The sequence below is a fragment of the Eulemur rufifrons genome, chromosome 24 (genome assembly GCF_041146395.1).
Source record: "Eulemur rufifrons isolate Redbay chromosome 24, OSU_ERuf_1, whole genome shotgun sequence".
NCBI classification, from domain to species: domain Eukaryota; kingdom Metazoa; phylum Chordata; class Mammalia; order Primates; family Lemuridae; genus Eulemur; species Eulemur rufifrons.
This window is the reverse complement of record NC_091006.1, coordinates 14,441,683-14,585,861: the sequence shown is the minus strand read 5'-3', so window position 1 is coordinate 14,585,861 and position 144,179 is coordinate 14,441,683. Positions and strand designations below refer to the sequence as shown.

Below are 144,179 nucleotides of genomic sequence, written 5' to 3'. Positions count from 1 at the left end.
ACCAAACATTTCAAGAATTAATATCAACTCTTTTCAAACTCTTCTGCTTAATAGAAGAGCAGAAACCACATTCTTACTCCTTCTATGAAGGCATCACTTCCCTGATACTAAACCAAACACTTCATGAAAAAGGAAACTATACACCAATATTGCATATGAATACAGATACAAAAATCAGCAAAATAGCAGCAAACCACATTTAGCTGCATATTAAGAGCTTACATTAATGTCTCACGATAAGTGGGATTTATGCCATGAAAACAAAAGTGGTTCAACATGTCGTAATAAATCAATGTCATTCACCACATTAATAAAGGAAAAGTCAAGATCATCCATGATCCCCTCAACTGATGGAGAAAGAGCATTTGATATAATGTACAACACTTTCATGGTAAAAATTCTCAGTCCTAAAAAAGAATGAAATCCTGTTATTTGCAGCAACCAGGGTGGATCTGGAGGTCAGCATGTTACGTGACAGAAGCTAGGCACAGGAAGACACATATCGCATGTTCTCACTCACATGTGGGAGCTGAAACGTCGATTTCGTGGAGACAGAGTGGAATGCTGCTTACCAGTGGCTGGGGACAGTGAGTGTGGCGGGTAAAGTTTGGTTAATGGGCACAAACATAGAGTTGGAAGAAATAAACTCTAGTGTTTAATAACATGGTAGGATGCTCCGGTATTGGTTGCATATGTATTTACGATTGTTATATCCTCTTGCTGTGTGGACCCCATTATCATTATATAATGGCCTTGTCTTTTTATACTGCTATTTGTAGTATACTTTATAATTAGGTGGTGTGATGTCTCCCACTTTGTCCTTATTGCTCAAGATGGCTTTGGCTAAGTATTAGCAGCTCTTTTAGAATTTTCATAACAGGTTTTCCAATTTTCACTGGAAAACTCTAATATATTTTTTTAAAAGTTATTTTTCTGGATATTTTCAGGTCTTTTGTGGACTTGTATGAATTTTAGGACGTTTTTTCTTTCTGTGAATAATTTCATTAAAATTTTGATAGGGATTGCCTTGATTCTGCCAATTGATTTGCGTAGTGTGGATATTTTTAACTATATTAATTCTTCTATTCCATAAAATGGGTATCTGACTCTGCCTCTCAGCTGGTGTTGGTCTGCGCCCATGTGGCCCTGCATGGTGGGCCCTGCCTCCTGCTTCGTGGGGTCTGTGAGTATAAAATCTTCTTCATGACCATAATTTCCATTTCTGTGTATCTAGCTGTACATGATTAAAATAAATCCTGGGTATATTTTAAACCAAGTCTTTCATGATTGAGTAGGATGCCTGTAGAATCTTTGTATTAATAGGTGCCCTTTGCCATGTGTAGGAAGTTCCCTTTTATGCCTATTTTACTGATAGTATTTATCATGAATTCTATCTATTGGATTTTGTTATGTAGCTTTGTGTATACTTTGGCAGTGTTCTTTAGTCTGTTGATATAGTGAATGAGAATGTTTGATTTTCTAGTGTTGAACTACCCTTGATTCACTGACGAACCCCATTTTGTCAAGATGTATTATCTCTAACACTGTTAGAGATTAAATAAATCAATTTTCTATAAATTTGTGTTGATAATTTTTGCATCTATGTTCATGAGAGATTTTATTTCTTTTTTATCTTTATTTTTATTTATTTATTTATTATTTTTTTTTTTTTTGAGACTGAGTGTCGCTTTGTTGCCTGGGCTAGAGTGAGTGCCGTGGCGTCAGCCTAGCTCACTGCAACCTCAAACTCCTGGGCTTAAGCGATCCTACTGCCTCAGCCTCCCGAGTAGCTGGGACTACAGGCATGCGCCACCATGCCCAGCTAATTTTTTCTATATATATTTTAGTTGTCCATATAATTTCTTTCTATTTTTAGTAGAGATGGGGTCTCGCTCTTGCTCAGGCTGGTCCTGACCTTGAGCGATCCACCCGCCTCGGCCTCCCAGAGTGTTAGGATTACAGGTGTGAGCCACTGCGCCCGGCCAAGATTTTATTTCTTAATTTGAAAGATTTTTCTTTCTTAACTACTTCAAACATTTTTGTCTTTTGGGGGTATTAGATCATTGCTAAATATATGGGCATAATGTTGTTTGTAATATTCTCATCATATCATTTAATATCCATAGATCTGGTGTGAACTTACCATCTTTTTTTTTTTTTTTTTATTTCAGCTTATCATCATGGGGGTACAAAAGTTCAGGCCACATACAGTGCCCATGTCCCGCCCATCCCCCCCGAGTCAGAGCTTCAAGAATGTCCATCCACCAGACGGTGTGCATCACACCCATTATGTAAGTACATACCCATCCTCTTCCCCCTCCCATCTGCCCGACACCGGATGAATTGTTATTCCTATATGTGCACTTGGGTGTTGATCAGTTAAAACCAATTTGATGGTGAGTACATGTGGTGCTTATTTTTCCATTCTTGGGATACTTCCCTTAGTAGAATGGTTTCCAGCTCTATCCAGGAAAGTACAAGAGGTGCTATATCACCATTGTTTCTTATAGCTGAGTAGTACTCCATGGTATATGTACACCACATTTTATTAATCCACTCATGTATTGATGGACACTTGGGTTGTTTCTACATTCTTCGCAATTGTGAATTGTGCTGCTATAAACATTCGGGTGCAGATATCTTTTTTATAGAATGTCTTTTGTTCTTTTGGGTAGATGCCCAATAATGGGATTGCTGGATCAAATGGTAGGTCTACTTGTATCTGTTTAAGGTATCTCCATATTGCTTTCCGCAGAGGTTGCACTGGTTTGCAGTCCCACCAGCATTGTATGAGTGTTCCTGTCTCTCTGCATCCACGCCAACATTTATTGTTTTGGGACTTTTTGATAAAGGCCATTCTCACTGGAGATAAGAGATATCTCATTGTGGTTTGGATTTGCATTTCCCTGATGATTAGAGATATTGAGCATTTTTTCATGTTTGTTGGCCATTGTTCTGTCTTCTTTTGAAAAGTTTCTGTTCATATCCTTTGCCCACTTTTTGATAGGGTTGTTTGATTTTTTTCTTGCTGATTTTCTTGAGTTCTGAATAGATTCTAGTTATCAGCCCTTTATTGGATATGTAGCATGCGAAAAGTTTTTCCCATTCTGTAGGTTGTCTGTTTGCTCTTGTGACAGTTTCTTTGGCTGTGCAGAAGCTTTTTAATTTGATCAGGTCCCATTTATTTATTTTTATTGTTGCTGTGAAGACCTTTGGGGTCTTCTTCATAAATTCTTTCCTTAAAAATCTCCAGTTGGTTCTAATCTGATGTCAGGGTTGAGAAACTGTTGCTTGAGGTACAGAAATCTGAGGTGCTGGAATTCCTCTAATGCCATAATTACTGGAGAGCCCTTTGCACAACTGCTTGTTCCGAGGTCCTTTGTGAGAGGAGTGTCTTATACTGATTCCTCCCCGTGGGACTCAGCATCCTTGGGTTTGTGGGTAGAGTAGATTTCATCTGGGGCTCCAGACCCTTGACCTGGGAAACCAGCGTCTCCAGATGCCAACTGTGCCTGACATCATTCTTCTGATCAACACAGAGCAGAGGGGGCACAGCAAACCTTCCCCGTGGGCCGTGGAGGCAGAAGACATAATCATATTTTGGACACCTGGACTTTCCAAGGTAAGTCAGGCAGATACCATCTCATGCTTCTTTGAAGTGTTCAGCCTTATTCCCTGTTGGGGAAAAATGTGGATGATAATGGAGTTTCCCGGAGAGAATGAGTATTGGCCCTTGGTACCCTTTCATCTCTACACGCACAGAGATTTGGTGTACCTAGTACGTAGTCTCCCTAGTACTAGACAATGAGGACACAACATATGTACAGATGTGGTACTCATTGTACAAGTATTCCTGGTCCTGATCTTCTTATATTTGAATTGCTGGCTGAAATGAAGGATCCCTAAAGTGTTTTCTATCTACTTATTTTCAGCCAATCATGAACAGGAGTTATATTTTCTTGGGTACCATGAGATATCCTCATTTGTAGGAAAGACCAAACCCAGTGGTTTGATTTTCGCCTCTAGTGGAAACATCCTTCAACCTGGAATTGCATTTCTTTTCTTTTCTTTTCTTTTTTTTTTTTTGAGTTGTGTAGCCCTTTATTGGCAACTAAAATAGAAGGTATCTGTTGTACAACACGAGTAGTAATTGACTGTAACTGGAAATTTATTATATTCTAATGCAGATCATTTATAAGTGCAAGTTTTTTGTTAAAAAGCTTCCACCTCTTTTGTTTGTGTACAATTTGAAAAACTATTCTGAAAGCGTTATATATATATGCACAAGTCTGCAAAGAGGGCAAATTTAGGATATGGTAAATGCTTTACAAGTTACTTTCAAAAAACTCTGCCACAACTGGGCCGATCAAAATATTTTGATGCCAGCCTTCCTTCCACTGCCGTAAACTGTAAAGCATTTTTTAATGAGTTGAAATTAAGGAAGGACTACACTTACTAGAAAAGAAGAGAAGAAAGTTCTATTAGTTTGAGGTTTCAGAATCCCCCCCAACCAGGACCAGTATCTTGGTAAAAGCTAGGCTGGGACCCCGCACAGAGTCTGAGAATGTGCAGGTGGCATCCTTGAGGATTCAGAGCTTCAGTGGGCCGTGAGTGCTACAGCTGCACAACTTACCGAACTGTCTTGCCAGTTTCTACACTGGCTTGACTGGGCATAATTCAAAAATGAAAAGCTCATATTCATTCCATTCTTCTGGAGCTCTGTGACAGCATTTAATAACACCCCGATGGGGTGTCTTCCACATATAGTATTATGGTATTTCTTCAAGTTATTGCTAAAAGATACAGGGTCTAATTGTTCTATAATACTCATACCCATTTTGTCTAGATGTTCGATGGATCTATAAATATCCCCCTGGTATTCATCATAGTAACTGTAATGGAACCTTTGACCCCAATGGCAGAAATCAGAAGAAACCACAAAGAGATTACTAGGATCTGCTAGGTATTCACCAAAGAGTTCGCCGAATTCCTGCTCTTTTAACTCACTGAGGGCTCCAAGCAGTACAGGAATAATGGTAAACTCATCCTTACAGCTTTCCATGGCTTTAGCTGTATAAGGCAAATGCATTTCAATACTGTGTTCCTCTTCATCTGTCTGCAGAGACATGTGTTCAAACATTCCTGTTTTCCATAGTTCTCTGTAAATCTTTTGTTCAATATGGAGGCCATAGAGAGGTGTCCTATATATATCCACACTGGAAAGTGCACATTGAGAAAGGGGCACATGACAAGAAGGCCCAAGGATGAAAATTTGCTTGGTAATAGATGGATTCACTTGTTTGTAAGCATGGGCAGCACAAGACCCACAGTACGTATATCCTGCATAGGGTGCAATAATGGCTCTAGCAGGTCTTTTTGTAGACTGTACTTGTGAAAGCCAATCTTCTAGCTGTGCATTCAGCTGTGGTCCTGAGGCTGTGTACCAGCTCCTGGCGTGGCTTCCCGGCAGACCACTCAGTTGGACATCTTGGTGCCTGTGCAGCCTATGGTGGACGAGGATGAGTCTACATTTATTTTCATTTCCTGGGTTAGTTTTTATTTCAGGAGGGAGAGGAAAATATCAAATTATGTAAATGTTGTAGTTTAATTATAGATATTAGTAGATGGATTAGTAGAAATCAACAGTGGGTGGGGGGATGTGACCATATAATTCTTCACCCAGGCAGACATACTCACCATTTATCTGTCCTTTCCTTCCAGAGACGTGAAGTCAAAGACTACTTTCTGTTGTACTGGGCTCATGGGTGAAGCACATGCTCCCCTCTGAGCTGACCAGAGTCTCCAACCAGATGTACATCTGCAACTAACACATGCATGTCATACGCACCTCTTCCGGCCCCTGGAATAAAGTCATTCAGGGTAGGGCGTGTGCAGAGCTCCCAGTGTACAAAGCCGGTTGCCACAGCAGGGGTGGGCTAGAAGGTGGGCGGGGAACAGGAGGCATGGAACTGGAGGTGTGCCAACCATATGGATTTTGGTTACTGCTTTGTCTAATTTTTTGAATTATGGAAATACTGATGGCAAAAATCACTTAAGAATCTCTATGTGTAACATTTCCTTTATTTTAAACCATAGCCCCTCTTTGGTCTTTTTGAATCTCTTTTAAATGTATGTGATATATACACATCAAGGAATCAAGCTCCAGGTTAAAAAACTGTGTGTGATTTCCCAGGCCTGACAAAGGCTATGCCTGGCCAGCCTTCCTGGGAAGCAGCCCTCCCCGCACCACGTGTTGCTGTCTCTGAGCAGCTGCAGTCCAGGACTCGGGCTCCTCTGGCCAGTCGTGTGCTGTCACTACATTTGTGTTCCTAGCCCAGGTGCTTTCCTTCCTGGGTCTCCACCTGAGGCCTTGGGTGGAGCCCTTCTTCAGGTGCCTCTGCCCAGGCCTCCTTACCAGGAGGGAGAGACGCTTTTCCCAACTCTGATTCAGCACCCAGTATATTTCCACTCCTAGTTCTTCCCACTCGCATCGCTCCCCCCCCATCCCCCTGCTTACCCAGAGTCTACAAAACTGCCAGAACCTTTGTCTGGGGGAGGGGGGTTCTCTAAACAGTGAGGCAACACCTATGTCTGGGCTGATCCGCATGACCTTCAATAGGTGTGTGGCTGGGGGACGCCGTGGGCAGTGGAATTGGTGCCTTCTCCGGCTCAGACTCTTGCTTATACTGTGGTAGGGGTCCCCAGCCCCTGTGAAACAGAAAAGAAAGAAAACAGGAAGAAATTCTATGGGAACCCTCTATACCAGGAACTACGTCTATAAAACTGCTAACTTACTTTCTGACTTCTGTAACTTATTTACTTACAAAGAACAGGCCCGCATTCAGAAAGATAATTCAAGGCCGACGTGCATGCCTGAACACTGCCTGCTCAAGACTTTGCCCGCCCCCCCGCTAGGAACAGAGATAACTACACTGTAACTGTGCCCCTCACTCACCCTTCCTAAAAATGTATAAAAGGACTGTTACACTCTTTATTCGGGGCTCAGAATTTGGACCCTGTCCTCTGAGCCTCACAGGTGAATAAACGCTTGTCTTCTCCCTCGCCAGGTCTTTGGGTGAGTCATTAGGAGAAGGGGGACCCCTCTCCTCCTGCAACATTTTGGCGAGCCAGCCAGGAGGGCTGTTGGTTGACACGACCCAGAGCGCCTTGCCTGCTCCTTGGCTGCACTGCGGGGGTCCCCGGTTCCGCCCCAGGTGACACTGAGAGCGCTCCAGAGGCCTGCTATTGCCACTGAGTGGAAGCCCCAGCCTGGGCTCCAGCCAGGGAGGACCAAGGCTCTTCGGCAGATGTCTGAACCAGGGTAGGGAGCCCCGGGGCCTTAGACCTGTTCTAATGGACAGAAGGGGGCCCTGGACGACCCCCGCGGACTCCCGAGTATGGAGTATCGCTTAAAGGGAGAAACCAAGCTCCGCTAGGTCTGGGAGGGAGTGTGCCAAGTATGAATGAGATGGACAGGGAGCGGGTTCCGATCTCCCCTGCATAGGGCCCAAGCGAGTGTTGCGTTCTGATCTGCGATTCCACGGCCACCTCATAGGGCTTAGGGCCCCACGACCGTGACAGCTGGGATCACCGGCCTGCCAGTGCTAAGAGGGGCCTGAAATATCCCCGCCAGAGGACTGGCCAGAGACGAACGAAGGGGACGTTGTCTTTCTCTTTGTGTTGAAGTGCCTTGGTAAAAGCTGGACTTCAGGAACTATGGGTGGAAATCAGGGCAAACCCACACCCTAAGAGATCATGATTAAGAATTTCAAGAAAGGGCCGGGCGCGGTGGCTCACGTCTGTAATCCTAGCACTCTGGGAGGCCGAGGTGGGTGGATCGCTTGAGGTCAGGAGTTCAAGACCAGCCTGAGCAAGAGTGAGACCCGTCTCTACTAAAAACAGAAAGAAATGATCTGGCCAACTAAAAATATATATAGAAAAAATTAGCTGGGCATGGTGGCACATGCCTGTAGTCCCAGCTACTCGGGAGGCTGAGGCGGTAGGATCGCTGAAGCCCAGGAGTTTGAGGTTGCTGTGAGCTAGGCTGACGCCACGGCACTCACTCTAGCCTGGGCAAAAGAACGAGACTCTGTCTCAAAAAAAAAAAAAAACAAAAAAACTTCAAGAAAGGATTTAAGGGGGACTATAGGGTCAAGATGAAGGCCCCCAAGCTGTGGGCACTGTGTGAATCAGAGTGGCTCACTTTTGGAGTGGAGTGGCCACTACAGGGCACCCTAGACAAGGCTACCACTTGGGCAGTGTGGATGGTAGTGATAGGGGACCCAGGTCACCCCAACCAATTCCCCTATATTGCTACTTGGCTGCAACTAGTACTGAACCCCCTATGTTGGCTTAGGGATCCCGTTTCCCGTGTACTAGTAGCAAAGAAGGGAAAAGGAGGAAAGCAAACTAGGGACTCTTGAGGGCCAGTAAAAGGGACCTTAGGCCCACCCATCCTGGGAGAAGACCTGGAGGACCTCAAGGTCCCGATTTGCCTCCACCGTGTGCTTCGGGGCACCGATGTCAGCCACCCAAGCAGCTGACCTCTGCTCATGTTGCACCATTTGCAGCCAAGACAACACCAAAAAAGGCCGAGCTGCGTCTCCCGGAATTCAGACTGTAGGCACTGTGCCCTTCGAGGAACTTCAGATAGACTTTCCCGCACTGCCTCGGTGCAACGGGAATCAATACTTGCTGGTACTGGCGTGCACCTACTCAGGATGGGTTGAGGCTTTCCCTTGCAGGACTGAAAAGGCTAGAGAGGTAGTAAAGGTCCTATTAAGAGAAATCATCCCTTGATATGGACTCCCCTTACAGACTGGCTCAGACAAAGGGCCAGCCTTCATAGCAGAGGTAGTCCAGATGACCTCAAAGGGGTTAGGGATCTCTTGGAAGCTACGTGCTGCTTATAGGCCCCAGAATTCGGGAAAGGTAAAGAGAATGAACAGAACCATAAAGGCAGGATTAGGAAAACTATGCCAAGAAACAAACCTTACCTGCGTCCAAGCTCTCCCTATGATCCTATTTAGAATCAGATGTATCCCCACTAAGAGAACAGGATACTCACCCTATGGAGTGCTGTATGCTAGGCCTCCTCCCAGCCTTAGGTCCCTGCCCGAATGACTGAGAGAATGGGGAGAACTAGAAATTCACGGGGTAATGGAGGGAGTAGGAAATATATTGAATGACTTAAGTAAGTGGTTTCAAGAGAGAGTCCCCATTAGCTTGTCACCTCCCGTACACCCCTTCTCGCCAGGGGATCAGGTATGGGGTAAAGGATTGAAATTCTACCCGGCTTAAGGCAAAGTAAAAGGGGCCATTTACTGTTATAGTCACCACCCCAACAGCCCTCCAGGGCCTAACCACTCTTGCCAATCAATTAGCTAAAAATTCTGGTGTAGAGGATCCCATTGGAGATTGGATGAAAAGATGATTTGGAAAATAAAAAGGACTTATAACCTCTATATTAACTTCACTTATTATAGTTATAAAAGTACTTATCTTAGTAAGATGCTGTATTATCCCTTGCTCCTGAGGATTAACTCAAAGACTAATAGAAACTGCCCTTACTAAACACAGTTCTTTCGGACCCCCTCCCCCTTATCCTGGACAAATGTTACTAGCCGACAAAGAAAAAATGAGAAATTTAAAAGTGAGACTTCTTAAAATAAGGGCCTCAAAGAGGAGAATGTGGTAGGGGTCCCCAGCCCCTGTGAAACAGAAAAGAAAGAAAACAGGAAGAAATTCTATGGGAACTCTATGCCAGGAACTAAGATTACAAAACTGCTAACTTACTTTCTGACTTCTGTAACTTATTTACTTACAAAGAACAGGCCTGCACCAGAAAGATAAAAATTCAAGGCCTACATGCATGCCTGAACACTGTCTGCTCAAGACCCTGCCTCCGCTAGGAACAGAGATAACTACATTGCAACTGTGCCCCTCACCCTTCCTAAAAATGTATAAAGGACTGTTACACTCTTTATTCGGGGCTCAGAATTTGGACCCTATCCTCTGAGCCTCACAGGTGAATAAATGCTCGTCTTCTCCCTCGCCGGGTCAGCTGCTTTAATCCCAAGTATTTTTTTTTTTTTTTGAGACAGAGTCTCACTCTGTTGCCCAGGCTAGAGTGAGTGCCGTGGCGTCAGCCTAGCTCACAGCAACCTCAAACTCCTGGGCTCAAGTGATCCTCCTGCCTCAGCCTCCCGAGTAGCTGGGACTACAGGCATGCACCACCATGCCCGGCTAATTTTTTCTATATATATTTTTAGCTGTCCATATAATTTCTTTCTATTTTTAGTAGAGATGGGGTCTCGCTCTTGCTCAGGCTGGTCTCGAACTCCTGAGCTCAAACGATCCGCCCACCTCGGCCTCCCAGAGTGCTAGGATTACAGGCGTGAGCCACCGCGCCCGGCCAAATCCCAAGTATTGAGTAGGACCTGCTGTCCTAGACCTTCAGTGAACTGTGATTTGCTCTGCATTAGTAACTGGGCAGTTTGGCCTTCTTCTCTGCCTGATTTAAGGGGCTGTTACATCCAATAGCAGAACATGGATCTGTCAGCCCTGGATGCTTCACTGCAAAACTCTTTGAAGATGACCAGTGAAGACTTCTTGTTTGAGGGGATACGGATGGATTCGTATCTTACACCTCTAGAGAGAGTTTGCTTTGCCCGGAATGAATTTTTGGTGGAGGACGATGATGTCATCCTAGTGAGTTATCCTAGATCAGGTAAGAAGAATGTGTGCGTGTGTGAAGGGTGTATGCCTGTATGTGCATGCCTTTGTGTGTGTGTGTGTTCAAAGTACGTAATTTGTTTTTGAATTTGCAGGCTCACATCTGTAAGGAACTTGCCTTGAGTCTCAGATGAGACTTTGGAATTTGAACTTTTGAGGCTTCTGGAGGGAGTTAAGAAAAGGGACTATTGGGAAGGGGTGATTGTATTTTGCATGTGAGAAGGAAATGAGATTTGGGGGGCCAGGAGTGGAATGCTGTGGTTGGTTTGGATGTCTGTCCCCTCCAAGTCTTCTCATGTTGAAATTTGATCCCCGATGTTGGAGGTGGGGCCTGGTGGGAGGTGTTTGGGTCATGGGGGCAGATCCCTCATGAATGACTTGGTGCCATCCTCATGGTAACATGTGTGTTCTTGCTCTTTTATTTCTGGTGAGATCTGATTGTTTAAAAGAGACTGACACAAGAATGGTGGGTACCCTCCCCCATTCTTGCCACACAAAACAATGTAGTCATCCCTTCCCAATAGTCCCCTTTCTTTATGAAAAGGATTTGTTCTGTAAAATTTGGATTCAATCAAAAGGCCACCCTCAAGGATCCAGAAGGCCACATGTGGCCCCAAGGCCGCAGGTTCCCCACCCCAAAGACCTCCACTCCACCATTCTGTGGAGAATGGACCCAGGCTGTGGGAATGGCTTCTGGAGGTGCCTGCGGGCTGATGTCTCTCTGCAGAGCTGGTGTGCAGTCAAAGAGGGACTGATACAAAAGACTCGGCCTCTCCCCTCAAGTTGGAACAGCTCTGTAGCACCACTGATACCCCAGAGGACCCAGGACGTCAGACTGAAGATGACTTTCTTCCAATGCCCTTTCCTGATTTCTTCACTCTTCATATTAATGGGTTCCTCCTGAGAGCATTCTCTCAATGAATCTCTTCTACGAGAATTCCTGTCTCACACTCCGCTTTTAGGAAACCTGAGTAAAGCATCCACTCATTGCCCAGCTCCTAATTCCTTGTACTATGTCTCATCCAGAATTTCAACAAGAAATGGCCTCATGTGGCAAATTGGTTAACTTTGGGCCTGAGGCATTTGTCTTGTGGCCATGTGTGCACATAGCCAGAAACCTGATTTTACATACAATTTAAGTTTATTTATGGTGAAATTGAGAGAGCCGGTTGTGGAGCCTAAAGCCAAATCAAGAAAACAATCACATTTATAATGACTACACAAAAATCTATAGGAATATATTTAACCAAGCAGATAAAGGATCTCTACAAGATAAACTATTAATACAAAATCACTGATGAAAGAGATTGTAGATGACAAGAACAAATGGACAGACATCCATGCTCATGGATTGGAAAAATATTATTAAAATGACCATACTGCCTAGAGCGCGCTACAGATTCAGTGTGACTCCTATCAAATTACCAACATCATGTTACTGGGCCTTCCAATGAAAACATTCTGAGAGGCTAAGGAGCCAGCTGGGCTCATAAACTGAAGCACAGGGGGCATCTGGCCTGGGGATATAAATTGGTGATTATTCTGCTTTCAGGCGTCATTTTCATGTGACTATCTCCTTGGAAGTGGGGTACAAAGTGAGAAGGGGATGGGAACAGAGACTGTTGAATTGATAGTCAATATTATAGGGGCCCACATGTGATTGAAGAATTCTGGACACTCCATGTGTGAAACATTTTCATAATGTTAATGTAGCATATTAATATTGTGATTCTCTCTTTTATTTTCCTACCAGGAACACACTGGTTGATTGAGATTCTCTCTCTCATCTACTGCAATGGGGACCCTAGTTGGGTCCAAACTGTCCCAATTTATGTCAGGTCCCCATGGATAGAGTCTAATAATTTTCAGGAAAACATAAAGAAACAGGATGGATCATGCCTGATGTCATCACATCTCCCTGTACAATTATTCCCCAAGTCCTACTTTACCTCCAATGCCAAGGTGCGTGGATGTGGGTCCTTTTGAAGGGATCTCAGGGGATGTTCTCCCATTTGATGAAATGGTACATCTAAGGAAGTAATCCAAATCCGTGGTGCATACGCCAGTGTCCCTTGCTCCCGCATCCATGGCGGTCATAATTAACTGATCATAGTACTTCATTTGTGAACTCAGAGGGCAGTTCCAGATTGTTCTTAATGTAGTGAGACAGGACAGCTATTACCCATTAATTAAACTTGGCCAAGGTTAAGATTAATTTAGCCTTCTTTATCTAAGGGTAAAGGGGAGAGTGGAAACGGAGGACAGCTTGTACTAAAGGAGTAATGGTTTGAGAGTGAAGATTTCTGTTGAATAATACCAGCTGTGTTTGAACAGATGAGCAGTTTGGGTTTGGGGTATGAAGAAATGTGGATAACTAAGAAGAGCAGACAGAGATAAATATTCATACTGAATTTTCATAAACTTCTTTTATCTTTTAGATCATTTATATCATAAGGAATCCAAGAGATGTTGTTACCTCTATGTATCACTTATTCAAAGGAGGATTGAGACAGAAGCGACCAAAACAGTTTGATGAATTATTGAACGACTTTATGCAAGGCGACAGTAAGTAAAACATAGACCTCTCATTATAAATTTTGTAGAATCATAGTAATCTGGGCAGTTTCAGAGATATGATCTATTTTGCATTCATTGTTTCACAGAGTAAATCTGTGTTCCATAAATGTTTAAAATTTACCGAATGTCATGACAAGTACTTAGTTGGAGATCAGAGATATTATGATTTTATTTAATTCCTTTTTGATTCAGAAAATCAGTCCAAATGTGAGAACACTTAGTAGAGGTGCCTGAATGAATATATATTCTTTATTTCTACATTTTCAATCCCTTCTGTTATCTCATGATCTTATATTCCTCCCTTGAGTTCTTTCTTATTGATGATGTATAGATGCTCCTTGACTTATGATGGGGTTATGTTCTAAGAAACTCATTGTAACCAATATCATAAGTCAACAATGCATGTAATGCACCTAACTTATCAAACATCATAGCTTAGCCTACCCTGCCTTAGAGATGCCCAGAACACTAACATGAATGTTGCTAGCCTGGGAAATGATCACAATTGAAAATCCAAAGTATGATTTTTACTAAGTTCGTATTGATTTTATACTATTGTAAAGGTGAAACATTGTAAGTTGAACCATTTCCAGTTGGGGATCATCTGTAACAGATTCATTAAATAGTTTTTAAATTCAGAATTAACTGAGCTTCCCCCCACTTCTTGGCAACGTATTTTTCTGTTGAGAAGTTGTTAGAGGCCATTTAGTATGTTGTAGCACTCTGGTTTTCTTTTTATTTTAGATAATTGTGTAGTTTCTGTGATGATCTGTTTTTACTATTTTGGATGAGGAGAGGCTTTTCACATTGAGCTATCATCAGATTTTCGTAAGTGACTCGAAGATGTGTTTTGCAGTATGTATTCTCGTGTCCCAGGATTTCTGTGAAAGTTGCTACCCTTTAATTATCAATGGCCAAAAGAAATGAGTAATTCAAAATTCAACATGAGTCTTTTTTTCCCCACACTACTCCATACACAGAGTGCTTATTACAAATATGGTTAGTTTGTATGCTTATTTGTACAACTAGGATTCTTATTTTTTGAATCAAACATGTTTTATGGGGGCTTTCCCCACCATGAAACATGTTTTTTTCTATTCCTTGGCAAGGTGTTTGGCTTTGCTCTTCAGGGTGTGGATTTTACCTTAGATAAATGTAATTTGCAAGTGTTTAAAAAAATTGTCTTTTCGAAATATTTTCAGATCTATAAAATATGTAATTGTACAAAGAACTCCCACGTACCTAGATTCATTAAATGATAACATATTTCATAAGAATGGTACAATGATCAAAGTCAGGAAATTACCATTTAAATATTGATATAATACTATTACCTAATGTAAAAACTATTCACAATTCACCAATTACCATTAATGTTAAATTTCCAATCCTGGATCCAATCTTAGATCATATGTTGCATTTTTTAATTTAAAAAAATTTGTACATATTTATGAGGTACAAGCATAACTGTGTTACACAGTTAAATTGTTGCATAGTGGTACAGTCAAGGCTTTTAGTGCATCCACCACTGGAATAATGACATTGTACCCATTAAGTAATTTCTCATCATCCATACTTCTCTGCACTCCACCCTCTGAGTCCCTATTGTTTATCATTCCACACTCTATGTTCACGTTTACACATTATTTAACTCCCACTTATAAGTGAGGACATGAAGTATTTGTTTTACTGTTTCTAAGTTGTTTCATTTAAGAGCCATTTTCTTTTCTTTTTTTTTTTTTTTTTTGAGACAGAGTCTCATTTTGTTGCCCAGGCTAGAGTGAGTGCCCTGGCATCAGCCTAGCTCACAGCAACCTCAAACTCCTGGGCTCAAGGTGTTAGATCCGGTTCCCCTTGGCCCCAGGAACAGAGAGGCAGAGTCACTGAGGCTGCATAAAGGCAAAGGAGTTTATTAACTAGCCCGGGGCCAGGGTCCAAATTCCAGAGCACCAACGCAGTGGCCTCTCCAGGAACTAGGACCCCACCCTGGGGTAAAGATTAGGCTTTTATACTTTTCTGTATGCTAGTTTTCACACGACACGTTATTCTGCACATAACACGTTAGTCTGCACATGACATACTAGTCTGTACACGACACACTAGTCTGCACACGACACACTAGTCTGCACTTCATCCCCCTTCAGTTTATTTGTTCCTTTTGTTTAGAAGTGGCTGATCACGTTGGCTTCAGGTTTGTTGACTCTAAGTTTCGGGCTTTTTGCATTGGCGCCAGTTGTAGTTAACACCATCCAGGGGAAGAGGAGGGTCTCCGATGGGGGAGGGGGGCTGTTGTTGCATACCTTCTAGTTTTTGGTTACAAGCGATACTGGGAACACACGCCCTGCACAAGCCGTTCATGCGCTGATCATGTCTTGCTCTTCTTATCTACTTAGTTAGTTGGAGGACACCTGGATTCTCTAGCCCTTTATCAGAAAGCAACTTGCAGTTACCTCCCCGGGGCTTTGTTTTCCTTTACTTTAGTGAAGCCTGCCATATGCTAAGCACCAAGCCAGCAAGCCATATATACAGAAGCAGAACTAGGCTTCTCACATCCAGGAAGCCTAGCCTATCATGGCGTTACCTTTGTTCTTATCTCTGTTTTTCATTCTGATTAACTATATTTATTAAACAACTAAAAGCAAGCATAGTCACAGAAGCGAATAGCATCAGTTAGAATCAAAGAGAGCACACATTTTCCTACTATCAATTCCTATTCTTCAAAGGGATCCTCCTGTCTCAGCCTCCCGAGTAGCTGGGACTACAGGCATGCACCACCATGCCCGGCTAACTTTTTCTATATATATTTTTAGCTGTCCATATAATTTCTTTCTATTTTTAGTAGAGATGGGGTCTCGCTATTGCTCAGGCTGGTCTCTAACTCTTGAGCTCAAAGGATCCGCCCACCTTGGCCTCTCAGAGTGCTAGGATTACAGGCGTGAGCCACTGCGCCCAGCCCGAGCCATTTTCTATATTTCTTTTGTGATGTCTGTTTTTGTCATTTCCCCATTTTTCTATTTAGATTTAATCTTTTTCCCATTAATCTTTAAGAGCTTACAAAATTAGCACTATTAGTCCGTTGTCTGTGATATCTATTCCAAATATTTCTTCCAGCTTGTGAGTTGTCTTTTTAACTCTTTTTGTTTGGTCATGCAATGTTTTAAAATGTATATTAATGTTTTAATCTCTCATCATGTTAGGAATTTTTTTTTTTGAGACAGAGTCTCCCTGTGTTGCCTGGGCTAGAGTGCTGTGGTGTCAGCCTAGCTCACAGCAACCTCAAACTCCTGGGTTCAAGTGATCCTACTGCCTCAGCCTCCCGAGTAGCTGGGACTACAGGGATGCGCCACCATGCCAGGCTAATTTTTCATATATATATTTTTAGTTGTCCAGCTAATTTGTTTCTATTTTTTTTAGTAGAGACGGGGTCTTGCTCTTGCTCAGACTGGTCTCCAACTCCTGAGCTCAAAGGATCCGCCTGCCTTGGCCTCACAGAGTACTAGGATTACAGGAGTGAGCCACCACGCCAGGCCACATCAGAAATTTTTTTAAAGAGACAGGGTCTCACCATCACCAGGCTGGAGTACAGTGGTGCGATCCTAACTTACTGCAGCCTCATCTCCTGGGCTTAAGAGATCCTCTCACCTCAGCCTCTCAAGTATCTAGGACTATAGGCATTCGCCACAATACTCAACTAATTAAAAAAATTTTTTTTGTAGAGGTAGGACCTTGCTATGTGGCCCATCATGGTCTCAAACTCTTGGCCTCAAGCGATCCTCTCTCCTTGGCCTCCCAAAGTGTTGGGATTACAGGCGTGAGTCACTGTGACTAGCCACATCAGGATTTTGAATCATAGGAAGCTTTTTTTCTACAGGGAAACTAAATGTGAATTTATTCGTATTATCTTTTCATAGATGTTGATTTTTTACATTTAAATTGCTGATTCATTATTCTTGTGTATGATGTGAGGAATAGATCTAATTTAATATTCTTGTGTATGATGTGAGGAATAGATCTAATTTAATCTTTTTTCCCAAAGTGATACTGAGATGTCCTATTACCATTAATTAATAAGTCTATCATTGTTTTTTACAAAGCTCCATGATGCACCAGTTGCTGGCACAGAAACCAATATCATCTGGAAATATGGATGTCAAAGTCCCTATTTAGAAATTACTTCAAAACTGATTGAATGTGTAGAATTTAAGAACACCTAAACACATATATTTATTTCACTTCCATTACACTTAAAAAATCTGGGCTGGGTACAGTGGATCAAGCCATAATCCCAGCACTTTGGGAGGCCAAGTCAAAAGGATCTCTTGAGGCTAGGAGTTCAAGGCCAGCCTGGGTGACATAGCAAGGCCGTGTCTCTACAAAAATAATGACAAATTAGCTGGGTATATATTGGCACATGCCTGTAGTCCCAACTACTTGGGAGGCTGAGGTGAGAGGCTTGAGTCTAGGAGTTCAAAGTTGCAGTGAGCTATGATCACACCACTGCACTCCAGTCTGGGCAACAGAGCCAGACCCTGTCTCTTAAAAAACCAAAATCTAAGTGGTAAGAATGAGTATAGCTGTTTCTCAGGACATAGAAAACTGCATCTTAGATTTGATGATTTATTTAATCAAATAAGCTTCTAGAGGGAGAGGTTTGGCATTATTCCTCTTACATATTCCACAAAATAAACATGAACTTTCACTTAGGAATGGCAATAAATATTCATGGAATATGAGTTTGAGAAGAATAATTAGCTTTTCTCTTTTGTGCCTATTGCTGCAGTTATTTATGGATCTTGGTTTGATCATGTTCTTGGATGGATAAAGAGGAGAGAAATGGGGTCCTTCCTACTAATTTTCTATGAGGAGCTGCAGAAGGTAATTCTCTTTTCCTTTCCCTCCTAGAGTTAGCCATACTGTCCTCCCCTTTCCTAGATCCGTTTTCTATTCCTCTAGGCAGAAACATTCCTGACAGGCAATGCAGTGTAGTGGTGAAGACCTTGACCCTCTGAGCCCAGCTCCCTGCCATTGACTAGGCAACCTCGGCAAGTTCTTACCCACTCTTTGCCTCAGCGTCCCCATCCCTAAACCTGGGTAACAACTGTAGCTTTCTGAACCGTGAGAATACAATGAACAGTGTCTAGAATAGTGTCTGGCATGGTGTGTGTGTTAGCTATGTCATCATTACAGACCTATGTTCCTTCCAAACATGTCCCCAGTTTCAGGATAAGACACTCTTAAGGAGTTTGGTCAGAATGGTAGCCTGGCACATCTTATCCTCTTCTCTTTGATTTATGCACATTCTCCAAGAAGCATGTATATGCTATTACATGGAAATTATGATTTACATACAAAGATGTTCCCACCTGAAAACTCCTACATCTCATCAACATGCTTCATGAAAGCACCTATGTTTGTCTCCAACTTGGGGGCCATATGGCAGTTGGATGTGCCATGGGACCGCCAGCCTAGGCACGAGTCCTTTCGCTTCAACTCTCAGACATTGTTCCTGTGAGAGGAGGCCTTGAAGAGGGAAATGAGGAACAGGAATCTAACCACTATAGACTTTGTGTTATAGGCAACCATTCTGGTGCCAATAACAATAGCCAATTTTCATCAAATCCTTTCTCTATTCCACATGTACTTCTGTTAACTCATTTAATCCAGGGACCACTGAAATTTCAAGTTCCCTTTTGTAATGGAGAGCTGTTTCTGGAAAGTGGCTGCCCATGTAGGAACCCCGTTTTTCAGTCCCCTTTGCTTCCAGATGGGGAACGTGGCTTGTTTTTGCCAATGAAAAGCCTGTGTTGCTTCAGGGCAGAATTGATGCAGGAAAGGGTGCTTCTTTTTTCTCTCTTTCTTTCTTTTTTTTTTTGAGCTTTGTTGCCCGGGCTAGAGTGAGTGGCGTGGTGTCAGCCTAGCTCACAGCAACCTCAAACTCCTGGGCTTAAACGATCCTACTGCCTCGGCCTCCCGAGTAGCTGGGACTACAGGCATATGCCACCATGCCTGGCTAATTTTTTCTATATATATATTTTAGTTGGCCAGATAATTTCTTTCTATTTTTAGTAGAGACAGGGGTCTCGCTCTTGCTCAGGCTGGTCTCGAACTCCTGAGCTCAAACAATCCACCCACCTTGGCCTCCCAGAGTGCTAGGATTACAGGCGTGAGCCACCGTGCCCAGCCTCTTTCTTTCTTGATTCAAGATATTTTATTGATTTTACTCTAATTCTTTTTTATTTATTTAATTTATTTTGGCATATTATGGAGGTACAAATATTTAGGTTACACATATTTCCTTTGCTCCACTGGAGTCAGAGTTTCAAGTGTGTCCATCCCCCAGATGGTGCGCACCACACCCATTAGGTGTGAATATACCCATCCCCTCCTCCCCTTTCCCATCTGCCCGATGCCTGATGAATGTTACTAGTATATGTGCACTTCAGTGTTGGTCAGTTAAGAAGGGGTGCTTCTTTTCTGTGATATTTTTTTTCATCCACCAATGGAAGAAAGAGGCGTGTGAACACGTGAGGAAGGATAGAGCCACAAAGTGGCTGGAGGTTAGGACCATGAAAAGTGATATTAAAATTCACGTGACTAGCAGAATCCACCTAGACTTTTTATCAGCAAGGAACAGACTTAGTGCTAAATGTTAGAATTTCAAGGAAATTTATTGTGTAGGCTTAACCAGCTTATGTGGTAGGTACCTTTACAATCTCCAATTTATAGATCTGAAAACTGAGGCATATAGGACATCAGAAATTGCAGGGGAGCCCACAGATATCAAGAGTTTGGCTTTGATTAGAATTCAAGCACCTGTTCCATAACCAGTGCTGATAAACACTATCTGCTGACAACCTTCTCTTTCTATAGGACTTCAGGGGCAGTGTGGAGAAGATTTGTCAATTTCTTGGTAAAAAATTGAAACCACATGAAATTGATTCAGTCTTGCAAAACAGTTCCTTATCAGCCATGAAAGAGAACAAGATGTCCAACTTTTCCACACCAGACAGGCTTGTAACTCGTATCTTCACTTCACCGATGTTGAGAAAGGGTGAGAGCAAGTGTTTTAGGGGGGCAAAGGTGTACCCTACAGATGGGCTGTTTTTCAACAGTCATGTGAAGTGCAAGACATGGAAACAGATGTGTTTGAATCCTGACTGCCCCATATTGAGGGTCTGGTTATTTTCAGAATAAAGAGTAAAATGGGCCTGGAAGGACTGTAGTAAGGAAGGGTCCGAAGATACATCACTCATCTTCTTTTTCTGCTTCTGTCGAGGTATGAGAAAGCCCAGAGCACCAGGACCCTCAGCAGATATTGCTTGTCAGATCCTCCAGGCGGCATTTACTGGATTAACTTTTCACTTAGGAGTAATCATAGATTCCCAGGACGCTACACAAGTAGTGCCGAAAGTTCCTGTGTGCCTTTCCCCGGCCTCTGCATTCCCACAAGCATAGTGCAGTATCAAAACCAGGATATCGACATCACAGAAATCCACAGGTCTTATTAAGATTTAACCAGTTTTACATGCACTCATTTGCATGTCTGTTTGTATATTTCTACGAAATTTTATCACATACATAGAGCCATACACAATCACCACCATGAAAATGCAGATCTGGTCCGTCACACCATCCACAGTCCCTGGCAATCGCTGATTTGTCTCTGGCCCTAGACAGTTGTCATTATGAGAATGTTACATAAGTGGAATTCTATAGGATGTGATCTCTTGGCATTGAGTTTTTTCACAGCACAGTACCCTTGAGCTCCATGCAAGTTGTTCCCTGTGTATCCTTTTTATTACTGAGTCATCCATATGGCCATAAGTTCTGCCACGTGGGCAACACAATGGATATTAGCTATCATAATTTCCACGAGTTATCTCTTTTCATCACTCCCACAAAACCTTCTGGGGTGGGAACTCTTATTACTGTGGCCATTTTACCCACAGTTTCTTATGAACTTGTACAAGGTCACACAGACAGGAAAAGGCAGAGCCAAGGTGAGAACACAGATGTCCCCGATTCCTTCTCTGCTGAGCTTACCTACTGTTCGCTGTGGCTTCTCCACAACACGGGGATTTTGTGTGGGGCCATAGGAAAGGACAGGATCCTTAAGGTCTTTAGACACCACCTTCAATATCCAGGACAAACTATTTCTGCTTTAAAATATCCACTGCAGTAGAGTTCACCATCCACGAGGGCAGGAGGCCCACTCTGAAATTGGATAGGTTTTATTATTACAAAAATGTCTTTTGTTTATGGGAAATACCTTGGTCTTACTATATATTCAACCTCCTAGTCTTGATTTTTATATCCAGGAAATTGTTTTATGAGATACATCCCCTTTGCCATTTGTGCTCAGTGGGCTTTGGTAGAGCACAAAAAGCACAAAAACTATAGAACTCCCTGTTTTACTCCTCCCAGAAAACACTGATTAGATTGATGCGGCCATTGGGAGACATGGCGTGACAGTCTTGGTTGCATGTCCTCGGCTTTTCGTCAATGTTGTGATGCTTTTCCTTTGATCTCTGCTTGGCAGGAGTTTCTGGGGACTGGAAAAACCACTTCACTGTGGCCCAGAGTGAAGCCTTTGACAAGTTATTTCAGGAGAAGATGTCAAGCTTGGATGCAGCACTCTTCCCCTGGTCCTGAGACTAAAACTGTCTGATGGTTTCTAAGTGTTATCTCTGTCTGTTATTTTTTCTCTCTGCACTTCTGCCTGATGGTTCACATTAGAAAACACAGAGCAAAATGTCACTTGCTTTCAGTGGTCACATCTCACCTAACGTAGAGTCCAAGATAGCCCTGTCTATACCTGTTCACTAAAACCAAATGGTAAGCAATGTATATCTGATCAATAAATGAAAACATTATTTGGAGTGCCTGTTTCTTTCAAGCAACTATAACAATAATAATATAATCTCTTAGGATTTCAGGCAATCAATACAAGAGAGGCCTGTGCCCATCCAAGCTTGAAATATACCAAGTTAGAACGAGCAGTTAGAAATACAACAATCAAATTATCACCATGATGACTGATAAAGCTGATGTTGGAAAACAATGATCAAATAGTTCAACAATGCTCAGCTGTTTTGTATATAAATATGCTTAAAGTTTTAAATGGCAAAGAAGCTCTTAAAAATTGGATCACTCTGTGGCATGAGGAAACAATTTGTGATAAGAGCATCACTAGCTGGCATGTGACATTTGGTGACCAGGTTTGTATCAGGAAGAGGAAGTGAGCCCAGCACTGGGGATGCCAGATGGGAGAAATTATGGAATAAAGGGTGACCAGTATGTCACATGTTATGAGGAAGACTGAACAGTCGGATTTCTGCAGTAGGAAGGGTGGTTTTCCTATACGAGGGTAGGTCCAACCAAATATCAGATAATCTATGGGGTAATGGTGAAAAGTTGTCTTTGCAATTCTGGGTAACATACCGGCATGGATTCAGTTTTCTGTGTTCAAAAACACACATCGTTTACTGTGAATAAGAGATATCAATTCCCTGTCATTTAGAAAATCACAAAATCCATCTGGTCAATCCTAATGTTTATGGGACTAATAAGCCACATTACATGTGAAGCTCATCTCACAGAAATAAAAGACATTTTTGAAACTGATCTGAGAGTTTTATATGCATAGGAACAGAAATATAAACATAAGACCCCGGGCGCGGTGGCTCACGCCTGTAATCCTAGCACTCTGGGAGGCTGAGGCGGGTGGATCGCTCAAGGTCAGGAGTTTGAGACCAGCCTGAGCAAGAGCGAGACCCCGTCTCTACTAAAAATAGAAAGAAATTATATGGACAACTAAAATATATATAGAAAAAATTAGCCGGGCATGGTGGCACGTGCCTGTAGTCCCAGCTACTCGGGAGGCTGAGGCAGGAGGATCGCTTGAGCCCAGGAGTTTGAGGATCCTGTGAGCTAGGCTGACGCCACGGCACTCACTCTAGCCCAGGCAACAAAGTGAGACTCTGTCTCAAAAAAAAAAAAAAGAAAAAAAACATAAGACCCAAGTAGTTTGGTAGTGACAGTATTTAATATTCAAAATGCACATTACATTTTAATTAATCTCAATCTAATTCTAAGTAATCTAATGTTTTTGTACATGATGCATAAAATGTTCCCTACTTCTTGATTACTTGGTGCAATGTGCATACCAAGTATTAAGCTATAGGTAGGAGCACAAAGTAACTTCTAGTAGTTTTTGGTCTTTGGCTTCCTGGCCTATGGGTCTACACCCACACTGGAGTCGGGACAGCAGGGCAGATGCGCAGGGCGTCCTGGTCGCCAGAGCCTAGGCTTGGGGAGAAGAATGGACACAGTGGCTCAGAAGCAGAGATTCCGGTAAATGTGAAGATATGGGATCCATCTCTAATGTCCCAAAAAGTAATGTTTCCCAAAGCCACATCCAGGAAAATCCCCACTCGGCGTAACCTGGGGTTCACCCAGAGGGTGGTCTGAGGCACAGTGTTGGCTGAGAAGTATTTTTTTTCCCTCAAGCTCAGTGTCCAGAATCCACGTGCTGAAGACGTTAAGATCTTCCCACTGCGGGGCACAGATTCTCTGCAAACACCCACGTCCCACTCTTCGCTCACTCCCACCTCCACCTCCCAGTAATGGCGGCCAGAGGTGAACCGAGGGGAGCCCAGGACACAAAGGGTGTGGCTGAATCTCTCGGCACACTCCCTCCGGTCCTGTTTGATAGGCCCGTATCGGACACTCCTCAGGTCATCGGAAATAACGAGGTGGTTGTTGGCTGTGTCAACATCCAAGGTGACATCCACTGTGGAGAGAAAAATGCACAGGTCAGCAAATCACATTCCCAGGAGCACGGGTTTGGGCAGCTGGTAGGTCTGTTCTGGCGTCCTAACTTCAGCACATCATACGTGCAGCTGAGCTGTGATGATTCACTTTAACTGTGCACCTTTCTTTAAGCTACATCACAACAGTGCAGGGCTAGCCTGGGATATGGAGTCAGGAGTCACGTCCCAAAGCCCTGGGGTGGCCAGTGTGGGAAGCACCTGCCTCTGTGCTCAGGCCCAGAGTTTGCAGCTGGACCTAAACCTACAGGGACAACCACCATGTGCACTTTACCACCCTGTGCCTGGGAGGTCTGAGCATGGGGATAATTTCTTCATCACAGTGGTTCCCACTTTTCCTGTGGATTAGTGTCACCTGAGGGCTTTGAGCATCACAGCTCCCTGGGCCTCAGAGCAGAGAGGGGTCAGATGCGGCAGGCGCAGGTCCTGCTGCTACTCAGCCTGGGGTCCACAGACCAGCAGCACCAGCACTGCCTGGGCTCTGTCAGAAACCCAGATTGCCCACATTGCTTTGCATAGAGGTTGTTCTAGTATTCACACCTCATGGGTGCGGTGCACACTGTCTGGGGGATGGGCACGCTTGTAGCTCTGATTCGGGTGGGGCAAAGGCAATATACGTAACCTAAATATTTGTACCCTTACAATATTCTGAAAGAAGAAAAAGAAAAAGAAAAAGAAAAAAAAAAACCCCAGATTTTCAAGAAAGCCCAGTGCCTTAGCATCAGAATATGCATTTTAACAAGATCCTCAGATAAGCTGAAGGACATACCAGCTCTAGGCCAGTGCTGCCCAAAGAAATATCACATGAATGAGCCACAGATGTCATTGTAAATTTTCTAGTAGCTCCATTCAAAAACATAAAAAGAAACTGGTGAGATTAACTTTAGTAATATATGTTATTTACAAAACATCATATCTAGTCGGAACGAGCTACATTTCCAGTGGTCAAGAGCCATCAGTGGCCACCACATTACCCAGCGCAGGGCTAGGGAGTGGCCTAAATACTACAATTCCCGAATCATCTCCAGGTGCTTCTAATCAGTATGCAGCGGTGAGAACCACTGCAGCTCGATGGTACACTGAGCATGCATACAAATTTTAGGTGTCAGAACTCTTCTAAAATTTAGTGGAGGGGCTTTTGCCCAGTTGTTTTTTCCTAGGCCCTTTGTGGGAGGGTCCGGGTGGGGCAGACACGGTACCTTGGAACTTCAGCACCCTTGGGTTCATCTGCAGGGTGGATCTCAGGCGGGGCTCCAGTTCCTTGATGCTGGAAATCAGCTTCCCCAGTTGCCACTTGGTCTTGACCTCTTTCTTCTGAGTGACCAGAGTGCAGAAGGGGCACTTTAAGCCCTGCCCTTGGGGCTCCGTCTCCAGGGAACTGATGCAGTTGGTGCAACAGAGGAATCCACAATGCAAGACCACAGGTTTCTCGAGATAGTTCAGACAGACGGGACATCTGCATGCTTCTCGGAAATGTTCAGCCATGGCTGCTGCTTGGGGGAGAAATGTACATCTTAGTGAAGATTTCATTAGATGAATGAACTAGGGCTTCTTCCTCTATACATGTGGAGATACTATGTTCCTACTATGTGATCTCCATGGTACTAGGCAATAAGGGTACAAACACAAAGTGTTACAGCTGCTCTCTTCTGAATTGCAAATACCAGCTGGAACTAAGGATGCCACTCACCATTAGACTTGGAGTGGAGATGGTAAAAGGGTCTGTACCTGTGCTGTCCAGGATGACAGCCACCAACTACACGTGGCTGTCACTCCCCTGAAATAGGGCTTATCTGAATTGAGATGTGCTGTGAGTATTAAAAATACACTAGATTGTGAAGCTGCAGTACGAAAAACATCTCATTAATATTTAGTATCGTTTACATGTTAAAATAATACTGTTTTGGGTATTAAAATTAGTTCACCGTGTTTCTTTTCACTTTCTTTACTGTGGCTACTAGGAAAACTATCATTACATATGTGAGTCACATTATATTTCTGATGGACAGTTCTGGTCTGGACTCAGAGACCTTCCAACTCCCCCAGCTGGTCTAGTATGACTGTGGGGAAAACTAGCAGGACCTGGGAGTTGAGAAGGTCGGTGGCTGAAAGTCAGTTGACCAGCATATTGGAGAGTTCTTGAAGCTATGATCTGATTAAGAAAAATGAAGACCCCGTGAACAACCTGGGTGTTCAAATTTAAGTCCTGCCTCTTGCTGCCGGGACAGAAGGCCCAGTGTCCCCAAGAGCACATGCTGTGTCTGGCGTGGTGTTGGCCTCAGATAACACTCGCTGCATTAATAAATTACCTCATACCCCCAAACTTGAGCTCTCAACTGCCCTTTGTAGGAATCTGGTAAGTAAAAAAGAAATTACCTAAGATTGGACTCACCTTTCCTCTACCGGCTTCTCCTCTGGCTTCCAACTGCTTCTACAGCCAACTCGGTTTTGCAGTGAGACCTGCTGACAAGAGGCTTTTATTGGAAAGGGGGCCCTCCCACCTTAATCACACCTGGCCACACCTCTAATCCAATCCTATATTTTGATTCAATTATGGCAGAAATAAGAGTTTTACTAGTGACCTAGAGAGGTTATGACAAATGCTTTTTTTATTTAATCTGAAAAATCCAAATTTATTGCATTGTTAAAAATGTCTATTTTGAGGGGTTATAAATCTCAAGATCCTGGCTCATCAACATGTTTTTCTTTCCTTCGCTTCTAGACAAAATTACAACTATACTTTTAACTTCAAAAATAGGTTCATATATAAATATCATGTTTAATCTGCAAACAACACAATGGTAGGTAAAACTTTCATTTTAATTTGGATACCTTCTTAAAATCAAAAACTCACATTTACTGATATTCATCTTATTCCAAGACCTGATATAAACACTCACTCACTTGAGCTGAGGCATTTAGTTGATGGAGGAAGAACGTAGGCGCTGGTCGTTTTGTTCTGTGTCCATGGCAAGCTGAGACGGGATTTGGCTGCGATTTGTGTCCGTCTACCAGGCAGAGTCCTCCCCGGACTTGCTGCCAAGCAATGGCTAAAAAGAAGAAATCCCCTATTGTCAGCTTGCTTTACTGCATTTAAATCGTGTAATGTGTGTCTAAAAGAAATTCAAAATGTTTTTGAAATTCATAAAGTTGAAACGGTTGTTAAGAATAGGTCATAAAACCGGGCGAGGTGGCTCATGCCTGTAATGCTGGCACTCTGGGAGGCCCAGGTGGCGGGATCGCTCGAGGTCAGGAGTTCGAGACCAGCCTGAGCAAGAGTGAGAACCCCCCCCCACCCGTCTCTACTAAAAATAGAAAGAAATGATCTGGACAGCTAAAAATATATATATAGAAAAAATTAGCCAGGCATGGTGGCCCATGCCTGTAGTCCCAGCTACTCAGGAGGCTGAGGCAGGAGGATTGCTTGAGCCCAGGAGTTTGAGGTTGCTGTGAGCTAGGCTGACGCCACGGCACTCTAGCCTGGACAACAGAGCGAGACTCTGTCTAAAAAAAAAAAAAAAAAAAAAAATCGTGAAATGTTTCCACGTCCGTTTGGTTCTAACGTTGATGAGATGAAAATCGATTCCCCGCGGGGCCCCTGACCGTGTGGCGTTTGCAGGTTCTCCTGTCTGCGTGGTTCTTCTCCAGGTCCCTGCTTTCCTCCCACATCCCAGAGCTGTGCGCGTTGCGTTGAGTGCGCGTCTACACGGCCCGGTCTGAGCGGAGGGGGCCCTGGGCCTGGGATGTGTCCTGGCGCCGGCCCCCGCCTGGGCCCTGATCTGCAGGGGGCGCTCCTGCTCCCGGATCCTGAACTAGACCGGGCGGGTTGGAAAATGAATGAACGAATACAAATGATTGTCAGATACAAATTCACAGGGTATACGATAATCTTACAAATGCAGACAATGACGATGTGGTTCGACGGCCTCCCAGAGCTGCCACACTGGTGGTGGCTTCTGAACTGCGTGTCACGTGCTCCTGACAATGTTCACTTCAAAGATGATCTAAATAAACAGGGATATTCTGTGTTTAAAAAAAAAAAAACCCACCACAAAGTGGGCAAATAACCATCCTTCTTGTTTTCATTCTCTCTTAAACCTTTGTGTAGCTCACATTTATTTCAATGTTCAATATTAGAAGTGGTTTGAGTCTTTATTTAGACCTTTGCTGATGTTTCGGTGACCAGAAGTGTGCTGTAGGAACTCAAGTGTTGTTTATATCAATTAGCCTATGGCGAATTTGGTTTCCTTATAGGTCGTTTTGCTCAAAGTCTTAGTTTACGAGAACCTATGAACGATGTTAAATGAGGATTTACTGTACTATTAATCTGTAAATAGTACTATATAAAATAAAGGGGTTTTGGTTTTGCTTTGTTTTTGTTAGATACGTCCTACTTATTTTGGCCTTTATTCTCCAAATATAAAAAGCCCGGACAGGATTTGCCTTGGGAGTTACAACTGCAGACACTTCTAACAACAGTTAATAAATGACATAATAAATAAACCTGACTCAGGTCAGCTCACAGCAACCCCCCAGGTGGAAACCTCACTTCCTGGTTCGGATCCAGCTTCCTGCTTCCATTCTACTTCCTGAGACCCTGGCCAGAGGTCCAGCATTCGTCTGATTCCGTCACTGCTCACTTCACTAAGGGTTTATGGCTCGTGACACCCAAGGACATCTTGATTACCTGCTGTTCGCAAGACTATTTAAATACGCAGCAGTTTAAATTCATAGATAAATAACCTTCCAGCCTTCCTTCTGCCTGGAAGTGTTTAGTTTGGCGAAACTCCACTAAGCTTATCGCCACTCAATTGTTTCTTCCTATAGGAAACTTTCCTTCAGTACCAAGACAAATCACTCCTCTGTCTTGTGCTTCCAGGATAATTTGTGAACACTTTTATTAGGACCAGTCACTATGTAAAGAGTTGTGTGTTCTTCACTTTTTCTTACTGAAATGACCACACTTGAAAGTTTTTTGTGGCCTTGATTTTTGACATTAAATAATAAAGAATATCTGGCACATCACTGCATTGGAATGAAGTGCAACTGACTTTAATGATTTGAACAATAATTTAATCACCTACCCTCAATCCCTTGAACTTCAATGATTAGATTTAAATTTTAAAGTCAATCTGGTCTGTTTTGTGGTTTCTCTTGACTTTTCACCCACTCAACAAAAATCTGTGATCACTCAGAGAGTCATCTAAAACGAAAGTGATGTCATCATAGACTATAGAAAAAATTGTTTTTAAAACAATTTGCTCTGGTCCCAGCAAATAATGAATTGCTCAGTGATGGGGTCAGGTCACAGAAGCAGCTTGAAGTGGGTCTCCTGGCCAAATGGGGAACAATTTGAAAATAAAACTAAACCATGGTAGTAACCGATTATAACCTCAAGAATTAAATAAGACTCAAGGAGCTGAATGCTGGCCAAATAAATAAGAGTATAAAGTTCTTCCGTCTATTATTAGGTCCACTAATAAATGTAGAAAAAGTTATTAAATTACAAAATCATCACACTAATATTACTCAGCCATGAAAAAGAAGAAAATTCTGCCATTTGTGACCACATGGATGAATCTGGAGGACATTATGCTACATGAAACAAGCCAGATACAAAAAGGAAAATACTGTATGTTTTCACTTATATGTAGAATCTAAAAAAGCAGATGAACTCACAAGAGCAGAGAATAGCATGGCGGTCGCCAGGGTCTGAAGATTGCAGGGAGTGGGAAGGCGCCGGTCAGTGGGTACAAACTCTCAGCTGTGAGATGAGTAAATTCCAGGGATCTAATGTACAGGGTGGTGACTACAGTTAACATTACTGTATTGTTTCCCTGAAATTTTCAAAGAAAGTAGATTTTAAGAGTCCTCATCTGCCCCCCCCAAAGGTAACTGTGGTTGTGTTTAATTTGATGGTGGTAAACACTTCACAATGTGTATGCATATTAAATTATTGTGCTGTGTACCTTGAATAGATAAAATTTTTATTTTTCAATTATATCTCAGTAAAGTTGGGGGAAATTTTTTTAATTAAAAAGAGAAATTGAAGTATCTTTTATTTTGGTTACCACATTCAGCAAATAAAAAATACCAAATACCAAAGTGAAAATCCTCTTCACTCACTGTTGCCTCAAAGTAACTACACGACACACTTAGAAACGATCTCTCATGAGCAGAAGTCAGTGACACAACATGAGAATGCCCAGCCCCAAGAAATGAGGTAGCCAAACACTCCAAAAGGAGCTAAGCAACAACTTAATTTTAAATCATTAAAATACAGACTTCAGACTAGTCAGGCCTGAAAAAAAAAATAAAAAAAATAAAATAAAATACAGTATGCATGAGAACAAACACTATAAAATAATATGGATATATATTAATATTGAGCCACATCAATGGAGCAATAGCCACTATTTTAAAAGTAATATGATAGTGTAGCAGTAGCAAAAAATAGACCCATGCAGTACAATGAAAGATGCAGAAAGAGACCAAGGCACCATGTGCTGTTTCACATAAGTGGAGGGGACTAAGAAATTAATATGGGAAGGCAGGCTGTGCAACGTATATGTTGAAGTAACTGGTATCAACAGATACATGTAATAAAATTGAACCACTACATCACATCATGCAGGTTTCTCACGTATAAGTAAATTGAAAATCTAAATGTGAAAAAAGAAAATATTAATTTGTGCAAGAAAATATAACTTCAGGGTAGGAAGGATTCACATCTCCCATAAATGATAAGAATAATGAAACAGACTATTCTAAATTTTAAAACAACTCCACCCTCCACCCTGAGGGCCTCAAGTGTCTTTGAAATGGGAACAGTAACACCACCTACTTCAGAGGGCTGTTAAGAAAAACAAATCAGATCTTGCATAAAATGCCCTTAGCAGTAGGGCTCTTGCATCATTAGCATTCAATTGGTGTGAAAGATGGCGGAGATAATGGCCACAGCTGAAGGTGGGTGATGGTGATCACACGGAGGCGGGGCAGAGTTCACACAGCATTCAATGATGAGAGTAATATGGGGTGCAGATTCTAACTTCTGCTCTTTATGTGCAAAGCTAGTTGTTCAAGAATATTCATTGCTCCTTTTTAAGTGCTGCTATGAAAGTTGAGAAGATGCACAAAATAGCCCGACTTGGGAAGCTTAGAGGGGAAGTCAGATATTCCGATTATGGGCAGAGTGGTTCCTCTTAGCAGTCTACCTAGGGGAGAAGATTGTTCACAGAAGCCCTGTGATGATATTATATCCTGTAGGAAGATAGTATTAATAGCATCCTGGGGACATCCAGCAGTTGGCAGCTTCCAGCACTACCTGGATGAAGATCATTCGCACCTGAGCAGTTAGGAAGAAGCCTAACAGTTTCCCTTCACCCTCTGTGTCTGGTCTTCAAGAGCTGTGCAGCCAATGGGGAGGGAGAGGTTCTCTGGCCAATCAATGGCAGGCACAGCCTTTTACTCCAGTTTCCACAGCTGTTCTTTGCTGAGTCCCAGCCGGGAGGACGGTCCAGATGGGGTGAGAGTCGTCTCCTTTCTTTCTCCTTCCTTTCCAAACTCTCCGAGTTTACTAAAGTCCTGGAGTGCATAAAGGACAAGGAAGAGGGCACCAGAGGTGGTCCAGTCCTGCCCCTTTGCTTTGGCAAGGTTGTGCTGCAGGGGAAACCATTTAAATTTGCAGAGAGATCGTGCACCCAGTACTTCCACTCCTTAAACCCAAGGGGACCCTTTCAGGAGGAAAAGGGGCTCCTTATTTTTCTCTAAAACCAAATTGGAGACGCAGGGAATTGGAGGCCATGGTGTTGGAGAACTAAGGAGAATGATGAAAATACTGAAAGTCAAAGGTCGTTTTTTCCTACTTGGTGGGTCTGTTGGTTCCGACAGTGAGATTCATGTAACCTGGAGAGAAAATACAAAGAAATCTCTGGTGTTGAGGAATTACAAAGGAAGAGGAAGGCAACTGTAGAGAATTAAGACCTGTTGCTGTGGTAATTAGGCTGATTGGCTTTGAAGTCATCTGTTACCACCCAGACATGCTAGGATGTCCCGAGTTTATGCTAAATTGTGTGTGAATTACTTCATCACTGACTTTGTTTTGTCTGTCCACAAGCGTTGTGGGTGTGAGCCAGGTGGTACAATTCAGGAGGAGGGAGGCAGGGTGTGCCGAGGACCTTGAATGGGTACAACACAAATGGCAGTGGTGGTGGAGCCTCAAGTCTGCCTGGTGAGAATGTGTGAGGTATTAGGGATCCCCGTGAGGACACGCACCCCACATCTGGACCCCGTAGCATGAGGGGTGGGGCTGATGAAACAGTCCGAGAGAGAGCACAGGAGACTCAGTACTTACCTTCAGAGGAAGCGTTAGTTAGCCAGAGCAGGAAGGAGAAATGTTTAAAGAAGAGACTTAGAGCACATGAGTTTTTTAAAAATTCTGGTAAAATGTTCTACCTTTTTTTTTTTTTGTTTGTTTTTTGAGACAGAGTCTCGCTCTGTTGCCCAGGCTAGAGTGCTGTGGCATCAGCCTAGCTCACAGCAACCTCAACTCTTGGGCTTAAGTGATCCTTCTGCCTCAGCCTCCTGAGTAGCTGGAACTACAGGCATGCACCACCATGCCCGGCTAATTTTTTCTATATGTTTTTAGTTGTCCAGCTAATTTCTTTCTTTTTTTAGTAGAGACGAGGTCTTGCTCTTGTTCAGGCTGGTCTCCAACTCCTGACCTCCAGCGATCCTCCCGCCTTGGCCTCCCAGAGTGCTAAGATTACAGGCCTGAGCCACCGCGCCCTGCCTTCCATTCATCTCTTGATGAGCACTTAAGTTGCCTCTATGTTTTAGCTATTGTGAGCAATGCTCCTGCTAACATGAGTGTCCAAAGGCCTCTTTGAGACCCAGCCTTTGCTTCTTTTGGCTATACACCAAAATGTGAAAATGCTGGATCTTATGACAATTCTGTTTTTATAATTTTGAAGAGCTGCCATATTCTCTTCCACAGTGACTTTACTATTTTACATTCACACCGACAGTGTTCGAGGGTTCCAATTTCTCCACATCCTCACAAACTCTAGTTATTTTCTGACTTTTTGATAGTTACCATCTTAATGAATGTGAGTGGTATCTGATTGTAGTTTTGATTTACATTTCCCTGGTGATTAGTGATTTTGGGCATCTTCTGTGTGATTATTGGCCATTTGTGTATCTTTGGAGAAGTGTCTATTCAAGTTCTTTGTCTGTTTTGAATCAGAATGTTTTTTGTTGTTGAATTTTAGGAGTTCACTATATACTGAATATCAGTCTCTTATAAGATATACAATTTGCAAACATTTTCTCCCATTCTATGGGTTATTGTTTTACTATTTTGTTTTTTTTTTTTTTTTTTTTTTTGAGACAGAGTCTCACTCTGTTGCCCAGGCTAGAGTGAGTGCCGTGGTGTCAGCCTAGCTCACAGCAACCTCTAACTCCTGAGCTCAAGGGATCCTCCTGTCTCAGCCTCCCGAGTAGCTGGGACTACAGGCATGCACCACCATGCCCGGCTAATTTTTTCTATATATATTTTTAGCTGTCCATATAATTTCTTTCTATTTTTAGTAGAGATGGGGTCTCGCTCTTGCTCAGGCTGGTCTTAAACTCCTGAGCTCAAACGATCCGCCCACCTCGGCCTCCCAGAGTGTTAGGATTACAGGCGTGAGCCACCGCGCCCGGCCTGTTTTACTATTTTTATTTATTTATTTATTTTTATTTATTTATTTATTTATTTTTGAGACAGAGTCTCACTCTGTTGCCCAGGCTAGAGTGAGTGCCGTGGCATCAGCCTAGCTCACAGCAACCTCAAACTCCTGGGCTCAAGCGATCCTCCTGTCTCAGCCTCCCAAGTAGCTGGGACTACAGGCATGCACCACCATGCGGCTAATTTTTTCTATATATATTTTTAGCTGTCCATATAATTTCTTTCTATTTTTAGTAGAGATGGGGTCTCGCTCTTGCTCAGGCTGGTCTCGAACTCCTGAGCTCAAACGATCCGCCCACCTCGGCCTCCCAGAGTGCTAGGATTACAGGCGTGAGCCACCGCGCCCGGCTTGTTTTACTATTTTGATGTTGTCTTTTGATGCACAAAATTTTAAAATTTTCATAAAGTCCAATTTGTCTATTTTGTCTTTTGTTGCTTATGCCTTTGGGCGTAGCCAAGAGCTCACTGCCAGATGCAAAGTCCTAAAGATTTGCCCTCTGTTTTCTTCTGAGTGTTTTATAATTTTAGGTTTTGCATTTAGATCTTTGATCCATTTTGAATTATATAGGTTGTTAAGTGAGGGTCCAGCTTCATTCTTTGCATGTGGCTATAGATGGTAATAATCTTCTGCTAATGATTTGCAAGTGTCTGAGAGGTGTATTAGTCTATGCTATGATTGTGAGTTTGTCATTATCTCCTGTGTACGAAGCAATGCTTTCAGGTACATATATGTTCATGAATTCTATAACTTGGAGGACTAAACCTTGGTTTGAAAAATAGTCTATTTAGTGGTTTCTAGTTTGAGTGCTTTTCAATGCTGACATTGTATACTTTTTTAGGGGGTTATATTTCACCAGGCTTATTATTCCTCCATTATACTTTCCTGTGTATTATCTAAAATTCTCTTATAAATAATATATGGTAGGATCTTGGTTTACCCAGTGTGAGTCTGTATTTTAACTAGTGATTTTATTTCCTTCATATGTGTTGACATTATAATTATATTTGGCATTATTTTTGCAGCCTGTGTTGTCTAGCTTATATTTCTGCTTCATTTCCTCCCTTTTGTTGAGTTGCAATGATTATCTGATGGTGAGAAAGTCAAATACTCTGTTTTTCTTCTTCTAATTGCTTGTCTGCAGATATTACCCTATCGTAAATATAACCTTTTTCTTATATGCTATTGCAGGAAGGCATATCGCTGCTAAACAAGACAAAGAATCTAAACATGTTTTGATGAACTCTCTGCCATCTTTATTTCCATCTCTCAGAATGACATCACCTACAACTTTACTGCCAGTTCATGCTCTCCATCGTCAAAGTTGGGTTAGAGCATGCTACATATGGGCAGGTTTATAGAATAAGGAAACTTTCATAGGATGCTGGGGGAATGTAAATCAGTATATCCACTGGGTAAACTCTTGGGCCTTACGCAGTGAACACAGTGACTTACAATTATAAACCTAGAGGAATATGTGCTGATATGCACCAAGCTTGTTCTTCAGAGCATCATTTATCTAGGTGAAAATGAGAAAAATATACAAATACCAGTCAACTGTAGCATTAATAAATGGTCGAATATTAACAGTGGGATACTATATACCAATACAACGGAACCACTTATAGCTACATGCAACAATATGAACTAATCTTGCAAATAAAATGCCAAACAAAGGAGGCCAGATAGAAACCACTTTATCGTTTTATTTGCTAAAAATTATTGTATGACATCAACTTATATTGTTTAGAATGAATATCTAAGTCATAGGATTATACAGCAAAACTCACCTAGTGTCAGGGCAGTGGTAATCTCTTGAGAGCAGGGTGTAGCTATGAAGCAAGGAGTACAAGGATTGTGATTTCCCTCTTGGTCTCGTTGCAGTTACACTGGGTTTGCCTTAAATTCAATCTGCCTTCTGTCTTTCAGGGAGTCATCACATTTTCATGTATACTGAAGACACACCTTTAGGTTTTTGATTTTTAAAAAGTACTCATTGCTTAGTTAAGTTAGAAGAGAAACTGTTCTACTCCAAGGAACAGTCAGTATTAACACGGCCTTTTGGACTTTAGATAGAAGTTCCTGCAATCACAGTCAGCATCCAGCTCTTCTCAGAAGTGTCTCTGCAGACACACGGTGGAGGGCACAGGGACAGAAACATCCCGACTTCTTCCTTGACTTCACTGAGGAAACTCAAAGCTTTATTATGGCTTTAGCTGGTTATGATCACCCCTGACATCTGACTAAGCATAAACTACGTTTTTAGTTGCTAGCACTGAATTCACATGCGTTCGTGCAGAAAGTTGAAGGGGAGTGATGCTTCTTCCCCAGATGAACCTGGCCGGGTGTGTTTGCTGCCAGCAATGCCCAGTGTTGGCGCTGTTGAGGCACTCAGGCTGCTGATATGTAGCTCTGTAACCATGTCATCCTTTTCTAGGTATTGCTTCTTTTGTTTTTGAAGATTCTTTTTCCTCTGGAAAAGTCTGAGCTCACAGTCCTGGGACATGACGGCTGAATCTTTTTTTTCTGACTTTGGCCTGCAATGGTACCTGGCAGAGCTCAGAAAGGAAGAGTTTTGGAAATTCAAGGAGCTCCTCAAGCAAGAACCTCTGAAATTTGAACTCAAACCAATCCCCTGGCCTGAGATAAAGAAGGCTTCCAAAGAAGATCTAGCAAAGCTGTTGGACAAGCATTACCCAGGAAAACAAGCATGGGAGGTGACACTGAGCCTGTTCCTACAGATCAACCGGAGAGATCTCTGGACGAAGGCTCAGGAAGAGATGAAAGGTAAGTGCAGGGTGGATGGGCAGGGGCCCAGCAGCGATGGCTGGTTCACCGAAGCTTCTCAACAGGAAGGTGATATCACTGCTGAAGGGCTGGCCACCCCCATCGGGTGAGAATGTGCTGTGGGTCAGTGTGAGCCTGGGAGGTAGTAGAAGAGTCGCAGGCCAACGCTGGTCATATGTGTGTCCACGATGAGCTGGGGATGGACAGGGTCCTGATTTGTAGTGTTCATCTAAGTGTCTCCCTGTTTTTATGTCCCAAGCTGTGTCACTTCTATTGTAGGAGATGACCTGGGGGCTAGTGTCTGCATTGCCAGGTCCGCTGAGATGGAGTTCTAGGACGGGAGTGGCTTGTCCCTTTGACCAGACAGGTGCTAGGGACTAGGCAGATTCCTGATATTAGGAAATAATGGTAGACAGCTTATGTCCTGGGTATACAGGAAGCATTCTTTGTGCATAATGTCCTTTCATTCACATCACAACTCAACAGAGGTTTGCAAATGAGCCTCTGTCTCAAAATATATATACATATTATGTAAATATTTTTATTGTAATATGATCTCAGTCATTCCTTGTGAGAGAATGAAAGGAAAAATACATTGTCCTGAGTCGATAAGCAGTGTAAATGGAGTTGCAGTCTGGCAACAGGAATCCAAGGCTTCATTTTTCTTGTCTTTAATCCAAAAACTTTAATGCATGGATTTTTCTTTTATTAATTATTATATCTCAGGTGCCTATATTTTGGTACATTGTAAGTGTACCATGAATAATTAATTATAAATTATTAATTTTAGATAACCTCATTTATGAATTTTGTCTCAAGAAATCTTGACTGTCATCAAAGGTTCATTATGGACAAATATAGAAAATAGATAATGATAAATCCATTCAATTAAATAATGGAGGGTTTTACGAAGAAAAAGTGCATGAACGGAAAGAATCCATATTATATTGTTGAGTCAAAAACCATATTCCAAAATAGTACATACAGTGTAATCCCACTGAAGGGAGAAACAGCAGGCGGAAGGATACAGACACAAACCAGACTTTGAACCAGGATCATGGATGTGTGATACAGTTTTAGAATGCCTGTATTTCCTTTCTCTTTATGTTTTAAATTTGAGACACTTTTGTAATATTAACTTTGTAAAAAATCAAAATCACTGTTCAGAGGCTTGAGTGACTCCTGTGTGGTAGATTGAAGGGATACAGTTGGGAACAGAAGTGGGCGTCACCTCGTCTGTGGAGCGCACAGGTGCTCAGCGAGATGGTGCTTGGTGCTCCCTCTGTGTAAGTCTAGGGCCCCTTCGTGGTCTGCTTCTGGATTTGAGTATTGTCTGCAATTTGAAAATTCAGATTCTGAAAAGGATTTTAACTTTGCTCCCTTTTCCATTTCTTATCACTAATTAGATAGATTTTGCATGCAATTGTATTTTGCTGATGGGTGACTTGCTCGCGTCAGTTTAATTAAAGAAAATGCATAAATAAGGGGGAGGCTATAGAAACAAGGCCAGTTTTAGAAACAATCGATACAGTTAAACTCTTCCAAGTTTCTAACTTTGGGCCTGATATAACATCACTGCAAATATCAGATTAAAAAAATGCAATCCTGGTTCTTAAAATCACCATCCTAAGAGAGACTGTTATCAAGAGGCACCAAGGCCATTGCTAGTTTAGCAGTAGATGTGACACGTCATCAAAGAATAAATAAAGGAGTGAGGTCTTCATTTCTGTTCCTGTTGCATGAGGACGGCAAAGCTGGCTGAGAATTAAAGGTAGAGTCGGATTTGTCGCTAGTAGTTGGAATAACACTGGATATTTTAACAGAAACACTCAAATCTCAGTTACTATAATATTACTGATTGCAGTGAAGTATGTGAGCAAGAAAGAAGTGTCTTTTAGGGCACAGGAAATCTACAGCAGTTGTTCTTTCTTGGTGTGGGTCACTCACCCCCAAGAGGTGACCCAGAGACTCTTGCTCCATCCGTATTTTTTGCTCTTCCATTTTGAGTACACGGCCCAGTTGTTGGGCTGCCTGCATTACGCTGGTGTCAGGGGAAAACAGCACGAGGCTTGTGCTCAGAAAATTTTTCTGGGCAAGGCCTGAAATTTCACATTTTGCTTCTGCTCACAATCCGCAGGTTGGAATTCAGTCATGTGGTCACACCTGACAGCCAGGGGGTTGGGTTTGAAAATGTAATTTCCCTTCTCAGGGATAAAACATGCCTGGGTAGAAGGAAACGGCACGAGAATGCGCAAGGAGGCTTGAAGCAGTATGGCATGTCACAGGTGACAGGTGACAGGTGTCCCTGCAGAGAGGGAGCGGGAGTATTTTGAGGACCTATCAGTTCTGTGTGAGAAGGAAAGGAAGTCCCTGATGGCAGCTAAGCTGGTCTTGGCATCACCAAATCTGCCTTTCAGAAAGAACTCCAATAATCTTCATGTGAGTAAACTGGAAATAGGCTCTTAAAGGAATTAAGAAATTGAGCCTCAGCTCCTTTAGGATACACTTTGTGATGTGAAGTTTCCCAAATCTCAACTTGTGTAAAGGCCACATAAAATAGCCTTTTACACAGGGAGTCCTTGTTAAATAATTATTGGAGTAACATGGCCATTTGCTCTGGGAGACGTCTTTGGGTTCTCGTTACAGTATTCCCCGCTTTATCTTTCCCTGAAAATCTGCCTTAGGTCACCTGTTGCGGTGCATATTCTTTAATGCAAGGTATGGTCTTTAGCTATATTATATATTTTTTTACCTCCCCCAATTTGTTGCTTTGAGCATCAAAGGTATATACTAAGGGCAGGTTGAAAGGGTGATGGTTCAGGGGCACAATTCTGAAATTAAGTACAGTCAGCATGGTCATAGAAATAACTCAGACCAAATGGTTTCAGGTCAGACAGAGATGGGATAGACACTGTCCCCTAATATTCATTCTTCCGTCTAAATTAGTCAAGTCACATAAACTCTCCCAACACTTTCCTGTAAGTAGGACTAGAATGGCTCGTGATGGGTTTTTAAAGAGGTGAAATATGCAGAATACATGGTAACATTCTCAGCCCTGACTCCTGGCAGACCCCCAGGCAATGGTGGTGCTGATGGGTTCTGTCCTGGGGAGATACGACCCCCCTCTCCCAGTTTGAAATGTAATTTCCAAACATTCCCACTTTGCCACAGCCTGGAACTCTGAGGCAGGTTTCCAGTTTTGGTCACGTGCTTCCATGGCCGTGATTTCAGATAGATTATGGTCCTAACAAAACTAAGTTAACCAGCCTGGGCATCCAGACGTGTGTCCCAGTAAGTCTGTAGGATTAGTTCTGCAGAGTAGAGAAGAAGGAGTGTGTTTTTAACTGTCTCATATTCTGTTCTCATTAACTCAGATAAGCTAACCCCACACAGAAAGCATATGAAGGAGAAATTCCGTCTCATATGGGAAAAGGAAGCCTGTCTTCAAGTCCCCGAGCATTTCTGCAAACAAACCATGAGGAACGAATATATGGAATTGAATGAAGCGTATACTGCTCAGGGGGCTGCACCAGTCACTGTAGTTTTGCGAGGTCCTAGGGGAATAGGAAAAACAACGCTTTTAAGAAAAGTGACATTGGAATGGGCAGAAGGAAACTTCTGGAAGGACCGATTCACATTTGTTTTTTTCCTCAATGTCCATGAAATGAACTGTATTGCAGAGATAAGCTTAGTGGAGCTTCTCTCCAGGGACTGGCCTGAGTCTTCAGAGATGATCGAAGATGTTTTCTCCCAGCCAGAGAGAGTCCTGTTTGTCATGGATGGCTTTGAGGAACTGAAGTTTGACCTGGAACTGATGGCTGACTTGTGTGACTACTGGAGGCAGCGGCGGCCACCGCAGATTATCCTGAGCAGTTTGTTGCAGAAAAAATTGCTTCCGGCCTCCTCTCTGCTTCTTGCATTCGGAACAGTGGCTATGCAGAGAAACTATTTCTTGTTGCATCATCCAAAACTCATAACTGTCTCAGGATTCTCTGAGCATGAAAGGAAACAGTATTTCTACCACTTCTTCTCCAACAATAATGAAGCCTCCAAAGCCTTGAATTTTTTGAGAGGTATTAAATCACCGTTTGCCTTGTACCAAAGTCCCCTCCTGTGCTGGTTGGTCTGTACTTGTATGAAAGGGCAGCTAGAGAGGGGAGAAGACCTTGCAATTGATTCTGAAACCACCACCTCTTTGTATGTATCCTTTCTAACAAGTATATGCAAAGCAGGAAGTGGGGACAGCCCCCCTAAGCTGAGCAGAGTCGGGCTAAGAAGCCTGTGTGCTTTGGCTGCAGAGGGGATGTGGACTTACACGTTTGTGTTTTGCCCTGAGGACCTCAGGAGGAATGGGGTGTCTGAATCTGATGCCTCAATGTGGGTGGACATGACACTTCTCAGAAGGAACGGTGACTGCTTTACCTTCAAGCACGTGTCTATCCAAGAGTTTTGCGCTGCTATGTTTTATTTGCTCCAACTTCCCGAAGACAATCCTAACCCGGCCATTGGAAGCATAACCCAGCTTGTAACAGCAATTGTCGCTCAAGGCCGAATCTACTTGATCCAGCTGGGGGTATTCGTGTTTGGACTCTCAGCAGAAAAAATCATCCCCATGCTGGAGACATCCTTTGGTTTTCCACTGTCAAAAGACATAAAGCAGGAAATAACCCAATGCCTTAAACATTTAAGTCAGTGTGAACCCGGTCAGGAGCTGGGTTTCCAGGAATTGTTCAATGGTTTATTTGAAACCCAGGAAAAAGAATTTGCAACAGAAGTGATGAATTTCTTTGAAGAGGTCAGTGTTTATATTGGTACTATGGAACAGTTGGTAATAGCTTCATTCTGCGTAAAGCATTGTCAAAATTTGAAGAAATTCAGTCTGTGTATGGAGAATATCTTTCCAGACGACTCCAGATCCGCCTCAGAGTGAGTCCATTAATCCCCCCACCTCCACACACACACACATACACACACACACATACACACACACACCCCGTACTTGCAGTTTGCTGCAGTGTGGCGTGGGCGTTGCAGGAATCCTTACACTTCTGTGCTTAAAATCAGGGACGTTGTGGTCGGAAAGACTTCCTCTGGAGCCCTGGCACTGCCGTTCCTCAGCTGCCTGACTGTGAGCGCAACTTCTGGAAATTCTTCCTTCTGTAGAAGGAAGAATAAAAGTTGTGTCTACTTCCTTGGGCCAATGTGGAGTTAAAAGGCAGGCAGTTTTTACTGTTGTCACGACTGTGCTTTTTCCCCTCCGTAGCATGTGTATTGTGCCCTGGTGACCCCACCGGGAGGGGACTCTTGGAAGCTTGTGCCTGGTGTCCTCTGGATTTTTTTTTCCATGTGATTTTCCCTCTTCTTATTTTGCTTTGTGTTCTCTTATCAGCTTAATATTACCAGCTCATACTTTACCTGTCAAATGCATACCATCTTTCACAACGTTTTTGGATACAGGTCCCTATTCAGTGAAAGGTTACCAAATATCAACCGTTGTTCACATAACGATCACATATTCTCACCTAAAAGGGGAAGAAATGGAGGAAGAATGAGGTTGAATCGCTTGCCCAGGGTGACATAGCTAATAAGTGGTTCAACCAAGGTTCAACCCCAATTCCTCTTGCCTCAGGGTCCACTTTCTTAACCACAAAGCTATGTTGACTCAGTTTACCTGACTGACCTTCTTCCTGTTCAGGCCTGGGTGTCTTTCAGCTTTGAGGGGCTTTGGGAATGGTGTTCTGCCTGTTCAGAGAATGTCTTGAATTGAATTTAGCCGCTGGAGAATCACAGTCTTTGTTCTCTCATAGTCACGTTAAGAAGCTCACCTATTGGCAGGATCTTTGCTCAGCGCTGAGCAGCAGCAAGGACTTGCAGATATTAGATATGGAAAACTCTACCCTCGACAGTACCTCCCAGGCGATTCTTTGTGAAGCCCTGGCTCAGCCCACTTGCAAACTCCAAAAATTTCGGTAAGTTTGATATCAACATGTCCTTTAAGTAAATAGCAAAGTTTCCTTCTCTCTATTCTGGCCTTTTTGGAAAAGACTACTACCGCATAAATGCAGAGCTGCAATCCAGTGTGTTAAGTGTAGGGACGTGTAAAATAAAGTCCAGTTGGAGATCTGAAAAGGGAGCAGTCCTGGTAGGATGTGTGGATGTTGATGGATCAAGAATATATGTTTCTAATGAGTATGATGCGCACTGTCTGGGGAATGGACACGCTTGAGGCTCTGACTTGGCGGGGCGGGGCATGGGCAATATACATAACCTAAACTTTTGTACCCCCATAATATGCTGAAATAATAAAAAAAAAAGAATACATGTTTCCCAGGTAAAAGAGGAGGAAGAGTACTGAGCACGACAGATCAGAAAATAGCCTTGAATTTATAAAAGAGAAACATAATAAAAATAAGCATACCGAATATGTAGCATTTATAAAAGATTTCTTTTGCAGACAGCTGGTTGCTTTTCATGCAATATTTCCTTCAGCTTCTTTTAATACTCGTAACAATCTTATTATTGTTACCTTTATACAAATAACATACCAGAAGGGTAGAGGAGCACAGTCATTTGCTGACATTTTGATTATCTTGATTCGCCTGGACCATGCTATTCTCTTTACCCCCACAGGCTGACTGCTTTCAGGTTAAATTTAAGTGTTCCTTCAGCTTAAAGATCACCTCTTCATGGAAGACTTTCTATGCTCCCAGAGCACCTTATACCTTTTTTTTTTTTGGTAACAGTTATCACACGTCTAATTATGGGCCAATATATTTGTACAGAAAAGAGTTAATATAGCAGGCTTAACACTCCTGACCCTGGAGAGGCCTGCATGCTAGGTTGATCCAAGCATGTTGGTGTCTTGAAACTTGGATTTGGGGGAGAATTCCCACTCCCTTAACTGATAGGAGTGGTTCACTCTTCCTAAACTGCACCAACAAAGTGGTTTATGATGAATGCTTCATTTCCCTCTGTGAGTTTTGAATTTTGGCACATGCTAGGCATAAGATGTGACAAGCCCCCAGTAAAAACTCTGGACACTGAGTCTTTAATAAGCTCCCCTGGTAGACAACACTTCACGTTGTGTTGTTAAAATTTGTTGCTGGAGAAATTTATTGTATCCTGGTGACTCTACTGTGGGAGAACTCTTGGAAGCTTATGCCTAATTTCCTCTGCATTTTTCCCACATTCTTTTTCTCTTTGCCGATTTTGGTTCATGTCCTTTCACTTTAATAAATCACAGCCACAGTATGACTATATTCCAAGTCACACAAGACCTTCTAGCAGGTCACCAAAGCTAGGGGTGATCTTGCAGAGCACAGCACGTGTTTGTTGACTAAACCTCCACGATGGGAGAAATGACATCTCTGCTCTTTACCCTGGTATCTCCAGCATGTAGCAAAACACAGAGCTTTGTAGGGGCTCAGTAAATGTCTCCTGAATGAATGCACCCTGAAAACGCTTTCTTCATTTTATGTAAGGAGACTGACTCAGAAATGAATTTCTAAAGATCCCAGATGGATAGTAAACAGTGGACCTCATTGAACTCTTTTTCTTCTTCTTCGAAGCAGCTTGGACCTCTGTGCTTTTCTGGTGCCTAAAGATCCCAGCGAGAAATCATTTATGGGCAGGAATAACGAGAATTCCAAAAACAGTAGAGTGAGACTAAGAATTTAAAGCAGGAAGAATCGTATGAGAGATGTCTTGTGTGTGCTCAGATCTCATTGCATGACTCTATTTCCTTATCCTTTGCAGGTTTAGTTATGTAAATAGCTTTGGAAATAATTTAGACTTCTTTGAGGCAATTCATACCCCTCATCTGCAATACCTGAGCCTGTATAGCACCAGCCTGTCCTACGCTGATGTCAGGCACCTGTGTGAGATGTTGAAGAAACCAATGTGCAATGTGGAAGAGCTGATGTAAGTCTCTGAATTGTCCATGTCAAATGGTATTTTTTCCTAATGCCAACTTTGCGGTTTGAATACGCCCGTTTTCTTTCCTGGAGGTCATTTCATCAGCCTTTGTCTCTCATGTTTTTCCATCTTTTCAACCTCCGTCTCCCCAGATGTTCTAGCAAGGTGAGCATGGATTCTAGGGGGGCAAGGCTTCCTCTCAGAAGGTTTGGTCCACCTTTCCCATCTCAGAGACGCCTTACCTGATGCTTGTTTCTGCCCTCAACCAACCATGCCAAAACTAGAACTCCATTTACGTTCGCAAAGATATTCGTGGAAACTTTAAAAAGCATGTAAATGATCACAAGTGTAATGTAACCTGGCAGATGACAACACTGAGCTGGAGGGAAAGGGACTTGCCCAAAGTAATTTCTTCGTCTTGAAAATTATTTGGGCTTCACCTATACCATTTGGATGGTTTCTAGGCAGGGCCGATCCATTCCTCCACAGAAAGAACAAAGAGAAGTTAGTGAGGCAACAAGAAACAAAATCAAGTCATTAACCCAACAGGAGAACGTGCTGGTCTCTCTTGGTCCACTGTCTTTTTGTTGTAACCACAGCAAATACTATTGATGGATTCTCGTGCAGTCGGTTAATTTCATGGGTCACAATGGATCAGGAGAAAGAGGCAGGTTCTATGCATGAGTTGTTTGAGCATATAGAATTGCCGTAGATCTCGTTCATCATTCGAGCTATCTCCATATCATGGAAATTTTTTTCCCCTTCTACTCTAACTTTCTCAGGGTAACTTACAAAACTCCTTAGTATTTTACCCCATTTCATAGTTATGCCATTTGCACAGGGTTTTATACGTTAATATAAGAACTGAACAACAGATCTGTGGAAAGCAGGAGTGAATCACAGACGTTTTGTAGCTGGAAATGTTGCCTTTCAGGGAAAACCAGCTGTTTTCTTGATTGACTTCAGTTTGGTACTGAAGGTGGGTGGTCTTCAAACTCAAGTTCTCTCTCACTCAGTCATTCGCAACAGGGGCAATTTTGTCCCTTAGGGGATGTCCATGTCTGGAGACAGTTTTGATTGTCACAATTGAACGGGGAGGGTGCTATTGACATCAGGTGGGTGGAGGCCAGCAATGCTTCTCAACACCCTACAATGCACAGGACAGCCCCCCTACCAACACTACAGAGAATTATCTAGTCCAAAACATTGGTAGTGTGAGCCCAGGAGGTGCTCTAGGATGCATGAGAGTGACACATCTCTTCTGGTGGTGGCAGGGGTCAGCTTGGCTAACAGCGTGGGCTGGATATTTGCCTAAATCAACCCCGGGGCCCTTGTACTGGGCAAAAACCATCCAGTAGTATACAGTGGCCCTGGACAAATGTTTTTATGGATACCACTGCCTTACTCTATGTGTGTCTTGATACCTTTCTGGTGAACACCTATTTTTTTTTTTTTTTTTGAGACAGAGTCTCACTCTGTTGCCCGGGCTAGAGTGAGTGCCGTGGCGTCAGCCTAGCTCACAGCAACCTCAAACTCCTGAGCTCAAGCGATCCTCCTGTCTCAGCCTCCCGAGTAGCTGGGACTACAGGCATGCACCACCATGCCCGGCTAATTTTTTCTATATATATTTTTAGCTGTCCATATAATTTCTTTCTATTTTTAGTAGAGATGGGGTCTCGCTCTTGCTCAGGCTGGTCTCGAACTCCTGAGCTCAAACGATCCGCCCACCTCGGCCTCCCAGAGTGCTAGGATTACAGGCGTGAGCCACCGCGCCCGGCCAACACCTATTTTTTGACACCAGCCATTCTACTTTGCCATTGTTGTTTACATGTTACTTAAAGATTATTATAGACTCACAAGAAGTTACAAAAATAATACAGGGAAGTCCCATGTACCGATCACCCAGCTTTCACCAAGGGTAACATCTTACAAAATAATAGTATGTTATTAAACTAATAATTTACTAATATAATACACATAGCTATTTTTTTTTAATTAATTTATTTTTTTTGAGACAGAGTCTTACTCTGTTGCCCGGGCTAGAGTGCCATGGCATCAGCCTAGCTCACAGCAACCTCAAACTCCTGGGCTCAAGCGATCCTTCCGCCTCAGCCTCCCAAGTAGCTGGGACTACAGGTGCATGCCACCATGCCTGGGTAGTTTTTTGTATATATTTTACTTGTCCAGCTAATTTCTTTCTATTTTTAGTAGAGGCAGGATCTCGCTCTTGCTCAGGCTAGTCTCGAACTCCTGAGCTCAATCGATCCACCTGCCTCGGACACTCAGAGTGCTAGGATTACAGGCATGAGCCACCGTGCCCGGCCTACACATAGGTGTTTTTAAAAAATGTTTTTTTGAAAAATCAAGTAAAGCTAAACTTAGCATTTTTAAAAACTTTGGTAAAGTACAACTTGTTACTAAATACTACATTTCCTTCTGCCTTAAGAATTTCTTTGAATAAAGAAATCTAATTTCCCATGATTAGATTTCTGTATTTATTGTGAAATCTCCCCACACCTTCTAACAACTCAGTTTTTTTTACCCTGGTAAAAGAATCTTCTTTCCTTTTTATTTTCTCCTGGAGACTGGCGTCCAGAGCCTTCCAGTAGAATATGCTGTTTGTACCTGCTCCCTGGCTGTCTTCCTTGTACTTTGTCAACAGGGGCCTCTTCCTTGTAGGATCCTGTTTCCTAGGTTTTCACACCTCCCGCGCTCTAGATTTAATTATGTTTCCTGTTCTTGAGCTTTACAGAAATAGGATCATACAGGATATATGCTTTTTATTGATATCATTTGCTTAACATTTCTGATATTCATATTGTCTTGTGTAGCAGCAGGTTTGGGTTTTTTTCCTCCAGTGTCTTTAGTTTCCTTTTCTTGTCTTTTGTTTTTGCTGAATATTATCCCCATGTGTGACTATACCACAATCCGCTTAATCACCCTGCTGTTGAATATTTGGGCTATTTCCAATGGTTGGCCGTCATGAATAAAGCTGCTATAAACATTCTTGTACATACTTTTTGAGACATAAGCATAAGCACACATTTCTCTTGAGCATGTACCCAGAAGTGGATCATGGGGAATGTGTATGTTTGGCTTTAGTAGATATTACAAAAGAGTTTACCAACGTCTTTACCAGATTATACTGCTATGAAATGTACTAGTGTTCTACTGGTGCCACCTCCTCACCTACACTCGGTGGTGGTGATCTTTTAAATTCTAATCATTGTGGTTGTGATGCAATATCTGGCTGGATTTAATTTGCATTTCCCTAAGGACCAATAATTTAAACACCTTTTCGTAAGTTTGACTGTTTGGTCTTCCTGTTGTGATGTGCTGGTTTGATGTGCTGGTTAAGCCCATTGTTTTACTGGGTTATTTGTCTTTTTTTAACTGATTGATGGATGCTCTCTCTATTAAATATATTCTGAAAGGAATTCCATGTCAAACATATGCATTGCAAATATCTTCTCTGGGTAGCTTGATTTCTCACATTTTTAACATTGTCTTTGGATGAAGGAGAGATTCTTTATCAAAATTAATTTGTTAATTTTTTTATGTTTAAGTGCCTTTCATGTTTGTTTAAGAAATTTTTTTAAGGCCAAAGTAATAAAGATAACTTTCTATGTATTTTCTGAAAGTCTTATTTTACCATGCAAAATTGAGGGTATGATCTATTTTGAATGAATGTTTTTGTGTGATATGAAGTTTTTTCTCCATATGAACACAGAACACTGTTGAAAGCCCACTTTTTCTCAACTGAATGACAGTAGCTATCTTTGGAAACCAGATGACCACTGGTGCACGTGTGGGACTGAAAATGCTTTTGTTTTGATTTTATTTTTGAAGATTTTTTTCACACATCACAATTGTACATTGTTAATGTTCTTTTTTTCCTTTACACTTTAAAGATGTAGTACTACTATATTTTAGCTTCCATACTTTTCTCTAAACTTAGTCATCAGTATTTTGTCCAATTGAAGGCAATGTGTTTAATGTGTCTTGTCTCTTGCTAATTTTAAGATTTTTTTCCCCCATCATGTGTGGTTTTTGTATTTCTTTGTATTTATCCTACTTAAAAAAATTCACCGAGCTTCTTATATTTGTGGATGAATGTTTGCCTAGGTTTCTGAGAACACTTTCCCATTATATCTTTAAATATTGCTTCTGCTCCATTTTCTCTCTAATTTCCTCCTGGTCTGAGAGGACAGATCCCCATTATACTTTTAATCAAAAGAGGCTTGAAGAGTGAGGAGCTTTTTAAAAAAAATATCAGAATGGAGAAACAAAGACTTCATGCATCCATATTTCCCTATGCATTGATCTTTGAGTAGGACAGAGAAGAGAAATTGGAAAACAGCCACGTAACTCGGCTACAGTGGACCCTTGAACAATGTGGGGGTTAGGGGTGCCGACCCCACACGCTGTAGTAAATCTGCACATAACCATTGACTTTCCCAAAACTTAATTATGAAATAATGGCCTACTGTTGACTGGAAGCCTTACCAATAACATGAACACACATTAACACTTACTTTGTATGTTGTATGTATCATACACTGTATTCTTACAATAAAGTAAGCTAGATAAAATAAAATGTTATTAAGAAAATCATAAAGAAGAGAAAACATATTATTCATTAAGTGGAAGTGAGTCATCATAAGTCTTCATCCTCCTCATCTTCACAGCGAGTAGTCTGCTGAGGAGAAGGAGGCAGAGGGGTTGGTCTTGCCGTCTCCAGGGTGGCGGAGGTGGAAGGAAATCCACGTATGAGTGGACCCGTGCAGTTCAAAGCCATGTTGTCCAAAGGTCAACTGTAGCTGGACGTGGTGTGAGACTGATTTGAAGAAATTGGCAGGTTCCTGATTACCTGTCACTTTTAAGCTGCATGAAAGCTCAGAACAGGGTTTAACAATCTCGGCACTTGTGATTTTATGATTTATAATAAGCAATATGTATATTGGTCTTCATCCCAGGTTCCTGCCTTCATCCCAGGTTCCTGCCTCCTAAGTCTCTTGGAATATCTCTGGTGAGCAGCACGTCTTTGATTCCAATGAGGCGACTCTTGGTGGGTTCCTGGATGGAGGCTGTCACCAGAAAGACCCAGCAATGGTTAAAAGCTTGGAACTTTCAGCCTCACCCCCAGCCCTAGGGAGGGGAGAGGGGCTAGAAATGGAGTTAATAATCCATGATGCCTATGTGAGGAAGCCTCTTAAAAATCCTAAAAGCGTGGAGTTCAGAGAGCTTCCGGGTTGGCAAACACATCCACCCATCACACCCCAACTCCACGGGGACAGAAGCTCTTGCACTCCGAGCACGTCCAGACCTCATCCTATATATCTCCTTGTCTGGCTGTTCATCTATATCCTTTATCATTTCGTTTATTAAATGTTTAAGTGTTTTCCTGAGGTGTGCGATCCACTCTAGAAAATTAGTCTGACCCCAGGAGGGGTTGTGGTCAGTTGGTCGGAAGCACGGGCAACACAGCCTGGGGCTGATGGGTGGCCTCTGGGGCACAGGGCAGTCTTGTGGGACTGAGCACTCGCCCTGTGGGTCTCACTCTGACTTCACGTGGACAGTGTCAGGACTGCATTACATTTTAGGACACCCACTTGGTGTCCACTGAAGAAATGCTTCTTGTGGCGGAGGGGAGGGGGACTTGCTGTACATCCAGTCACAGACGTGTGTGATGCTGAGTGTGTGGGTGTAGGACAGGCAGTGTGGTCTTTCCTGTCTCTGATAGCACTATTGACAAGTAATCATGTAATCAGATTTATTGAATTCCAGATGACCCTTTGCCATGGGTTCTGTCCTCAGCGATGTTGAGCAGCATCCCTTGTTTCTTCCATTGTGACAACAAACAATATCTCTCCCCGAAGGCAAAATCATTCCCAGTCAATAACTACTGGCTTAGACTTTTTGCTAACTTCAGAGCGAAGCCATCAGTGATTAATGAGGAAAGCCACGTAATTATGTCTGTGCTTTCAAAAAGCAAAGAATGTAGACAAGGGATTGGCAGGGGCAAGATTAGAATTGGAGGTATCGTTTGGTTTCTGACTAATCTTGCATAAGCCACCGAAAGCTTTGGTGGCATCTCACGACGTGTCTCCCTTGTAGACTGGGGAAGTGTGACATCACAAGTGAAGCTTGTCAAGATATTGCCTGTGTCCTCATCTGCAACAACAAGCTGAAACGTCTCTCCTTGGTAGAAAACCCCGTGAAGAACAGAGGCATCATGGAGCTGTGTGAAGCCCTGAGACACCCGAGCTGTGTCCTGGAGACGCTGATGTAAGTGGGTCGGGGGAGGCTGAGGGAGTGCTGAGGGAGGTTTCAGAAGTGTGCAGGCTCACATGGATCCACCCAGCAATCAAATGCCCACTGGGGGACACAGCAGAACTCAGAACCTGTAGATAGACCTGAGTTTCTTTTTCATGCCTCAGTTGCCTCCTCTGTAAATGGATATGACACAAACATAGAAGCACCATGACACTGCATCCAGGAGGTGCAAGACCAGCCCTTAGATGCCTCACATCTAATTTGGAGCTCAGTGGATTCTAGTTGTCATGAAGAGGGATGATGTCCCTGTAGAAATAGTGCTGGGATAGGGGACAGTATAAATAATCAGGAAAAAGGAACTTATTTGACTCCTTTCAGTTCAGGGCTTTGTGTGTTCTGGGTTATTACTGAGTTCCCCCGGTGTCTCCTCTTCTTACTTGTTGCTAACGTGCGAAGTGAACTGCTTCCTCTGCTGGGTGGTTGGCCGGGGTAGCAGTATATTCCATTAAGCCATAAGTATGCTCTATTGCAAAGAACGGGTGATTTTGTCCAAGGTCATTCAGCAGGTGGTGGTCTGATTGGAACTGGAACCTGAAACTCTGTTTGTTAGGACACTGTGTTCCACATTCATTCGTCTGTATTTCCATAGCTGCTACAAGTTTTCATCTCCTTATTTTCTCGAGTGACGGCAGAGTACAAGGAACAACTTAAAAGTCTTTTCATGTGGAGTCATGGGAATATTACCATGTGAAGCTCACATGGGTTGGCAGATTATGTGTGTGTTTCTTTGCAGGTTAAGGAACTGCGGTCTCACCCGTGTCTCCTGTGACTACATCTCCCAAGCCCTTTTGTGCAACAAATCCCTGTCCTTGCTCGATCTGGGGTCCAATCTGCTGAAAGATGGCGGAGTAGCATCTCTATGTGAAGCGTTGAAGCGCTCAAACTGCAACATACAGGAGTTGTGGTAGGACTGGCTATGATGTGCTTCAATGTCAGGGTTCCTCTTCTGGATATTGGCATTCTGGGAAGGAAGGAAATAGGGAGGTGGAGGTGCCATTGTGTGAACGTCTGTGTCTCCCCGGGGTTCATGCATTGACTCCTCGCCCCGCAGGTGATGGTATTGGGAGGTGGGGCCTTTGGAGGTGAGTAGGTCATGAGGGTGGATGGAGTCTTCCACCTTTATAAAGAGGCCCCAGAGACGCCCTTGCCCCTTCCACCACACATAGACACAGTAAGTAGATGCCGTCTATGAACCGGGAAGTGGCCCTCACCAGACACTGAATTGTTGGCACCTTGGTCTTGGTCTTCCAGCCTCCAGAGTGGTGAGAAATAAATTTCTGTTGTTTATAAGCCACGTATTTCAGCCTGTGGTATTTTGTTATAGCAGCCTGAATGGACTAAGACAGGAAGAGAACTGTGCCTGCTAAATATGTAATGATGTGAGATGATGGATGTGATTCGTCCAGGAATGTGCAGTGGCGTGCTCACCTGGGTCCTGACCAAGGGCATTACGAGGACACAGGAAGTACAGCGTGTTCCCCTGGAATTGGGTCTCTGGCCCCAGAAAGGCCTGAAATGGAGTCCAGGGTGCCCTTGACGGGCTGTGTGAACTTGTGCAGGCAATGCACCTCTCCCCAGGTGTAGCGTGAGGATAACTGTAGTCCCACCTCAAAGAAATGGGGTGGCCAGTTGGAATCATGCACACGAAAATCTATTATTAATGACTCTTAATATGCACTCAGTAAATGACAGCAGGAGCTGTAGCATGAGAATCATTCATTCCTTCTGGGAACTGGAGACTCTTCTGGGTGGATAAGGTGGATGGGTGAATGAAACGCTCCCCCATCCCTGTTCTCGTGGGCTTCTACTTACCGAGTGTCATATACACATGTGTGTGCGTGCGAGGTTGCATACATGTGTGCATGTGTGTTTATATTGTGGTTTCTCAATCTTAGCACTCTTGACATTTTGGCCCAGATCATTGTCTATTGTGGGGGGCTGTCCTGTGCTTTGTAGGGTGTTTAGCAGCATCCCTCATTTCTATCCACGGGATGCCAGTAGCACCAGTGTGGCAAACCAAAAAGTCTCCAGGCACTGCCAGATATCCCTTGGAGGGCAAAAATCACGCCTGCCTGAGAGCCGCTGACACACACACACAAACATATGAGACACATGCACATCTGCATGGGTGTGTGTGCATGTGTGTACACACACATCTGTCATCTGTGTGTCACTCATCTACCGTCTGTCCATCCACCTTCCACCTAGCCTCTGTCTTCCACTTACCATGTTTCTGTCACCTGTGTGCTGGCAGGTGACAGTACTGTGGGGAATCACAAGCATGGGGGGTGGAGAGAGATCAGGGACATGATATCATATAATTAGGGGAGGCCTCACCGAAAAGGTGACATTGGTGCTTAGATTTGAAGGCAGTGAGGAGGGAGCTCTGCGGACAACCAGGGCGGGGGCATTTCGGCCGGGAGAGCAGCAGAGCAAGGCCCAGGAGGGGAAGAGCTGGGTGGGGTGGAGCAGGGCGGGGAAGGGGGAGAACTTCCCCGCAGTGAAGCTGCTACTTCATTGTCATCTGAAAGCACTTGGGTATTTCTTGCTTCATACGAATAAATTGGAATAAGCTGGGCCGTTAAAGACTGGACTTCCTGAGTACACACGTGTTTGTGTGTGTGTGTATTTCTCCCCCAGGTTGGCGGCTTGTGACCTCACTTCTGTCTCCTGTAACGACATCTCTGCTGTTCTCCGTTGCAATGAAAAGCTAAAGACCCTGAAACTTGAGAAAAATAACATACAAGATGCTGGCGTCAAACAGTTGTGTGAGGCTCTGAGGCATCCGAGCTGTAAATTGCAGTGTCTTGGGTGAGTGTCTGCCTTCATCCTTGTGGGAGAGCTTCCCTATTTGAAGAGTAGGAAAAGCTTGGAGGTTTAATAGGATCACAGACAAGCAGGTTTATAAAAATAAGTCTATCTGGAACAACCTGACAAATGAAATGCTGTCCCAGGGTTTGCTCAATCTCGGTACCGCCAACATTTGCGATTGGGTGGCTCTTGGCTGTGGGGCTGTCCTGTGCATCAGAGGATGTTTAGCAGCATCCTCGCCACTGTCCACCAGCTGCCAGTAGCATCCCTGTGTTGGGACAATGTCACCAGACATTGTCATCCATCCACCAAGGCACAGTCACCCTGGTTGAGGACGGCTAGTCTGGGTGGTGAAGTCTCCACTCCACGGAGCTGGTGTGGAACAATGTCGTGCTGTCCAGCCTGCCCAAAGCCACGGCCATTTCCCTGCCGTGCCTCCCTTCTGCAGGCTGCAGATGTGTCAGCTCACCACTGCCTGTTGCGAAGACCTCGCCGCAGCCCTGACCGTCTGCAAAACATTGAGGAGCCTGAACCTCGGCTCCGTCACCTTCGGCCATGAGGGGGTGGTGGTGCTGTGTGAGTCCCTGAGCCACCCGGACTGCACCCTGGAGATGCTTGGGTGAGTGGACGCTGTTTCCCCAGGTGACGCATGACTTCAGAGCAAGGTTAGTCCCTTGTCAACCTCAGCAGATGGCTGACATTGGGCTGGAGTGTTCTTTGTTGTGGGGGACTGTCCTGTGCATCGTAGGATGTTGAGCAACATCTTTGACCTCTGTCACCTCTTTAGTTGCCAGCAGCGCCTCCCTCCCATTGTGAAATATATCACAATATCTCCAGACATTGCCAAATGTCCCCTGGGAGGCACAGTTGCACCAGTAGAACCAAAGCTCTTCTGTAAACACTGTCTCCTACCTACACTGCCCCTGAGTGTGCAACACCAGCTCAGAGCTGGAAGGGGTCCTATAAAGCTCTGTTCCACAACCCCGGGGCCACGGCCTGGGACTGGTGTGTGGTCTGTTAGGAAATGGGCTGCACATCACCACCTGGGCTCCAGACCCCCCACATGCACCCTCACCCCCTTAGTCCATGGAAAAGTTGTCTTCCATGGTCAGAGTCTTGACTCAGAAGTACATTCAATAAAGAGCAGCAGTTAATGTTCTGAAAATTATATTTGCATTTAGAGTGTACCTATTTGACATCTGTGGGTGGGTATTTGAATGCTTGCTGGCATGACGAGCTGGGGATCTGGCCATGGACAAACGGCTCACTTCTCTGCCCTCGTGCCCTTTACTCTGTACTAGGATGGGAGGGGTGATGTGTCAGAGTAACAGGCGAGACACTGAGCAGCGCTGGGGTTGGGGGCACAGAGTGGCGGGAGGCTGCGGTCAGGGCAGGAGCTGCTGAGGACGAGGCAGGAGGGTCTCTGGGCTGACGTGGACAGAGATCCTACAGAGCCAGGCACAGGTTTAAACACCCGAGTACATTAGCTCACTTTATCCTCAGAGCAGACCACGAGGGGCACTCGTATTGCCCTTCCTTACGGAAGAAGATACCCATGCCCAGAGAGGAGCGTTCTGCTGCCTGAGGGCACACGGCCAGGGAGGGGTTTACCCAGACCTTGAAAATGGCTGTGCAGGCTCCAGACACTCAGTTCCAGACAATATGCTTGACCACAACTGCTTTCAAGCTGGCCTTGAGAATGTCTGAAGTATTGATGGGTGTGGCATGTCCTTTAAATTACCTCCCCAAAGTGGGTGGGGTGTAAACAGAAAAGGCTAAATATTGATAATTATTGAAGCTGGTGATGGGTACATGAATTCATCATACTGGCCTCTCTGTATGTTTGAAAGAAGTCCATGATATATTATTTAAGTTAAAAAAACCCGCACATTACATGTAAGAACAACAAAAGTGCCTGAGCATATAAACATCCGATGAATGGAAGTTGTCATTGTTGCATAACTTCAAATTTTTTTTTGGACTTAAATCTTAACTTCTTGATACATGACTTACATGGACTTTCACTGCAAGTCAGATTCTATACGAAAGATTCCTGCTTTCTCTTCAAATTCCACGCATTCTCCCCAGTCTTTCTAGGGAAGAGAAGAAAGGAGGCATCGGAAGGCAGAGAGGCAAGTAATCGCGTGCAAAGGAAACTTTTATTTCTGTCTTTCCAGGCTGGACAAGTTTGCATTTGGTGAGGTAACTCAGATACTGCTGACAGCCGTGGAGGAAAAGCTTCCCCACCTGACTATTTCCCATCAGCCGTGGGTGGATGAGGAGTACAGGGCCAGGGGTGTGCTCCTCTGACGGGGGCAGCCTGAAGTGGCCTTTTCACGAGGGCTTTTCCTGCGTCTCCTGCTGTCATGCCCGGTCCTGTGATTGCTCGTCCTGGCACTGGGGGCTGTGACCCCAGGGCTCCTCCCTGACGGTCCTGGCAATGCAATTATGGAATGTGGTTCAGCGCATACGTGGTTGTCTTTGTCTCGGCCCTCCACTCCCTTATCTTTGGAATTTTCATCCTACCCTGCAGTATTTAGAAGAACAAACATGTTAAATGAATGCTGAACACTTCGGAAAACAGGGCTTTATTTTCTCAGTGGATGTCTTGGTGTGTGGGAGGTTGCATTTGAAGGAACCACAATCCTCTGATACTTCTTACTTGGAAGTGATGCTGGGATGTGATTATATTGGTGTCCCTAGAGCCAACATCCACTGAGACTTTCTAGTTTGTCCAGATTTATATTTGGTCATTTTTCTCGTCTAATAAAAGAAGCATTTCCAAATCTCTGCATATCCTGTAGTATATGACACTCCAATGGAATTTTAAAAAATTCAGTATTATCTTTTACAAATGTATCCGCAGAGTTTAGCATTATTTCTTTTTTCAAATATAAACACTCCCCTGTCATAAGTAAACATTCCCTGGTTCTCCATTGCCTCTACGGTAAATTACTCATGCCTTAATTGGCCTGGTATAGAATTTTTATTATATTGTTGCTACATAATATAAAAGCAAGGTGACACAGAAGCTGGATTATATAAAATCAATTCCAATTAGATGGGAATATAATTTCACATTCCTCTGAAAATGAGGGACTCTTCAGATACTTGGGAAGACTTGATCAACATTATATGGATTTGCAGAGTAAGACATGAGTACAGTGGCTCAGATGAAGAAATTTGGGGATTGTAAAGATAGGAGGTATGTTACTCATGTTGAGTGTGCCCCTGAGTGTGCAACACCAGCTCAGAGCTGGAAGGGGTCCTGTAAAGCTCTGTTCCACAACCCTGGGGCCACGGCCCGGGACCGGTGTGTGGTCTGTTAGGAAATGGGCTGCACATCACCACCTGGGCTCCAGAGCCCCCACATACACCCTCACCCCCTTAGTCCATGGAAAAGTTGTCTTCCATGATCAGAGTCTTGACTCAGAAATCCATTCAATAAAGAGCAGCAGTTAATGTTCTGAAAACTATATTTGCATTTAGAGTGTACCTGTTTGACATCTGTGGATGGGTATTTGAATGCTTGCTGGCATGACGAGCTGGGGATCTGGCCATGGACAAACGGCTCACTTCTCTGCCCTCATGCCCTTTACTCTGTACTAGGATGGGAGGGGTGATGTGTCAGAGTAACAGGCGAGACACTGAGCAGCGCTGGGGTTGGGGGCACAGAGTGGCGGGAGGCTGCGGTCAGGGCAGGAGCTGCTGAGGACGAGGCAGGAGGGTCTCTGGGCTGACGTGGACAGAGATCCTACGGAGCCAGGCACAGGTTTAAGGACCCGAGTACATTAACCCACTTTATCCTCAGAGCAGACCACGAGGGGCACTCGTTTTTTCCACATCCCGGAAAACCCCCAGTTGGTGTAGCTTAGGTCACTCAGGAGGCCACCTCAGGCACAACGCTGGGGAAGACATCCTTTCCATCTCAAACTCAGTGTTCAGAATGCGGATTCTGGGGACAATAGGATCCTCCGTTGCTAATTAACAGATTCTTTGTAAACACCACGCTTTGCATTGTCTCATGTTTGTTTCCTAGTAATGGAAGCCAGAGGCGAACCAAAAAGGCCAGGACCAATGGTGCATACCTGGATCTCTTGGCACACTCTGGACAGTCCTGTTTGAAATTCTCACGTTGGACGTTCCTCAGGTTGTCAGAAATGATGGAGAATCAGCTGGCTGTGCCAACATTGATGCTCATATCTGCTGAAGAGGCACAATGGCTCAGCCAGTGAGCAGACTACATGGCTCAGTCTTCACTTTGAATATTTTCATAAGTGATGTCTGTACTTATGTGCAAAGCAGACATTTTGACCACATGACACATTCTATCCGAACCCTAAGAAAAGAGAGTGAGATGAGAATATTGCAATAAGGCTGAGTTCTACAATCAGATCTTTCAAGGATTAGGTCTCAGCTGTAGCAGTATTATGCATGCTCTGGGGTTCAGAGAAGGTTGTCTTTTACTTTCAAAATTACACTAAAATGACCAAAGAGATTGGTGGTGAAACAGGCATCTGTGATGCATACCACATAGACCAACGGTGGTCAGACTTAAGTGTCAACCCCTTCCCTGGAGAGCCCAGCCTGCTGGGGAAACAACAGTATGAGCACATCACACTGTCACTTTCATCCTCAGCAGCAGGTGTGCTGGGGACACAGCCCGCAGACCACAGGGGAGGGACAACTGTGAGAACCGTGGTTGCCATGCTGGAGGTGGCTTTCTAGATTGGCTACGAGATGTCACAAGAATCAAGCAGATGATGAAATCAAGAAAGGAAGCATGAGGCAGTCTGGGAGTGGCATGTGCTCAGGGGACGGAAGAGTAGAAGGGGAGACACAGAGACAAGAGTTAACAGGGAGGGAAAGGACCATGGAGGGGATGTCAATGCAGATTCCTTGCCTGGCACTGCAGCACCCTTGGGTTCATGAGCACGTTGGTTCTCAGCTGGGGGCTAAGTCCTTGACCTTGGAAACCAGCTTCCCCTGCAGCCAGACGGGCCTGATCTCCACCGTCAGAAATACTGACACATTCGGGACGTAACAGAGACTCCTCCCCACTGAACTACTCCTGTAGTGCATTAGTGCAGAGGAGGCACCAGATGTGTCCGCATTTAGACCACATGGGTTTCTCCGGATAGATCAGGCAGTTCAGACACTTGCTGGTTGAAACATTTCAGCCACAGCCGCACAGCTGGGGGGTAGAGAAAGCTCACGAAAGGAGGGTTTGATGAGTTTAGTGCATAGAAGCATCTGAGATTCCTTAGTGCTTTACGTGACAAGTGTCACTTGCATCCACTGCTGGCTAGCCCCAGTGCTCACTAGTGAGGTTGTAATGTAAAGAAAGGGGGTGAGAGACACGGCCCACCATTGTCCTTTGGGTGAAGTTGGGGAAGCGTCCAGACTTACAAGGACACTCCCGGATGCCTAAAAGTCCAACTGGCTGCACCAGGAATCCATAGCAGGAGCTGAGCCATCTCTAAGCAGAATCCAGAATATCACCGCTATAATTTGGGTGCACAATTCAAATTAATCTGTAACCATCCCATAGTGCAGAAATGAAGTAGACTGAATTGAGCATGTTGTAGCACGGAAGCACTTGACATTCAGCCAATGTGGGCAAAAATAACAAATTACTAACTTATTCTTATTTTCTATCATTTAACTGCACATAAAGAAAACTTAGAATTCAAAAAAAGGGATTGTATGACATTAAACTCACTTCACTCCCCTACCCCCATTGACTTTTCCCTGGCCTGGGAGGCTTCCATAAGCAATATACTTCTTATGAGAAATTCTTACCTGGAAACTTCCCACTGGGCCTCAGGTAACGCCCTGTGCCCCATCGGCCCTGTGCCCGCTCAGCAGAGTTCACCCAACCACCGTGGGCTGCCACGCCCATCCACGGTGTCTCATGCCAGCTCAGATCCAAATCTGGCACCTGCTGACCCCCAAGCAGTTGCCCCCAGTGCTGGCTCTCTGTGGGTGGACAGCCGCTATTTTGGGGGTCATCATAATGAAAAAAGAAGTAAAATTGTCTCTGTTTACTGATGGCATTTTTTTTTACAGACACCATATTGCTCTGTCACCCCAGGCTGGAGTGCAATGATGTAGTCATAGCTCACTGCCACCTTGAACTCCTGGGCTCAAGCTATTTGTTCTCCCACCTCAGCCCCCCAAGTAGCTAGGACTACAGGCACACACCACCAGGCCTATTTTTTTTTTTTTTTAGAGACAGGGTCTTGCTATGTTGCCCAGGAAGATCTCAAACTCCTGGCCTCAAACAATCTTCCTGTCTCACCCTCTCAGAGTGCTGGGATTATAGGCATGAGCCACTGTGCCCAAACACAACATAATCATATATGTACAACCCCTAAAGGCTCCACCAAAAACTGTTAGATCTGATAAACAGATTCAGTAAATTTACAGGATACAAAATAAACATACAAAAATCAGTAGCATTTCTACACATAGTTCTATAGTAACCAACTATCTGAAAAGAAAATTAAAAATAATCCCAATTACAAAAGCAGAAAAATTATAAAATACTTCAGGGTAAATTTCATCAAAGAGGAGAAAGACCTGTATACTGAAAAGTATAAAACAACATTGAAAGAAGTTAGAGAAAACACAAAGAAATGAAAAGGTATTTCATGTTCATGGATTAGAAGAATTAATATTCTTAAAAAGTCTGTACTGCATAAAGTGATTTATGGATTCAATACAATCCATATCAAAATTCCAATTATGTTTTTCACAGGAATATCAGAAACAATCCCAACATCTGTATGAAACTACAAAACATCCCAAATAGGTGAAACAATTTTGTACAAAAAGAACATAGCTGTTGACATGACACTCTCTGATTTCAAAATATATTATAAAGCTATTATGACCTAAATAGCACGATCCTGCATAAACATACACCCTTGACTAATGTACAGTATAAAAGCCCAGAAATAATCCCAAGCATTTATGTGGCTGAGGATAGCTCAAAAAATTGTGTTGGAAAAATTGGATATCCAAATGCAGAAGAATGAAATTGGACCCTTACTTATCTCATACCTTATACAAAAATCAACTCAAAGTGGATTGGAGACTTAAATGTAAGACCTGAAACTGCAAAACTGCAAAACTACTAGACAAAAACACAGAGAAGGATATTGGTACTTTAAGACGGGAGTCTGCCAAATTCCTCATTTGCTGGCAAATTAATAATCTTCTCTTTCCTTCTGAAAACTAAAATAAACAAAAACAAACACACAGACAAAAAACACAGGAAAAAGGTCCATTGCATTGGTTTTGGTAATGAATTTTTAAATATCATCCATAAATCACAGTAAAAAAAATAGCTAATCGGGACAAATGGGATTGCATTAAGCTAAAAAGCTTCTGTACTGCAAAGGAAACAATTAACAAGAAGATGAGATCACCTACAGAGTAGGAGAAAAATATTTGTAAACCATACATCTAATAAGGAGTTAATATTCAGAATATACAATATAAAGAACTTAACTCAATTGTAAAAAAAAACCCCAAAAAACCTAATTTAAAAATGGGAAAAACATGTAAATAGGCGTTTTTCAAAGAAGACATACAAATAGCCAACAGATACTTGAAAAAATGCTCAACATCGCTAATCATGAGAAAAATTCAAATTAAAGCCTCAAAGAGACATAACTTTACACTTGTCAGAATGGCTATTACCAAAAAAGACAAAAGTGTTGGAGAGGATGTGGAGAAAAAAGAACACTTGTAGACTGTTTGTGAGAATATAAATTATTACAGCATTATGGAAAGCAGAATGGAGGATTCCAAAAAAAAAAAAAAAAAAAAAAAAAAAAATTAAAATAGAACTGCCAAATGATCCCAGAACTCTACTACAGGGTATACATCCAATGAAAATGAAATCAATATGTTGAAGAGCTATCTGCAATTCCATGTTTATTGAAACATTATTCACAATAGCCAAGATGTGGTATCAACCTAAATGTCCATTAACAGACGAACAGATAAAGAAAATGTGGTAAGTACATACATACAATGGAATACGATTCATCCTTAATCCTATCATTTATACCAAGGATGAAAACTGGAGGATATTGAGGAATAGGCCCAGTTGGAAATATAGTAAAGGGAGCCCTTGATCCACCCACAAGTTTTCCTTCCACAGAAATTTATGACTTTGATTCTGATTTTAGATTTTTGACTATATATGTAGATAGGATCCAATTCTTCTCGGGATAAGGGTTCCCTGTTTTGGTGATGTTCCCAGAAATTGCTCTACCTAGGAAGCAGGTTAAGGGTGGGCACTCCATTTTGGTGTTGTACCACCTTTAATCCTATCCCAAGCAACTGCTACACCTGGGGAAGGAGGTAATGCTTTATCAGTCTGGGAATTCCCCAGCCCAGGCATGATAGGATTTGTTGTATATATGCCAGAATCTTTTTATCCATAGTTCCACTAACAGAAACTTATATTGTTTCCTTGTTTGTGCTGTTGTGAATAATGCTGCAATAACTAGTGCAGATATCTCTCAGACACAGGTGGCTCACGCCTGTAATCCCAGCACTCTGGGAGGCCAAAGCAGGAGGATCCCTTGAGCCCAGGAGTTGGAGGTTGCTGTGAGCTGCAATGACACCGTTGCACTCAGGGTGACAGAGTGAGACTCTGTCTCAAAAAAAAAAAAAAAAAAGAAAGAAAGAAAGAAAGAAAAATAAAAGAAATCAGAACATAAATGGTCTTTGAAAGAACAAGAACTCAAAACTATGGACCTTAGTCATGCCCTGGTTGGACTGGCTGGGTGGTCATGTGCTGGGGAGTGTCTCAGTGTGGGACCAGAACGTCCAGTCACTGAAAAACTGTGCCCTAAAACACTCATGTTGAGAGAAAGAAGGACAGTTTCTCCTGAGAAACTGAGCCATGCCTTGGATTTTCAGACCCACTGAGCTTCTTTTTCTTTTCAAAAGGGAGTGTGGTTGTGACCCTGAACAGAGCCCAGGGATCAGAAACCATCAGATCCAACCACTGGAGTCTTGACTTGCATGACACACCTTCACGGACAGAACATGGAAATTTTGTTGTTTTTATAAAGAATGTAAAAGTGTTTTTATTATTATTATTATTTTACAGATTTAGGGGATATAAGTGCAGATTTGTTACATGGATATATCGTGCATTGCTGAAATCTGGGCTTTTTCTGTGACCATCACCCGATTAGTAAATGTCATCCCCATTAGGTAGTTTCTCATCCCACACTCCCCTCTCACCCTCCCACCCTCGGAATCTCCAGTGTCTATTATTCCAATCTCTATGTCCACTCTTCAGGACATGCAAAAGTTCTTTCTTCCTAAGTAGGATGTTAAAAGACAAGTTCCTTCAAACATAGAAGACTTACAGTATTGAACTGTAAAGAGTGGGCATGGAGAATTTTAACACCATCCCAACAGAAGGCAGTAAGGCTACTTCCTGTTGAAAGACCCAATTGGAAAAAATAGTGAAAGTAACTAACCCTCAAGGTCAACCATGAGTGTACTTGGACTCCTCATATGCTCTTGTCTAATACTTAAGGGGAAAATTCCTAATCCAAAAAATTAACATAAATGCAACTCCAGGCTCAAGGATATTTAGGGAGAACTTGTTAGAGAAAAAACAAACCACGTGAGTTGGTGTTTCCACAACCGAGGCCACTTGGTGTCCCAAAGAGAACATAAGTCCTGCTCTTGATTGATTCAAAATAAATGAATGGAAAACATTTTAGGGACAAATGCTTTATGAGCAAGAATCAATAAAATTACAAACTCCCAAAATTGTGAGGACACTTTAAAAGGATTTGTAAAAGAAAATAAACTTATTAAAATAATGACATGAAATAAACATGTTATATATGTATTAATATATATGTGTATGTATGTATATACATTTATACATATGGAAGATTATTGTAGCTCCCAATCAACAAAGAAATGCAACATGAAAGGATTTATAATAAAATGTGTGTCACAACTTATGTTTGTGTGTTTTGAAATCTGCGTGCAGGAGATAAAAGGAATTGAGAGCTGAAAACATGCCTTGGCTTTGAACGTAAAATGACAAGAGCATCCAGCAAACACCAGCAAAGGAGGGGTGTGGAAATGATCCAATCCAAGACACTTTTATTCAATCACCTAAATCTGCTCGAGCCCCTTCCGCCCGACTTCCAGTAATCCAGTTTCCCCTCTTAACTCCTAAAATCTGATCATCTGTGACTCAGCTAATACCCTGAGGAAACTTTTTGCATATTTTTTAAAAAAAAACAGAGATGAATCTCATTTTTATATATATGCTTATATATGGGAAATAGTGAAATTATAACAATATTTTTTATTTTGAATAGTTTCATTAGCAAAAACCAGAACTTTCCCTGGATGACGATCAGGCAACAGTTTTGAGGTTTCTTTACCAAATGTCCAAGTGAGAATCTTCACATTTTGGAGAACACTCCTTTGTGAAGAAGTGAGTGTGGTCTAATAAGTGTGATTTTAGTAAAGACTTTTGAATAGGCTTAACTGACTTTCTTTCTTTCTTTTTTTTTTTTTGGTAACTGACTTTCTTTATTGAAAGGTGAGGAGACTATACTTTCATGATCAAAAACGATTTGAAACTAGCCCCATTCATTTTGGAAGGGTTAATTGTGTAGTTCAATTTTTGAAAACTTCCAACTCATCCTTACTCTGTATCTTATCATCAACAGGCATGGCGTTCAATATCTAATCTGGAAAGACAATGTGCAGTAGGTTGTCCATTTAATAAATAAAATAACGGTCTCAAAATGCAATCATCCCTGTTCTTTTTTGAAAATATCCTAAGCCAAAAATGCAAATTCTCACAGGTGCCGTAATTGGATTAAACTCTGGATTACAGAGGAGGGGCAGGATGAGGATCAGTGGGTGGAGAGATGCTCTCCAATAAAAGGCCCTTGCAGGTTAGTTTCACTCCAGACCTGTGTTGTCCTTGGAAAGAGCCGGAAGCCAGATGAGAACTTAGTGAAGGAGAGGTGAGTTCATTCTTATGGACTATGTTTTTACTACTCAAATTTCTACAGAGAGCAGATAGGAGAAAATAGTTTGATAGCAGAGTAGTATCTTTATTCTGGAGGTGTCATCAGAGGCCAACTCTGTGACAGACACACTGTATGTACCTGAGGACGCTGGGGCCTCTGCCCTGGCAGTGGTAGGTGGGACTTAGATTTTCCATACCCAGGCTGGAAAAATGACAATCGTTAGTTTTCTTGAATAGAATGTGAACTCCGTAGACTTTACGAGATCATGAGCATAGTTTCAGGCACTGATTTATTCACCTCTCAGACTCTGCTATAGGTTCTGTTTTGTTTTCCATTTTTCCCACATTCCAGCCCTTGGCAATTACCATTCTAACACAACTCAACTCCTTGTTTCTGTGGGTTCAGTCTTCTTAAATTTCACATGAGATCACATAGTATTTATTGTTCTGTGATGTTTTTCACTTCCTATAAGACCCTCAAGGTTAACTCATGATATTGAAAATGGCAGGATTTCCTTCTCTTTTTTTGAATAATATTTCATTGTATATATACCAGAACTTTTTTATCCATAGTTCCACCAACAGAAACTTTGGTTGCTTCCTTTTTTGGGGCTGTGGTGAGTAATGCTGTATTAAGTAGCGGAGATATCTTTAGGACACTGATTTCATTTCCGTGGTATCACAAGTGAGATTGCTGGATCACAAGGTAGTTCTATTTTTAATTTTTTGAGGAACTTCTCTACTGTTTTCTTTCTTTTCTTTTTTTTTTTTTTTTTTTGAGACAGAGTCTCGCTCTGTTGCCCGGGCTAGAGTGAGTGCCGTGGCGTCAGCCTAGCTCACAGCAACCTCAAACTCCTGGGCTCAAGCGATCCTACTGCCTCAGCCTCCCAAGTAGCTGGGACTACAGGCATGCACCACCATACCCAGCTAATTTTTTCTATATATATTTTTAGGTGGCCAGATCGTTTCTTTCTATTTTTAGTAGAGACGGGGGTCTCGATCTTGCTCAGGCTGGTCTCGAACTCCTGACCTTGAGCGATCCACCCGCCTCGGCCTCCCAGAGTGCTAGGATTACAGGCGTGAGCCACCGCGCCCGGCCTTCTCTACTGTTTTCTACAGTGGTTGCACCAAGTTACATTTCCACCTACAGTGTAGAGTTCCCTGTTCTCCAGACCCTCACCAATACATCCTACCTTGTCTTTTTGATAATACCCACCCTAAAGTGTGAGAGGTGATATCTCATTGTGGTTTTTTTTTTTTTTTTTTTTTTGAGACAGAGTTTCACTTTGTTGCCCGGGCTAGAGTGAGTGCCATGGCGTCAGCCTAGCTCATAGCAACCTCAAACTCCTGGGCTCAAGCGATCCTACTGCCTCAGCCTCCCGAGTAGCTAGGACTACAGGCATGCGCCACCATGCCCGGCTAATTTTTTTTTCTATATATATTTTAGTTGTCCATATAATTTCTTTCTATTTTTAGTAGAGACGGGGTCTCACTCTTGCTCAGGCTGGTATCGAACTCCTGACCTTGAGCGATCCACCCGCCTCGGCCTCCCAGAGTGCTAGGATTACAGGCGTGAGCCACCGCGCCCGGCCTCATTGTGGTTTTAACCTGTTTACCCCATGATTAGTGAATATGAGCACCTTTTCTAGTACCTGTTATCCATTTGTATGTGTTCTTTGGATAAATGTTTATTCCAGTCCTTTGCCCATTTTTAAATCAGAATACTAGTGAGGTTAATTTTTTTTTTTGCTATTGAGTTGTATGAGAACTTTATATATTTTTCATATTAACTTAATATCAGAGATATGGTTTGCAAATAGTTTCTCCCATTTAGTGGTTTGTCTTTTCATTTTGTTTCTAGTTTTCTTTGCTGTGCAGAAGCATTTCAGTTTGACATAGATCAATTCACTTATTTATGCATTTTTGGTGCTTGTGCCTTTGGGGTGGTTTTGTGCCACATGCAATTTGGACAGCTGGGGAAGTGGTGGATGTCCAGTGCTAACATTTACATAATGTAAGGACAAATTTATTTTCTAGTAGCCATGGAAAGCAATAAATAACATAAGCCTAATTATTTTTAACTCACAAAAAATAATCATTATAAACGTAGTAAATTTTTAAAGATTCTCAACTGAGTAAGTTTACATTCTCTTTTTTTTTTTATTATGTCTCCAAAATTGAGTGTGTATTTTATATTCACAACAAATCTCCATTCAGATAAGCCCCATTTCATGTGGCCGATGGGGCTGCCATATTGGACAGCTCAAGTATACACCATTCCACCACTTCAACTCAAAGCTTTACAAGGAATGATGTCCTTACAGGGAATGCTAACTATTACTAGCATTTTAAATATTAGAGGTTCTGGGCCATGACTCACTTATATTTGCACTTATGTTGTCTCTCCATTTCCTCATTCTAGTGATTACAAATAGTAGACAACACATGCAAAGCTCAAAGTGTCCCAAGGACAATTAGCTATTCAACTCATGCAAATCCTAATGTCATGCACATTTTTTGCCAGACAGCGGCCATGGCTGAACATTTTAAAGAAGCAAGTAGATGTCTTACCTGCCTTTCTTATCTCAATGAACCCGTGCACCTGATATGTGGCTATGTTTGCTGCCTCCAATGCCTCAACTCACTGCAGAAGGAGCCCCATGGAGAGGGTTTGCTGTGTCCCCTCTGCCCTGTGGTCTCTCAGAAGAGCGATATCAGGGCCAATCCCCAGCTGGGGGAGCTGGTTTCTAAAGTCAAGGAACTGGAGCCCCAGCTGAGAGTTATTCTACAGATGAACCGAAGGATGAAGAAGTTCCAAGGTAAGGAGTCTATGCAACCTGCCTGAAGCCCATACAGGATCTTGGCAAAAACTGCTTTTAACTGTCTCTCCATTAAATATGGGCATTAGCTAATTTCAGGAACCTAAAACTTTTATATGCCCCTAACAACATCTATCCTTATCTCTCAGCATACATCAGAACCACCTGGGGAATTTTAAGGGGCTACAGCATTGACATCACGTCCTAGATCTGTGCTGTGGAATAGGGTAGCCACTGGTAGCTGCTGTGCACTTGAAATGTGGTAGTTCACATGTGGGAACATTTTGAGTATATTGCATTAAATGAAATAAATCATTACAACTAATGATACCTATATCTTACTACTTTTTGTGTGTTCACAAGAAAATTTATAATCATGCATTTATTTGGTTGCCCAAAGAAACACAATATTTAATTTAATGCTGATTTCAATGCTGCAGCACTGAGGTGGCATGAGAATGTGGATTTCTAAGAAGAGCTCAGGTGGTTCTGATGCTACAGCTCCCGAACCATACTCTCAGCAGTAAGGACGTGCACAGCTGAATCTTAGCACCTCCCACCACCACCAGGCAGTGAAGCCCAGGAACCTGCAATGCGCAACCCCTCAGGTGGCTCTGATCAGTGAGAGAGTGTGGGCAGTGAATGTGCCTCCGTGCTCAGGCCCCCAGGCGAGGGGGCAAAGGTGCCTCGTGCTGGTAGTTCCAGTAGACTCCAGGCTGAGCACTGAAACACCTACCTCTCTCACGGACACAGAACAAAGAGGAATAATGCCCGATTCAGCATCAACTCTGAGTTAAGGGGAAAGATCACAGAGCAGCTGCATAGATAATGTGCTAGTCAGAATGCAAGACCAGACCTGTCAGATCCTTGAACCCAGGGTCCTTGGTGTGTTCCAAGGCCTGGATCCTTCTCTACTCCCTGTGCCTGCTATAATGTGTCTTATAATCAGTGCTGGATATGTGGGTATGAATATGACAAGTGTGCTTAGATAGGCATTTCAATCTGCAACATCAAGTGTGAACAAAATAGACTACTTTCTTTTCTTCTTGCTGCGTTAAAACTTGTATGTGGAATGGTGAAACCTGTCCCAGGTGATTTTTCCTTGACAAATCCTCTGTGAGCATTTTCCTCTGAGCCAATTCATATGGGAGCTGAATAAAGTTTCGGTCTTTCATACAGAGGCTTATTTCAGAGGCTGACATTGGCTTCACATGCATAGATATGTTAGAAAAGGCAGCTCTCTGCACCCATCCTAACAATTAGGGGTAGTTGGAGATGTTGGCAATACACGTAGTCATTCTCCAAGTTTACCTTTGAATATCGCCATATCCAAGTTCTGCGAATAAATCGCTGCCATGATCCCAACACATCCCCACTCATATCCATGGGAATCCTTTCCTCTATCTTGACTTCCCCAGAGTTAACCTCGTTCCTCTCTGGACTCCTAGAATATCTCTTATTTATTTATTTTTATAAATTCAGGAAAGAAAATTGGAATGCAATTGTCTCAACAATTGCCTCAATGAAATGTTTGCAAAGAAAGAAAATTAATATTTCAGTATTCTGCAGTTAGTAGCATATTTAACATCTGTTAAATTATTTATTAGATATCTATATGTTCATAGAATCTGTGCTACTTAGCATAATTTTGAGAGCAAACTAGTCTTTTCCTTCACATCTCTTAAGTGCTAAATGGAAAAAAAATCTTTAAACAAATTATCCAAACTTAATGCCAGTGGAATTTCTATTACAAATTCATGGATTCTATACATAACATTTGACCTAATAAGGGGGGCCAGGTAAGTTACCCCAAGAAATTCTGATTACGGAAGAAAAGTAGAATAAAAAGAGTGAAATTAAATGAAATGTTTGGGTTTTTGCAGTAGAAAGGATGAGTGAGACTAAAATGTCTTTGCTGAATTGCTAGTTTTTTTTTCCACAGTGGATGTGACCTTGGATGTGGACACAGCCAACAACCATCTCATCATTTCTGACGACTTGAGGAATGTCCGTCGTGGGCGTTTCAAGCAGAACAGGGAAGAGCATGCAGAGAGATTCAACCATGCATTGTGTGTCCTGGGCTCCCCTCGGTTCACTTCCGGCCGGCATTACTGGGAGGTGGACGTGGGCACAAGCAAAGAATGGGACGTGGGAGTTTGCAAAGAATCCGTTAATCGACAAGGAAAAATCCTACTGTCTTCAGAACTGGGTTTCTGGACTGTGGGTTTGATCGACAACCAGCTCTACACTGCCAGCACCACACCTTTCACAGGTCTCTGGGTGAGTCCCCGGTTACGCCAAATGGGGATTTTCCTGGACATGGATATGGGCACCGTGTCCTTTTATAACCTCAGTGATGGGTCCCATGTCTTCACATTCACTAAGATTTCTACTACGGAGCCACTGCGCCCATTTTTCTCTCCTGTAGATGAAATGAGTGACGATCAAAGCTTCCTGAGTATCTGTCCTGTGATGAATCCAGGCATTGTCAGTCCTCCAAATTATCCTGGGCAAGGGGAATAAACCCATGAACATAGAATCATCTGTAGGAAATCACTTCATGCTCATGATCGGAGCTAAGGACTTTTCTGCATAATACAAAGATACAGTAAAAAACTGGGTCATTTAATAACTAATTATATTGATTGGGGAAAATTACATTTCAAATATGAAGTATTCTCATGTTGTTTTCTTTGGGACTTTTGTTTATTTTTTTCCAATAAATATTTTAAACTTTAAGACAAATTTGCAAATGCTTTCTTGTTTATTTCTTGTAAGATCAATTCAGTGTCTTATTGAAATTATAAATAAAACAATAATTTTAACGTGCCCCAACAGACTAATTGGTTGGTAAATGATAAGGAAAATAGACCTATATAAATGATAGAAATACATAGGTGTATGTATCCAGTTTTACCTAACATCTGAAAAACATATTTTTATTTAGAGCCCACATTTAACATTCACCAAGGTAGAAGTATATGGTCATGAGACAAAACTCATTAATGTTAAAGTTAAAATAATATACACTTTGTTGTTTAATCTCAACAGAATTAAATGAGAAATCAGTAACAGAAAACTATCTGTAAAATCTCCACATGTATGAAAATTAAAAAAAAAAAAAACACTTCTAAATAAAATAGAACTTGAAGATGGCTGACCAGAGACACCAATACCCAGAGTGTCTCTGTAAGAAGAAAAAGTTTTAGATGAACAAGAAAAAACAAACAAACAAAAAAAAACCAACCAACCAACGAAAAAAACTCAACCAGACAGACAAAGATAGAACAGAAGAGGGAGGTGCCTGAATCTACAGGAGACTCCATGGGAAGAGGTTGCTGAGCAGAACTGGAAGGAGAAATGCATTGGCAGGGATTAGGCCCCGAGAGGCTTGGAGGCTCATGAGAAGGGTAAGGTGTAGCAGTTAATTTCTCCCTCCATCACATCTTGGATTGTTGGGGGGCTCCTGAGCTGCTGGAGCGACCTTCTGCCAACATGAACCCAGAAACTGCTGGAACCAGTAAGCTGGGAATTTCTTGTGGACAGCCCTCTTCAAACACAGAAGGATCCGGTCCCAAATGTCAATAGTACGAAGCCTGAGAAGCCCTGATCTAGATCCCACACTGCTAAAAGCTAAAAGCCTCTCTACAATGAATTTCCAAATTCCTCAACCTCTCCCCCAAGCCTGGATCTATTTCAGGAATCTACAGTCTAACAGCATTTTTTTTTTTTCTTTTTGCCAGTGAGCTTGTCAATGCCTGAAAGAATAATGATGTCTAGAAGTTAAGGAAAGGAGTGCATAATGACTGCCTGTGTTAGAACTCCAAAGCACTTAGAACAGTGCCTGCTGTAGATTCCTCAACAGGGTCAGGGCCTGGAGTCCTTACTGAAGGCAAGGGCAGAACCTTCTCTCCCAACCTGACTTTGGCCTCAGAACATCCACTGGGTTTGGTGCCCAACTAACACCTGGAGTTAGTCCACATCCCCTAGCCAATATCCTTTGTGCAATTATAAGAAAGCATCGTCTTTGAGAAGACCTCCTATATGCAAGCTTTGAATAGAGCAAGGGTTAACAAAGAAACAAATTTTATGAGTTTAGGGTAGCTTAAGTGTACAATGTTTATAAAAGTCTGCAGTAGCATACAGTAACATCCTAGGTCTTCCCATCCACTCACCTCTCACAGACTCATCCAGAACAACTTCCAGTCCTGCAAGCTGCAAGCATGGTAAGTGCCCTAGACAGGTGTACCAATTTTTATCTTTTATACCATATGCTTATGGTACCTTTTCTATGTTTAGATACACATATACTTACCGTTGTGTTACAGTTGCCTACAGTATTTGGTAGAGTAACATGCTGTACAGGTTTGTAGCCTAGGAGCAGTATACTACACCACATAGTATAGATGTGTAGTAGGCTATACTATCCAAGTGTGTGTAAATATACTGTATGACATTTGCACAGTGAGGAATTCGCCTAACAATAAATACAGCCAGCTCATATTGAATGCTTTTTCTTCATCTGTTGGTATGATCATATGGTCTTTGTGTTTGCTTCTGTTTATGTGATTAATCACATTTACTAATTTATATATGTTGAATCATCCTCATATTCCTGGGCTAGAGCGCAATTGGTCCTGGTGGATTATCTTTTTGATGTACTGTTGAATATGGTTTGCTAGTATTTTATTGAGAATTTTGCATCTATGTTCATAAGGGATATTGGTCTGTAGTTTTCACTTTTTGTCCCTTCTTGGCTTTGGGATAATGGTGATACTGGTTTCATAGAATGAGAAGGAGGGAATTCTCCCTAACTCAATGTTATGCAATAACTTCTGTAGAATGGGTACCAGTTATTCTTTGTAGGTCTGGTTGAATATGTGAATCTATTTGGTCTGGGGCTTTTCTTTTTGGGGAGATTTTTTATTATCACTTCAATCTCACTGCTCATTATTGATCTGTTTAGGATTGTGTTTTAATAAAACCATTTGTGGATACTTAAAAAAAAGAGGCTTCTTCTGAGATCACACAAATCTCACATTTCTCTGAAGCTTAGGGGGAAGTCACCCTTCATCCTATGGGATGGCTACAAATTTGTGAGCAGAGAGGAGAGAGATAAGGGGAACGAATACCAGTTGAGGTGTAAGTAGATCAGGAGTGAAAGTGTGGTAGAAATACAAAATAAGGAAGGAATGTAAGATGAAAGATTCCAGGGATTCCTAGGGATACCTTTGACAACTCTCTTTAGATAAAAAAAAAAAAAAAAAAAAGAAAAAAAAAAAAGAAAAAGAAAAAGAAAAGAAAAAATCATGGCTCCTTCAATTCAATTTGTTACTCCAAGAAGCATACTGATAAAAGAATCATGCATCATACTTTTCCCCAATGCATTTAAAACTTTTATTACTTCATATACTCCTTTGAATACTCTAGTGAGACAGTGTAGGAGTTTTTATAAAGAAAGTCGTTGACTTGATCAAGGTCACAAAACAAAATCAAAAGAGAAATTGTAACCCTAATTTTCCTGTATCCCAGTCGTGACAGCAGCTTACATCAAATACACTTTACATAGAATATGGTTAAAGTGATTGTCCAGAAACTGCAGTTTCCTCTGTCGTAGATGCAAACCTTCTGGGAAATTTGAAAAAGACTGACTGCCAAGTGTAGTTAGATTTCGTTGAACCTGGCTGAGAATGACTCTGAGAAGCAAACAAATCGGTGAATTGTCTGCCTTCTCTCATACTGAAAGATCGATACAGAAAGACCAGCTTGGTATTTTTTTCTCTCACAGCTATCAGCAACCTCCGAGTTTCTTCATTCAAATCACTCATTCGAATCCTGAAGAAATATAGAGGGAGAATTCTGTTAATACTACATGTTATATTTCACCTCTGTCCCATCAATGACTAATTCCCCATATGTCATCCTTTGGGCATTCTTGGGAGTGTCTATCTTGCCACCTTGGAGGAAAGAGGAAAATCTGCTCTCGACTAAATACCCTAAGATGGAGATTTCTCCATTAAGCATTGGAACATAAGATAAGAATTCCACTGGGAGAACTGCTTGAAGTTAATGTTAATAGTAATGACTGTTAATGTGTACTCCATACTTTGTAGGCATATGTCATCGCATCCTCACAAGAGATGAAGTCATTAATGATTTTATGGATTCCAACGCTTGGGGTCAGAGTTTTCAACTAGAATCTGTTTACATAGCTGGAGAACAGAGGCATACTTATGCCAGAGCCCATGCTTATAACATTTGATATAATTTCTTCAAATTAAGGAGGGAGATTCATAGTCACTTTTATTTATCTTGTGCCCTCTCTGTATGTGAATGTCCCAATTAGCATGTAGGTACAAATACCTTTATAACCTGAAATATGTTCATTTTTTTTCAATTTACTTTCATTAAGCACCTACAACATTGAAGGGAGTAATATCCCTGCCACTATGGAGCTTATATTCTAGCAGAAGGAGTTGGACAACAGACAGAATAAACACATTATATGGTACATTAGAAGATAAGAGCCCTGCAGGAAAATAAAGACAATAAGGGATTTGGAAAGCTCAAAACGTTTGAATGGGTTTTCTACACATCTGAAAGTTTGACTCAATATCTGTCTTTATTATAAAGTGTCATTTGGAGAGCATAAGGGAAAATGAACTTATAGTAGGGTCCCAAGCACATTGCATCTATGTTCTGAATTAATCTTTAAGAATTCTGAGATAAATATTCCCATTTTCCATTTGAGAAAATTGAAGGCAAGCAGAAAATGAGCTGCCCTGCCTGTACTTGATCAATGGGTAAATCCTAGATGTGTATACTTTGTCTGTAATTGAGTGCTCAGTAACCTGAATATTGCTTTCCTTTAAGAAAATAAAGCACGTAGAAATGGAATGCTAGATATTGCCAGGATTTTCTAAATATGTGGACAAAGTGTGAATGGAAATTGTGGTAGGCAGCTCCTAAGATGGCTTCCAAAGATCCTCACCATGTGTCAGTCACACCCTTGAATAATTCTCTCCTTGGGTGTAGGTGGGACCTGTGATTTGCTTCTAGCCAATGGGCAAAAATGAAATGTCGCTTCCTTGATGAGTTTATATAAAATTATTACTTCTGTCTTGCTAACAAACTCACTCTATTGGCTTACAAAATTTGATCAAGAAGGGTCTATGTGGCCAGGAACTGAGGGTCTCTTCTAGCTAACAGCCACCTAAGCACTAAGATCCTCAGCCCAACAACCCTACAGGAGCTGAATTCTGCCAACAACCATGTGATCATAGAAGCAGATTTCTTCCTTCCAGTTGAAGCTTTGGATATGACCCCAGCCTTAGATGCAGCCTTGGAAGAGATCCTGAGGATCACCAACTAAGTCATGACTGGACTCCTGAGACTCACATAGGGTATGAAATAATAAATATGCGTGTTAAGTCCTAAGTTTGTGGTGACTTGTTATGTGGCAATAGTTAGCTAACACACAAAGGAAGAGAATCCTTACTTTATGAGAAGGAATTTAATGGGTTTGGAATGATGAGATGGCAGACTGAGAATTAGCCATTTTCTTCCTCTGGTAATGAAGGACACAACCAAGCAGGTGAAAGAAAATGGAAAATATTTAAAGATATGGAAAAAAAAAGTTCCTAAAAGTATAACAAGTAATACCAATTGTCACCTTTTACTCATCATTGAGTACATACTTTTGCTTTAAGAACTCAACACGTATTCTCAATCTCCCAACAGGAAAGGGTATCCTTTTTGGGTCTTTTTCTTTTTTTTTTTTTTGGTATTTGAAACTGGCAATGCATTTATCATCATCTCATATGCCTTAGATTATCTCAACACAGACTTGTCCCCATCACCAAGGAAAACAGCATCCAACTTACCCAAATGCCTCAAGTACACACGCTGGGTGTCCCAAGCCCTCAACAAGTTTTCTAGCTCCTGCATTACCCAAATTATTTTCAGACAGATTGAGTGTTTTCAGTGTTTTGCTGCTGGTGAGAACAGAGGTGAGAGACTGACAGCAGGCACTGGTTAACCCGCACCCTTCTAGCCTGTAACAAGGAAATGCACAGGTGAAATAGGACCCAATCCTTGGGGAGAAATGGCAGGTAGCTTAGATGGGCATGAGCTAGATATTTACCAAATACTTCCCTCCACAAGTTCTGGACAAAAGAACGGCATTTCAAACAACAGACCATTATGTCTGAGTTTTTATTTCCCAATCCAGATTCTTTCCTACCTATCTTTTCTTCCACTTTTCCTAACTCCAAATAGGGAACTTTCTCCACCAGGTACCTACCCAAGAATCTCCAGCTTGCAGTTTGGATATTTCAAAGCACGACATAGCAGCTCCACTCCTGCATCCCCTATGTTATTATACCCAAGCTCAAGCCTCCTCAGGTGCAGATTATAATAAATAAGAGCTGCTGCAATATATAGGCAGATATCGCTGGTAAGAAAACAACCAGACAGCCTGGAAAAAACAAACATAAGCTAGAGTCATGACCACCTGTCTCAAAAGTTTTGTATCATGAAGTGCTAAGTGTTCTTGGATCCATCTCATGATGTTCATGAGGAAGGGACTCATTACAGAGACAAGAGCAGTGTTAACAGCTATAGAACATTTACAACATACCAGGCATCATTCAAAGATCTTAATGCATATTAACTCATACAATGATCACAAGGCTTGCATCATCCTGATTTTACGAACACAAAAACTGAAGCCAGAATGTTTTGAACATTTTTGTCCCAGGATGTAGATAACTAAAATCATATTCCTGTATCTTTGTGGTACTGAACTGGGGTTCTGAAGAATTATTTTGGGCAAACTCTTCTGACATTCATTCTTCTACCTTCCAGTACTCATGTCAAAGACCAATGTTATTGAGGAGAGCTAAATTTACTGTTTTTATGATAAAAGTAATTATGCCACGTGATCCTTCTTCTCACTTAAAGTAGGTAAAGTCCTGGCAACTGCCCACATTCTCCCAGGAGATCTGCCATCTTGTTTTCCCCACTCACATCTCCCATGTCTAATTCTACAGTTCTACTTCACTGCCTCACCACAGTGGCATGGCAGGCTATATCTGTGCCAATGCCTTTGCATAGGCTATTTGTTCTGCTTGGAATCCCCACTCTGGTGATCTGCACGACTCAGTTCCTACCCTCCTCCAAGTCTTTGCTCAAATGTCCCCTTGTCAATGAGGTTACCTTGACTAACCTTGCTTAGAGAGGGGAAAATCACCATCAGTGCTCCTGATCTATTTTAAACTGATAAAAAAAAATTTTTCCATAGCACTTTTTGTTGTCTGATGCAGGGGCTGATAAACTTTTTCTGTAATAGGCCAGATAATAAACATTTTAGGCTTTATGGGCCACACAGCCTCTGTCACAACTACTCAACTTTGCCATCACAACACAAAAGTGTTCATAGACACCCTATAAATGGCTGTGTTCCAACAAAACTTTCTTTATAAAAACAAGCAGAGGGTCAGATTTGGCCTCTGGATGATAGCTTACTGACCTCTTGTCTAATAATACATAACTTACTTACGTCTTATTTTCTATCTCCCCCAGTGCCAATGCAAGATCCTTAAGACATGGATATTTGTTTTGTTCACTGATGTGTCCCAGCCACCTAGAAGAGTGCCTGACATTTAGTACACATTTGGTAATAATTTGTATAATTAGATATGCAAGCAGATTCTAGAAAAATCCCAGGTTTATTCTTTATTTAATAGTTATGGGGTATTAACAATGCCAATCACATCCATGTTTTCAAGCTTAGAGGGAGAGGAAGTAGGACAAACACAGGGTTTAATATGTCCTACCGGGGCTCATAGAAGAGGTCTCTGCCCAGGTTTGGGAAGGCAACAGACAGAATGCACAGTCTCACTTAAGGAGATTCTTGAGTGATGACAGAAGCAACATGTTTAGAGTCTACAGCAAGATTTAAAACTACAGCCTGAGCGCCAAGTCCTGACAACCCTATGCTTTGTAAATGAAGTTTTGTTGGGACACAGCCATACCCATTTGTTGACATATTTGTTCATGGCTGCCCTTGAGCTATGGTGGAGTTGAATAGTTATGACGGGGACCTATGGCCCGTGAAGCCCAAGATATTTACCATCTAGCCCTTTACAGAGAAAGCCTGCTGACCCTGTTCTAAAGTATTGTGTGTATTTTTCTCAACCTTCTGGGTACAAACTAAGGGCCAAGAAAACAAAAAGGCTTATTTCATTTTCCCAAAGGCAGCTTCCTATAAACCGCCATGCCCAAATAAGCAAGATCCGAGGAGGAAAGTATATCCCTAGAATTTCCCGTTTTCCCCCTGGCCTGCCTATTCCCAAATCAAAGTAAATGGAAACATGGGTTTACTACAAGGCAGAAATAAATTTGAAATAAAAAGTCAGATATGGTAGTGTTGATTACATTCTTATATAGTCTATTAAGCACATTAGTTCAGCAGCTCACAAGCTAAAGTGTTGCTATTTTGTAAACAGGCGATGATTTTATGATCCTCAGGTTCTCATATTTCTGAGCCAAAGACAGACATTTGAGGTAGAACATTAAAAAAAAAAAAAAGACTTCACATTTGATAAGTTCAAAGAATAACAAAAAAATTTCAGACAAGTGATAGCTCATCACCTGAGAAAATATGAGAAAGTTGATTAGTATCATCGAGGAGAGACACTCAGAAGGCTGTAGAAGGTTATTACTTATTTCTTCCTGGAAGCTTGGTCCAAGGCCACTGGATCACGACTAAGTCACCTTATCAGAGAAGCACGTCTTTGGCCCATAGTCGTGGCCTAGATACACAACTTCCCCCCATGTGCACCAAAATACCCCTTTTCCAATAAAGCTATTTCTCAAAAAAGATGTCCCTGTGATTGCCTACCCCAAATAATGTTCCCTTCCCCATAAATATGTAAGCCAGGTCAGGGCTGAATCTTTAGGCCCCTTCCCCCACAGCCCTTCTACACAGTATGTCCTGCTGGACCTGGCCCAGGCACCCCTCTTCACCCTTCACCCTCTGCGTGGTGAAGGTCTCAGGGATTTTGTGGGCTCTGACCCTTCTCAGCTAGAAGGTTTTGCCAACAAACCTTACTGTGCTACCTGTTGTTGGAAACACATGTTGTCACACCCTTTATCACCCATGACACCACTGCTAAAGTCTTATTTCTGTTGCCAACTTCGCCTTGCAAACCCCTCAACACGGCAGGGGCGCCATCGTCCAATAGAACCACGGAGAGACTTACTCTAGCTCCTGTAATCGACATTCCGGCAACGACAGGGGAAAAGTCAAAGCCAATACTCCATAGTTTTGTAAGTGATTCACACACAGGTCTAGATGTTTTAGAGTTTTGCTGAGCATGAGGAGTTTCGTAATGTGGACAGAACAACGTTCGGTGAGACAGCAGTAGAATAACCTGTGTGAGGCCACAAACACAGAAAGAGCGAGTTAGTCACACAGTGACCACTGGGAAAGGCTCAGATGCCATCACCCACCCTGAATCCAGAAGTGCCTCCATGCCTTCTGCTGCCACAGCCCAGTACATCTCTATCTATGACATTCTTACTGGGAAAAGGAGATAGGAGCTACCCAAGATAGTGCAGAGGGTAAAATACCAGAATGGATAATATGGAACAGGGCATGAAAAACACAATCAAACTCCCACTAACTGGATCATCTTACACAAGTTACTTCTGTAACTTGGTTTCCTCATTGTTGGTTAAAGTGTATTTTTTTGTTTAATGTAACCCTAAAATTCTTTTCAGTTTAAAAATTGTGATTCTAAAAGAGCTACCTTGCTTCTTACAAGGGAATATGTGAACTGTTGAAAATTTTGGAGACAGTAAAGGCAGGACACACACCTGAAGCCCTCGGGTTCTGGAACGGTAAACCCATGTCCAGTTTTTTATGTTCAGGTTTAATTTGCTACCAATATTTGAAAGTTTACTCATTTCCAATCTGGATTTCCAGTCTCTCTATTTTACGAAGTTGGTAATGAACACACTAGATCGTGGTTTCCACCGGGGGAGGGGGGGGGGAAGGTAGACTGGACCAGGGATTGCAATATCGGCTCCTGCTCTTACACAGTCAGCTGCTGTGGCCCAGCTGCTGCATTCAGAATCTCCTTCCCACATATGCAACTCTCTCTCCAAAGCCTTAAGTTTGCTAATGTTGTGACCCCTGTTCTCCAGACTGGGAAATACAAGTGCGTGTGGCGGGGGAGGGGTAGAACACCTAAATTCATTTTTGCCAATATCATACTGCAAATTAGTTGTTAATCCAGAATATTAGGCCAGGCATGGTGGCTCACGCCTGTAATCTTAGCACTCTGGGAGGCCACGGCAGGAGGATCACTTGAGGTCAGGAGTTCGAGACCAGCCTAAGCAAGAGTGAGACCCGGTCTCTACTAAAAAAAATAGAAAAAATTAGCCAGGTGTGGTGGCACATGTCTCTAGTCCCAGCTACTCGGGAGGCTGAGGCAGGAGGATTGCTTGAGCCCAGGAGTTTGAGGTTGCTGTGAGCTAGGCTGACGCCACAGCACTGTAGTCTGGGCAACAGAGTGAGACTGTCTTAAAAAAAAAAAAAAAGATCCCAGAATATTAACCCAGACCTGTCCAACTCCAAATATTAATGCCATACTTTCAGCTGCTGTGTTCTATTGCCCTTTTCTTCTCCGTTGTTCTTTGACCACATGCCTAACATTCAAACCCAGGTCCGAACTCCTATGTGGTGGGCTTGTCTAAGTCAACTTACGTCAGTGACTCGAGAACACAATCTGGGTGGAGCACAGCATCGCACAGTGTTCTTGCCCCATCATCCCCCAGGGGATTGTTGGCTAAGGTCAGCTTTTTCAGATTCCTGCTGCTGACCAGGATCGATGAGATTTCTGCACATGCGCTGGCTTGCAAATTACAGTTCACGAAGCTGTAAGAGGAACTCAGAGATGAAAGAAAGGCCTCCCAGTTTTCTAAGCCATGCCTTTTTAAAATAAAATTGGCCCCAACCAAGTGAGATGACAGCTACTAAGAATAGGAAATAATTGGATCTCTCTGCTTCTACTCTCACCCAACACCAGTTCTCAGAGTTCAAATTTGGGTGCAGGTGCAGATTTGAGATGGGCAGTGAGCAGGCAGTTCTTCATCCTTCTGCATCCATCTCCACGTGGTCCCCAGTGGCATGTTTCAGGACTGTCAGGTATCAGGCCACCTACCTGATCACGTGATGTGTGTGTGCCACCCACATGTAAAACCTGGTCAAGACCCTCAATTTTCTATCACGTTTGCAATGACCCCTGATGGTTTTCCACATGGTCTATGATGCCCTGCATGATCTGGCTTTCAATGACCATCTGGCTTTATCTCCTAACTTCTGCTCATTGCTCACTCTGTCCCATCCACCCTGATCTCCTCACTTTCCCTCAAGTCCACCAGGCACATTCTTGCTAACTTAGTGGCTCTGCTTTGACCCTTGTCTCTACTTGGTGTTCTTTCCCCAGATATTTGCGTGGTTGGCTGTCTCCCTTCCTTTAGCTTGTCATTCAACATTCACTTCTTTAATGAGGTCTTTGCTAATCATCATTCAATCAACTAATAAATATCATCTGCCATATTTTAGGCATTGTGCTAGGCTCCTGGGATACAGCAGAGAACTAGAAAAAAATGATGGAATTCTAGCAGTGCAAAGAAAGGACTGAATATGTAATGCACCTAGCTGATGGTCAGTTCCATATAAGAAGTAAATCAGAGTGAATGGAGAGAAAGGAAAGGAGGTATTCTACTTCTGTGAGGAGCAGTCAGTGAGAGAAGTTCTAGCTAATAAGGTGGCATTGGAGCAGAAACCTGAGAAATAAAAGGGCAAGACCTGAAGAGAGAATTTCTGGCAGAAAAAAAGTGTCTGATGCAGGAGTAGGGCTAGTGTTTCAAAGACCTGCGACAAGGGCAGTACGGCTGCAGCACGGTGTGTGTGCAGAGGACGGGTCAGAGGGTTGACCAGGGCCACACACGGTGAAATGATGTATTCTATTTGGGATAAAAGTGGAAGCCACTGAGGATTTGAAGATTAGGGGACAGAAGAGTTGCAAGATCTCACTTGAATTAAGAACGAAATGGAAGTTGCTCTTCTACGCTCTTTTCCACGTAACAGGTGAAGGTAGGAACAGGGAGAACAGGTAGGAAGATGCTGAAGTAGCTCAGGTGAGAGGTGGTGGCTTGGTCTACCATGTTTAGAAGCAGAGGCAGCAGGAAGTAGTCAGATCCATTCTAATTATAGACCTGACTAATTTGTCTAAGGCAAGCCACTTGAAAATCTGTATTTAAAATGCCTATTAAATATCAAAATAGGTACATTTAGAAGTCCATTGAGTCTGAAACCAGAAGAAATATACGTTTGTAAATATATGTCTCAGAGTCTACAGTGTATAGAGGCTACTTAATGTCATGGATGAGAACTCAGATTTGTTGAGAACCACTTAGAAACATCCCAGAGATTAGTGCTCAGGAAGGTAAGACATAAAGGAGATTGAGAGAGAGCAACTGAAGTTTGGGGAAGACCAAAGGCCAAATGAACAATGTTTCAAAATGGAAGGAGATAGGTGGGGTTAGGGGAGGGGCTGACCACAGAGTGGCAGCAAAGTTGGGATTTTGCCAGGAGAATGTGAAGGAAAGAAAGGACATTGAGTGAGAAGATATAAGGCAACGACTACAAAGGACCACAGAATTCCAATTGTTCAAGAAGGAAAGGGAAGGATGAGGGAGGAAAACGACAATGGGAAGCTGATGGTCGAATGACTGAAGGACCCAGTAGGATTTAAGGGTGGGGGAATTGCTTACAAGACAGAGTGGCTTGAGAAGACAGGAGGTGCTGTTGGAACATGAGGTGCTTGACATTGTGAGCACAAGTGAAACGTAGTTATTGGAGACAAGGTCTAGAGCTGTATTGTCCAGCACTGAAATCACTAACAAACATAGCTACTGAGCACCTAAAGTATGGTTAGCACGATGGAGGAACGGGAATCTTTATTAAATTTTCATTCATTTAAATTAAAAATACAAGTTAATTCTCAATTTAGTTATTGGAAAACAGTATTTAAGAATACCTTGGGTATGTGAATCAGTTTTTTTCAATGGTAAATTTTATGAAGTCACAATAGAGCTCAAATGTTTCCAGTGAAAATTTACCATCAGAATGGTGATGTTTTATGAGTATAAAATACATACTGGATTTTGAAGTCTTCATACAAAAAAGGAATGTAAAATCCCATTAATTGTTTTTTAATATTATGTATTGATATCATTTTATATGTTGGGTTAAGGTTTTACTTTTAAAAAGTTTCACCTGCTTCCTTTTACTTTCTAAATGTAGCCCCTAGAAAATGTAAAACTACTCTTGTGGCTCGGCTCACATAGCATTTCCATCTGACCATGTTTCTTTAGGGTTTGACCAGGGTGTCTCATCCCTGAGAATGAGCAGAACTAGATTTTTAGAAAAATTAAGTCGCGGGAGTGAGAAGATGAGTGATAGAAAAGATTGATGTAGAAACTCAGATCAATCAAAATGACTCGGGCGATGCAAAGGTGAATATGTAACCAAAGCGTTTATAACCCCATAATTTCTGAAATAAATAAATAGGAATACTATTTGTTACAGAGAAATACACCCTGTGCTGAAAATCTTCAAGGAATGAATGGTATCAAGGATGGGCAAAATGTGGTATTGTCTGAAGAGCACTTCTACAGACTAACACCCAGCCATCCCCCTTATGCACATCGAATATCTGGCCAAGCAACGACTCACCTCAGGTGCTGTATGCTGCATGTTGGACCACTCAAGATCTCACGCAGAAGGGAAAACGTGTGTAGGGAAATGGGCATACCATTCAGGTTCAGTAAGGTCAGGTTCCTGTTATGAACCATAGACTTGAACAAATTGTCAAATTCAGTATCAGCTGAGAAATGTGACAACCTGCAGAAGATAAAATGGTAGGAAATGTCCAGTGAAGGTTGCATACCATATGAACATCTCTGCAATTGTTCCTGCCTGCCCTATTTCATTCTAGAACAGATTCTGAGTGTTGATCATTTCCTCACATGCTGTTCTCAGTCGTAGGTGCCTAGAGAGGTCAGGGGATTTCCACTCATCCCAAGGTCAGGCCACGCTGTTGACTTTGAAATCATCCTCTGGGGTCTTTATGATGCGTTTACACCTTGACCTTCCTCAAAGCAGGACCTGTGAGTGGGCCATTAAGAAAATTCACACACCTACATGTAAAATTAGCCATGCTTTTCTCTGTTATGAGAGAAAAGGCCATAATATGTTGATGGGCCATACATCCACAGGATCTAGCACACATTAACAATTCAATATTTCATTGGGGGAAAAAACAGTGGGCCCAGAGTCCCTGAGTGAACCACCACCACCGCTGTCCCCCAACCCAGAAAGAGATTTTCATGATTCCCTTGAAAGTGGAAGAAAAGTATCAGGGCAATATAATGGTCATTATCTCTTTATGGGCCATCTGGAGAGAAGAGAAGAAGAGAAGAGAAGGAAAGAGAAGAAAAGAGAAGAGAAGAGAAGAGTTGAGTTGAGTTAGGAACCTACAACTCAAAGTTAAACAAGAGAAATGTGAAAAGGGCCTGGAAAATTAGCCAACCCCCAGAGAAATGACTCAGGATTGAGAATTCTATGACGAACTTAAAGATATAACACATGGAGAGTCCTTTTAACTTAATTCCCAGACTACTGGTGAGTTGGCAGGAGGCTGGACGTGTCTTGCTTGCTTCTGTCTGTATTTCCAGAGTGCTTAGTCCAATGATCTCTTGGTCCCCATTTTACCCAAACAACTTCCCTCCTTTTTTGCACCCTATTGCAATGAAACTACTCAAAAGTCTTCATTCCCCTCTCACCATTGTCTTTTCCAATCAGGCTTTGCCTGTGCTCCCCTTCCAAAACCATTCTTGGTCATCAGTGCCCTCCACCTACGGATGTTACTGGTCAGGGCTCAGTCTTTACTCTCCTTGGTTGACCAGCACCTTCCAACACAGTTGCTCTTTCCTTTGTTAATAAGGAAACTTCTCCCTTGGCTTCAAGGATGCCATGCTCCTCACTTTTCCTCACAGCTTCATGATCAGTCAAATCCCTTTTCTGGTTCCTGCTTTTCTGCCCAGACACTTCACCTTGGAGAACTCTGGGAACCAGTCCTTGAATCGTTTTCCTTCCTGAGCAACATTTCTACCCTTGGTGAACCCATTAGTCCTTGGCTTTAAATTTATTCACTACTTTTATATATACATATGACATTCAAATTTTACTTTCAACTCATGAACATCCCACACTGTTATTTGGATGTTTAATAGACACCTCAACTTTACTTCAAACAACTTTAGACTGACCTACCCCAAACACTTGCCTCAGTCGTATATCCTCCCATCTCAGTGGCAACTCTAACCTGGCAGTTTTTCAAACCAAAGATATTGGGGGCAGTCAACTCTTCCCTTATATTCTACATTCAGTCAAGGAATCATCCTTTGCTGATATACAGCACGAAGCTGGCGCCTCACCAACCCGCATTGCTCACACCCTCATCAGATGCACCATTCATTCTCACCTGGAGGATGCTAACAGCCTCCTCTGAGCTCCCTGACTCCACCTTGGCTTTAGGATCTGCTAGTCTTAGTGTAATACACAGAATGAGTCTCTTAAAAATGCATATTCTGACATTTATGCTCAAAAGCCCTCAAAACTCCTCACCCCACTCCAGATAATCCAATCCTGATGCTTTTTTGAGGGCTGTGATCTTGACACACACTCCTATGAGCTGTTTTCCTAACACACTCTGCCCCTCACTGCTCTAACCATGGGAGTCTACGAACTTCTTTGAACACACTGAGCTTTAGTTCCATGGACCCCAGGGGATAATCAGTAGTTGTTTATTGGCTCATTTCTTTACCTTGCTCAAGTCTGTTCAGATCTCACTCCAACCTACACCCCCAACCACCACTCTTCTTTAGGATAACTCCAATTTTTACTATTTCTCACTGCTTCCAAGAACAGAGACTACTTTCCCAGTCCCTTTTTGCAGTTATAAAAAGCTGTGTGATGACAAGATGAACAGGTCAATGAGATGCAAGCAGAAGTGACACAAGGAAGAGTTCTATAAAGTCTCTGTCAAGAAAGCTCCTGAGGCTCAGAGGTGTATCTTTTCCTCCCCTCCTCCCCCTGTGGCTTCCTGCCTTGAGGCAGCCATGATGGCTGGGGCTTCAATAGTCACTGTGGCCCAAGATCATCTTGCTCATAGACATGCTAAAGATGGCTGAGGGGAAGTGCAGAAGGGGCCTAGGCCCTGATGAATCTGACCTGAAAGTATGTCTTCCATAGGCTTTCTACCTCCAGACCTTTCATGGGAGTAGAAAAATAAGCCTTATGTGCTTAAGGCACTCTTAGAGGAGGAGGGGAGAATGTCTGTTACATATGGTTGAACATAATCCAAAGTGATGTAGATTCTTTTCACCTGGACAACTTGTGAATCATCATTATCTGAATCAATTATCCTTTTACTGAAAACAATACCAGGGACTTCAGGATCTCCCTACTCCTACCCCAATTCCCCTCACAGCATTAGGTATATTCCTAGTATTACTAGTTCTAGTTTTACTATTTATCACATGAAATAATCATTTTCTTGTGTATTGTCTTCCCCCAGAGAAGGAAAAGGAGATTACTGTTACTGTGGGGGGAATCACTAACTTAGAGATTGATAGAATACCTGAGTGTTTGAAGTTGACAGTTAGGATGTCCCAGGGCTTTAGACAGAAGTTCTTCTGAAATACCATCAAAGACACTGCTACAAATTTCCAGCTCCCGGAGGTTCTTCTTAGTGTGAAGTAGACAGCAGATGTCTCTCCAATAGTCGAGGCCTTTTGTTTGTCTACATAGAAGAAACGCGGGGTTCTCTAGTGGAATCAATTCAACTCCAGCAATTTGAAAAATGATACACACACGTGTTTGTGTGTGTGTATATATGTGTGTGTGTATGTGTGTGTGTATATATATATAGATAGATATGGATATCTTTTGAGAGTAACCTATTACCTGACTCAGACTTAATACCAGGCAGGAAGAAATAAAGTCTGGTCAAGTATCAAAAACAACACCCAGACCCACAAAGTTAATTGGTGATTCCACATTCAGACAAGATACAACTGAGTGCAGTGTCTTTAAGTGTGGAAACGTTACACATCTAAAAACATCAGTATTGATGATAAATGTTGCATTTTATGTGCTATTATGAGCACCCCTAATGTAATATAAGGATTACTTCAGTTAATCCATACAACAGATTTGAAGAAATGAAGTTAAACCATTGGTTCTCAACTAGGGGCAAGTTTTCCCTCAGGGGACATTTAGCAATGTCTCAAGACATTTTTATTGTCACAATTGGATGCTACTGGCCAGGGTAGAGGCCAGGGATATTGCTAAACAGCTTGTAATATGCAAGATACAAGATAGCTCCCCACCACAAAGAATTATCTGGCCCCCAAAATGTCAATAATGCTGAGATTTAACCTAGAAACCCCGAGTTTAAACTGAAACAGAGAAATTTTTAAAAATCACTGGTCCCAGGAGAAACCACAGTGGAAATCAAGTTCTGCATGGCCTTTAGTTTGTCCTCTTATGGTCAACAAGCACTGGAATCATGGGCAGGTTTTAGAAATACAGGAAAGAAAGTAATTTTTTTAAAGACTCACCTAGGAGTTAGCTTCACAGCTGGATTCTTGTTTTCAAAGATGTGTTGAAGACACAACGTAAGTTTCTTTAGAGGATGGCAGTGCTGCAGACAATATAGCGAAACCATCAAATCTGTGTGTGCGTGAATATGAACGGTAGCCTCTAAGAAAAAGCCCATTATCTCTTTCACAAGTTCTTCCTCCTGATTCTCAAAGAGAGAGTAAAACAAAGGCATGTGGTGTTCTAGTAGGATTGGATTGTTCCCCAAATGTCTCATTAGCATTAGCAAGTTCTGCCTGAAAGATGCTGCCTTTGGTAGTTGACAGCCAAGGGACGTCTCAAGAATTTTTCTCTTCTTCTCATTAAGAAGACCAAAAATGGAAATAATTACGGGACTAAAATCATTGTATAATTCCCTTTTCTCTTTATATTTTTCCTTGGCTGAGGGGATTGAGCAAATGGGTAATACCATCATACATGCAACAGCTGCACAAAACTCCTGGATGTTCAAGTGTAGGAACTTGTAATGGTCTTTCGGGTGACTGCTGTGCAAAAGAATATTCATGGCCTGCAACACAAAGATGTCAAGCCTGGTAAACCCCACGCTTGTGAGGTCTCTAATGCTAAAATTTAGGGTGTTGCTAAACAGTCCTTCTAAAGCCAGCAAACACAGACGGTTTAGGAGAAATTGGTGATGCCCACATTCAGTAACTCCAGTCTCAGACGTCAATGCACCGGCAAGAAAATGGGCATATATGTCCGTGGGTGTTTGGCAGGAGATTCTGATATCTTCCCCCTTGTCCATCTGCTGCTTCAGGACAGTACACACGATCCAGCACAGGACGGGGACTTGGCATAGGTCCACAAGAATTTCATTCTCAAGGACATGTGTGAAGGCTGTCAAAGCCCTCTGTCTGTCTTTAAAGAATAAGTAAAAATACTCCTGCTTGTTTTCATCAGAGAGCTCCAGGGACACGTAGCAATCTTTCTTACACATTAATGTTTTTATGGAAGGGTCACAGTTGGGCCTTGATGAAATGAGGACCCAGGAACCTGGGGCCATCTTTCTCCTCAGCAAACTGAGGAAGAGAATGGATACCGGCACGTGCTGTCTGCTGTCACTACACAAAAGAGATTCATCCACGCTGAAGTCAAAATTCATGTTATCCAAGTCCTCAAAGATAAAAAGGAGCTTCTGGGGATCGGACAGGATGTCTGCGACTGGAGCTTGCCTATTGGGCCAGTCTTTGGAGATCATCTGAATCAAGCTACAGTTGGTCACCTGGTTTGCTTCATGAGAAGAGAGGTGAATGATATATGAGATTGTGTCCTTCCACAGCTCACCGATTGTCCACTGCACCACTGCTGTTTTTACGAACAGAGATTTCCCAGCTGCTCTATCTCCCACCAGGAACATATTAAGATTTTCTGTTGAAGAGGTGCTGAAATCATATGATGATTCAAGTGCGTAGAAAATATCTCCTATCATTTGGAAGTAGAAGCTGTAATCAACTCCTGGAAAGGGGCACGTTTCCGACACGAGTTGGAATTTTGTCCTCATGAGAGATTTGTGTGTTTCTTCGCTACCTGAGAGAGTGAGTACAGGGCAGAAGAAATGCAGGACATGGAAAAACATTGAGATGTAAAAACACTTTCACCCTGTTTTCATGTTTACAGTAAAAGCACAGTAAAAATAAAAGATTTTTACTTACTGCCCGTTCACCACAAAGATATAGGTATAAGGATATTTATCACCCTGCTTTAAAAGAAGAAGGTTGAGGAAACCTATTCATCCATACAATAGAATCTGCCAATCTCTTACCATTACATGCTCATTTTCCCCTCTTATTTAGCTCGGCTAATCAAGGACTTATTACTTTCTCATTTTGTGGTTGCACAGCATTTTATATAGCCTTCAGTTATAACGCTTCATTTCACATCAAGTTTGCCTCTTAGATAATGGTTCTTGAGTTCAGGGGCTGTTTCCTAACGTATGTTTGGCTCAAAGCAGCTATTACATCTTTGGCTATAATCATTAATTTCACACCCATCTTTCCTCTTGTTTTTGCATACTCCTACTGAAATCCTGGTCACTTAGTGAGTTACTTAAGGTAAATGAAATGATATACCGGATAAAATTCTTTATTGTAGAGGGAGTTTCATTTCTCCTGAGAATATATAAGTTTGCACTCCCACTATAACAAGAAAATATGACATAAAAATATATAAGTCTATACAGCTATGATGCAAAACTGAATCTAAATAAATGAACTTCCAGAAGGGAATAATCCCTTCCTTAGTGAGCAGATACCTAAAGATGTTTTTATCCCTGGGGTAAGGGCAGGCAGAAGAGGGAACCCCACAATGCAGCAGAACTTTGACGGAATAAGTAAAAACCAGCTAGCTATTAACAGCCGCACAGGGGCTGGTGTAGGGCACTGGAATGCGATAGATCCAGCTTTCCCTAGTGGAGATGGGCCTGATCCCACCTCCAAGACTATGGTGGCTGGTTGGTCCTGATCTAGCACATCTGAACAGCCTAAGCAGCCTGGCGAAGAGAAAGACAAGTCCTTTCAGGGAGAAATAACACTTCTTTCTCTACTGTTTTTATATATGACATATATATATTTTTATTTCAGCTTAATATGGGGGTACAAAAGTTCAGGTTATATATATTGCCCATGTCCCACCCATCCCCCCGAGTCAAAGCTTCAAGCGTGATATTTTGCATACAATTAAAAAGCTGAGATTCAAAGCAGTAGAAAACCATGATTCCTAATCAAGAAGAAAAGAAGTCTTTAAGTTCTTTGCCCATTTTTTGATTGAGTTATTTGTTTTCTTGATATTGAGTTGTTTGAGTTCCTTATATATTTTGGATATTAGCCCCTTATCAGACATATGGTTTGCATGTATTTTCTCCCAATCCATGGGTTATCTCTTCACTCAGTTGTTTCCTTTGCTGTGCAGAAGCTTTTTTAGTTTGATACATACACACAAAAATGTAAGTATATGAGGTGATGGATTTGTTAATTAGCTTGATTTAGTCATTCCACAATGTAAACATATCAAAACATCACATTGTACCCTTAAAATATGTACAATTATTATCACTTAAAAATAAAAATTTAAAGAAAAAATTCAGTGGAAGCATACCTACCTATGACTTAGCTTTTGAAATTAAGAGGTAAGGACTTTATAACAAACATTATGTATATACATACACACACATATATAATAAACATTATATATAGAAGAAAATGTCTAAGGAAATTCGAAAGAACAGCTATGAAAAAGAGACTGCAGTGATGTCAACAAGATGGTGTAATACAAGATTTCTACTATATACCCTGTACAAAAGTATCAATTTTGCCAACTGCCTATGAATGAGAGTACCTTTGTGAGAGTCCAATAGAGAAGTTCCAGCACACTGTTCGAGCAAAAATTTCAAGAATAAATGCGTTAAAGAGGATAAGATGAAAGTTTTTACATCACCCAAGTCAAACTTTCCTCAAGGCAGCATAACTCAGGGCCAGGGCTCTTAGCCTACAGTTTCCCCCATGGGAGAAAGTGAAAATATAATGAGTGAGTGTGTAACTCCCTTAGCCATGTGGGATTCTGCCCAAAACACCCATTTTTTTCTTGCCCCTCCAAGAATATTGAGGTGATCTGGCACTGCTGAGTAGTTGGAAAAGGCTGGATGTAGAGAAGAGATGCTACAAACTCTATTAGCTTCTCCTAGGACTCCATCAGGAAGCCTGCCTATGAGCCACTTATGACTCCTCCTTCCAACTTGTCCACAGGCATCGCAAACACTCAGAATCTCACCCTGTCCCACACCTCAGGCCGGCTTCCCAAGGGCACCTCTGCAGGGTGTGAGCTTCTGACAAAGACAGCTGGTTCAACCCAGTAGGACTGGACAAAGGCACACAAACTTGAACATTTCTAGGGAAAATAAACAGAATATTTTCAGCACTTAGCTCGACTTTTACAGTTTGGAGAATGGGCAAATAATCTTAAGAATGCCCCCAGGAAGAAACAAGAGGTGTGGAATGGGCGTATCCATAGAAAAGTTCTGAGAGAGCTTTAGCTCTCACCACCCTGAGCATGTAGCTTGACCCTGCAGCCATGTGACACATACACTACCACCCAAGCCCTCGTCATCTCCAGCCCTAATCCCTTACTACTGAGGACTGCCTACAGCTCCCACTGTCAAGGACTAGGCAGTGGTGGATGTTGTGGACCCCAGCTACCTAAGCCAATGAGGCACCATACTCCTTGGACCCAGAGACACTGCATACCTCACACTTGGTGCCAGCACACTCTAGCAAACCTCCCTACTGCCACTCCCCATAAACAGGTTAAAGTCTTTCCTTACCAAATCCAATCCATAAAGTCTTGGAGAGATGATTACTTCTCCAAATGTGTAGATACTTGTGCAAGATTAGAAGGATCATAAAGGATCAGGAAAACACAGGAATACAATAAACACAGGAATACAAGAAACGGAGATCCACGAATGGCCTGACGAAGAATGTAAAATAGTTATTTTAAGGATACTCAGCTAGAAGAAAACATAGGAGGAAAGCTCCATGACATTGGTGGTGGCAATGATTTTTTGGATGTATTACAACACTGTAAGCATAGGCAACAAAAGCAAAGTTAGACAAATGGGACTACATTAAACTAGAAAGTTTCTACATAGCAAAGGAAACAGTCAACAAAATGAAAGGACAATCATGGAGGGGGAGAAAGTGTTTACAGACCATACATCTGAGAAGGAGTTAATATCTAAAATACATAAGAAAGTCAATGAGCAAGATACCATATAACTTAAGATGTGGGCAAAGAAATTGAATAGACATTTTTTCAAAGATGACATACAAATGGCTGAAGAAATATGAAAAGGTGCTCAACATCACTAATCAGGGAAATGCAAAAATAAAACTACAAGGCAATTATCACCTTATACCTGCTAGGATAGATATTATCTAAACTACAAAAGATAAGTTTTAGCAAGGATATGGAGAAAAAGGTACACCTTTGTACACCTTTGTAGGAATGTAAATTGGTACAGTCATTATGGAAAACAGTATGGAGGTTCAGCAAAATTAAAAATAGAACTATCACATGATTCAGAAATTCTACTTCTGGGTACATATCCATACGAAATAAAATCACTATCTTGAAGAGATATCTGTAATCACCTGTTCATTTCAATGTTATTCACAATAGTGAAGATACAGAAACCACCTAAGTGTCCATTGACAGGTTAATGAAGAAAATACATATGTAACGGAATATTATTCAGCCTTAATAAAGAAGGAAGTTGTAACACTCGTGACAACATGGACAAACCTGGATGACAATATGCTAAGTGAAACAAGCCAGTCACAGAAAGAAATACTGTATGATCTCATTTATACATGGATTTTTTTTTTTAAATGGAGTTCTTTATTTCAGGACATGCCTACCTTGTGATTGAAAAGGAGATCAACCAATCGAAAAAAGTTGAATACATAGAAACAGACTATAAAGGTGGTTATTAGGGACTGGGGATGGGAGAAAAGGGGAGATATTAGCCAAAGAGTACAAATTTTCAGTTATAAAATGAATAAGTTCTGGAGATCTAATGTACAGCATGGTACTATCCTTTTTTTTTTTTTTTTTTTTTTTGAGACAGAGTCTCACTTTGTTGCCCAGGCTAGAGTGAGTGCCGTGGCGTCAGCTTAGCTCACAGCAACCTCGCAACTTCAGACTCCTGGGCTTAAGCAATCCTACTGCCTCAGCCTCCCGAGTAGCTGGGACTACAGGCATGCGCCACTATGCCCGGCTAATTTTTTTTTCTATATATGTTTTTAGTTGTCCATATAATTTCTTTCTATTTTTAGTAGAGACGGGGTCTCGCTCTTGCTCAGGCTGGTCTCAAACTCCTGACCTTGAGCGATCCACCCGCCTCGGCCTCCCAGAGTGCTAGGATTACAGGCGTGAGCCACCGCGCCCGGCCAGCATGGTACTATCCTTAATAATGTATTACATATTTGAACTTTGCTAAGACAGTAGATTTTAAGTTTTCTCATCCCCAAAAAATAAGTATGTGAGGTGATGGATATGTTAGCTACATTGTGGCAATCATTTTACAATGTATGTGTATATCAAAACATCTAGTTGTATACCTTAAATATTAATATATACAATTTTTATTTGTCAATTACACCTCAATAAGTCTGGAAAAAAGCTATGGAGGAAAAATGTGCAAAAATATAAGAAAAATTTATGTCCTCAAAATGGAGAATGTAAACAAAAAGAAAATCTGAGAGAAAAAAATTCTTGGATTTTTAAGTAAATATATATAAATAAAATAAATATATAAATAAAATATGTAAATATATAAATTTGATCCTAAGGATTAAATATATAAATGTGAGTGATTTTTTTTTAAAAAGAGAATGATCAATATTGAGGTGCACCCCTATTAAGCTCTCGAACTCCAAGGATAAAGAAGAAATCCAATATACATAACCTAAATTTTTGTACCACCATAATAGGCTGAAATAAAAAAAAAAAGAAGAAATCCTTTAAGGATTCAGCAAGAAGAAAACAGGAAAAAGTAAAACTTTTTAAGATTTCACCAAAAATATTCAATGCCAGAAGACATAGAAGCAACTTACACAACATAATAAGGAGTAACTGAGGAGTACTATGTCCAGATGTCATTTGTGTATAAAGACATCCAATTAGATTTAGACATAAAATTAAATCAAGGAATCCAGCACCCGTGATTTTTTCTTGGGGCAGAAATGGGGTGAGCAACAATGAAGTCCAGTTAACTAAGACAGTGGAATGAACTTCTGGCACATCAGGGAGAGTGGTATGCAATAAGCTATATGTAGGCTCAAATACAGAAAGGAGCCCAAACAAGAAGGCACTTGTGATCACCATCAAGAGCCAATATTATGAACCTTGGCACCATGAACATAATAAGCAACGGAAGGGGAGGAGGAGGAGGAAGATGACATAGGAAGAACAGAAACCTACCTGTCATAGCAGGGAGTGAAGCCATACTGTAATATTTAATCAAGAAGATAAAGTTTTACCGACTTAATATTTTATAACTGTCTTCAATAATCAAAGGAATTTTTAAAAAACCAAACGATTTCCTCATTATAAAAAAGATCTGTAGTATAATTTCTTTAGTTTTAGTTTACTTCTAAATTTGAATGTTCAAGTAAAAGTATCTTACTCAGAAGTCACATTGACAACCATGTTTCTACTATTAATTACCTAACTGATGTTTAGGAATAGAGTTAAATATTAATCCTAGTTACATTTTGATAGTATGGCTTGGAATGATTAATTTTTAAAGAAATTTTATTGTATGCATTTGAGGTTTACAACATGATGTTATAGGATACACACAGGTAGTAAAATTGTTACTCTATTGAAGCAAATTAGCATATCTACCACCTCACATAGTTAGTGTGACAAGAACAGTTAAAATCTACTTTTTAATAAAAATCCCTAATATAACACAATTTTATTAACTATAGTCCCCATGTCATACATTAGATTTCTAGACTTGTTCATCCTTCATATCTGCTGGAATATGCAGATATTCCACTTTGCTGGAATGATCAATTTGAAGTAGCCTTGTTTCTTGACATTTTAGATAGAGGGCCTGTATCATTTCACATTGCCCCATTATTTAAAAAGCTTTTCCAGAGTTACATGTTTACTAAATATAAATGGGGTTTGAATGCCAGTCCAGGTGACTGAAGTGTGTGTGCTCTTAACCAAGGGAGTATCTAAGAAGAGGCACACGGAGATTCTCAGGTTTTGTTTCTCTTTCCCCACTATGGACCCCCATCCAGGCAGCAGCTAGTATAAAATGTCATTTTTGAGGCACTGGGTTGCCAACCGTCCACACTACATTGGGCTCGTGACTTCACCCTCAGAGAAACAGGATGTATCAGCCTGAACAAATTGCAGATACACAGTGGACTCTTCATATGAGAACAGCATTTGTTGGCTGTTAGAAAGGGGGGTAGACATGGTTTCTCCTAACCCACTGACGGAAAAGGGCAGGTTCTCTAATAGGAGTTACTATTTGAAGCTCTTATTACAACCCCACTTCTTCCATTAGAGTTACTCTCTCCTATCTAGATGTATTGACATAAATTAACTGTAAAAACTCTGGAAAGATATCTACGAAAACTGATAAACTTCACCCCTTGGGGGGAGTCCCAGAATGGGGGATGGTTTAAGATTAACCTTGCTTGAAAATGTTTATGTGAGGTTTGGCAGATAAAAATGGGTCTAAACAGTGAAACGTATTGTATGACTTAATTTTCATATATTTGTATCTACATAGGAGGGTCCTGAAGGATATAGCTCAAGGTTACAGGGTTTGGGGTGACTTTTTCTGTTTTTACTTTTTGTATTCTTTGAATATTCTATGCTATGTATTGTTTCTAAAATGAAAATAAATAAATAAATCTATAAATATATCTTACTTATATGGGAGATGATGTGAAGATATGAAAGTCAAAGCAATTTTCGGTGTTTAAATACGGTGGGTGAATGAGACGTGCTAACCAAGGCTCTCTCTCTATTGCTCAGTAGATGCTGCTTAGCAGACTTGGTGGAACCCTCTCATTCCGTGCCAGAAGTTTAAAATTGGCACCAAACCTGGACCTGGTCCACGAGATGGTTTGGCTTGAATTACAAGCCATTTGATTTGTTTGACTTAGTTGTCAGCAATTAAATGTCAAAAGTTAACACCAAACACTCTAGATCTCTGGTTTGTCTTGTCACATCAGAAGATCTGGTGGCACTGGAGTCACATCACCGTTATCAATGTCTCCAACAGTTTACTAGTTGATGTCCAATAATTTATTTGGGGCCATGACAGGAGACAACCTGAAATTTTCTTTCCCGTGAAACCAGTTGTAACTGTCTGGAAGATAAGAGCTGAGGGGTAGCAGTAAACCCAAACATATGTTTTTTTTCTAGAACTGGCAGCTACTTTGCGTATTTTAATCACCTGCCTGGCTGGCCCCTGTAAGTCTTTCCAGATAGATGGAGAATATTGAAGGGATGAGAAAGATGAGGAAAAAAGCCTGGCATTTAGAGTCAGTTGCGTTTTGCTTAAAGTCTTAGCTCTGCTACCGAGGAGACCTTGGACTAGATTCATGATCTTGGTAAGTTCTCTTAAGCATTCAGATATTCAGTTTTTCAGTTGAGATACGGAATTATATCTCTTTCAGAGGTGTTTGGTAATACCGAGTAAGCCAACGAACATGATCCACTTAGGAGAGTCTCCACTCTGTTAACGCTCCATAATCTTTATACACAGGACCATACATTTTTTGGGCTAGATCTTACAGTTTTAGGACAAAGCTCCATGCCAGGGATCCACTCTATCATAAGCACTTGCCCCTGGCCACTTTCATAAAAGCTAGTTAGCATGAAGACAGAAAACAGGGGTAGAGTCAGAAAGTCCTAAGACAGGACATGACCCACATCCAGCCCATCTCTTGTCCCTTTTATGACTTCCAAGTCTGCAGACCTGCTCTTCGGGGATGGAGAAGTCACTTATCAAAATAACCAAGCTTCCTGCAAACTGCCCCCGACCCCTACCCACCCTTCTGAGAATGGCCCCACTCACGGTTTCGTCTAGTGTTGATCTTCTTGCAGAGATCTTCACGACCGAGCTTTTGGAATATACTGAATGCCATATTCCAGGTGTACTGTGTCTCATAGGAGGTCATCAGTACTTTAGCCAGCTCTTTTTTGTTCCTCGCTAGGTCAACAGATGGAATCCATAGCAGTCCTAACTGCTGTATCTCTTGCTGTAGATGATTCCTAAAACTCCGAAATTGCTCATCACTAAGATGCTCTAAATACGACAGCAGGTCAAAGTCAGCAGAATCCCACTCTGCCATCCCTCTTCTCCAGTGAGGTCAAGCTTCAGAGAGAAAGGACTTTGGAGGAACAAGGAACGTGAGATCTAAAAAGCAAATATAGAATCAGAATCAAACTACACAATAGTACGATTCTTTCAAAGTTGACATTGTAGAAAATTCCTGTGGTCTGCAAGGAGCTTTTTTGAATAATCCATTAACAACAGGTCTGAACTCTTTCTGGAACAATGACTTTGTCAATCGATCTTAGTAAACTTCTAGGTTGAGGTAAATGTGGAGCATCAGTTGTGTTAAAAGGCAACGTCCTTACTGTAAAAATTACCCCTGATTGGTAAATAGTATTTAGGCTTTGATAATTGAGTATAATATAAAAACTTTGGGGGAAGTGATTTTTTTTTTTTTTTTTTTTGTAACTGTGTCACCCTTGTGCAGCTCAAAAATCTATGCTCATGGTCTCTTACAGGATGTGCTGTTGTATTTGAGACTCCCTTTCCTGGAATAATCTGTACAGGACTCCCATTGAAGAGACAACTGTTATCATCATAACGTGCTTTATTTGTGGTCTTATATGCTTCTGAAAAAATCTAAGTGTTAGGATATGCTCTATCATGTCTGTTGCTACATAAGTGAGCTGAAGACAGCCCCTAGGTTATCTTTTTACCATAGGCTGAAACTCGTTCGCTCATAAAGCCCACTGGCCCCATACTTAAGTTTTTGTACATCCAGTTGTTTTAAACACAGCCCAAATAAGCAGAATTTTAGCCACATAGAGCCTGCCTGCCTTGCATATTCCACAAAACTGTTGCCAACATCTGCCACCAACAAGTCCCAGGTCAGAAAGATCACAACCCGCTACTGCCTTTTGGAACTCCCGGACCAGAGATCTTCCCCACTGTGCCTCTGTGGGATATTACCTACACACCTAAGCCACCTCTCCAATTCCCCTCTCCTCCAGGAGGCCTCCCCCAGATGGGGAGGGGGCCTCCCCTTCTGAGTAGGCACCCACTTGCTGTAGCACCTGGACAGACCCCTGCTGTGAGGGGCATCCCCTACATGCAAACCTGTCAAAATGCCGCCCGATAAAGCATATGTGCACATGTGTCACCTCTTGTTTATCTTCTCTCCTTAATCAGCCCCTAAACCCCTGGAACTCCCTGTACCCAAGTTTCAACATCTGATCCTGCCACCGTCACACAGGGTCATGTGGAATAGGCATTGCAGGTGTCTGAAGGAGAATTCATTCCAGATCCTTGACTTAACATAGCCAAGGTGCTCAGATTTTATTAATACAAGGATGGAGAGGGAGGATCTGATGAGGCACGGGTGGATGGGGATTGGCCAGCTTCTCTGTGGTTTTATGGAAAATGCTTTGATGTATAAAATAAAGGATAAGTCTTCCCTTTGAGGAGCAAATGGGTGCTGAAGGATGGCAGGTGTCTGCTCAAAGCTAAACTGCTCAATCTCCAACTATGAAATAAACCTAACTAGACATCCAACTGCAACTGGGTTATCTGGCGTAAAGAAGCCACTGGTGAAGCTGATAAGATGTACCAAATGCCATACAGAGAATCACGGGTATCACAGAAACATTTGACATTGATGCCTGACTGGCAGAAGGAGGCACATGAGCTAGCAGAGCTCACATACATGATTGGTTCCACGCTGAATGAAGCCTGGTGTTCTCTGGACTTTGTTCCATGTGCTTTTTTCCTTTGTTGATTTTGCTTTGTATCATTTCACTGCAATACAGTCATAGCTGTATGACTGCATGCTGAGTCCTGAGAGTTCTCCTAGCCAATCACCAGACTTGGGGGTGGTCTGGGGTCCCCCCACAATACAGACTAACATGAAATAGCCTCATGGCCTGCATTATATCCCTGTAAACTTTTGCATTTACTGTCTTTCACCATGCAGCAGGCAACACCATTAACATTTTATTGTTAGTTAGGCAAGATATGCTTTAAGGTCTAATTATTCCCTTAAATTGAAATCTCCACCAGGGCAGGACCATGGGTTTCTCTTTCTCAATAGTCTCAGCATCTAGACCCATAATTGACCCTTAGCATATTCGCATCACAACAAGAATTCTTTTCCTGCTCATATGGTTAATAAGATTGCCTTAGTGATCTCAATGAGATTTCTCTCCTCCCACCCTGAAGTGATATTTCAGGTCATGGAGTATTATATGTCAGAGGATACCAAAGAAGAACTGTATAACTAAAGTTTAGAATTTTAGCAGACTGCAAAATTAGTAATCACTTAAAAGAAGTTCCTTACCTCTCCTGGAGGACATCTGTTGTAACGAAGTTAATATTCCATAGAGCAAAGGTAACAGATACATATGTGTGGTGAGTGCATGTAACTATGTGCAACCCCAACTAAACATGTTATAATAGTGGCATTATAAATCCACATTGAAGTGGAATATACATTAAATGGCACTGAGAAAAATGGCTAACTGCTTAGATATAGGGAAAACACAAGCTTCACATCACACTCCACACAAAGTCCAGGTACATAAAAGAGTCGATTGTATTTTTTAAAGTGAATATGATTGCAACTTAATAAAAACACAGGGAGAGGTGTGTGTATCTGACCTTCGAAGCAAGAAAAACATTTAAACATGAAAGCAATGGATAAAGACAAAATAGTAAAAGAAACAAGATTTAAAGTTATCCTTGATTTGAGAGCTCTATTTCTAATAACTGAGGAAATAACCGATTAGATACAAAACTTAAAAACAGACAAGTTATAAATGGTGAAGACATGCATATACAAAACAGGCACATTGTAGTCCCTTAAAGGCAAATTCAAGCAATCAAAAAAGCATCTTCACAGAGTGGTCAGATAAGTGTATGAAACTCTGGTGTAAGACAGTGTTTCACCCTTTGGGAAAATAGTAATAAAAGCTTTTAATGAATTTTATCACTGTGACTCAACATTGTATTCTTTAGGAATCCATGGAGCAGAATCACAAGGCATAAACTTATATGACCTTCTTTAAATTGTCCGATATAATAGTATAAAATCAGAAACAAAAGAAGATTGGCAAGGGCATGATTTCTGGAGCACCACTAGCATGTATTATAAACCTACTTAATTGTCCTTCAAACAACACTGGAGAAAAAACTCATACTATAATGTTTAGAGAAACACAAACTGTTTAAGAGTCCTTAAGGTAACTCCAGTTTCCTAGAAAAACGTATCACTAGAAGAAAATATAGCTGACCCTTGAACAATGTGGGGTTTAGGGGCACTGACCCCCACACAGTCAAAATATCTGAGTATCATTTTTGACTCTCCAAAAACTTAACTACTAATAGCCCACCATTGACCAGAAGCCTTACCAATAACAAACAGTTGATTAACACATAGAGTAGTATCTACATATGTCTTGTGCATTCGTGACATACCTAAGTTTCTTAATTTTTTTCACTATTTCCAGACTATGTGGTTTGTTTGCAAGTTTTTTAAAATGTCACAAATCTCCCCCAAGTTTTCCAATATAGTTATTTTTTTAAATTCACATATAAGTGGACCTGCGCAGTTCAAACTCATGTCTTTCAAGGGTTCACAGCAAATTTGTTGAACACTGGCTACATTTATGTAACAGAAATAAGTGTTTTCTTCTTTTAAATCTTGGGTATCTGTTTTATCAACGAACACAAGTTGATTATGCATCAGTAAAAGTTAAGCCTCACAAAGTCCAACCCATCCCCAAATTCTCAAACTCTTCTCTCCTTGGACTTCCATTTCACACTATCATCTTTCTTTGAGCCTCATCCTTGTGACTCAGACTTATTCTAAGACCTGAGAGTACGTGGGACCCAACACCTGCAGAGAGTTTCACATGAAAAACTGATGCTAAAGTGTGAGTGTCCTGACTAATCAATAAGGTGTCTGAGTAACTGGCAACCATGTAGTTGGACAGTGCAAGCCCTTCAAGCATTGCCTCACAGAGGAATTGCTTGGGGAGTTCTCAAAAATCCAACATCCAGAGATACCCATGCTATAAATTAGAGACTTCAGAGGTTGGACCCAGGAATCAATGTATTGTTACATTTCCCTAGGGAACTTCAACAGGCAAACAAAATTGAGAGCCAATTAATACCTAACAGGTCAGTTGAGTGTTCCTAAAAGCAGGAAAGCTATACATGACCATTTAGAGCACCCTTTTCTACTGTCATTTGCAGCAATATGTGTGGAACTGGAGGTCACTGTGCTAAATGAAAGCCAGGCACAGAAAGACAAATATCTTGTGTTCTCACTCATATGTGGGAGCAAAAGCAGATCTTGCGGAAGTAGAGAGGAGAATGACAGATGCCAGAGGCTGGGAAGGGTATGTGTGGGGTGGGGATGGAGGAAGATTGGTTAATGGGTGCAAACATACAGTTAGATAGAAGGAATAACTTCTAATGTTTGATAGCACAGTAGGGTGACTATAGTTAATAACAATGTGTTGTATATTTCAAAATAGCTAGGAGTGGACTTGAAATGTTTCCAACACATAGAAATGATACTCAAGGAGATAGATATCCTAAATACCCTGACTTGATTGTAATGTGCTGTGCATGTAACAAAGTATCACATGTACCCAATACGTAGAAATTTTATGTCTCAAAAAATTGTAAAAATAAATAAGATATCCTTTCCCTCCCCAATACTTCACACACCAAATAGAAGAATGGCACCCCTGATAAAATTGCAGTGACCAGTTAGCGAGACTTAACCACTCCACAACGTACATGCGCATCAAAACATCACGTTGTAACAATGAATACAATTTTATCTGTCAATTTAGGATAAATAAATTTGAAAACAGCAAAAGAGAAAAACAAGTCGAAACATAAGAAAATCAGAGAACTAAGGTAACAATGTAAGTAAAGGGATTTTTAAATCCAAAGCAGCAAATTGGCAAGAAAGGTAACTCACTAACTGTGACGCCAGTTCCCAAAGCAAACCAGGAATGGGAAGAAAAAAGGCTATGCCTACTCAGTGATTAACTAGTTCCGCCCTCTCTTTTTATTGGCTGATGTAGGTTCTTGATGATCAAGTTCACAATGGAATGGAGATACACCTGCTACACCTGGGCGTGTCTGCCCTGGATTGGGAGGCCCCAGCTGTCTTCCTCCAGCCAGGCCTTCACAGGATCTGCTGATTAGAAGATAGTCCAAACCTGATTTATGATGGCGGAGCATAAAAATTTGGGGGCATCTGGTCAAGAACCTCCAAAATAATTGATTTGGGCAATGCCTGAGGGAAAGAACATCTCCACCAACAATCTCAACTTCAGATAACCATCTATGCCGTAAACTCCATCAGGGGAATATTCTGTCTCATGCACATCATCCCTGGCAGGGATCCTTTCAAATTTGAGGGATGCCATAGATATATCTGGAATGAATGCAATCACAGCTATGTTTAACAGGTGGTAGAATTTGCAGAGACACTTCCTAGATCCTGAACCCAGGGGTCACGTGGGGATCTGTAAGGCTTACCGGTGACTTGTTCCCACCTGCCGGTATTCTGCTTAAACCGGGAGGGGTGTGCTCTGGTAATCTCTTATTAACCAGATTGAAAAAGAAAAAGGATCATCTTAATACATGTAAAAAGGGAACGATAGAAGATTTAACATCTATTTATGGTCTTAGATATGTCTGTGTAAATTAGGAAAGAAATGAATTTCCTTAACTCTATAAAGGGTTCCAAAAAAACCAAAAGCAACCAAAAACCTCATAGTGAATGGGAAAATGATGAAAGGATACCCTTCATAATAAGATACAAGACAAACATGTCCTCCATCATCCTCTTATTTCAACATGGTGCCGACAGTTCAGTGGGACAAGGAAAGGGATTTGAAACAAAGAGGCAAAAGTTCATTATTTGAGATAATTTGAATATCTATGGAAATCCCTTCCCCCCAAATCTATACAAAAACTGTTAGGATTAAAAGCATCTTTGATGAATATAAAATCAACATAAAAATCTGATTGTATTTCTATAAATAAAACTAGTTAGAATTTGAAGTTTAAAAGGATGTCATGTGCAGTGACAAGAAAAATATAAAGTGGGGATAATTCTAATAGAGGATTGTAAGCCTTACTGAAAACAATATAAAATTTTATTGACAGCCACATAAAAAAAGAAGTTTTAAAAAATGAATAAAACTAAGTTCTTGTATAAGAATGATCAATTTTATAAGGATGTGAATATTTCCCCATTAAAAATAAAAACTGTTCAGTGAATGAGCCCTTATCAAACGAAAGAAAAATACAAACCACACACGGGGAGAAGATATATGCATCATATATAGCTGACCAAGTGACTGTTTTAGAATACATAGAGCACTTTTACATACAAATAAAAACAAAAAAATAGCCAATAGAAATAGAAGCAAAACAATGAAGAGGAAACAAGTGGCCCAGGAACATGAAAAAAAATGCTCAGCTGTATTAACATTAAGTCATGAAATGAAAGCAACAATAATGTTCCAACCAATGTTTTGTGAATATTTTAAAAATTTGACAATATCAGGGGTAGGCAGACATGGGGATATTGACTGAGGCCCGATGGTAACATAATTTGGTAAAGCCACTTGTGAATAGGCAAAGGAGGTAACCTGTGCCTTTGGGACCCAGCAGCTCCACTCAGGTAATTCAAGAATCTTGTGAACTAGGGAGATGGAGGAAAATGTTCAAAACAGCATCCTTCATATTGGCAAAAACTGAGAAACATGCCTAACCACCTATCCCTGATAAAATGGATAATTATATTGTGATCTAGTCATACACTTAAATACTGGAAAGCTATAAACAGAAATGAACTGCAGCTAAAATAAATTAACACGGTAAATCTCAAAAACATGGCAAGTGAAAGAATCAAGTCACAGACTCATACACTATGATTCAAAAATGAGCAAAAATAAACATACCTCTTATGGGAACCATACATGATGGAAAAAATAAAATCCAGGGGGGATAAAATTTACTTTGTGACATAAAATTTTCTTTGGTGGCAACCACCAAAGGTGGAAAGGGCATGCCATTGGGCTATGTAGACAGAGTCTGCAAAGTTGCTTATCATGTCTCTTTCTTAATCTCAGCTCTGGACCAGAGATATTTATGTTAGGACTATAGTTATCCCTGAAATGTTTCATAATATTGCCTACATTTTTTACGTGTATATTTCACAACCCTATGTGTGTGTGTGTGTATAAATCTCACATCATCATCGTCATAGCACTTAACTCAGGATTCTTGTAAGGAGGAAGCAAAATTGTGATTATAAATAGATAACTCCTGGTCCATCGAAGTTCTTGATGAACGTTGGAGACAGCTGTGATGATTGTAAGGCAGCTGGAACAGAGAGTGAAAACCGTGCTCCGTGAGGAAACACCGACCTCACGTCTGAAACCCAGCACGTGTCCTCCACGCTCACAGCCGCAGCCAACGGGATCCTTCGCACTCTGGGCACAGTGACCGCAGAAAGATGTTCAGGACGCACTAGGGTTCCTGAGCGAGCTTAGGACGTAGGAAGGAACCAAGCGTTTAGATTATGAAGACAGTCATCCTCCCTCCCCAAATTAGCCACCTTGGAGAGGCCGGAGAGCTTCCTTGCAGTCAGAAGCCCTGGGACCCCTAACTCTGAGCTAGCCACCGCTCTGGGGGACAGCAGGGGCAAAGGGCTGTTAGATCCACACCAGGTGGGGGGAAACGTTTTGTCTCCTGGTCCCTGGGTCTTTTCCACAAACGCCTTCCTGGGCCAATGAGGAGGGAGCGATTCGCCGGCCAATCGCACGGCAGCTCTGGTGTTTTCCTCCCCCAGGCCCGGCGTCTTCGACCGGATGAGAAGGGAGGCCGGAAGGTGAGTGGGGTTTGGTCGCCGCGCTTCTCTTATCCGCTTGTTTCCTGTTACTTTAGGCCTTCGTTTTGTCCCCTTGGCCCTGCCTCCGTTCTTGGTTCTGCCAGAGCACAGCCAGCCTGCCCGGCTGTGCGTGCCGGGCCTCCTCCTGCCCGCAGGTAGTGGCCGGGCCGGGCCCAGGGAGGACTCAGACATATGTGCCTGTGAATGAAGATTTTACTAAAAGTGGGCTTTTTAAAACCATTGGCAAAAGCCCCCAGGGAAGAAGGCACCAGGGGGTCACCTTTTTGTAATTGTATTCTTATTCTGTATACTGCTTAATAATTTCCCCTAATTTTTAGATCTTTGATGCTATTAAACTTTATTTTTTAACTTTTCACTTAGTCTATTGTGGGTAACATTTTGCCTAATGGTCACTCAAGGCTAAAGTGTTTTTATTTATTTATTTATTTTTAAGAGTCTAGAGGCTTTTATTAGTTTTGTCTCCTATGCCATGAACTCACAGGGCATGGGTTCCAGCAAGGCTCAAGGTCCTTTTCTTTGTGCTTCTTACAAAGTGTGCTATGCACGGATCCGGTCCCAGCACCTCAGGCTCCCCTCCACAGCTTCTCACAAAGCGTGAGACACCTGTTGTGCCATGAATTCCTAGGGAATAGGTTCCAGCCGCTCGGGCTCCTTGCCATTGGTTCTCACAAAGTGTGCTTCTCTGGCTGGAGCAGGCTGGTGCTTCAGCTGAACCCAGGTACCTTTCTCTTTGGCTTCCTTCTTTTCTGATCATTTTCCTTCACTCGTTTCAGGAAGCTGTCTCGGCTCTTAGAGTGCTTAATGTGCTCAGTATGCACATTAATCCTCTTGGCAAGAATCTTGCCCTTAACTTGTTTGTTTACAGCAATTCCAACAGCATGCTGGGTAACATTGTAGACTCTTCCAGTTTTACCATGGTAACATTTGTGAGGCGTGACTTTTTGAACAGTACCCATTCCCTTGATTGTCTACAATATCACCTTTCTTGTAGAGTCGCATGTATGTGGCCAAAGGAACAACTCCATGTTTTCTAAAAGGCCTAGAGAACATGTATCGGCTACCTCTCCTCTTTCCTTTTGTGTTCGTGATTTTGGCGAATTACTGGAAGATGGCGGCTCCGGCCGAAAGGAACTAAAGTGGTTTTATTTATTTCAGCTTTCCACTGTGTAATTTAAGCTTTTATTATTGACTTTTTTACTGATATCTAATTTCATTGTCTTTATGACAAGGAATATGGTCTCTCTTCTATGGGCTTTTTGTTTTCGTATTATGTTTTGTTTTATATCTCAGGACATAATCAACCATTATGAATGTTCTAAGTATGTTTGAAAAGAATGTTCTCTCCTTGTTTGTAGAATTTTATAAATATCCATGAGATAATGTGCTTATTTTTCTACATCTGCATCATCAATAACTATCTGCCCTATCAGTTTTTAATACATTTTTATTTATTTATTTTATTTTATTTTTTATTTCAGAATATTATGGGGGTAAAATCATTTGTTACAAGTAATGCCTTTGCCTCACCCAAGCCAGGGCTAGAGGCGTGCCCTCTCCCCATACAGTTCATTCCATCTTCTTTAGTTGTGAGTTTACCCCCCTCCCCGACGTGACCGGCACGCAGTGAATATTACTGCCATGTGAGCACCTTGGTGTTGATCAGCTAGTACCAATTTGATGGCAAGTACATGTGGTGCTTGTTTTTCAATTCTTGTGATACCTCACTTTGAAGGATGAGCTCAAGCTCTATCCGGTATAACATAAGAGGTGCTAGTTCACCATTGTTTTTTGTAGTTGAGTAGTATTCCATGGTATACATATACCACATTTTAGTAACCCACTCATGTATTGATGGGCACTTGGGTTGTTTCCACATCTTTGCAATTGTGAATTGTGCTGCTATAAACATTCGAGTGCAGGTGTCTTTTTGCTTTTCGGACTTAGATGCCCAGTCCATCTGCAAGCATTTCTAAGATCTGGAGAGCAATTTCTCTTAGTTCAGTAAATGAACCAGTCCACAATCTGGAAATCTAGGAGATTGCTAGGGAGGATCTACTGGATCCAGAGGAAGAAATGCTGAACACTGGATCAAATACAGGAGTGATCACTTGAGATCTTTATTTTATGCAAGAATGAAAGACCTAAGCTAGCTCCCCACTGATCCCCACCAATGCAGTCACAATGCAGAGAAAAAGGCATTGAGGACTTACCACTGTTCTACAATATGTCCTGAAAACTGTCAGAAGTCCCTGGAGTCCAAAATGCAGTCAGGCACCAGAGCAGAATTGAATGATTGTTGTGTTGAATCAGGGGCCTTATGACTTCATTTAACCTTAATTACCTCCAGAAAGGCCCTATCTCAAAATATAGTCACATTGGGGGTTTGAGCTTTAATGTGTGAATTTTGAAGAGACACAAACATTCAATTCATAACAGCCTTCTCAGTGGACAGAGTAAACAAATATGTGTGTATACTAACCTGTGTGTGCAGAATTATTTCTATATGTAGTAAGTCTTCACTTAACATTGCTGACAGGTTCTTGGAAACTGTGACTTTAAGCAAAACGCTGTACTGTATGCTATAGGAACGTAACTCTTTTTTAAGGGGAACTGTCTATTGATTGATTGATTGATTGATATTATTAGGGCACAAACATTTTGGTTACATGTTATGACTTTGCCACACCCAAACCATGATTGAGGCATGCCTTTTCCCTCCTACAGTGCTCACCACATCTATTAGTTATGAGTTTACCTACTCCTAACCCCCTAATCCCTGAAGAATATTACTACCATGTGAGCACCATAGTGTTGATCGGTTAGTGCCAATTTGATGGTGAGTACGTGTGGAGCCTATTCTTCAGAGGATGGGCTCAAATTCTATCCAGGAAAATATAAGAGGCGCTAGATCACCATCGTTTCTTATAATTGAGTAATATTCCATTGTATACATATAAAAAATTTATTAATCCACTCATGAATTGATGGGCACTTGGGTTGTTTCCACATCCTTGCAATAGTGAATTGTGCTGCCATAAACATTTGGGTGCAGATGTCTTTATTATAGAATGTCTTTTGTTCTTTTGGGTAGATGCCTAATAGTGCTATTGCTGGATCAAATGGTATTTCTAGTTTTAGCTCTTTGAGGTATCTCCAAATTCTTTTCCACAGAGGTTGCACTAATTTGCAGTCCCACCAACAGTGTAAGTGTTCCTATCTCTCCACATCGTCACCAGCATTTGTTGTTTTGGGATTTTTTTTGATAAAGGCCAGTCTCACTGGGGTTAGCCTATGGGAAAATTGGTTTCCTTATCCAGTATGTCATTTCAGTTAAAAAAAAAAATCACAATTTCCAAGAACATATCAACAGCATTAAGTGAGGACACACTGTATATTTAGCTGCATCTATATTAAGCTCAATGTGAGTGCATTAGCTCTAATCCCATATCACATGGTTCCTTATTGCCTTTCTCCTTGCTTATGTGTAACTTCCCATTCCAACAGTAGGAAACCCAGCTCCCACTATCTGCCCATCCACCTGTTGGTTTATTCACACCCAGTGAATAAACTGGGCAGTAGTTTCAGAATTGTTAAACTGTAATTCAGCATCAAACAACTTTACCAACCAGCGCATGGTGCTTACATACATTTCCTTTTGTCTTTCATCCTACACTCTGCACTCATTTCCAGAGTTATTTAGGTTAACACTTTCTCCCTCTAACCCCTTTCAGTGAGGCTATGTCACTTACTAAACTTGTGATACAGTTACATTTTTGTTACTGTATGCATTCTATCTTGGGGTCCCTGGACTTCCTCATTGTTGTTTGTTTTAGCATGAACACATCAAGGCTTACTGTGTGTTGTAGAATCTATGGGGTTGACAGATGCATAGTACCATGTATCCACCACTACAGCGTTGTACAGAGTGTTTTTGCTGCCCTAAAATAGTCCCCTATGCTTCCCTTGTTCACCCCTACTCCCACCCCTGGGTCGTGGGACACCACTAATCTTTTTACCATCTCTATAGTGTTGCCTTTTCCAGGATGTTATATGAATGGAATCATGCAGTGTGTAGCCTTCCAGACTACCTTCTTTCAATTTGTGCTATGTACTGAAGATTAATCTACATATTGCATGGGTTTATAGTTCATTTTACTGTTGAATAGTATTCCATTGGATGGGTCTACCAAAATTTGTTTATCCACTCATCTACTGAAGGACATTTTGGTTCCTTTCATTTTTTTGATTATGAGTAAAGCTGCTATAAACATTCATGTGTAGTTTTACTACAGGTAAGTTTTCAAATTAATTGAGCAAATATTTAGGAACATGATTATTGGACTGTATGGCAAGGCTATTAGCCAAATTATCTTCTGAAGTGGCCAGAGCATGCAATTCCACCAGCAAGGAAGTCATTTCAATACATGTATCATGGTATCTCATCTTCATTTTAGTTTTCATTTTTCTAATGACAAAGATGTTAAACATCTTACAATATTTATATTTGTCATCTGTATATCTTCCTTGATGAGTTATCTGTTCAGATCTTTTCCAATTTTTTATTGGGTTATTTTATTCTGTTTTCTAAAAAATACATTTAGTGGGTACAAGTTGAATTCTGTTACATGTATAGTGGTGTAGTCTGGGCTTTTAGTGCATGTATCACCTGAATGTCTGCTTTGTTGAAGATCAGTTGGATGTAGCTATATGGTTTTATTTCTGGGTTCTCTATTCTGTTTCATTGGTTTATGTCTCTAGCTTTATACCAGTATCACGCTGTTTTGGTTACTATGGCCTTGTAGTATAATTTGAAGTTAGGTAACATGATGCCTCCAGCTTTGTTCTTTTTGCTTAGGGTTGCTGTGGGTATTCAAGCTCTTTTTTGGTTCCATATGAATTTTATAATTGTTTTTTTCTAATTCCATGAAAGATGGTGCTGGTAGTTTGATAGGAATTGCATTGAATCTATAGATCCCTTTGGGCAGTGTGGTCATTTTGACAATACTGTTTCTTCCAATTGATGAGCATGGGATGTTTTTCCATTTGTTTGTGTCATCTACAATTTCTTTCTTCAGTGATTTGTTGCTCTTCTTGTAGCGATCTTTTACCTCCTCGGTTAAATATATTCCTAGAAATGGAATTGCATTCTTGATTTGGTTATCAGTTTGGTTGTTATTGGTGTATACAAATATTATTGATTTATGTATGTTGATTTTATAACCTCAGACTTTGCTGAATTCATTTATCAACTCTAGGATTCTTTTTGATAAGTCCTTAGGGTTTTCAAGATATAAGATCATGTGATCAGCGAACAGATAATTAGACATTTTTTTTTTTTTCCAGTTTGGGTGCTCTTTATTTTATTCTCTTGCCTGATTGCTCAGGCTAGGACTTCCAGTGCTATGTTAAATAGAAATGGTGGCAGTGGGCACCCTTGTCTTGCTCCAGTTCTTAGGGGGAATTCTTTTAACTGTTCCCCATTCAGTATGATGTTGGCCATGGGTTTGTCATATATGGCTTTTATTATTTTGAGGTATGTTCCTTCTGTGCTGAGTTTTTGAGGAGTTTTATCATGAAGGGTGTTGGATTTTATTGAATGCTTTTTCTGCATCTGTTGAGATGCTCATATGTGTTTTTCTTTTTAATTCTGTTTACATGGTGGATCACATTTATTGACTTGTGTATGTTGAACCATCCTTACATCCCTGAGATCAAACTCACTTGATGGTGATGAATTATCCTTTTGATGTACTGTTGTATTCAGTTTGCTAGTATTTTGGTGAGGATTTTTGCATCTACATTCTTGAGGAATATTGGTCTGTAGTGTTACTTTTTGTTGTGTCCTATCCTAGCTTGGTATCAGGGTGATACTGGATTCATAGAACGAGTTAGGGAGGATTCCCTCTTTCTCAATTTTTTTTTTTTTTTTTTTGAGACAGAGTCTCACTGTGTTGCCCAGGCTAGAGTGAGTGCCATGGCGTCAGCCTAGCTCACAGCAACCTCAAACTCCTGGGCTCAAGCGATCCTCCTGCCTCAGCCTCCCGAGTAGCTGGGACTACAGGCATGCACCACCATGCCCGGCTAATTTTTTTTCTATATATATTTTTAGCTGTCCATATAATTTCTTTCTATTTTTAGTAGAGATGGGGTCTCGCTCTTGCTCAGGCGGGTCTTGAACTCCTGAGCTCAAAGGATCCGCCCACCTCGGCCTCCCAGAGTGCTAGGATTACAGGCGTGAGCCACCGCGCCCGGCCCCTCTTTCTCAATATTTTAGAACAGTATCAATAGTATTGGTACCTGTTCTTTGTATGTCTGGTAGAACTTGGCTGTGAATCCATCTGGTCCTGGACCTTTTGTTGTTAGGAGATTTTTAAATTACTGATTCAGTCTTATTACTCATTATTGATCTATTCAGGAGTTCTGGCTCATATTGGTTCAATCTTGAGAGGTTATATGTTTTCAGGAATTTATCCATTTCCTCTAGGTTTTGTAGTTTATGAACATATAGTAGTTCATAATAGTCTCTGATCTTTTGAATTTCCATGGAATCAGTTGTAATGTTTCCCTTTTCATTTCTGATTGTGTATTTTTGGATCTTCTCTCTTTTCTTGGTTATTCTAGCTAATGGCTTATCAATTTTACCTTTTCAGAGAAACAATTTTTTTGTTTCATTGATTCTTTATATTTTTTTGGTCTCCATTTCATTTAGTTCTGCTCAAATCTTTGTATTTCTTTTCTTCTGCTAAATTTGTGTTTGTTTTTTTTTCTTTTTTTTTTTTTGTTTCATATTATTGTTATGGGGGATACAGAATTGCAGGTTACATACGTTGCCCATGTACCGCCTTTCCCCCCAAGTCAGAGCTCCAGGCGTGTCTGATCCCCAGATAGTGCGCGTTGCACCCATCATGTATGTTAGGTTGTTATTTTGTGATTGTTCTGCTTTTTTGATGTAGGCATTTAATGCCATAAACTTCTCTCTTGGTAGTGCTTTTGCTGTATCTCACAGGTTTTGGTATGTTGTGTTTTCACATTTCAAAATTTTTTAAAAATTGTCATCTTTATTTGTTCATTGGCCCAGTGATTGTTAGGAGCACGTTGGTTAATTTCCATGTATTTATATAGTTTCTGAAGGTCCTGTTTGTATTCTACTTTTATTCCACTGTGGTCTGAGAAGATGCTTTATATGATTTTGATTTTTTTTTTATTTTTACATTTGTTAAGACTTCTTTTGTGGCCTAACGTATGATCTATCTTGTAGAATGTTCCATGTGTTGATAAAAAGAACGTATATTTTGTAGTTGGGAAGAATGTTCTGTAAATGTCTGTTAAGTCCTTTTTGTCTAAAGTCTAATTTAAGTACAATGTTTCTTTGATGATCTGTCAGGTGCTGTGAGTGGGGTGTTGACATCCCTCACTATTATTGCACTGCTGTCTATTTCTTTAGGTCTAGTAATGTTTTTTGAATCTGGGTGGTCTGATGTTGGGTGCATATATATTTAGGACTGTTATATCCTCTTGCTGAATTGATCCCTTTATCATTATATGATAACTTTATTTGTCTCTTTTTGTTTCTAATTTAAAGTCTGATTTTATCTAAGTATGGCTACTCCTGCTCTCTTTTGGTTTGGTTTGCATGGAGTATCTTTTTCTACTCCTTTACTTTTAATCTCTGTGTGTCTTAAGGTGAGTTGCTTGTAAATGGCATATAATTGGATGATTTTTTTTACCCATTCTGTCAATCTATACCTTTTAAGTGGAGCACTTAATCCATTTATGTTCAAGGTTAATATCAATATGTGAGGCTTTGTTCTTCTCATATTGTTAATTGTTTTCTAGCTGTATAAATTTTTTTTTTCCTCTTTTTGTCTTTGTGGGTTGCTGAACTTCTGTCACGTTGCCATTTAATTCTTTTCTCTTCCTCCTTTGTGTGATTGTTTTATTAGACCTTTGACTTTTATATTTTAATGTGTTTTTTGTTATGGTGTTTCCATGTGTAACACACCTTTGAGCATTTCCCTTAGGGCTGTGAACCCATGTCTGGCTTAATTTGTTTTGTTTTGCATATGGGCCTCCAGTTGTTCCAGCATCTTTTATTGAAAAGGTTTTATTGAAAAAATCAATTGACTATGTTTGTGGTGGCATGCCTTCTGTTATTTACTGAGAAAAATGTAATTTTCCACTACTTGAAAGTAAGTCTGTATTTGCTTGTATATTGAGGATATATCAGGTGACTACAGGTTAGGATTCTTACATCTCCTGGATTATTTTATCTATCATTTCCCCATCTATTACTAAGTTTTTTTTCAGTTATCACTGTTTCAATGACCGTCTCAATAAGAATGTGAGATGAGTCTAGTTAAAGAACTTCCTGTCCTCATCACCATACCCCCCAAACTAGCAAAAAATCAGTGATCTCACTTCATTCATTTTGAATAACTTGATTCTACCCCAAATTTTCCACAGGTTTTATTTTTTCTTGTTCCTGGTAATTATCTCTCGGAAGATTGTTATCTGTGCCCTGGATGAGATGGCATCATCTTTCTTTTCTGATTTTGGGCTTATATGGTATCTAGAGGAGCTCAAGAAGGACGAGTTCAGAAAATTTAAGGAGCACCTCAAGGAAGAGACTTTGCAACTTGGACTCCAGCAAATTCCCTGGACCGAAGTGAAAAAAGCCTCCCGGGAAGATCTAGCAAACCTGTTGGTCAAGCGTTATGAGGAACAACAAATGTGGAATATAACCTTAAAGATCTTTCAGAAGATCGGTAGACAGGATCTCTGCGATAAGGTCCTGAGGGAGAGAACAGGTGAGTGAGTCTGTGGGGAGGGGCCAAGGCTTCTTACCATGAAGATCACATCATAACTTCGGTAAATGGTCTCTAATGCCTGTCTACAACAGGGACAGAATGTGCTATGGAAAATAGTATCCTTGTAGGTGAGAAATAGCTTCTTTTAGACCCGGTAGGTTTTGTGGTAAAATGTAAGTGGATAATATGTCCTAATCTGTATTATACCTCTACCTGTGTCACCAATACTTTTACTCTGAGCTGAGAACTTTCATCCTAGCCGGAGACTCCAAGGTGAAGTTGTAGCACAGGAACTCTGGACTTGGCGCAGTCACGACAGCAATTAACACCTGCTGTAGATTGCACAATGAACTGAGGTTAACTGGTATAATTGTGTGTGTTCAAAACAGCCATAGAATGCCAGTGCTTAATAATATTTCTAAATCATTGTCACGTATGTGTGTATTTTAATATTGAACAAGCAGAAGTTCACGTCAGAGAAGCTATGATCTATAAGCAATATAGTCTTAAGGGTCACATTTACATTTATCCTGGTATAAGATGTTACTGTTACTTTGCATATTTGAGATATCAATGGCAGAAGATAGCTCCTCTGACTTACTGTTAGATGTTCTTTTGGCTTTGATGTTCAGCTATCTTACTGTGATATGCCTAGATGTGGCTTTCTTTGTATTCAGCCTGCTTGGGATCCTCTGATATTTTTGCATCTGAGGTTTAGTAACATTTAGCTCTCAATTTCAGCCGTTATCTGTTTAAATATTATTTCTATCCCATTCTTCTCTCCCTTCTGGGATTCCAGTTATACCTTTGTAATTGGTATAATTAGACCTTTATGTGCCATGTGTCTCTCTTTTCTACATTTCTTATCGCTTTGTCTCTGTGCTTTCGTCTGGGTATTTATTTCTAATTTTTTAAACTCTCTAATTTGCTATTCAGCTGTTTCTAATCTGCTAATAAACCCATTTATTGACTTCTCAGATTCAATGACCATATTTTATTTATGCAGTTTGCCCTTGTTTTTCACGGACTTCCATCCTTTCTGGAACATTAACTCTTTCTTCTATGTTATTGAACATCTTAAGTTATTTTAAAATCTGAAAATTTTGGCATTTTACAGGTGTTTTTCTACTGCTGATTTTTCTCCTTCTTTTTGCTCATATGGTCTCCTGGTATGGCTGGTAATTTTGAGTGCCAGATTTTGAATAGTAGCCATTGAGGAGGTTATCGAGGTGCTGTAAGATACCTTTTCCAGATAAATTGGAATTGCTTCTGGTAGCAGTTAGGGGAATAGTTCCTTCATATGGAGGATTGCAGTAATTCAAAGATAGGCTTTGTCTTTGTAAGGGATAATCTGTTTCTAGTTTCTTTCCCCAGACCTTAGTCATTCAGCATCCCAACTGAAATCCTGAAGTGTTTAACCGTACCCCTCGTCCTTGGCATGTGTTTCCCATCTATTGTACCCCAGACCCTGGAAACTGCTAGAGTTTGGCCTGACTCACTAGTCTCTTAGTCCTTAATGTCTGCTCGGCCTCCTTAGAGAAAAATGCCTTGACCTCTCCTCGTCCTCCTCTGTCTCCTGGATCTTGACTCCTCAAGGCCATTCTGCTTTCATTCCTCAGTGATTTCCAATACTTAAAAAAAAAACATTTTGTTCATATTTTCCAATTGTTAGTTGGATAGTTGGTTTGAAATAAGATAATTAGAGAGTTTCCATTTTTGGCCATGCTAGTCTTTCTTGCATATCTTCTTGATTTGGTACATTACTCAGAAAAACTCTCCGTGTTCCAAATTAAAAAGTAAAAACAACTAATCTCCACATTTTCTAGATTTTTTGGTTTCACTTTTTTACATTAGACTATTTTATCCATTTGGAATTTATCCTGATATAAGGTGTGAAGTAGGGACCTACTGATACTGGGGGGTTTGGAGGAGGTGTTTGTTTTTTGCATATTTAAGCAATTGTCCTAAAACCTTATGTTGAATAGACAAGTTTTCTCCCACAGACATGAAATGCCAACTTAATCATATTCTAAATCTCCCAACTTTACATGTTAAGCTGTAGATTTTTTATTCTATTCTATTGGTTTTGATTCTTAAATTTTTTCTTTAGAGACAGTTCTTGCTGTGTTGCCTAGGCTGGAGTGCAGTGGTGCAATCATAGCTCAATACGGCCTTGAACTCCTGGGCTCAAGCGATCCTCCTGCCTCAGCCTCTCAAGTTTGGGATTACAGGTGTATACCACCTGGCCTGGCTAATTTTTTAATTTTTTTTAGAGACAGGGTCTTGCTCTGTTTCCCAGACTGTTCTTGAACTCCTTGCCTCCTCAAGTGATCCTCTCACCTTGGCCTCCCAAAGCACTGGGATTATAGGCATGAGCCACCACACCTGGCTTGCATCTTAATTACTTTTAAAAATGTTTTCTGTCTATTAGTATAGTTTCTTCTCATTGTCCTTTTTTTTTTTCCCCAAGAATTTCTGGGGATTTTTCTTACAAACTTTATGAAAAAATGGTTCTAAAACTTCTTGATATCTTGGAGGTAATTTTTGTAAGTTAACACACATAAAAATGATATTCTTATGTTATCTTTGTTAATATTTTTCAAGTATCACTTATTCCATAGTGTGTTGAAATTGTATCAACTATATAATGAATACTGACTTTTTCATTATTTGTAGCAGTTTTTCAGCCTATACTCTTGAGTCCACCTGACTCCAAACCTCTCTTCCCTCACACTGTTATGACCCTTAATGCCCTTGGTACATGAATGTGCTGTTGCCACCTGGAAGGGGAGTTCCTTGCCCTGGGAGGAAAATGGGGAATGATGCATCCAGATCAGCAGAACCAAAATCTCACAACCAAGTCTCTGACATCCCAATGAACGTCACCTGAACTCTGTTACTTAAGTGTTGGGAAGTGCTTTGACCTGGGTTTCGCATTTAATTCTTCTGTGAACTGCTTTTGCATGTAACATGATAGAAATTATGAAAACTCATGATAATCAATTTTATCATCTGTAAATAACTCCTCCAAGGCCACTTAGTAGGTAAGTGGCAATGCCTGGGCAAAATATTAGTTTAAGGAATAAAGCCATATTTCTTAAAAAGTGTTCTAATAAATTGAATGGAATGTAAAAAAAAAAAAATCCTAGTCTAGAGTTCTTTCCATCAATATTTTCAGTGCTCAGGAACACTGTTGCTGAACTTCAATGTCATGAGGCAGGTCTCATTTCTACTGAAGTGTTGATCTATGTATTCTTCCATGATCTTGGATTTTTCAGGATCACATTAAAATTGCATGTGTATTTGCCGGGGGGATTCCCCAGCCGACAGGGCCGAAAACAGGGCATCGTGCAGGAACAAGAAACGAGACAATAGAGGAGAAAGAGTGGGGTCAGGGGACTCAAGGCTTTCCAGATCAAGAGTCCCAAGAGTAATTCCTTACTCCTATTTATTCATTCTAAGAACAAAAGATCATCCTAGATCATACGAGCAAACAATGCTCTGTAGATATCCCACAGACAAATTCTAAAGATTTCCAGAAAGATTACAATAACCAGGTACGTGTCATTCAGTTAAGCTTTAAAGAGCACTGATAAAGATTAAGATATCCAGGTGCACATCAACCTCAGCAAAGCTATTTCTAGCCTAAAACAAAATAACATAAATCTTGGGATTGTGGCCAGGCCAGTTTTCCAGCAGGTTGGCGGTTCCTGATTACAGTCCTGGAGCAGTTTTCCACCCCAGGAGAGAGACTCTTTTCAGTTCCTCCTGCCCTTGGAGTGTCCTTACCATTTGGAAAACAGCCACACCTATGCAGACTGTCATGTCCACCGAGGTTTCTACACTAGCAGTATCCCTAGGTCACCCCAACATTTCTAAGCTACCCCGACATGTGTTGGCCTAGTATTGGCAGTGCCTCTCAACCATGAGTGATTTTTGCCTCCTCCTAGCTGTCCCCTGCCGGGGACATTTGGCCATGTCGATAGGCATTTTTTCTTGTCCCCACAAGGGTGGGGATGGGAAGTGCTATTTGTGTCTAGTGGTTAGAGGCCAGGGATGCTGTGGAACATTCTGGATGCTGAAGACAGTCCCTTGCCACAAAGAATCATCCAGTCCCCAAATGCCAAGGGTATTGAAGTTGAGCAGCCTGTACTAGAAGGGTGTGGAAAATACGCTGTCTCGTGGTGGCCACTAGCCACATGTGGCCCTTAACATATAAATTATTCTAAATCAAATTGAAAACTCATTTAATCCCAGTAGCCACATTGCAATTGCTGAATAGCCACATATGGTAGTGGCTGCCATGTTGGATGGCAGAGGATTTAACATTACCTTCTCACAGGAAGAAAGTGCTTAGAGAAAGGGCCCGAAAAGACCTTTACCACACTTTTCGGGAGGATTGGAAAGATGTTTAAAATACACAGTATGATTCAACCTGTGATCTTAAAAATGTCACGCTTTTGGTGGAGTGTGTTTATTTGATGAAATTATAAGTAGTTTTCATGTTCTAACAGCTTTCTTCTATGATGCCCTTCTTATGCACCTCAACTTCAAATGATTCAATTGTTTTTTCTCTTCTTGGAAGTTTATTTAGGGTCCTTTGTTTTTCCTCTTTATGTATTTCCCTAGCTTTCCTCCTTTTGTATCTTTTTTTTTTTTTTGCCCCACAGTGAGAGTTGGGCATCAAACGTCTCCAGAAATGTGATCATTTCTAATTCAGGTCCTTGAACGTTATTGTTGCACACAGGAAATGTTGAAAGAATCTTTCAGATATGCTCTGCAGAATTGGGCTTCAGACAGTACATGGCTGGGTGGGGCAGATGGGGTTTGGGTTTGAAGGCAGATGCGAGTTGAAATCCTGACTCTGCTTATGCACGTGGACCTGGTGGAACACGTGAGCCTCTGTCAGCCCTGGTGGTAAACAGGCAGATTCCCTACCTCATTGCATCATCCTGGAGATTATGAAAGCTGTGTAAATACTGTCTTCCTCAGAACCTGGTAGAGAATCAGGCCCATAAGACATGACGGTGTTTATGTGTAGGTGGGGGTGAGGTAGTTGATGTTGTCATTGTTCCCAACCACAGGAGGTATTGTCATCACCTTCCAAACTGAAGTGCAAACCTTATAAAGCCCTCCCAGTCTATATCCTTCACACTACGTAACATGCTGCCATACGCGTGATCTCCTGTGGCTTGTGAGTTTCACAACGTACCCATAGTAGGCACCATGGTTTCACCTTCGTTTAAGAAACATGAAACTCAGGGAGGTTTTTCCTTCCCAAGATCGTGTAGCCTTGAAGAGCAGTAACAGTGCTCAATGCAGGTCGTTTAAATTCAGGACTCTTTCTATAGAAATCCATCAAGTGTTCTAACGTTCTGAGTTTTTTGCCACTGTTTTTCATTTGCCAAAAGTAACTTATGTGAAGAAGAACATTCCTTGCACATGGTAAACACAATGTAACAAAAGGATATTGCTAAAATAAGATGCAGTCGGGACTGAAGATAGATCCTCCATGGGTGCCTCTGTCTTTATCTCCTTCCTCAGTAAGATTAGGGCTGTACCCATTTAATTCCCTTAGTGAGCAACCAAACATGCAGCCAATGGGATCCTCACTGATGTTGGGGAGGGGGGACATTTTTAGCAGCTGGAAACCTCAGAGGACTGATTGATTAGGAGAATCCATTGTTCTCCCTAAAAGGTTAAGGCAGTATTACATCCTGTCACACATAGCTTCTGTCTGTGGGTGTCGGGTTGTATCTCTCCCCTACGTTCAAACAAATCCAGTAACAATTAGGCAGGGGTGTAGGGGCAGTCCCCCACATCTCTGGTCCATTAGCCATCATTCATTTGCAGAAAACAAAGATCATATCAGTTATTTAAAGGAAAAAATAATTTTATAGGGGAGTTTAGTGTTTCTAAACCTGTTGGAAGAGCTAAGGGATCAGGCTCTAGGCTGGTGCTCCAGAAATGACTTCAAGAACGGCACCACCAGCGGGCGGCTAACTCTCGTGCAGTTAGGAATGAGGAGATCAGAGGGCCATGGCTAGAACTGGGACTTTAAAAATGCACCACTGTAAATATATAAAACTATCATGTACCCATCGTAATTTTAAAAATAAAATAAAAAATACACCACTGTAGCTATGATTCCAGGAGTCTCCCCAAGGAGCTGCTTCTTGAAATCTGTGACTACAGCAACTGGAAACTATTTTGTTATAGAAAAACCGGGTGTCCCTGCATTCATGGTGACTGGTAGCAAAACAGAAAGGCAGAAGATAGACTCCACTTCCCTTCTACCTTCCAGTGTTGTGAGAGTGTATGTAAATTGCAGAACTTAACCTGTACCTTCAGTCTTAGCTGCAAGGGATTCTGAGACAGGTAGGGCTTTGTTGTTCTTTGGTTTTTGTTTGTTTTTTTTCGGCATTCTGCCATTAAAAGGACAAGAAAGCTCACTAGAATAAAGTTGGAATGAATACTAGAGGCCACTCTGTCACAGCAGCTGCATCTGCTTCCCCTCCTGGAGAAGTCCCTGTGGCAGGTCTTCCTTATGTAGACTTTCACATCTATTCCTGTATCTATGTCTAAATCCCTTGTTCACACAAATGGGTACCTGCTACAGATACTTACTTCTAATCTACATAAAGAGGTTATTTCATATTTTTAATATATGTATGATGGTTCATACAGGTGTGATATAGTTCATACAAAGAACATATATAATTGTTTTACTCATAGTCATAACAGTTCTTTTCTAGTTTTTTGCTATCGTAGCAGCAGTGAATAGCCATGTGTGTCTAGAGCAGGGGCTCGCAAGCTTTTTCTGCAGAGAGCGTATGGTTTATATTTTAGACTTCCTGGGCCATACAGTCTCTGTTGCAACTACTCAGTTCTGCTATTGGATCAAGAAAGCAGCTGTAGACAACACACAAATGGGTGGCATGACAGAGTCTAATGAAATTGTGTTTACAAAAGCAGACTGTTGATCACCTTTGGCCCATAGGCCACAGTTTACAGACCCCGAGAAGATACATTTTCGAGAAGAAAAATTTCAGGGTCAGAGAATATATGCATGAATGTTTAGTTTTGATATGTCATTGTTTTTCGTTTTTTTCCCCCTCTCATCCTCACTGACTCAGGACACAGAAAGATGTATCAAGATCACGTTAGGAAGAAATTCAGCGATCTATGGTCCAGCAGATCTGTCGCTGGTTTTTATGCGTACTTTCGCTCAGAAGTCAGACAGGAAGAACGTGAACATTTGAAACTTGTTTTTGCTCCCAGGGAAACGGGGAAACAGCCGTATACGTTGGTCATTCACGGGCTGGAAGGAATTGGAAAAACAACATTTCTGATGAAGGTAATGTTGGCCTGGTCAGAGAGCAGCGTCTATCAGGATAGATTCCTATACGTGTTCTACTTCTGCTGCCGAGAACTGAAGCAGTTGACGGAGACAAGCTTGGCTGAATTGATTTCCAGGGACTGGCCCGGCTCCCCCACGCCTATCACAGAGATCATGTCTCAGCCAGAGAGACTCTTGTTCATCATCGATAGCTTCGAACAACTGCAATGTGAGTTGAATGAACCCGAGTCAGACTTGTGCAGCGACTGGATGAAAACGCAGCCAGTGCGGGTGCTCCTGAGCAGCTTGCTGAGGAAGAAGATGCTCCCAGAGGCCTCACTGCTCATCGGAGTGGCATCTCAGTGCCCATTGAAACTTCAGGATCAGTTTGTGTGCCCAGAACTCCTACCCTTCCCAGGATTCAGTGAGAGTGACCGGAAGCTCTTTTTCTGCTGTTTATTTCAAGACAGGAGTAGAGCCATGGAAGCTTTCAGTTTTGTGAGGGAAAACAAACAACTGTTTATCATGTGCGAAATCCCCCTCCTCTGCTGGATTGTGTGCACCTGTGTGAAGCAAGAGATGGAGAAAGGCAAAGATCTGGCGCTGACCTGCCGACGTGTCACCTCTCTGTTTGCCTCGTTTGTCTTTAACTTGTTTACACCCAAGGGTGCTAATTGTCCAAATCAGCAAAGCCAATTCCAGCTGAAGGGGCTGTGCTCCCTGGCTGCAGAGGGCATGTGGACCGAGGTGTTTGAGTTTAATGAGCAGGATCTCAGGAGAAATGGGTTACTTGCCTCGGACATCCCTGCATTGCTGGACACAAAGATCCTTGTGAAGTGCGCGAAGCACTCATACATGTTCATTCACATGAGCCTCCAGGAGTTCTGTGCGGCCGTGTTCTACTTGCTAAAGATCGACGGTGTCCATCCTAACCCAGCTGTCAGATTTGGAGAGACAGTACTCCTTACTTATCTAAAGACACAAAAGAAAGCACGCTGGATTGCTTTGGGGAGTTTTATATGTGGTTTGTTACATGAAAATGAACAAGAAAAACTAGATGCATTTTTTGGCTTCCAACTGTCCCGAGAGATAAAGCAGCAATTTCACCAGTGCCTGAAGAGCTTAGGCGAACATGAAGATCTTCAGAGGCAGACAGATTTCTTGGCGTTGTTTTACTGTCTGTTTGAGATGCAGGATGAAGCCTTTGCAAGGCAGGCCATGAACTTCCTCCAAGAAGTTAACTTTTGTATCCTTGAAAACTCGGACTTGGAGGTTTGCGCCTACTGCTTGAAATACTGTTCTGGCTTGAGGAAACTTCGGTTTACCGTCCAAAAGGTCTTTAAGGAAGAGAATGGACAGTGCTCTATGTGAGTCCATCCAATGACTTTCCTTTTTTCTCCTTTTCAGAATCTGCCCATATTCTCAAGTAGGTTTTGCTAGTGGAGTGTTTAAGAGGGTCATGGTAGGAATCTTGCCTTTCCCATCTAAAAAGCTTTAGTCCAAGTCCCAGCTTGCCTCTTTAGAAGCTGTGAGACTTGTCCTTTCTTAGCTGCCTCATCACAAAAGAGGGAATAATATTAACAACTGTGTTGTGAGGATTGAATATGAGAGTCTACACGACTCTCATATTCCTTCCCTTCTCGAATATCAGCTGATCAGTCCTTATAATTAACACTGACCTTGTTCTCACAGGGCCATGCTCAGGCTCTCTCTTGTCCTCCCAACTACAAATTGCCATTTAAAACTTGGTCTAAAAGTGGTACAAATTTTAGCTCACTTAATACTCATAAAAGTCGTATGGGGTGGATTCTGTTATGATGCTACAGATGAGGAAACTGGGACAAAGAAGTCAAGCAGGCTGCCCGAAGTCATATAGTTGGAGCCTGGGGCATCTTGCTGAAGACTCTGTGTTGTGCTCCCTCATCTTTTACTGGAAAACTGCCTGGGTATAAAGCAGGATTTCTCAATCTCAGCACTGTTGATGTTTAAGGCTGGCTATCCTGTTTTTGTGTGTGTGTGTGTGTGTGTGTGTGTGTGGGCAGTATCCTGTGTATTGTAGGATGTTCAGAACTGTTTCTGGCCCCTACCCACTAGATGCCAGAAGCACCCCTCCCCCAAGTCATAACAACCAAAAGGACCTGTGGACAGCGCAGATGTCCCCTGGGGCCCACGTCACCTCAGATTGAGAACCACTAATAGAAGGTGAATGTACTCGACTGACCCTATTCTCCCTGAGTGAAGGAGGCTGTGACTCAGATGTCTTCTGTTCAGGAAGATAATGTGTCATGCTTACATGTTGTGAGTGGCTCGTGTTGACTGTTTTCCCATGGAGAGCATTTCCTTTCTTCTTGATCACAGGTCAAGTGGCAGCCTCATCCACTGGCATCACGTTTGCTCTGTGCTCACGATCAGTGAGCACCTCGAAGAATTCAAGCTGATGGACAGTATCCTCAATGCGTCAGCTCTGATGACTTTGTGTAATCAGCTGAGACATCCCAGTTGCCGCCTTCAAACACTTGAGTAAGTTGAAGATCAGTCTTGACTTGAGAATATCGTGGAAGTAACACATTTGTCTCGACCAAATTAGCTTTTGGTAGAGGCTAACTGTGTATAAGCAAAGGATTAGAATCTAGAATAGAGTTTCTCAACCTCAGCACTTGGTGACCTTACATTCCAGATCATTCTTTGGGGAGAGGGGCCTATTCTATGTGTTGTAGGATGTTGAGAAATATCCCTGACCTCTGCCCTCTAGATAAGTAGCTTCCTCTAACTGTGACAACCAAAATTGTCTCCAGACATTGCCAACTGTCCCTAGGGGGAGGAAAACTGCCCAGGTTGAGAAGCACTGAGCTACATAATTGGTTGTGAAATTAGAAAATGAGTTAATTATGGATGAAAAGACATAGTCAAAGAAAGGTATTCAGGCTTCATTAGATGAAACCCATCCACAATTGTCTTTGTTTTGCAGGCTAAATGCTGTTTCCTTTTCTGGTGAGACTATGGTTGTCTTTGAGGTGCTTTTTCACAACCCAGACTTGAAACACCTGAACCTCTTCAACATAAATCTCTCTCGGGATGACGTGCAGCTGCTCTGTAGAGCCTTGACCTATAGAATGTGCAACATAGAAAAACTAGTGTAAGTCTCCGTGTTCATCATGATCACTGATGATTCTACAGAGGACTATATATTTTTAATGTGTTTACTTTTTCTTCTTTTCTGTTACTCCTATGCAAACTTAACCTCCTGGGAACTTCACAGTAAAATATGGAAGTTAAAGTTTCTCAGTTGCTATAACCACTGTGGAAAACGATCTGTCTATATTGATCTTTCATAGATTCTGACATACTGTACTACCCAAGAAATTCCACTCATGGCTGTACATTCCACAGAGCTGCATGTCTCAGTTTGCTGGAAGACAGGTACCAACACCTGCATGGCAGGTTGTCATGATACCTGACAAATGGAAATACTCAGTAATAGTAATTTAGATAAGTCTGTGGTTATACTCTCATGAGAATGAATGATCTACTGCCCTATGCAAAAATTTGCATGAATCTCATTGTTGATGGAAATGAGCCAAACTCATGAGTGTAACATATGGTTTTATTTATATATAAATAGAATTGTTGAACTTACAAAGTTCAAAGATGGGCAAAACTGTGGCATTAGAGGTAAGGATAGTAACAGGAACAGGGAGGCAGGAAGGTGGTGACCATACTCTGTTTCTTGACCTGGTTACTATTAGTAGTAATACAAGAGCATTAAATTTATGACAATTCATTGGCCAGCACTTAACCATTTGTGCACCTTTCAGTATCTGTTATATTTCAAGCATTTTTTTGCAGTTAAATTAGGATTCCCTCTAATGCTTATCCTCAGTATTCTTTGCCGCCCAAACATTCAGATGCCTCCCCATGCAGCTCTGTCTGTCATGTCTATGGGCTCCCATCAACCACACACAAAATGACCCAAATCTATTATTTTAATACAAACTTTGAGATATAATTCACATGCCACAAAACATATGTTTTTAAAGTATACAATTTAGTGGCCTTGATATATACTCACATGGCTGTGCAATCATTATAACTATCTCATTTTAGAATGTTTTCATTATCTCTAAAAGAAACCCTGTACCCTTTAGCACTTGCTCTCTGGGAATCACTAATGTACTTTCAGTCTTGATGGATTTTTCTATTCAGCTCATCTCATATAAACTGAACTTGACAGCATGTAGTCTTAAATGTTTTCACAGTTCTTCCAAATTGTACTATGTATCAGTACTTCATTCCTTTTTGTGGCTAAATAATATTCCATTGTATAGATACACCACATTTTGTTTATCTAGTCACTTGTTGATGAACATTTGATTTGTTTCCACTTTTTGGCTATTCTGAATAGGGGTCTATGAATATTTCTGTTTAAATACCTGTTTTCAAATCCTTTTGAGTTTATACCTGTAGAATTGCTGGGTCATATGGTGACTCCATGTTTAAACTTTCGAGGAACCACCAAGTTATTTTCCACAGTGGCTGCACCATTTTACATTCCCATCACCAATGTATGAGCATTCCAATTTCTCCACGTTTTTGCCAATACTTTTTATTATGGCCATCCCAGTGGGTATGAAGTAGTATCTCACTGTGGTTTTGATTTGATTTTTCTGAATTACTAATGATGTTGAACATCTTTTCATGTGCTTTTTGGCCATTTTTATATCATCTTTGGAGAAATGCATATTCAAATTTTTTCCATTCCTAATTAGGTTATTTTCGTTTTGTTGTTAAGAGTTCTCTATATATTCTAGATACAAGTTATGTGATATACTAGAAATGTTTTATAAATATTTTCTCCCATTCTGTATGTTGTCTTTTCATTTCTTAATGGTGTCTCTTGAAGCACAAATGTTTTTAATTCTGATGAGGTGTACTTTTTTTTGAGAGGAGGTCTTGCTATGTTGTCCAGGCTGGACTCAAACTCCTAGGCTCAAGTGATCCTCCCACCTCTGCCCTCTCAGGTAGCTGGGACTACAGGTGCATGCCATCACACCCTGCTGCACTTTATTTATTTTTGTCTCATGCTTTTGGTGTCATAGCTAAGAAACCATTGCCTAACCCAAGGTCATTAAGATGAACTTCTTTTCATCTGAAAGTTTTATTTTGGTTCTTAGATTTAAGTGTATATGATCCATTTTGAGTTAATTTTTGTGTATGGTGTGAAATAGGCCAAATCCTATTTTTTCACCCCTTGAAAATAATATCTTAAAGCTAGAAACAATTTTAAAACTATGCATTGGCACAGAATTATCCTGGAGAGATGTTGGGAGCCATGGACTGGGTGACTTGCCAATTACTCTTCCATTTCTTGACAACCATCACAATTGTTTACACCTTTTATTCTGTTGTCTGTGGGTTTAGTTTACTTTTTGTGGTTCCCAGAGGTAAGGAGAGTGGTTGAGGTAATAGAAAACCAGAATTACTGGCAGCACAAATCAACTCAAGCAAGCCACCAAATGATGGGCCTTACTGGTCCAAGGCTTTGTCATGGAATGTTCTTTAAGGAGGTATTAGTTGAGCAAAGACCTGGATAATGAGAACTTGTCTAACCAAAGGCCAGGGAAAAAGCATTGCACTCAGGGTGAACAAGTGCAGAAACCCCAAGTGGGGTAAAGGAGTTGCGTGGCAGGAGAGGATGAGTTTGGGGAAGCTCAAACATGTCTACTTTGAAGCATGAAACCTGGTGTGGCCAAGCAACTGACAACAACCAGTGTGGCTGGGACACAGGGACTTGTAGATTGTGTTGTATAGTTGGGGCTTTTCCCTACATGTAGGAGAGAAGTTACTGGGGAAGATAAAGCCAGGTGTGGATGTACCTGAGACTGTCTGTGTCTGAGGTTGTCTCTCACTGTGCTCCAGGGTCGGTGGTTGGGGACCAGTGAAGTTCCAAAGGGAGCAAAGATCGGCTACCCCGACAGGATCAGCATGAGGAATGGGTCCGGGAAATAGAAACCAACAGAATGTGACATCTCCCCTTTCCTGCAGGCTGGGAAGTTGTAGCCTTTCACTGGAGGACTGTGAAGTCTTCGCCTCGGTTCTGAGCAGCAACAAGAAGCTGAAGCATCTGAACCTAACCTGCAACTACTTGGACCAGGGGATGCGCCCCTTGTGTGAAGCCTTGTGCCACCCAGACTGTGCCCTGGAGGACCTGGTGTGAGTGAGCCTTGGGGGTCCGTGGTGGAGGACTGCAGTGTGTTTTGAGCTGTGGCCTGTTTACTGACATCTGTCCTTTGATTGGGGCCATGTGGCTGAGGTTTTAATGCATAAGCTTAAGAACCAAAAAGACATGAGCTTAGTCTTTAAGTTCAGGATTTACCACTTAGAAATGTATATCTTCTTTTTTATCTTTTACCTTATTTGAGTAATTCTGTGGGGTGCAAGTATAATTTTGTTACATGCATAGATTGCATAGCAGTGAAGTCAGGGCTTTTAGAATATCCATCACTGCTTTAAGTACTTAAACATATTAATTTCTCATCATCCACCCCCTGCTACCCTCCCACCTTTCCAGGCCTCCAGTGTCTATTATTCCACTCTAAGTCTATGTGTGCACATTGTTTAGCTCCCACTTATAAGTGAGAACACGTGTTATTTGTATTTCTGGGTGTGTACTCTGTCTTCTTGAGTGAGATATTTAACCTCAGATTTGATTTTCTCCTCTGTAAACAGAAGGGAAAAGTATCCTGTCTTAGCGGTCTTTTGAATATTAAGAGAGATTATTTACACAGAGTACATACCAAGCTTCAAACAATGTTAGATTGGATTAAGGCACCTATAACACACCATACTTCCTCTGTCAATAATGCATTTATTTCTGCCTGTAGAGTGCACTCCCAGCTGCTACTTAGGACAGAGGCAGAGCAAGATGACCACGGGCCTCTTGCCCTCACTTAACTCTGCATGTGCTTCTCTTGCAGTAATGGGATGGGTGAATAGACTAACCAAGAAGCAAATGTAGGGTATATGGAACACAGAGAAGGAAGACAGATCAGTTCGTGTGTTACAGAGTCAGTTGATTACCTATCAATGCAGTGCTGACATCTTCAATTTATGCTAGTACTTATACAAAAGCAGGGAAAGGACAGGAGAGTATATATTTACATTTGCATATATTCAAGTTTTTTATACACAAATGTCCTTGGAAGAAATGTAGGAACTAAGCTGGGAGATGGGGTAAGAGGGAGATATTTCTCTCTTTCTACTTTTGGATTTTTTGAAATGAATAAGGGTATTCTAAGAATAAATCAAGGAAGTTGGAGGATTTCTACTTCCAGCTAAAATGGAAGAAGAGGGACTGGATGAAACTTGCTGTAAATATCTATAAGGTCTCTATGGTCTATAGTGCAGATTAAGTTCACTATTTCAACGTTGATTTTCTGTATGGATAACTGTCCAATTCTGAAAGCAGGGTGTTGAGGTCTCCAACTACTATTGTATTGGGATTATCTCTCTCTTTAACTCTGATAATGTTTGCTTATATATCTGGGTGTTCTAATGTTGGATGCATATATACTAAGAATTGTTATACTGTCTTGCTGAATTTACCCCTTTATCATTATATAATGACCTTCTTTGTCCCTTTTTACAGGTTTTGTCTTGAAATATCTTTTATCTGATAGAAATATAGCTACTCATTCTCTTTTTTTGGTTTCCATTTGCATGGAATATCTTTCTCCATCCTTTTATTTTCAGTCTACATGTGTCTTTATAGGTGAAGTGGGTTTCTTAAAGACATCATATTGTTGTGTCTTCTTTTCTTATATATTCAGCTACTCTGTATTTTGATTGGACAACTTAGTCCATTTACATTTAATGTTATTATTGATAAGTAAGGTCTCACTACTGCCATGCTGTTACTTGATTTGTGGTTCTTTCGTGGTTCTCTCTTTCTTTATTTCTTTCTTCCTATCTTCCTTTGTGAAAAGTGATTTTTCTCTGGTAGTGTGTTTTAATTTCTTTTTAATTTTTGTGTTATGTGTTGTAGATTTTTTGATTTGAGGTTACCATGAGGCTTGCAAAAAACATTTTAAAACTAATTATTTTAAACATATGACAACTCTGCTAACAAACATGCAGAGAAATCTAACAGAAATTCTACATTTTAACTTCATGCCTCTGCTTTTTAACTTTTTGTTTCCATCTGTATCATTTTATACTATCTAACACTCAAAAAGTTGTTATAGTTATGATTTTTGATAGGTTTTTCTTTTAGGCTCCTACTCAAGATATGAATGGTTTATACAGTGCAATGACAGCAATAGAGTATTCTGTATTTGTGTACTTACTGTTACCAGAGGGTTTTATACCTTCAGAGGAGTTCTTATTGTTTATCAATGTCCTTTTCCTTCATATGAAGATCTTCTAGCATTTCTTATAGGACAGGTCTGTTGTTAATGGACTCGCTCAGCTTTTGTCTGTCTGGGAAAGTCTTTATTTCTCTTTCATGTTTGAAGAATATTTTTGTGGGATATAATATTCTAGGGTTAACTTTTTTCCTTCAGAACTTTGAATATGTCATGCCACTCTCTCCTGGCCTATAAGTCTACTACCAGACATATTGGAGCTCCTTTATGTGTATTTTTATTCTTTTTTATTTTTTTGTTTCCCTTAGGACCTTTTCTTTATCTGTGACCTTTGAGAGTTTGATTATTAAATGCCTTGAGGTAGTCTTGTTTCGGTTAAATTTGCCAGGTATTCTGTGACATTCTTGTACCTATATATCGGTATCTTCCTCTAGGTTTGGAAAGTCCTCTGTTATTTCTTTTAATAAACTTTCTACCCCAGTCTTTCTCTGTATATCCTCTTTAAAGCCAATAACTTTCAGATTTTCCCTTTGAGGCTCTTTCCTAGATCTTGCAGACGTTCTGTATTCTTATTCTCTTTTCTTTTTTCTCTTCTGGCTATATTTTCAAGTAGCTTGTTTTCAAGCTCACTAATTCTTTCTTCTGCTTGATCAATTCTAGTGTTGAGAGAGTTTGATTCATTTTTCAGTTTGTCAATTGAATTTTTCAGCTTCAGAGTTTGATTTTTAAAAATTTTTATTTCAATCTTTTTTTAAATTTCTCTGATAAGCTTCTGAATTCCTTCTCTGTGTTGTCCGGAAGTTCACTGAGCTTCTGCAGGATGGCTATGTTGAATTCTTTGTCTGAGAGGTCACATAAATCTATCACTCTGGGATCCGTCACTGGGGCCTTATTTATTTCATTTGGTGAGGTCATGTTTTCCTGGATGTTCCTGATGCTTGTGGTTGTTCATCAATGTCTAGGCATTGAAGAGTTAGGTATTTATTCTAATCTTTGCAGAGTAGGCTTGTTTGAACCCATACTTCTTGAGAAGGCTTTCCAGATATTCAAAGGGAATTAAGTGTCGTGATCTAAGTCTTCGGTCACTGCAGCCATATCAGCACTAGGGGTGCCCCAAGCCAAGTAATGCTGTGACTGTTGCAGACCCCTGGTGGCACTGCCATGGTGGACTGTGGTAAGACACAGGAGAATTCCCTGGATAACTAGGCGAAGTCTCTAAACCTCCTCCCTCATTCTCTGTGCTGGGCTGCTGGCATTAGTGGAGGATGATGTGGGAACTGCCTCCTGGCCACCACAGCTGGGACTGTGCCAGGTCACACTTGAAGCCAGCCCAGTCTCACTCAAAGCCCATGGCAACTGTTGCCTGGCTACCTCTGTTTATTCAAAGCCAAAGGGCTCTTTAGTCAGCAGGTGGTGAATCCTACCAGGACTGGGTCCTTCCCTTCAGGGGAGCAGGTTCCCTTTTGGCCCAGGGTGGGTCTAGAAATGCCATCTGGGAACTAAGACCTAGAATCAGGGGTTTCAGGAGTCTGCTTTGTACTTACTTTACTGTGGCTGAGGTGGTACCCAAAACAAAGTCCTCTGAACTTTTCACTTTCCTTTCCCTAAGTGGAAGGAGATGCTTCCTGAGCTGCTCTGCCTCGAGTTGGGAGACGAATGACATAGTCACTCACTTGGCCACCACCGCTGGAGTCTCACTGGGTCATGTGCATCCCACATCCACTGGCCCCAGGACTGCAGTCTTCGCAGTCTAACTGCCTTATACATTTGTTCCAGGCCCAGGCTGCTTTCCTCAGCCCTTGTGGAGCTAGCAGGAATTCAGGTTTTTACTGCTGGGGTGGAGGATTCCACTCTAGCCAGACTGGTCTAAATGACCCTGCTGTGGGCACCGACAGAACTCTGCCCTGTGCTGTGCCCCCTATGCCAGGGCGGCACTGGGTTTCAAGGCAAAGTCTCACAATCACTTCTCTCTCCCTCCCCTGCTCACATAGATTCTCCCTCCACTGGGCACTGGTGCTGGGATGGGGGGAGTGGCATGGACAATGCAAAGTTGTCTTGGCTGAACCTCTTCTTGGTAGAATGTTGAAACCAGGTACTGTGATTGCTCACCTGATTTTTGGTTCTTCTGAAGGTGCTTTCTTGTGTGGATAGTTGTTGACTTTGATGTTCCTGCAGGAGAACCATCGCTGGAGGGTTCTATTTGGCCACCTTGCTTTGCCCTCAATTTCTCAGTTTTTTTTTTTAAACATTGAGATTTACTTTGTAATTGAAAAATTGACAAATACACTTGATTTCCAAATATAATTTTAAACAATGAGAAAATAGGTGTTTAATATGTCAGAATATAATATTATATTGTGGGATCCTCAGTGGCTTGGGTTTTATACTAGTATCAAAGACACAAATGCCAAGATGTGCCAGAGAATTGGGATCAATGAAGGAAGCAAGGCTGAGGACACCATGAACCTCATCAACAGGGAGCGGTCAGCCTCTTGGATTTCCATATGGAAACATGGACTTAGTGTTGCCAGATATCCTAATTTTCAACAGAAGTTGAAAATCTGGATTTTTATATAAAATTTTATTAATGTTTAAGTGTTGGCAACTAATTTTGTTAAAATATAAAAGTGACAGAATATTTAAATACCTGTAGGCCAGGTGTGGTTCATGCTTCACTATCTTGCTTTATATTTTTCAGTACCTCACAAGTTTCTCCAAAGGGAATACGCATCCTTTTTAAAAAGCCACGAGCCTACGATTATCTTAAAGAACAACAGAATCGAGAAAGTTGAGGATTTTACATATAAGGGAATCAATGCACTTTACCAATCCATGAGGGAACCAACCATCTAAGAAAGTAGATGTCTTGTTCAAGGACAGTGTCGGGTATAGAATTAGAACCACAACTGAAGTCCTTTTAGAGTATTAGCTATGCCATATTATTCCATATTTTTTTCCATCTGCGTTACTTTGTTTCATTTTCTAATCCCTCTATCATGTGAGTAAGAAGAAATGAAGGGAGATGTTTTCAGACAAGCCAGGAAAATTCATGGTCTTGCTTGGGGATTTTGTATGTAAGATACAGAAATATTACCTTTAATGTGTGAGGTTAAGCAGAGCTCTCTGAGATGTCATTTCCCCCTTCGCTCACATTCCTATCCTCCCATGTTTTTGTCCCCACAGGTTGGCTTGCTGCTACCTCAGTGAGCATTGCTGGGAATACCTCTCCAAAGCTCTCATGTGTAGCAAAACCCTGCACCATCTAGACCTCAGTGTGAACACCCTGAAGGATGAAGGATTGGCAATTCTCTGTGAAGCCCTGAAGCACCCAGACTGCTGCCTGGGGTCACTGTGGTAGGTTTCTTTGAGGTTTCCTTTGAAGACCAAGCCTTCTTTTTCAAGGCCTTGCATTACACAGGAGGCACTTGGGATGGAGAAAGGCCACAATGTGCCTGAAAATGTGAAAGTTAAAAATTACTTGACCTAGATTCTTGTAGAGACGTTCATGTGAACAAACCTGTGCCTTGACTTTTGTGTCACAGATTTAATGTGTTGTAAGTGGCATTCAGCGGAGGATACTTAAAGGACTAAAAGAGAAGAGTTACGACTTGGGGCTGAGGGACAGTTTTATGGCCAAGAAGATATTTGGTATGTGTTCTGCAGGATGAACACATTTTGTTAGGTGGAAAAATAGAACCAAAATTCCAGGCAGATGGTAAAACGTGGAGGTGGGGGACCCAGAAAAACACATGTGAGAATTAACATCGATAAAACAAGGGATGCTTTAAAAGGGAGAAAAGGGTAGGAGGACAGTAATGAGAAGGAACATAATGAAAACACTTAATTTCATGTTATAAAATTGAGAAATATTGGGGTGACCTTGTAGTGGTGGTGGTGTTTTGGAGTCCCCAATTAGGGTAGTATTTCATTATCAAATGTCTCTTTCCCTGAGAAATTCGGCGACTTGTGGAATTAGGCAGAATGATTTTTACCTGGTCTATTAGGAAATATCAGAGTTTAGAAATTTGTATTCCTTTTCTCGAAGAGTATGTTAAATAATTAAAGAGCCACATGCATACTTTTTCTCACAATGGTGGGTTAGGATATCTGAGTCAATCTTTGAAAGATCTTAAAAATGTCACACCTGACACCCAATTAATGTTATTCCTAAATGTGCTCTTAGGTGAGGATCAGTGAAACCAATTTGATGGTGAGTACATGTGGTGTTTATTTTTCCATTCTTTGGATACTTCACTTAGTAGAATGGGTTCCAGCTCTATCCAGGAAAATACGCTCTGATTCGGAGTGGGAGCGGGGCAAGGGCAATATACGTAACCTAAACTTTTGTACTCCCATAATATGCTGAAATTAAAAAAAAGTCACATAAGATATTTTTTAAAACATTAAAAGAATCTAGAAACTAAAAAAAGATATTCTAAGTAGCAGGGTAGGTGTAGAACACTTTTAGGTTGTCCAAAAATCCTTAAGATGTATTAAAAAAAAAAAACCTTAAACTAGTACCGAATAGACACCTAGGAGAAGCAAGTGCAAGTCCTCTCTGGAGATAGATAATAGGATGGCATGATCCTTGACCTTGACCTTGATTTATTCCTGAGAGGATCTTTTAAAGTCAATAAATACCACACAGTTAAAATAACCTAAACCACAAGGATTTAAATCACAATGAGCAAGAACAAGCCAAAACAAAAATGCCTTACCAAGCTTCAGCTACTGGAGGGATCGGACTTACCTGTAATACAAAGCAATTATACTTACTATGTTTAAAGAAAAAGAACAAGTTTAAATTCTGAGAAAAAAGAAAGCCATAAAATAAAATCAGCAAATAAAGAATAAAATGGAACATCTAGAAATTATACATATAATTGGTAGTAAAAACTTAATTGATAGGTCGAACAGTAGATTAGACATAATTAAAGGAAAACATTAATAAAACAGAATAAGTCATAATTATCTAGAAGGCAGCATGAAAAGAGAAAAATGCGTAACGTATAAGAGATTATGAGTCCTAGAGGATAGAATAAGAAGTTCTAGAAAGGCGGTACATGGGCAACGTATGTAACTTGCAATTCTGTATCCCCCATAACAATAAGATGATATAAAATAATAATAAAAAAAGTAGTTCTAACACATTTAATGGGAGTCTGAGAAAGATAAAATATTAAGGATAAAATTTTCTTATAACTGATGAAAGAGTCCAATCCAGATTCAAGCATCCAAATAGGTCTCTAACAGGATAAATAACGGAGAAACTGCAGGATGCTAGAGATAAAGATGTGATCTTTAAAATCTAACATGGGGTTGGGAGGGGGAACCATTCTGTCTACAAGGAAGGACAGGTGCAGGTGGGTGAAGAGGAACAGTGGAAGCCAGAAGGCAGTGCAATGAGAGATTGAACATGCTGGGGAGGGGCTGTCAATCTAGAATTTTATAACCAGCAAAAATCATCAAGAATGAGGACAAAAACCTATTTTCAAAGAAATAAAAAAATAAGTTTCCTACCATTGAATCTTTAATAAAGACAATTCTAAAGACCATCCCTTAGACAGAAGCAAATGATCCCAGATGGAGACACACAGAGCAAAGAAAGTGGTAAATCTGTAGATACCTCTAAACAAAATATGGATTGTATGTAAAAACATCAGCTTGAGCATTTAAAGGAAACAAATTAAAATCTACAACAGCAATAACAAAGTGTTAATGAGTAAATTAAAGTAAATGTCCCAAGGTTCAGAAAGAAGATGAACAAATTGAATACTTGGAGATGATAGATTGAATGGGAATATAGAAATTTCTATTCTAATGAACACTAAAAGAAAACCCAGAAGGTATTGTGAACTCTCAAATCAGCAGAAGAAAGAAGATGGAATGATAAAAAATACTCAATCCAAAAGAAAGCAAGAGAGAAAAGAAAAATAAAGGAACAGATAAGAAAATATAAAACACAACAAGATGTAGATTTAAACTCAAACATGTCAGTAATTATATTAAATATCAACAGATTGAATGTTGTAGCTAAAAGACAAAGATTGCCATGCTGGATTTTTTAAAAAAATTATACTGTGAGTTACATAGTAAAACATAAGGAGGTCGCAGTTGCACAATCTTGTGCATACAATAAGCGCCATTGAATGTTAACACAGTTAATTTTATGTTTTGTGAATTTCACCTCAATAAAAAGAGACAAATAGTAAAAGCATGGAAAAATATATCATGCAAATTATAACCAAACGGAAGCTTCTACAACTATATTGATCAGACAAAATGGAGTTTACGGCAAAAAGTATTATTGGATAGATCCATTATTTGGTTCATGCTCATTTTTAAATTATCTTCCTACTCAAGTGAACTTAAATTCTTACGAGGTGAACATAATTACTTCCCATATACAATTCATGAATCAAAGGAGAAATCACAGTGGAGATTGGAACATATATTGAAATGAGAAAAGAATATACCTCATGATAAACTCAGATCATGCAGCTGAAGTGCATGTATCTATCAAAAAAAAGAAAAGCTGAAGAATAAGTTTTCTTAAATGGCAAAATAAACCTAAAAAAAATGGAAGGAAAGAAAGATAAGGACAGAAATTGATGAAACAGACAACAAGCACACAATAGAAAAGATCAGAAAGCTAAAAGTTGGTGCTTTGCAAAGGCTAACAAATAATTTGTCTCAGCATTGTCCAATAGCATATAATGTAAGCCATGAGTGTAATTTTAAATTTTCCAGTAGCCATGTTAAAAGGTGAAAGTAAATATGAAATTAATTTTAATAATACAATGTATTTAACCATATATCAAATATTCCTTTGATATATAATCAGTATAAAAATATTAATGAAACATTTTACATTTTTGGGTACTATTTTAAATCCACTGTGTATTTGACACTGTAGCACATCTACCTTCAAGCAAGCTACATTTCAAGGGCTCGGCAATCACGTGTGGCTGCCAGCTACCATGTTAAACGGTGCAGATATATCTCAAGAATGGGAAAAGAAATTGCAGATGTAACAGATGCTAAAAAGAAAATAATATGAGCAACGTTACACAGTAAACCTGCAAATTTAGATATTTAAGACTCTGTGAGCTTCTAGAATAATATAAAAAAAAAGAAGAAAGAAAAACGAAGCTTTAAATCATTAAATTAGTGGTCAAATGTTTTCATATAGAAAATTCCAAACTTAGAAGCCTTCATCAGTGACTCTTACCAGATATTCAAGGGAGAAATAATTCCACTGCCACACAAATTCTTTCAAGACTGGAAAGAGAAGAAACTTGCCAGCATCTTTTGAGGCCAGCATAATCATGATACTAGAAACCAATAAGAATTTTATTGGGTTGTAATACAATTCTTATAATTTTTGTAAGAAAGGAGAATTATTGGCTAGTGTCATTCATGCAAAAACACCAAACAGACTATTAACAAGCAGAATCCAGACATGTATTAAAAGAATAAACATAATGACTAAGTTGGGTTTATCCTAACAATGTAAAGTTGCTTTAGCATTAAAAAGATCAGTTAAAAAAAAAAAAAGGAGGGGGGGAGTGCAAGACCTATAAAAAACAAAAAAAGTCAGGCAATGTAACTAACTGACCATACTAACTGATAAAAATAAAAATTACAATATACAGAAAAAAAGTTTGAATTAAAACATATCCATTTGTTATAACTTTTGAAAAAATATTTGGGAACTTCCTTGACCTGATAACAAATGTGATCAAATAATCTAAAGCAAACGTTTGTTTAATGATGAAGAGAGGGAAGTTTTCTCTTCAATATCAAGAAAAAGATAAGAATGTTGGCTATAATCACTTTCAGTCAACAATGTCCTGAAAATCTTAGTAAGAGATATAAGGTAATAAAAATACTAACCCTATAATCCTTAAAAATAAAGAAAAGGAAGAAACTCCTAATTCTATGTAGAAGATATGAACATACATAGAAAATCCAAGAAAATCTATAGGTAACTTATCAGAATTAATTAGTTTAACAGGCTTGCTTGAAAAAATCAATATATAAAAAGTATATGCCAACAAGAAGTAATAAGCTAATGGAATTAAATAAAAGTAACATTTATAGTAGCATCAAAAAGGAATTACCTAGGAATAAGGTTACCACAGTATATGTGAGACTTTTGTAGAGAATATCATCAAATTATAATATAAAACAGTAAAGAAAAAAATCAAAGATTGCAATATTCAGAATCTAAAAAGTTAATTCTCCACAAACTGACTTTGGTTTTGATGAAATCCCACTGAAAATGCAATGTTTTTATTTTGTTGTTTTTGTGTTGAACTTGAAAAGTAGATTTTGAAATGTGGATGGAATTTGCAAGACACCAGGAATACCTAAGAAACACTTAAAGAATAAAAAGTGGGAAGGCTTGCTCTAAATATATCAAGGCATTATAAAGTTTTAGAAATTAAAAAGCAATATGGGGTTCATACAGGGATGACCCAATAGGCCAGAGACAGAATAGGAATCTCAGAAACAGAGCTATCTACATGTGTTCAGATGTTGCATCATGGAAAGTCATGTCACAGATAGAACAAGGAAAGGACAGGCTTTCAACAAATGATGTTAGAACAATTACAGTTGTCCCTCAGTATCCGAGGAGGGTAGGTTCCAGGACCACCTGCGGATACCAAAATCCCTGGATGCTCAAGTCCTTTATAAAATGGTATAGCGTTTGCATATAACCTACACACACCCTCCATATACTTTAAATTATCTCTGGATTACTTATAATACCTAATACAATGTTTATGTTATGTAAAAAGTTGTTGTATTAGTTTTTTAACTTGTATTGTTTTTTCTTGTTGTATTATTTCTTTCTTGATTATTTTCAATCTGCGGTTAGTTGAATTGGTGGATATGGAGGGCTGACTGTACGTATCCATATGGATGATAAAGTCTGTCTTGTTTTGTCATCTTTCCTTTCATGATATCCAACCAGGATGTAGTAACCCCTGAGAAGTGGTATCATGACTAATCTTTTGCAGTTTGATAAAATGTTTTTTCACTGCCGCCGGCTGTCAAGGACTTGCCTCTGTTCTTATCAGCAATCAAAACCTGAAAAATCTGCAGCTTGGATACAACGATATAGGAGACATGGGCGTGAAGGTGTTGTGTGAAGCTCTGACACATCCCAACTGCCGCTTGGAGAAACTTGGGTGGGTATTGCCAAGGTCGTGGTTATGTCTTCATGAATGGCAAAGGATGGATAATTGATGGACAGAAAGAGAAATCCAAAAAATCCACCAGGGGTAACATAGCAGTTAGCTGTTGTTGCATAATGAACCACTCTAAAACTTACAGGCTTGAGACAGTGAGCACTTGTGATTACTGGCTGACGGTTGGGCTGGGCCAGGCATTGCTGACCTTGGCTGGACGTGGTCAGGAAGCTGTGGGTATCTGGGGGATCGGCTATTCTGAGCTGGCCTCGCCATCGCATGTAGAGGTTGACTGGCTGTCACTTGGGGATGACAGGTGTGATTGGACCACGTCTCATCTAACTGGGCTCATTGACATGGCATCTGTATCAGTTTGCTAGGGCTGCCGTAACAAAGTATGAGACTGGGTGGCTTACACATAAATATGTTGTCTCGGTTCTGAGGCTGGAAGTCCAAGATCAAGGTGTCAGCAGGGATGATACCTTCTGAGGGCCTTGAGGGAAGGATGTGTTTGGAGCCTCTCCTTGGCTTGCGGACAGCCGTCTGTCTGCTCCCTGTGTTTTCATGTTGTCTTTCCTCTGCGTATATATGTGTACAATTCCTCCTTTCCTAAGGACACCATCATAGTGGGGGAGGGCTACACTGATGTCCTCATTTTAATTTAATTATCTTGTAAAGATTCCATCTTCAAATATGGTCCCATTTGGAGGGTAGCACAGTTCAGCCCATCGCAGTGTCTCAGAGGTTCAAGAGATCAAGAAGCATAGAAGGCATCTGAGATGTAGGCTCAGAACTCACATCATCCTGCTTCCATTGTGTTATATTATCCAAAGCAAGGTATAAGGGCAGCCCAGATTCAAGGGCTGGGAAATAGACTCTGACTCTTAGTGGAATGGGCTGCCAAGTCACATGGCCATGGGCATAACCACAGAGAAGAGTAGACAGTTGGGGCTGCTTTTAGCATCTAAACAGAGGAATAATCTGATGCCATAAACACTGGATTGTGAGATCCTGTACTCAGAGTCTATGGGGTGAGCCTTGGCTAAATGTCTAGCTCACATCCCACCTCTGCCCCGAGGGTGGGACTGTTTCCCACTGTGTGTCTTTTTATTGCAGGTTGGAAGGATGTGAATTAACCAGTGCCTGCTGCAAGGATCTCTCTTCTGTTCTCACCAGCAGTAAGACCCTGTGGAAGCTAAACCTGGTCATGAACGCCTTTGACCACAGTGGGATGGTTGTGCTCTGTGAGGCCCTGAGACATCCAGATTGTGCCCTGCGGATTCTTGTGTGAGCTGGGGTTTCTTCTCAGTGGGGAGAGTGCTCGGGTCTAAGAGGAGATTGCTTAGAACCTAAAATGTGCAGCTACTGCAAGCTAATCACATTGTATTAAAATGCAAATAATGTCCCCTGTCTTGGGGTTGGTGCGTTAGTAAGAGACAGTGAGTATAAAGCCCTAATCACCACAGTAGCTACTGAATAGTGAGTGCCCAATAGATGGTGGCATTTGGTACTATTGTAAATTATAGTACATAAATATTTACAATTGGTAATATGTTATTTATATTTGTAAATATAATTTATATTTGTAAATGTTATATTTGTAAATATAAACTATAAGTTATATCTTGTATCATAAAAATACATAATTTGTATTTATAAAAGTATGAGTTATAAATATATTAGTTATTTATATTATAATCCTACAAACATTTTATTAGATAACTATATGATAAATCCTTGGCATTTATCTTTCTCATTCATTTTTCCCTGCCTATTTTCCAAAACAATCTGAGATCAAGGCAATAATAGATACCTTTTAGGCCATTCACTTCCAGAAAACAGAAACATAAGATGTTGGGTTGAAATTATCATTACTCCAGCGCTAAAGAACATTCACTTCTTTTCTCTCTTATGAAGATACAGGTTCATTTCCTTGAACTCCATTCTTCTAAATCTCCGTCTAAAAATATTGGATGCCTGGCATTATTTCTTTCTCGTTTTAAATTTTGGTAAAAGTTTAGAATGGGTAGTGCCAGAGTTGATGCATTGGGACATGGAAAGACTTTCATTGTCATTTTCTGTCATAGAGGCTTGTGTTTGAATTCTAGCTTTTCCATGTTTAGTCCTATAACCCTGGGAAAAGCATTTGTCCTCTCTGATTATCAGTCTTCTACGTGCAAAATAGGGGTAATTATTTGACATAGTAATTATGAAATATAATACATCAAATGATGCGATAAATATGATACAACCAAATAAGTGAGTTTGCATCTCATCCTGCCCTGCCTCCAACCATGGATAGTTTCACAAAGATGTATACGAAGATAAACAATTGCACTAGAAACATAGTTCACTCCAACAGTAAGATGAAGCTACTTGGGACAGTTGCAAATAAACAGATACCAAACAGAGACAGGAGATTGCATATCCACAGAAGAGCCAAGACACAGTGATCCTTAATCCTCGTGTCTGATTCAAAGTCACAACATAATGGGATGTGTAAGTGTGGGGGCTCCAGAACCAAATTGCTGTGATCTGTGTCCTGACCACACCACTTTCTAGTTCTGTGACCTCAGGCCACTTCCTTAACATGGCTCAGCCTCGGCGTCTTCATCACAAATGAAGACAATAATAGTATCCCCTAAGGTTGTGAAAGCTTAATGAATACACATGTAAAAGTCTAAGCAGAGGGCCAGGACCAGGCACTCAGATAATGGAAACTATTAATACTTTATCTTTTTGAAAGTAAAAAGAGCTTCAGTCTTTTTCCCTAGCTTCCACTGACTTCGTGTTCCAAACCCTAACGTTTTTGTGGAATCAGTGCTTGATGTTACTGACACTCATTCTGTCCAGTGACATCTCTCCATAATTTGGCGTTTAGTGACAGCAAGTTGGCAGCTTGAAGTCAGCCATGATTGGATTGGAGAATTTACACCACAGAAATGGGCAAAGTTAAAAATCAGGGCTGCTTTTTTTTTTTTTTTTTAGATCCATGGGTAAGTATTAGCACATCGCTGCATATGATGGGTATGTCGTTCCCCTTGGAGGCAACACCAGGGTCTCCTAGACTTGCCCTGGGAGGAAATGGTATAGAGGAAGATGATACACATGAAAAGTGTGAATTAAAAATAGATAATTTTTTATATTTTATTAACACCAGGCTGAATAAATATGAATTTGATGAGGAAACCCAGATGTTCCTGATGGCTGAGGAAGAGAGAAATCCCCACTTGGCAATCACAGATGAATGATGAAGCAGAGACAGGACCACGGGAGCGGACACCCGATTGCAGGCAACCTGGACTCATTCTGGCTCAAGGTCACCTGCAAAGGCTGGGGATTGGGGCCCTTACTTGTGCTTGTCTGTACCCAGGTATTACAAATCACTGACACTCCAAGATGAGATAATTCTGGCACCCTGTTCAGATGTGTTTCATATAATGTATGTCTTTATTTGCTCTTTGGCCATGGATGAACCACTGAAAGACCTTCATGGTCAAATGTCTACCCTGTCTCCCAAAGACATTTTAAACATTCAATAAACTATTATATCTTCTTTCCTCTTTTTTTAATTTCAAGATATTAAGGAGGGTGGGGTACAAATGTTTTTGTTACATGGATACATCGTATAATGCTGAAGTCAGGGCTTTCAGTGTGCTGGTCACCAGGATAGTGTTCATTGTGCCTGATAGGCAAATTTTTATTCCTCCCCCTCAAACCCTCCCCTCTTCTTGGTTTCCAGTGTCCTTTATGTCTTCATGCCTGTGTGTACCTGTCGTTTAGCTCCCACTTATTAGTGAGAACACGTGGTGTTTTTTTCTCTGTTCCTGAGATACTTCACTTAGGATAATGGTCTCTAGTTCCATCCACGTTGCTGTGAAAGACGTTATTTCATTCCTTGTTATGGCTGAATAGTACTCCATGGTATACATATACCACATTTTCTTTACCCATTTATGAACTGATGGGCACTTAGGTTGGTTTCAGATCTTAGCAATTGTGAACTGTGCTGTGATAAACGTATGGGTGTAGGTGTCTTTTTTATAAAATGACTTCCTTTCCTTTGGGTAGATACCCAGTAGTGGGATTGCTGGATTGAATGGTAGGTCTACATTTAGTTCTTTGAGGAATCTCCATACTGTTTTCCATAGAGGTTGTACTAATTTGCAGTCTTATATCTTAAAACACTTCGGATAATCTTGAAATGGGGTTTGTTACTGGTAACTGACTGATGCAAGAGTGTAGGCTGAAGAAACTGTGGTCTTCTCTCCGTGTTGACTTGGAAAGATGCTGGTGACATTGGGAGCATGGAAAAGGCTACTCTGACGTGGGCATCCTTCTTTCTGTTAGTCCTACTGGGGTCCTAACTCAGGTTCTTCCTCTTTTCTTGCCTGATGAAAGAATTTTAAAAGTACATTTTTAAAATTCAGAAAAGTAAAAGTTGCCCATTCCCCCTACCTAACACTACAGGTAAAGGAAAAGATCCTGTCTCGTGCCACTCTCCCTAAAGCCCACAAACAACCCTATCATGAGATTCATGGATAGTCTTCCAATATCATTCATGTACTTTTATATATGTGACTGCATCTTTGAACCACATAGCATTGTGAGTTTTTTATTCCATAAAAGATGTCACACTAGATGCGCTATTCTGCAAGTTGTTTTCACTGTTAGTCTAACCATGATGTGCATATATAAACACATATATACCTACACATATATATTTATGTATATATCAACACTAACAAAGTGAAAAACTTACCGAATATATTTATTAATATGTGTGTATATATCAACATGGATAAATAGTAGGAAAACTGGCAGAATGTGTTTAGTGAGATACATTTATACATTTGTATGTATCTCATCGTAGATAGAATAAGTGAATACATATTATGAAGTATATGCAAGGCTACTTTATGTGTCATAAAAAATGAGAATGTGTCTGTATCTATACCAACTTTTTTTTTAACCTGACACTTACATTAGCAGCATATATATGTACTTCATTTTCTTTTTTTTTTTTTTTTTTTTTTTTTTTTTTTTTTGTTGAGACAGAGTCTCACTTTGTTGCCCAGGCTAGAGTGAGTGCCGTGGCGTCAGCTTAGCTCACAGCAACCTCAGACTCCTCGGCTTAAGCGATCCTACTGCCTCAGCCTCCCGAGTAGCTGGGACTACAGGCATGCGCCACTATGCCCGGCTAATTTTTTCTATATAGATTTTTAGTTGTCCATATAATGTCTTTCCATTTTTAGTAGAGACGGGGTCTCGCTCAGGCTGGTCTCGAACTCCTGACCTTGAGCAATCCACCCGCCTCGGCCTCCCAGAGTGCTAGGATTACAGGCGTGAGCCACCGCG

The 144,179-nt window shown here is 41.2% G+C and overlaps 4 protein-coding genes, 1 non-coding gene and 1 pseudogene across 5 annotated transcripts; 3 read left to right on the top strand and 3 right to left on the bottom strand.

Annotated features, from left to right (window-relative positions):
* Nucleotides 1-845: 845 nt before the first annotated feature.
* On the top strand, nucleotides 846-908 carry LOC138375179 (U7 small nuclear RNA). The gene has a single exon (XR_011231435.1). It is a non-coding gene; the product is annotated as a U7 small nuclear RNA (small nuclear RNA).
* Nucleotides 909-4,597: 3,689 nt separating this feature from the next.
* Nucleotides 4,598-5,487, bottom strand: LOC138374787 (protein MEMO1-like). Its single transcript, XM_069457919.1, is given in 3 exon segments — nucleotides 4,598-5,054; nucleotides 5,334-5,460; nucleotides 5,463-5,487. Coding segments are annotated over 3 exon segments (609 nt in total).
* Nucleotides 5,488-36,369: 30,882 nt separating this feature from the next.
* On the top strand, nucleotides 36,370-56,023 carry NLRP9 (NLR family pyrin domain containing 9). The gene is made up of 9 exons (XM_069456931.1): nucleotides 36,370-36,652; nucleotides 40,027-41,578; nucleotides 42,460-42,621; nucleotides 44,408-44,572; nucleotides 50,684-50,854; nucleotides 51,636-51,806; nucleotides 53,543-53,713; nucleotides 54,162-54,332; nucleotides 55,891-56,023. The coding sequence occupies exons 1-9, from the start codon at nucleotides 36,370-36,372 to the stop codon at nucleotides 56,021-56,023; spliced, it is 2,979 nt and encodes a 992-aa protein (XP_069313032.1).
* A 14,103-nt stretch (nucleotides 56,024-70,126) lies between these two features.
* Nucleotides 70,127-97,255, bottom strand: NLRP11 (NLR family pyrin domain containing 11). The gene is made up of 11 exons (XM_069456930.1): nucleotides 96,979-97,255; nucleotides 87,335-88,901; nucleotides 86,353-86,514; nucleotides 83,385-83,552; nucleotides 80,346-80,516; nucleotides 78,838-79,008; nucleotides 75,876-76,049; nucleotides 75,457-75,627; nucleotides 73,254-73,408; nucleotides 71,749-71,808; nucleotides 70,127-70,161 (listed from the first exon to the last, which is right to left on the bottom strand). The coding sequence occupies exons 1-11, from the start codon at nucleotides 97,253-97,255 to the stop codon at nucleotides 70,127-70,129; spliced, it is 3,111 nt and encodes a 1,036-aa protein (XP_069313031.1).
* An 8,448-nt stretch (nucleotides 97,256-105,703) lies between these two features.
* LOC138374216 (large ribosomal subunit protein eL21-like) lies at nucleotides 105,704-106,216 on the bottom strand (annotated as a pseudogene).
* A 7,429-nt stretch (nucleotides 106,217-113,645) lies between these two features.
* On the top strand, nucleotides 113,646-142,072 carry NLRP4 (NLR family pyrin domain containing 4). The gene is made up of 9 exons (XM_069458085.1): nucleotides 113,646-113,925; nucleotides 121,062-122,631; nucleotides 123,623-123,784; nucleotides 124,233-124,400; nucleotides 127,307-127,474; nucleotides 132,808-132,978; nucleotides 138,651-138,821; nucleotides 139,938-140,108; nucleotides 141,982-142,072. Exons 1-9 carry the CDS (start codon nucleotides 113,646-113,648, stop codon nucleotides 142,070-142,072), a joined length of 2,952 nt encoding a protein of 983 aa, XP_069314186.1.
* Nucleotides 142,073-144,179: the final 2,107 nt, after the last annotated feature.

Excerpts from the sequence above, each read along its gene's own strand:
- NLRP9 (XM_069456931.1), top strand. The coding sequence starts at position 36,370 with ATGACGGCTGAATCTTTTTTTTCTGACTTTGGCCTGCAATGGTACCTG. Across the intron at positions 41,579-42,459 it reads GACTCCAGATCCGCCTCAGA|TCACGTTAAGAAGCTCACCT; the intron begins GTGAGTCCATTA and ends GTTCTCTCATAG. Across the intron at positions 42,622-44,407 it reads TGCAAACTCCAAAAATTTCG|GTTTAGTTATGTAAATAGCT; the intron begins GTAAGTTTGATA and ends TATCCTTTGCAG.
- NLRP11 (XM_069456930.1), bottom strand. The coding sequence starts at position 97,255 with ATGGCAGAGTGGGATTCTGCTGACTTTGACCTGCTGTCGTATTTAGAG. Across the intron at positions 80,517-83,384 it reads TGCAGCATACAGCACCTGAG|CTTCGTGAACTGTAATTTGC; the intron begins GTGAGTCGTTGC and ends TTCCTCTTACAG. Across the intron at positions 73,409-75,456 it reads TGTGTACTTGAGGCATTTGG|GATTCGAATGAGTGATTTGA; the intron begins GTAAGTTGGATG and ends ATATTTCTTCAG.
- NLRP4 (XM_069458085.1), top strand. The coding sequence starts at position 113,646 with ATGGCATCATCTTTCTTTTCTGATTTTGGGCTTATATGGTATCTAGAG. Across the intron at positions 122,632-123,622 it reads GAGAATGGACAGTGCTCTAT|GTCAAGTGGCAGCCTCATCC; the intron begins GTGAGTCCATCC and ends TCTTGATCACAG. Across the intron at positions 132,979-138,650 it reads TGCTGCCTGGGGTCACTGTG|TTTGATAAAATGTTTTTTCA; the intron begins GTAGGTTTCTTT and ends AATCTTTTGCAG.